This window comes from Myotis myotis, unplaced genomic scaffold (assembly GCF_014108235.1).
Source record: "Myotis myotis isolate mMyoMyo1 unplaced genomic scaffold, mMyoMyo1.p scaffold_m19_p_19, whole genome shotgun sequence".
Lineage (NCBI taxonomy): Eukaryota > Metazoa > Chordata > Mammalia > Chiroptera > Vespertilionidae > Myotis > Myotis myotis.
This window is the reverse complement of record NW_023416323.1, coordinates 14,388,252-14,527,830: the sequence shown is the minus strand read 5'-3', so window position 1 is coordinate 14,527,830 and position 139,579 is coordinate 14,388,252. Positions and strand designations below refer to the sequence as shown.

General features: G+C 57.8%; 2 protein-coding genes and 2 long non-coding RNA genes across 10 annotated transcripts; all 4 read left to right on the top strand.

Annotated features, from left to right (window-relative positions):
• Positions 1–38,157: 38,157 nt before the first annotated feature.
• ZNF469 (zinc finger protein 469) lies at positions 38,158–51,149 on the top strand. Its single transcript, XM_036346953.1, has one exon. It carries the CDS (start codon positions 38,158–38,160, stop codon positions 49,801–49,803), a length of 11,646 nt encoding a protein of 3,881 aa, XP_036202846.1. The 3' UTR covers positions 49,804–51,149.
• Positions 51,150–61,358: 10,209 nt separating this feature from the next.
• ZFPM1 (zinc finger protein, FOG family member 1) lies at positions 61,359–133,820 on the top strand. 7 transcript variants are annotated; one of them, XM_036346806.1, is made up of 11 exons: positions 61,360–61,759; positions 89,625–89,813; positions 90,994–91,122; positions 93,489–93,614; positions 116,145–116,278; positions 125,545–125,647; positions 127,422–127,631; positions 130,838–131,071; positions 131,322–131,417; positions 131,510–131,656; positions 131,794–133,820. In XM_036346806.1, exons 3-11 carry the CDS (start codon positions 91,008–91,010, stop codon positions 133,587–133,589), a joined length of 2,961 nt encoding a protein of 986 aa, XP_036202699.1. In that variant the 5' UTR covers positions 61,360–61,759; positions 89,625–89,813; positions 90,994–91,007; the 3' UTR covers positions 133,590–133,820. The 7 variants fall into 7 exon arrangements, with proteins under 7 accessions (XP_036202698.1, XP_036202702.1, XP_036202703.1 ...); XM_036346805.1 differs by lacking the exon at positions 89,625–89,813 and having other exon boundaries at positions 61,359–61,759; positions 130,841–131,071; XM_036346804.1 differs by lacking the exon at positions 89,625–89,813.
• LOC118674753 lies at positions 116,300–120,834 on the top strand. The gene is made up of 2 exons (XR_004973697.1): positions 116,300–117,727; positions 117,934–120,834. It is a non-coding gene; the product is annotated as an uncharacterized LOC118674753 (long non-coding RNA).
• A 1,574-nt stretch (positions 133,821–135,394) lies between the features above and the next one.
• On the top strand, positions 135,395–139,162 carry LOC118674752. The gene is made up of 2 exons (XR_004973695.1): positions 135,395–135,711; positions 137,376–139,162. It is a non-coding gene; the product is annotated as an uncharacterized LOC118674752 (long non-coding RNA).
• Positions 139,163–139,579: the final 417 nt, after the last annotated feature.

The window sequence follows — 139,579 nt, the reverse complement described above, 5'->3', positions numbered from 1 at the left end:
AGCTCACCCAAGGCAGCTAGCCAGCTTTGCTTTGGTTCATTCTAGAAGCACATAGTTGGGAAGAGACTTAGGAAAGAGTGTGCCCAGCCCACTCTCCTGCCCACTGCACACAGAGCTAGAGCTGGAGCCTGTATCCAAGGCCGGCCTCTGTCCAACCCCATTCTCCTTCCCAATTCAGTCCTCATCATCCATTCTCAGGACACTGGCTCCCCCTTCCCACCTCTTGTCCTGGACACTCTGGCTTCCACCTCTACCAGCCTCCTCCTGGCCATGCCCCATGGTCCCACCCTTCCCATCAGAACGCCCCTCCCTCTGCTCTGCCCTCCACCCTCCAGATCCCACCTTAAGCGTCTGTGTGCTCCTGTTAGACAGTCCCTCTTGAAGACACCCTGTTCAGAGCGCCCTCCTGCTCAGCCAGGTACAGAGAGCAGTCAGCACATACTGACTGGGGGGCGTTCAGGATCTGGATCTCTGGTGGAATTAGCCCATGACGTAGTGAGCATGGCGGAGGGGGCCGGGGGAGGAGAGCTCCTTGAGATGGCCGTGCGGGTGCCCAGGGCCTGTTTCTTTAGTCTCTCCTTGCTAGTTCATTCTTACCATTCACCCGGTGGCCATGGCTGGGATGGCAGATGCTGTCCTCGGGGACAGACCGCAGTTTTGTAATTCAGCCCCTTCATGAGCTCAGCTAAGTGGAGGGAAAAATGGGCCTGAAGTGGCAGGTTGTTCACTGCACAGGGAACCAGCCCACACTCCACTCACCAGGCCTTGGCTTCTGGGGCCGTGAACACCTTGTGCTTACACCCAAAGGCCCCAAAGCACGAGAGGCGGTGCCCCTTTAGATATGTGTGCCGTTCGTGGGCCTCTGCCCTTGCTCCTGGGGCATCACACACAACCTGTCATGTATGAGTGCTGGAAGCTGTGCCTCCAGAGGCTCTGAGAGCCAAGGCATCTGTCGTTGCTGACTTGGGATTCCCTCCTCCCTCATCAGGTGCTGTCAAGCATCCAGGCCCCCTCTGCATTTTTCTGGGTCAACGTCATCCTGATAGATTTCCCCTTGGCCCGGGAGTGCCAAGACAACTCTGGGGAGGGGTGGGAAGCAGGGCAGCCGGCGGGCAGGGACCCACCCCAGGAGTGCTGGGGACTTGGAGCCCAGCTGCGGTCAGCACAGTGAGTTCCTGCCTCCAGATGTTCTTCAAAGCCTTCGGACCCCGCCCCCTCACGCAGCCGCCTGCGGTTGCTGGTCCTGACTCCCAGCCACCAGAACGTGAGATCACCGACTGCTTTGGCAGGGGTTTGGGGGCTGTGACCCCGGCATCAAACTATAGGTTCTCGGCTCATTACTCATCCCACTCTTGTCGGGATTGAAGTGGTCTCTGCGAATTACATCCTTGTTTAAATAGAGCTGGCTTTGGGGAGGACAGTTCCAAATATAAGCTTCGTTTATGACCAGGGTTGGGGGGGCGGGGGCGGGTGGAGAGGAAGCCTGAAGATGAAGGTTAGAAGGCAGGGCTTGTCTGGAGGATTTGGGGGGCTTCCTGGTAGACCCAGGCCCCCTTCTCACCCTGTCTTCCCTGTCACCCAGCGCTTAAAGCGAGAGGGGGCCACACCATCGCTGAGGAGCTGGCAGAACCGCTTTCCTCTCCTCTCCCAGGGAAGCTCACACCCACGGCTCCTACCCTCCCAGGCTAGGTCGGGTGAGTCCCTTGAGTGAAAAGGACATGGCTTAGAGGGGTCTTAGCGTAGGGGCCATGAGGCCAGAACCAGGCACTGACCCCGTGGGGGCCCTGGTTTCATTACAGAGAGGGCCAGGTAGGCCTTCCTTTAAGATGCAGTACGCAGCTACCTGTCCGGGGCCACCCCCTGGACCCGGGGAAGGAAGGAGGGAGTGCCCATGGACAAGTGAGTGAATGGACCGGTGGGAGCAGGAGATTCGTGCGCTGATGCACATGAATGAAATGGGGGCCCATGCATGGGACGGTGCCCACAGCAGCCTCTCCTTCCATCCTCAGCCCCTCCTATGAGTGGGCAGGTGGGAGACAGTGGCAGGGCAAGGGACAGAATGTCCTGCTAACAGCCTCTGTCCTGACTCTGAGCTGCTCACAGGGCCAATGTCCCACCCAGTGGCCAAACAGAATCCACATTCATGAGTGGCCATTGAGTCTTTCCAACGGCCTGGGCACAGCCCCTGGCTGCAGAATGTGCCCGTTGCATTTTCCGAATTCCTCCAGGCGCTGGGCCAGGCGGTGTGTGTAAACAGGGCCTGCTCCTCCGAGCCCTCATTTGGCCAGCAGGGCACTGCCCTCTAGGGATGCTGCGGAGGGGGCTTCTCTGGGTTCCTTGCAAGGGGTGTGAGTGGTGACTGATGCAACACACCAGGGAGTGGTCAGTGTGGATTTACCAAGGCCATGGCCAGACGGAGGAGAGGAGCCAGGACCAGGTCCCGGTACCGGAGGTGGAGGCTGCGGTGCCGGGTGCTAGTAGGCGTCTGTGTCCTACATCAGCCCTACACGGCAGGAGCATAGCATACAATTCACCCCTTTGAAGTGTACAGTACCGTGGTTTTTAGTATATTCACAAGGTTGTGCAACCATCACAACCATCTAATTCTAGAGCAGTCTCATCACCCCCAAAAGAAACCCCATGCGATTGGCAGCCGCTCCCAACCCCCCCGCCCCCAGTCCCTGGCAACTACTAAGCTGCTCTCTGTCTCTGTGGGTTTGTCTCCTCAGGACATTTCATATAAATGAAATCACACAGTATTTTCCTTTCTGTGACTGCTTTTCTTAACTTGTCATAACGATTTCAAGGCTCGTCCATGTGGAAGCCTGCACTAGGGCTTCCTTCCTTTTTAAGGCTGAATAATATTCCAGTGTGTGGACGGACCACGTTTTGCTTATCTATTGAGCGCCAATGGGCGTTTGAGCTGTTTTCACCTTTTGGCTATTGTGAGTAAGCTGCTGTGGACATGGGTGTGCAGTTTTATGTGGACGTGTAATTTCGTTTCTCTTGGGTAGACACCTAGGAGTGAAACTGTGGGGTCCTGTGTTCATGATAACCCTTTCAGAAGGGCCAGACTGTGCCCCACAGCAGCTGCAGCACTTCTCATTCCCACCAGTAGGTGAAGGGTAGGGAGCCTCTTCACCCGCTTCTTATGGGCAGGAAACCAGCACAGAGAGGCAGAGGCACTGGCTCAGAGCTACACAGCAGAAGGGGGGCCCAAGATTTAACCTCTGCCCGGGGAGCCCGAGCTCTGAGCACACAGATGGGGAAATTGAGACAAAGAGAGTGGCAGTCATGACTCCGAGGCAATCTTTACAGGACAGTCCCATCCTGCAGGGGGCTTCTGAGGACTGGTGCCCGCTCTGGGCCCTCTCCATGCCTGTTACTTGCTGTCTTTCCTTGAATGAAGGGGGGAGGGGCTCACTCCTTGAGGCAGGACCCTGATACACTGCCAAAAACGTATACTGCTCATCTTTTCCAAGACTTCCCCAAAGGGACCCTCAGCCTTTTCCCAGGATAACTGTGCACTGAGAAGAGGGAATAAGCACTAATCCCAAGAGGCCTGAAGGTACTTACCAAGGTCAGGTGATCTATGAAGTTTTCGCTCAGCCCGCAACCTGTCCTGTGGTTACTTCCTCAGTTCCTGAATGTACAGTTGGAGTACACATACCCAACAACCAGCAGAATCCACAGTTCTTGCCCCAGAGAGGTTAAGACACCTGCCCAACGTCCACCAGCTAGGAGAAGTCAGAGGGCCCACGAGCACCATGCACCTTCTCCAACTCCGACAGGCGGGCGCACTCTGCCCCAGCGCGCCCAGACTGGCTCCTGCTGAGAAGCGTCTCGCTTGGACGCGCCGCGTGGGGGAGAGGTGTTGGAGGCTCCCCTGGACAGGCTGACTTCCTTAACCTCAGGCTCAGGGTCAGAAAAGACACTGTCCTCCGCAGGAAGGCCACAGCACAACACTGCCAGGTGGTGGGCACCTCTGCCCTTTGTGCATGCATCTCACAATCACTGTGGAGGGCCACCCAGGGCCAAGCTGTGCGCCAGGCATCAGGGCCATTCAAACTGGCCAAGCCCTCTTCCATTGCAGGGGCTCACAGCCTGGTTGGAGGGCAGCCAGGGAGCGAGGGGGCCAGTGGCTTCCTACGTAGCAACTGTAGGAAAGGCTCATGCGAGTGCCCAAAGGAGGACATCTGGGCAGGATCAGCTAAGGCCAGCCAAGTGAGGTTGGGGGAGACACAGGGTTCCAGGTGGGGATGGCGGGAGACACCAGGAGATAGCCTGGGCCCAGCCCCTTCCTTTGGGAGAAAGGGCGCGGTGGAGCAGCCCGCCTCAGGCATACAGCTCTGAGAGTCAGAGTCTTGATTCAAGCCCACCTGGTTCTTACTGCAGCCCCCTTCGCCCCGGGGACCCAAAGGAGAGCAGCTGAGGGGAAGATGATGCCCTAGTGGGGTTCCTGGCCAGGTCTGCGGGGAGAAGTAGGGTCCCCACCCCTTGAGATAGTTGCCACTCCCCATGCAACCATTCAGGGCTGGTCTGTACCAAGGTGGGAGGATGAGCGCTTGGCAGGTGGAGCTACTGGGAGTGCTGCATCTCCCCTCACCCAGGGAGTGGGGCTGGGGCTGTCATTTTACAGGGGAGGAAACTGAGACACAGAGAGAAGAAGGAACTGTCGTCAAGAGCCCAAGGTCTAGGCATGACCAAGGGGCAGGTCAGGCAGTGAGTGGGTGCTCACCAGGCCCCCCTCCCAGCCTGCAAGAGTCCCTTTAAAGAGCCGGAGCTGTTGCTGGCGGCCTGTGCTATGAGGGGGTGTCTTCAGGATCTAGAAACCCAGAAACCAAAGCCTTCTCTTGTCCCAGCATGTGGCAGTGTGCAATCACCAGAGCAGGGAAGTGTGTGAGTATGTGAGCGTGCTGCAAGCATGTATGTGTGTGGACATGTATGTGCACGTCTGTGAGCACATGCACATATAGTGTGCTTGTGTGTACATAATGGTGTGCACCCACATGTGTATGAATGCCTGCATGTGAGTGTGTGTTCCTGTGTGCATGCACATGCAAATGTTTGCACATGTGTGCCATGCATGTGTGTGCACATGTGCACATGTGAGTGTATATGTGTGTGAGTATGTCATTGTGTCTATGAGTATGTACAGGAATATAATCTATAATAATAAAAGCGTAATATGCTAATTAGACCAGACATCCTTCTGGACAACCTTCCAAACGAAGCCAGGGCTGCAGCCGCAGGATTGAGGCAGCCACTGCGGCTGCGAGGGATCAAGGCAGCTGCCCCAGCTGCAAAGGATCGAGGCAGCCTCCGCAGCTGCAAAGGCCTACTCTTGCACGAATTTCATGCATCGGGCCTCTAGTATATAAAATAAAATGCAAGCCACAATTGCAAGGTACAAAGGTAATTTTAAGTGTTCTTGTAACTACATTTAAAAACATAAAAAGAAACAGATGAAATTAATTTTAACACACCATATCCAAAATATCATTCCAATATGTAATCAATATAAAATCAATGAGATGGTTTAGGTCAGTGGTTGGCAAACTGCGGCTCACGAGCCACATGCGGCTCTTTGGCCCCTTGAGTGTGGCTCTTCCTAAGCCTTAGGAGTACCCTAATTAAGTTAATAACAGTGTACCTACCTATATAGTTTAAGTTTTAAAAATTTGGCTCTCAAAAGAAATTTCATTCGTTGTACTGTTGATATTTGGCTCTGTTGACTAATGAGTTTGCCGACCACAGGTTTAGGTTCTTGAGGTCCCGTGTACGCTTTACACCTAGTGCGCGTCTCCGTTCTGACCAGCCACCTGCAAGCACTCGGTGGCCATGCTTGCACATGGCTGACGTGCACCATTGGGCTGTAAGTGCTCTTCAGCTGCGGAATCCCTGACATGACCCGTAGCATAGCCCCTTCCTGTCCAAGCCCCCCTCGGCCTCCAGGACACCTGTTCAGACTTCTCTTCCTTCTCTAAGCCTTGGTTTCTCAAACTGGGGTCCGGGAGACAGAAGTCTCTCCTCCTCCCCTAGGTCTGCTGAATCAGAACCACTGGGAAGGGCCTGAGATCTGCATCTTAACTAGCTCCCTGGTGACCTTGCCCACAGTGAAATTTCAGACTCTCTTAAGCCCTTACCTTTTTATCCCTAGATGCCATGTTCTGGGAACACTGGACAGCAGCTGTCCAGAAATGCACCATTTCCTTGATCACCACCATACCATTGCACATGCTATTTTTCTTTTCTTGGGATATTTGGAAAACTCCTATCCATCCTTCAAAACCCACCTCCAACATTGCCCTGCCACATTGCCCTGCCTTTCCTCTAAGTAAGGCAATGTGAGTTCCCTCCCCTGCATTGCTCCTTCTGGAATCTACCCTGTGCACAGTGGTCCCTGGAGTGCTGGAACTTGGTGAGGGTCGAGACTGCCATCTCCCTTCTGAAATCCCAGGTCCTAGTCAGGCCCCAGCTCGGAGCAGTCTCCAAGCGTGTTGTGGAATAAATCTGGGCCTGCGTGGGTGGGTTGGTCTCTGCAATCTCAGTAAACATCTGGCCACAGGGCCTGGCAGGAAGCTGACCTCGAGGGTACCACTCGCCTGGCAGCCGTGCCCTGTCTATAAATATATTCTAAACGCTGAGCAGCCCACAAGCATTCCTGCTCCCACCCGCGTGAGGGCCCTCCCAGCGGAAGAAAGGCAGCCGGAGGCCCTTGAGCCTGGCGGTGGCAGTCCCTCCCGGTGAGTGGGAGCGTGCCCACTCCAAGGTCAGCTCAGGGCCTGCCGAATCCGATTGTTATCTGAGCGTGCTTGCCGACATGCCTAGCGCCCAGGCTGCATTTAGCTCTGGGAAAGGCTTCCCATACCGGCAGCATGCTTTTCTTGGATGTCTAGGCTGTATTTATGCCGGGCTGGTGCCTGAGGAATAATTAAAGTCTCAGAGGCCACCGGAGGGGCCTGCCTGCTGCTGGGCTGTAGGTGCCTGGGTCTGTGCACCCAGGCCTGAGGCCCTCTGGTGCCATATTGCCCAGAGCCTATTGAGTTAAAGATCAAAGCTGGACTTTGACCAAGGCGTGTGTGAGCTGAGCCCTGCCTGGACAGGAGACTTCATCATGTCTGGCATGAGGAAGGCTCAGGTGGGAGTCACCCAGGCAGCTGTGGGGCTTCATTCTAGAGCCTCACTCTTTGAGCCTCAGTCTCCCCACCTGGCCCTAAGCATCACGAGTCCTGCCTCCCCGGCTGGGAATGAGGACCTGTGTGATCGGCCATCAGTCTGAAAGTGCTTTGTCTGCCACAGGCCAGGCCTGATGTCTTTGGCTGGTATCATTCCAACAGCAGCGGACACTACTTCACCAGCCTTCTGCAACCGGTGTCTCAAGCATGTGCCTTCAGGAAAGATTGTCAGGCCCCAAAGCGTAGATCAGCAGTGGCGCTCACAAAGAAATGGCTCCCTGTCTACACCAGCATCGTCAGGAGACGGATGCCAGCCACAGGGGTCATGTCAGATTCTCCAGCGGCTGCATGGGGAAAAGAAACAGGCGATACAAACGTTCATGATATATTTAATTAACCAGCATAACCAAAACACTTTCATCTTAACACATTGTCTAAAAATTATCAATGAAACATTTCACGTTCTTCAGGCACTCAGGGCAGCCTCGTGGTGCGGGGATGGGGCTGCACGCAGGTCCCAGCTTCTGGGCATCACTATGTCAGTTCACTGGCATCGCCTCCACTGGCCCGTGAGCTCCTGACACCCACGGTGCCTGGTCATTTCTTGTCCCCGGAGGCCAGGCCATGTGCAGGTGCTCAGCGAGACAGATGCGGTACCTGCGGGAACGGGGGCTCAGGGACTCCCAGCACTGTGGTTTCCACGTGGTCTCTGTCCTGGTGGTCCCCACAGGCAGCCATGCCCACTCCAGGGCACCTGTACCTTTCGACCTGCCCTGTACCCCGTCTCATCCATTTCCTCCCTGCTCCCCTGGATAATACCTTAGCCCTAGCAGCCTCAGACTGGCTCGGGTCCTAGGAGTGAATCAGCCCTGGGACCACCCCCTACCCAGGGGCAAACTCTGTAGGCAGGGCCTCCGGAAGTTGTGGCAAGGAGAGGGTTTCTCTTATGACCATGGACAGCCAGTTAGGAAGCACTGGAGGGAGGTGACTATACATGGGTGAAATGCATGTACACATGTTATTGTCGACATATATATTGGTCTATACATTGTTCTATATCATTGTACACACTTTATATATCATATACAAATTGTGTATTTAGCTTACTGGGATTGGGTGCCATTCCGGGGTACCACGGACCAGGCACCATGCTAGGACTTAGTCCAGTTGGTCCCCATCCCACAGCACCCCTCGGGGTGGATAATGCATTCATAGCATACTTCCTGCTGAGGCTCTGAGGTTGCACACCCATCAAGGAGAAGGGACCGGGCCCACATGTGCAAATATGAAGTCTATTTCCTTCACTCTTGTAGGTCACCCCCAGGCCAGTGACAGCTGTAGTCCACACACAGTGCCACAGTGCCAGGAGGTGGTCATGTGTCAGCCCTGCTGTGTGGCCCCAAGAGCACTCACTGCATTCAGACTGCCTCCCCTCTAGACACATGTCCTGGAAGGTCACGACCCTGGGCATCCCAGGAGAACTCCAGAGGCTCCACTCAAGCCGGTCATCTCACTGCAGCCAAGACCCCTCCCCCCATGCGCTCACTCCTACTAGAGGCTTCACGTTGGGTTGGGGCTGAACAGGGCAGTTATCCACAGGGTTGCCCACCGTCCATTCACTCATTTCCAGTTCTTACATCTGAGTTTTGTGTCCTTTTTCCTGGTCACCCACTTTTAGCTTGGCCGTCGGACTGTCTTTTCTGTATTCTTGTGCTTTGGGCCGCCTGAGTGCAAGTGATGATAACAGACCTCCTACAACACAGAAGGGTATTTATTGGCCTGTGGGACTGCAAAGTCCATGCACTAGCAGGTTTCGGGTAGAGGTGGATCCAGGTTCCCAGGCAACACCTCAGGAGTTGGCCGCTCTCTCAGGAGACCCTCCTGAAGGGTGGCAAAGAGGGACCCATGGCATAGACCTCTGTCCCACCCACAAGCCCAGCAGAAGTTCCCAGGGAAGCCTCTCATTGGTAGATCCATGCCCACTGTCCACCCAGACTCCATGGCCCGGGCACATGGTGCTTTCAGGAAGGTCTGGGTCATGTGCCCAACCCTGGGACCTAGGGTGAGATCAGCCCCACCCAGGTCTCATGGCCTGGACATACCCTTCCTTCCCTCTCTTCCATTCTCTGGGGCCTCTCCCAGCTGTTTGGGGAGACAGGGGGAAGAAGGACAAGTGGGCTGGCAAATTTCAGGATTCCCAGAGGGTTGGGGGGGGGGGGGCAAGGTGGTATATTGTACTATATTAGTAATCTTTGCTCCAACATATAAATATGAATCCAAATATTTATATAGGCATTGTGTGTGTGTGTGTGTGTGTGTGTGTGTGTGTGTGTGTGTGTGTGTGTGTAAGAGAGAGGGGGCATAGAAGAGATGGTAGATAAGTAGGTAGGTAGGATGATACATAGATAGAGAGAATCTCCTATGTAAGGTTTCTTTTGGACATTTGAGTCAAGTTTCAGTGGCTATACAAGTTGGAAACCCCCAGCCTACGATGACCTCAGACCCTTTGCATCCCTGACATGCTGGCATCTGGAAGTCTGGGAGTCAAGCCAGGAGCTTGATCCTACCTCGCCAGCCTCCCTCGGGCACAGGCCCCTGGTGTTAGGGCACCCAGACCCTCGGGTGCAGAGCAGAGGCACTTCTCTCCCTGCCCAGAGTCTCGAGTAAGAGATGGCATCGCTCCCAGCAGCCTGGCAGGGAAAGGCTCAGTCAGCCCACTGGGCAAAGCCAGGTCAGCGAAAACAAAACAGAAGCCTCAGAAAGCACGTCCTATCAGCAAATGAGGAAAATGCTGGAGGGAGTGACACCTCTCCTTCCTGGGACGAGGCCTTTGATCCCTGCCTCCCAGCTGTGTAGTCTGAAGGGCCCTCTGCGATGTCCGGCTCCTCACAGGGACCAGCGTGGGGAGCTGGGTCCTCCCCAGCCCACTTCTCATCTCTGGTCCCTCTGCTCAGGACACAAATGCAAAGACACAGTGGCTCCTGGGAGAAGTCGGGTGACCAGCACAGAGGGAGATGTCAGCTTTGGGGATGAACTTGAATTTGGGTCATTTGCAGCAGCTGAAGCATCTGTGATGGGACTCGTGACCAGACAGATAGGGTCCAGGTTGCTTCCCCACAGAGAACAGCCATTCTCATAGGTCCAGGGGCAGAGGAGGACGAAGTTACAACAGCCATTTGTCAGCTCCACTGTGCTAAGCTTGGCCTGCACGGTCTTGTTTAACCCCCCAAGACCCTGGGGGCTCTATTTTATCCCCGTTTAACAGATACGAAAACTAAAGTTAAGAGACATTGACACTATAGCTATCTATTGCCATGTGCCAAACAGCCCCAGACCTGGAGGATTCAGACAACAGCGTTCCATCGTTTTTCATGATTCTATAGGTGGGCAGCATGGCTTTCTCCGCTCCAGCCTGGGCCACTCGGGGGCGGCCGGCTGGTCCCAGCTGGCTTTGCTCATGCGGTTTGGGCAGAGGCAGCTGGGTCATTTTGAGAGCACCCCAGCCAGGCAGTCCTTTCTCCTAGGTGTCTCCTCCCCAGCTCTGCTGGGCCTGGGGCCCTTTAAGAAGGAGGGCCAGGCTGTGCCCACAGGGCAGCAGGAGCACTGGGCACCCAGGAGGTGGGGGCCATACTCCAGGCCCCTGTTGGCCTCAGGGTGACACAAGCACACTGGGCCCTTGGCTGTGTGACCCTCGGCAAGTCTCCACGCCTTTCTGGACCTCAGCTCCTCAGTGGGGAGCTGGGAATTCACTACTGTGCCAGCCTCACGAATTAGCATGGGGACCAGCCCTGGTGGTGGAGGTGGTGTGTAGGGGTGAAGGGAAACAGAGCTGCTTGTCATCACACCTGCCCTCATGGCCGCCACTGGGGAGCACGCAGCCACTGGCCCCAGTGATGGAATGGGACCTGATGCCAGTGGAAGAGCCTGACCTCTGGGGTCAGCACACCCAAGTCCCATTTCTGCCCAGCCCACAGCATGACCTTTGAACTTCAGCATGTGACCCTACCCAGCAAGGTAGCTGAGCACACCTGCTTCAGAAACTCAGCCTGGCACCCACCTTCCTCCAGGCCTGGCCAGCCCAAAGCTCTGCGACACAATCACCAGCAGGGTGGCAGCTCCGTATCCCAGCTGGGGCACCAGGCCCGCCTGCTGGCAGCGGGGCCCTCGCTCAGCCTTCCAGGGCGGCTACTGCTGCTCCCAGGAGCAGTTCCTCCGGCCGCTGAGGCGGAAGGAGCCCTTTTGCGCTGCGGCTGGGGCTCCTGGAAGCACTTTGCTTCTGCCTGCTTTCCAGAACCTCCCAGCCTGGGGGCCTCCTGGGGCCCAGGACCAGCCTCTCCAGATCAGTCCCTCTCTCAGCTGTGAAAACAGCAGCAGCCCTGGGAGAACTCGGGGCTGCTCGGCTGTGGGTCAGCTGGTGGCTGCAGTGCAGGGGCCCTAGTCAGAGACTGAGTGAGCTGGGACCACACCCAGCTTCATCTGTGCTTCTTGGCATCTCCATGGACAGGCAGAGCTGGCCCTGCTCTCAGGGCAGGTATCTTCAAGGACCCAAGCATGACGGTTACTGAGCCCAGGACTGAGCCGACCCAGAGAAGGGGCTCAAGACAGTAGGCCAGTGTCTTCCTCTGGGGATGGAGGCTCATCCATCCAGGGGGAAGAACAGTCATGGCCGGAGTCACAGCTGGCTCTCTCACCCCAACCCCTTGCCAGCTCTTTGGCCCATGAGGCTCTAGGACCCTTCATAGACTCAGGCAAAAGGGAAGACCCAAACCCCAGATAACTCATAAGGCCCCCCCACACACAGGACCCCAGAACTGACCAGCACTGAGCCCAGAGGAAGTAGGGGGCTCATCCGCTCGCTCAGCCTTGGAATAGAGCTGTCAGTGGTAGAGCTGTGGCACCGGAGCCATTCAGCTCGTCCTGTAGGGCGTGGTCATATGGTGGGGCAGTGGCTTAGTCTAAGGCAGTGGTTCTCAACCTTCTGGCCCTTTAAATACAGGTCCTCATGTTGTGACCCAACCATAAAATTATTTTCGTTGCTACTTCATAACTGTAATGTTGCTACTGTTATGAATCGTAATGTAAATATCTGATATGCAGGATGGTCTTAGGCGACCCCTGTGAAAGGGTCGTTCAACCGCCAAAGGGGTCACGACCCACAGGTTGAGAATTGCTGGTCTAGGGTGTTGCAGAGGCAGTAAGCCAGGGGCTAGAGTATAGCACTCAGGGCCCGAGGGCCTGAATTCTAGTCCTGGAGATGGATGGATGGATGGATGGATGGATGGATGGATGGATGATGGATGGGGTGTGGATGGAGGGATGGATGGATGGATAATGAATAGTGGATGGATGGATGGATGGATGGATGGATGGATGAATGCAAGATTGGATGATGGATGAATAGATGGGAGGATGGATGAATGGATGGTGAATGGATGGATAGGTGGATGGTAGATGATGAGCGGATGAATTACTAAGTTTGCCAAGCGTTATGCCAAGCAGTAGGCACAAAGGTGAACCTGTCGAATGAGGCCCTGCCCTCCAGGAGCTTCTCATCCAGCACAGGAGGCGATTCACCCAGGTGAGCAGGTGGAAGAGGACTCCTAGTACCATAAAGGACACTGCATTGCAGCAGGATGATGGTCGCACAGGAGCACGTTTTGGGGAGTGGGGGTGGGCGGTGTCAAGAAGACAGTCTGGGATGCTATGTGGGCACGTCACATCCCAGACAGACATTTCGCATCCCAAAGGCACCCTGGTTTCCCCTCTCTGAATAGGAACTTGCCCTGGCCCCTAGTCACAGCTCTGATTCCTCACACCTGTGCCCCAGACCACCACCATTATTTGCTTTCTCTGAGCCCAGCGGTTCTCAACCTGTGGGTCACCAACCTGTGGGTCGTGACCCCTTTGGGGGTCGAACGACCCTTTCACAGGGGTCGCCTAAGACCATCGGAAAACACGTATATAATTACATATTGTTTTTGTGATTAATCACTATGCTTTAATTATGTTCAATTTGTAACAATGAAAATACATCCTGCATATCAGATATTTACATTACGATTCATAACAGTAGCAAAATTACAGTTATGAAGTAGCAACGAAAATAATTTTATGGTTGGGGGTCACCACAACATGGGGAACTGTATTAAAGGGTTGCGGCATTAGAAAGGTTGAGAACCACTGCTGTAAGCCCTCGGGGTGCTGGCTGGCTCTGCCAGGAACGGGGGATAACAGAGATGGGGCAGGTTCCCCCCTGCCAACCCCAGGCACCATTCTCCTGTCCTTGGGCTTCTCTGTCCAAGCTCACTTCCCATTCATCTCCCCCTGTGTTTTCCTGGTGGGAACCAATCCTGGCAGCTTTGTGAGGAGAAACCTGGACAGGGTGGCAGGGGGCTAGCCCAGGGCACATGGCCAGTTAAACTTTCGCAGGTCTGCTGATTCCCTCACCTCACCCACCCGGAGGGAACAGAAAGACCCCATTAAAAGGCCAGCTTTCCCTAGGAAGATAAAAACAGAAACTCAGCACCCAGCCTCACGTGTCAGAGTTCAAGTATGTTCGAACACATAGATCAGGCCGCTTTCAACTTTTACGAGGTCCAGACCCTTAGGAGGGAGGAGGAAGGGGGATGGAATGAGGAGCCTGTGAGCTGCTGTCTAAGGCATAGTCCCAGGGAGGGTGGGTTGGGTCAGGTGTGAGTGGTGGGCACCCCCAGCCCACTCCCAGAGCAAGGGGCAGGCCCCTGTGGATTCATCCCACTTTCTTATGGTGGGAATCTCTTCTTGCTTTTATCTCCTTGGTCAGGGCTCCTTTCTATTTTGCAATTTTTATAAATGTGTAACTTGAATTATTTTACTCTCAGAAGTGTTCATTTTGGACAACACATTCTGTGATCTGCCTAGGGGCCAAGAAGGGGCCTCCCACTGGCCACACCTCTTGGGGCCACACTGAGGGGCCCTCCAGACATGTTTCCTTCCAGAACTGATCGTGCGGATGGAGTTCACGTGCCGTCTGACATCCCAAAGCTCCCTTGCGATTCTGGGATCCCGAGGAAAGCAGCTGGCATTTTGGTGGTGGTAGTTGTTTTATAGGATAACGGTTCTTATGTTTTTATGGAAAGCTTTTATAAACATACACAAAAGTAGGGAGAAAGGCACCCAAACTCATGCCCATCTCTCGGGGTTACTAACACCTGGTAATCCGCCTCCATCCGCTCCTGCCCCCTGCTTACTCTTGCTGTGTTCTTTAAAGCAAATCCCAGACGCCACATTATTTAGCCTGTAAAGACTTCTGGAAAGGCAGTCAGCCCTTCAGATAAACTGGCGATCAGCAGAGTGTTGTCCTAATGAGTTACCAGTGTGAATGGGTTGTTTGTCTTTTTAATTGAAACAAGAATGAATTTGAGGTCGTCCACCGCCATGTGCTTTTGCAGCCGCATTCCATTAGGCTCTCTTAGCGGGGTGAGGAAGGGACGCGCCCCAGAAGCTGTGGGTCTCCTGAAGTGTGGACGCTGTCAGTGCCAGGTCTCACGGAGAGACCGGAGGCCTGAGGACAGTCTGGAAATCTCTGGTGGAGGATAGTGGCTTCGAGGCCCAGGACAGGCACACAGCACACGCTAGTGCGTGAACGAATACGCTCTCAGGGGGCTCATCCTTCTGAGCTGGCAGGGCAGGGAGAGGGGAGCTTCAGGAAGGACGCACACTGGGAAAGAGGCAATTCGGGGGGCTATGTGAGGAGAAAGGTAACGAGCAGGTCATAGGGCCTACCGGGCCCCTCAGGGCAGCCAGAGGCCAACCCAAGAAGAAGTCAGTGCCCAACGGGGTTATCTGTGAGCCCATGTAAGGTTGTATTTGGTCAAGAAGCTTTTCTGCCACCGGGGAACAGAACTCATCTCAAAACAGGGTAAGCAAAAGTGAGACTCTATGGGCTCCCATAACTGGGATATGCAGGGCAGGCGTCAGGTGCAGCTGGATCCAGGTACTCAAACAGTGGCTTCGGAATCTCGTCTAATAGAACAGGGAGGGTCAGCCGAGCCAGACCACCTGGACAGAGGGCAGAGGAGGGTGGTTCCCCAGAGGAAACTCCAGGTGCTAGTGCCAGAGACAGGAGGATGGGTGCTGGGCAGGCAAGAAACAGATTTTCACACAGAGGGAACATTTGCAGCTGCAAGGATGGTCCAGGGGTGGGAAGGGAGCAGAGTAAGGTTTTTCAAGCCCTGAGCCCCGGGGTGCAGCCACATGCAGGATGGGAATTGCAAACTGTTAGCCCCTGGGGTCATATCCACCCAACACATGGGTTTGGTTGGCCACAGCTGTTTCTAAAACCATAGAACCCACAAGAATATCCAAGCTTCTGTTAGAAACCCAAGAGGAGCGTCCGCAGTGGGCCGTCACGCTCCCGGGAAACAGCTGCTGCCCCCTTGGATGCGGCATGAACCTCCTGTTGGGCTCCGCCCCCAGCACCCCCCATTGCCCATCCCCTGCTCTCCTGCCTCAGTGTGTTGTCCCCCAGCCCCTTTGGACATTTGCATCTGCGCCTCGGGGCCTTGAGGGGACTGTGGCTGGGAGAGGCTGAGAGAGGTGGGTGCTGGTCCCCAGTAAGGTGACACGAACGAGGCTTTGCTAAACATAGGCCCCCAGGAAATGCAGAAAGGTTTGGAGTCTCCAGGCAGTCAAGACCAGCCCTTCCCAGCTGCCACAGTGAGGCCACGTGTCCCTCGTGGTCATCACCCACCCGGCCGAGTCCTGCCCCGCCCGCCTGGCACCCCAGGCCAAAAATGCTCTCGGCCCTGCAGCTCTGGACTCAGAAGCAGAAAAACGTGCAGTTTAGTAACTCAAGATGGTTTCTGCCTTTTCCCACCTGCCCACCCCCCAAAAAACCACATACGTCAAAGTATCGGGCAGCAGGTGAGCACAGGGCGCTGAGCTGTTTGGGGATACTTTGAAGGAAATGAATCAAGACCAGCTGAGATGTTAAAAGCTGGATGGTGGCAGGGCCAGGGACACCTTGCCTGAGGACACAGGAGCAACCGGAGCCCACGAGACGGGACCAGTCAGGAAACTGCCACTCCACTGGGTCCCAGAGCTGAGTCTAAGAATAGGGCAGGAGGGCAGAAGTGTGGGTGTGATGCAAAGGGTGGTGGGTGGGGGCCAATCACCTGGGGGCTTGGCAGGTCGCTGGCTCTGGACCCCAGAGAGGTCCTTTCTCTTCCTGGTCTCAGTTTACCTACCGATATGTGCCTGCGGAGCTTTCCAGCGTGCGGTCCCTGCCCCTGCCCGCCCTCCCGCAGAGCGGGCTCCCTGCAGGCCGGCACCAGCTCTGGTGCTCACCAGGGGAGAGCAAGGTCGGGTCTTTCACTCTTTTCATCACAAAAGCAATTCCTGCTCTATGGCAGAAACGGGCAGGGACATTTAAAAGGTACAAAGGCCAGGGTCCCCCCTTCCAGTCCTCCTTGGAGAACCTCAGGGCACTCTTCGTGTGTGCATAGATGGCTCTGTCTGCTTTTCTGCAGAGCCCCTCCCACTGGCCGTCTCGAATGCTCTGTTACGGTGACACAGGTGCCCCTCACTCTCCCTAACAGCTCTGCAGTAGCTGGGGGCCGTCCCACGGTGACCAAACAAGTCCTGTCGGTGTGTTTCAGGTTGCCAAGTTGCTTTTCTTTTATTTCCTACAGTCTTTTCCTTAATTAAAAATTAGCATAAACACGTTATATTCGAAACAAGATGTGCCTGTAGCATGAGAAGGTGGCATCTGTTAGTCCGCCCCTCCCCAGCGCCCCAGATCAGCCCCCTGGGGCAGCACCTCACATTTGCTCTCCAGCCTCTGAGACTCCAGCGGGACCACAGCTGAGCCAGGGAGCCGAGCTCCAGTGGCCTTCGCTGAGCAGGTGGATCGGCTTGGGTGGGCCGGGCGCGAGTGGCTGGCGCAGAGCTACCTTGGGCCCCGTCTCAGCTCTGTCTCCACTCCCACCTGATCCATGCAGTGACCACACCTTGAGGAGATGCAGGCTGTGGCATCCCATAGACTCAGCTCTGGAGTAGGGTCACCCCAGGTCATCATTCCCCAGGTCAGGGTCATCCCCAGGTCAAGGTCATCCCATGTCATAGGGTCAACCTAGGTCAGAGTCACCCCCACAGTCACCTGTCTGCAGAAGAATGTGCCCCACCACATTCCTCCCCATCTGACTCCACAATCACCAGCTGCTAGTGCTTCCCCCCAGCAGGATGAGCAGCCACCAGCAGTCTGGGATGGCAGGACACATGTGGCAGGTCTCCATGCCCACGGCCTCCAGGGCTGCCCCACTTGGTTTGGGGAAGGACCTGGGCTGAGTGATGTGGGGCTACATCGCCTCTCTCACGTTCATGGCAACTCAGGGTCCTTTCCTGGGCACGAGGTCAACAGGCAGCACCGGGCCAGGCCTCCCTCCCTGACGGGGAAAGTGGAGGATGAGCCTGGCCCCTTTCCAGCACCCACTCGCCTACACTCACTCGCTGTGTGACGACCTCTGCAGCCGTGTACCTTCCTGGGTCTCTGTTACCTCACCTATAGCACAAGGGGTGGGAAGTCACAGCCACTGAGCGCTTACCATGCACCAGGCATGTGACACCTGGCATGTCTTTTCATCCTGCCACAATGCTGTGAGGTAGGGATTGGTTGGGAGAATTCCAGAAAACTGTTTGGCCTATTGTGCTCCACTTTGGTCAGCTAATGGGAGAGACGAGTCTGCTGTGCATCCTTCCTGAAAGGTTCGGAGTGGGCCGGGTCGCGCACCTATGACATGAGGCCATAATGTATCAAAAGAACTTTTATTTCAGGCACCTGGTGCAGGTGGGCCGAGTCCGACAAAGGAAGCAGTAGAGATTGAAGGGAGAGGCAAGTTTTTATGAACTTCTGCTGGCTGCAAGCTGTTCTGCTAATGTAAGGGTGCAGTCCTTCATTCCTCCCGTCACCCGATGTCTAGTGGTTATCTAAGCTATGCTGATCTCAAGACTGCAAGCTTTCTGCAAGATAGCTGCTAAGCACTATAAGTTTTCTCTGCCCAGTTTATTCTCTTTAACCCTTTCACTTCCCTTTTTGCCTTGATGGCCAGGAAGCTCAGAGCTCAATTTGGACCTCATGTGAGGTTTTTGGCTTTCAGTTTCTGTCTTAACCGCCTTGTGGTGTAGACATCATTTCCCCTAATAAGCCACGTTGAGCCATTTTTTGGAGCAGACGGAGTATACATTTTAAAGAAACAAAGCTGGGAGGAGGGGAATTAAAGGTTTAAGAATGAAAGGGAGGGCCCTCACCATTGGGCCAGTGTGAGGGGGTGGCTGTCATAAGAAGTTGGGGTCAACAGACTCCACAGGGCTCAGAATGACTTTTCCAACCAGCAAACACTTACTGAGCACTGACTGCATGCACAGCACTAAGTGGTGATCTCTTCATTTGCCCTCTGGAGTCTTCTCTCTCCTCTGTCTCTTTCAGGCCCACTTCTGGTTCCCAGTGATTGGCTCACATGGGCTTTGAGCCCCACCCCCTTGCACCCCTGTTCCCTGCAGACCTGTGCTGACTCAAGGCTGGCTCATCTCTCTTCACTCTACCCTAAAGGCCAGAGCAGGAGACTCCCTGTGCCCAGCACCCCACACACCATCAAGATAAACATGACCACAATGCCTTTCTCAGTCCCTGGCAAAATATCCCGCTTTCTTCCTTTCTTCCTACTTTTTCTCCAACTGATGAAAGAAAAACACCCAGAGGGCCAGGGAGGGAGGGGCTCTCTATGGGGTCTCAGCCAACACCGCCCTCTGAAGCCAACAGAGCCAGGGCTTGTCTGGGATGAATATCGGCGTTATGCAGCCTGCACACCGGCGGGGCCAGGCAGCCCCTGCTCCCAGCCAGCCCCTCTGCAGTGGGCCCCTCCGCAGGCAGACAGGGGGCTGAGCTGGGCCTTTGAGAATCAGAGTGGATCATGCAGCCAGAGACCACCCCCAACCCCCGGAGTATGGCTGGAGTTGAAGGCTCCTGCCCAGGAAAATTCCCCCCAGGGTAACCTAGGCTCAGGTCATCAAGCTGGGAAAGGAAATCCCTGGCCTTGCCATGACTCAGTTTCCCCTCATGCAAAGCAGAGATAATGTCAGGGCCTCAGGGGACACCCCGCAGCCAGCCATGAACTGGTAGGATGCATTCCTTCATGATGGTGGCGAACAGGGTGGTGACGAAAATGCAGGAAGGAAGTGACGACAGTTGTCCAGAAGGTGCAGGTGCTGGAGGAAGTTGATTCTGGGTTCGGTTGAAGGTGGAGCCAACCGGAATGCTAATGGATTGGATTGGATGTGGGGGCAGAGAGGGCAGAGGCAGGGGTGACTCCAAGCATTTGGGTCTGAGCAAGTTGCCAGAGAGTGGACCATTCATGGAGAAGGAGACAATAGATCAAGGCCATGCTCTCTCCGGGAGCTCTAGAGTAGGGGCCTCTTCGGCTCCTGGGGGCTCCAGACATCCCTGGACTTGTGGCCGCATCTGCCTCTGTTATTGTGTGGCCTCTCCCTGGTCTGTATCTTGTAAGGACACTCGAATTGGATTAAGGCCAGGTTAACCTAGGATGACCTCATCTTGACTTGATTACATCTGCAATGACCCTCTTTCCAAACAAGGTCACATCCACAGGTTCTGGGGGTTAGGATTTGAACATATCTTTTTGGGGGACACAATTCAACTCACAATTCCCCCGTCTCCTGTCCTCTGTGCTGCCTCGGCAAAGACAAATTCAGAGGGCAGAGGAGCCACAAACAATGAAACAGATTTGAGAGTGAATCACTCCTGTTAAAGCTCCAAAGAGGCAACATCTGAGCTAAGGCATCTACCCAGACATAGCCTGACATGGGAAGGTCTAGGAAAAACATTTCAGGCAGAGGGAATAGTGAGTGCAAAGGCCCTGAGGCATGAGTGAGCTTGGTGCTTCCTAACCCTTTTTTAAAATGTTTTTATTGATTTCAGAGAGGAAATGAGAGACAGAGAGATAGAAACATCAGCGAGAGAGAATCATCCATCGGCTGCCTCCTGCACGCCCCCTACTGGGGATCGAGCCCACAACCCAGGCATGAGCCCTGACAGGGGATCAAACTGTGACCTTCTGGTTCATGGGTCAACATTCAACCACTGAGCCATGCCAGCCAGGCAACTTGGTGCTTTCTAGAAGGCTCAGGAAGCAGGGCCCCGGTGGTGCAAGGGCTTATAGGCCAGGGTGGGACTTGATTCCAGTACCACAGAGGCCTTTACACTGGACATAGAGCCTCGCTTGTGTTTGGAAGGATCCCTCTGCTGCTGTGGGGAGAACAAGGAAAGCAGAGACAGGGAGTTGCATTCATCTGGTCAGAAGATGTTGGTGGCCTGGCCCAGCCAGAGAGGGCACCAGAGTTGTAGCAGGACAGAGGCCAGCCCAGATTTCTCAGAGCCTGTGGCCTATTGGCTGTGTGTTCCTGGGCAAGTGTTTCAACCTCTCAGAGCTCCTTTCTTTTATCAGTAGAGTGTGCATGAGCACCCCCACGCCCGAAGGTCCCCTTTTTGTCACACAGCTGGGTGGGCCCATAGTGTCATCCAGGGTCTCAGACCCCCTCCACCTTCCAGTGTCCGGGGGACTTACCAAGGCCCTGCCACCAGGCATCCCTCCCCCAGGAGGGGCTAATTTCTTAGCAGGGGGAGCACCTGGCAGTGGGTCAGGAAAGGGGCAAGGTCTGAATGCTTGTTGTGGGAAGTCAGGGTGACAGGGCACCTGCCGGCCTTGGCCACCTGGGAGGAGAGTCCCAATGCTTGGGAGGCCTGGGGAGACAGCAGCCCTGTGCCAGGCACACCTTGGACTCCTACCTCTCTTCCAGCTCTGCTCCTTCTCTGGCTGGAGCCCAGTTCAGCCTTAGACCAGGGAGATGCCCAACTGGGGGACCTGGCACACCCCACCCTCCACTAGAGCCCTTGAGGGGGGTCAGCACACCCCACTTCCACAGAGGCCAGCCAGGCTCCCCATATCACACCCACACGGCTCACCTCAGCCCCTGTCTGCACAGTCTCCACAAGGCGCCAGCCTCCCCGAGCTTGCCCTCTGAGGCCCCCCTGCAGCTCTCTATGTGACCTAAGGACATGGCCCACCCTCTCTGCGCCCTGCTAGCCCAGGAGGTCCTTTGCCAGTGAGGGATTTCCCCCCTCCAGTTGAGGTTCTGAAAATCCTGAGAACTTTCCAGAGCACAGGGTCAGCAGACGTGTTCACGTCCTGATCACCCTAAACTAGGCCTTCTAGGCCGTCAGTCCATGCGGTGGGTCTGTGTTTGTGCCGCCTATAGTCATGTCCCAGCACCTGGCAGGGAGCTTGGCACACCCTCCGCTTTGTCGAAATTCAATGACTGTATGAGTGAATGAGTAAGTGACCGGAGAGCCTCAGTGAGTGGGAAAGGTCACACAAGACCAACCGTAGGCTCAATCTGGCCTCACGCAGTAGTTATTTTGTTGTATGTAAATTTGTTGCCAAAGCTTAAAAATAAGGAGATTTCACTTTAAAACCTGGATTTCTGGCTTTTCCTGAAAAATCAGAGAGCCTGCCACTGTGCTGGATTTCCTGGCGGCCACAGTTGGCGGAGCTTAGAGCAGCTGACCGTCAGGCGAGTGGGCATGGGCCGCGGTGCAGCTCGTGCAGCCGTGCACCCTGTCAGAGGCACAGATGGGTGGCCAGGTGGACACCACAGTCTCGCTCCCCCATGCCCCGCTCGGCCCCTGGCACTGGGGACATGGAGGCACATAAGACTGATCGGAAGCTTGGTCCTGGGGATAAATAGTCAAATACGGTGGGTGTGAGAGGATGCGGCCCAGGGGCTGAGTCCAGCCAGGAGAGGGATGGGGTGCTGGAGGCCTGGAAGGACAGGTGACAGGTGACGCTCATGCAGACAGTGGAGGGTGAGACAAGAGACAGGGTCCCATCTCTGAACAGCAGAGACCCACCCAGTTCTCCTTCCTTTCCTGCACTCCCACCCCAAAAAGCCATCTTTAGCTTTGACAATGTCCTCCCCCCCAACATCCCTCCCCCCATGCGCCCCGAAGCCCAGCAGGAGGGCTGTCCCTCCCGTGATGCACTGGCAGCTGGCAGAGCTGAGCAAGTAAATGGCAGGTACAGTGAAGGCCCAGACAGGAGCGGCTTTCAGGAAGGGCTGTCGCGGCTGTGAGTCCTGGCAGCCCCTTTGTTTTCCAGCACCGTGTGTTTGCTGACTTTTCATGAAAGGAGAGGCACCGGGTGGTGTGGGGCCACCCCTGCTCTGTCCTGAGAGAAGAGGTGCCCGGCAATGCCCGAGACCCTGCGCCACAGCATGTGACTGTGTCCGCCCCACCAGGCCTCAGCTTCCCCTTCTGCACAGAACTGGTGGGTGCTGTGATGGCAGGGGCTGGGGGAGAGGGGCTCACTGCCCAGGCTCAGAGGCCAGTCGAGGAGGGTGTCCTGCAGAGGCAGGGACAGCTTTATGCAGGTGGCAGCTTGGTCCTGGGCTGCCTGCGGTTTTGTGGCCTTGGCCTCAGCGTTCCCATCTGTAAAATGGGGTGATGGTGGCCTGAAGTTCGTGAAACCCATCTGGAGACTATGGGTGGAGGTGTCCCAGGACCCCTCAGTGTCAGGGATGGGGGCTCCTGCGGGAAGAGCAAAGCTGCAGTCCCCTCAGACCAGCTCCCTACAGTTTGTCACACCCCTGCCCGTAGGGCCTGGATCCGGCCAGTCCCCTGGAATATTGAAGGGTCTTATCCCCAGAGCCAGAAACCCCCACCTGTGTCTGGGCTGCCCCACCTAACCTTCTCACCCCCACCCACGGGGCCTCTCAGATCTAACTGTCCACAGGCTTCACCCAAGCAATGGGGACTGTCACCGCCACACAGGAGCGCCTACTTACTGTGTGTGCATGAGGAATAGGGACAAATGTGGGCAAGGTGGACACAGCCTGGCCCAGAGGCCACCCTGGCAGGATTCAGCACTCATTTCCTCCATACAAGAGCCCTGAGTGTCGAGGACCCCTCTCCCCTGCCCAGCTGCCTGCCAACCAGCATGTTCCTAATCCTCTCATCCTTAGGAAGTGAAATTAAAATCACTTTTAATTGGAAAATGAGGCTGATAGGCTTCTGAACCTGACGAGAGAATAATTAACTGGGCCTCTGAGGAAGCTCATTAATCTTGTCACTCGGGAGAGACAGCTCATTAAAACCCGCCTTCCCCGCCAAGCACAGGAAGGAAGCCTTGAGTGACCTCGACTCTGATCCCGTTTCTCATTCAGAGGCCTTGCAAGGGGCAAGATGGGCTCTGTTTCCAGAAGCCAGAGCAGACAGCCTTCTTCTCTGAGGTCTCAGGGGTGCAGACGTTGTCCTGCAGCCACCACCCAATTCATCTACCCTCCCACAACCTCAGTTTTCTCACCTGTAAAATGGGTCTGATGCCACCGCATCCCCATGGCTAGATGATAAGAAGACTGACCTAAGGTGACTCATCCCAAGGCCTGGAGTAGCCAGAACCACACCTGGCCCAGCCACCCGGCCCCAGGGAGGCCCGCAGAGCATGCAGGGAGGCCCCATATGTCCCAGGTCCTGCAGCTCCACCCTGCAGTCTCCCTGCCTCCCCCTTCTCTCACCTGGATCCAACCTCCGTGCAGACCAGTGCTTCTCACTCTGTCATGCATCAGGGTCACGGGTGGCGGTGACAGCATGGAGGATTCCAAGGCATGCTCTGGGCCCCAGCCCAAGATTTCAGACCTAGAGGGCCTGGGTAAACCCCAGACTCTGCCTCCAGATGCTGGTCCATGGCCTGCCCTGGGCTGCAAGAGTCTGGAAACCACTGACTCATCCGAGGGTGGTGGGAGCAAGAGGCACGCTGTAAGAGCCGCTTCAGATGAGCCCTGGAGATCGTGACAAAGCACTTGGGGCTTCATGTTGAACAGTTACAGTAATGGAAAATAACTGATTTTTATAATGAGCCATCGCGTGTTAATGGTTGTTTGGGGGAAGGGATAGTGACGATCTTTCCCACAAAATCAGAATCACATGAACCCTGGAACATCCTCCGCCCTCCAGGGCTTTGCCCAGAGAGACCCAGAGCCCAGAGACAAGGCCCAGCTGAGGCTGGGGTGCTGAGCTTTCTGCACCCTCTCCTGGGGCCCTCTGGGTGGGGGTGGGGTTCATTATGGAGGACTGAGGGCCAAGGCTTCCAGATGGACCAGCTGCTCTGGGCAGAGCCCAAAGCAGCCTTATTGGGGGCAGGGTCCACTCTGGGGCCCCAGGGCACCAGATCAAGGCTGGCCACCCCCAACCCTCTGGCTTTCTCCTCCTGGTCCCTCTGAGCATCTTCCTCTCACCCACTGTGTCCTTGGTGACAAGGATGGCAGCTCCTGAGCAAGGGCAGTCCTGGGTGCTGCAGTCCTCCAGAACCGCTACTCGCATTAAGTGTGGTGTCTCCGCTCCCTTCTCTGGGAGGCCAAGAGCTGGGCTCTCACCCAGCCCTCCAGCTGTTGCTAGTGGCTGCTTCGAGCATCACTAGGTGCTGCCTCTGCCAGGAGCTCAGAGCTGGAGGCACCAGGAGCCCAAGCTGGCTTCTGGGCGGGCTAGCACCTTCTTGGAGCCACTGTTCCCGTCTGTGAAGTGAGCACACCTGAGCTAGGAGTCCCCAGAGATCTTTGCTCTAGAACCCAAGGCAGAGTTGTTTGCCAGGCAAATCTGAAGAAAATGCCCTGCCTACTTTGGTTTTCAAAGTGGGTTCCGTGGAGCCCCTGAGTCCTGCTGGAGTGGGCACTGCTGTGTGTCCCAGCACCCCCTCTGCCCCCCATACCCTGACCAGCCTGCCCTGGACAGTCAGCACTTGCTGTTCACCCGGGCTTGGTTGGGAGCTTCCTGGGGCTATTGAGTCCCAGTAGGATCCCTGCAGCCAGATCCCAGCAGGAGGGCCCCAAATAGTCCCTTGTCCCTCTCTGCAGAGGAGAAGAACTCTCCAAGGAATAGGTCAGGGGGGGCAGCCAGAGTGTGCTGGGCTGAGCTTGGCACAGTGTTAACATTCAGGGTATGAGACATGTTCTCAAAACTGAGTGTTGGCCTTGCCATTAGACATTTCTGGACTCGGGTGCAACAGCAGAGAGACAGAGAAGCTGAGGGCACTGACTCCAAATCCCAATGTCCACCTCCTCCAGACAGCCCCTCCTGCCTGCTGGCTTGTGTACATGGAGCATCAAGGGGGCTTTATTTAGAAACTAGTGGCCTGGTGCATGAAATTAATGCGGGGGGGGGGGGGGGGAGTTGTCCCTCAGCCTGGCTTGCACCTTCTCCAATCTGGGACCCCTCGGGGGATGTCCGACTGCCAGTTTAGGCCCAGTCCCACACAGGGATCGGGCCTAAACGGGTAGTCGGACATCTCTCTCGCAATCCGGGACCACTGGCTCCTAACCACTCACCTGCTTGCCTGCTTGATCACTCCTAACCACTCTGCTTGCCGGCCTTCTCACCCCCAACTGCCCCCCCCTTGCTGGCCTGATTGCCCCCAACTACCCCCCCTGCCAGCCTGCTTGCCCTCAACTGCCCACCCCCTGCTGGCCTGCTCACCCGCAACTGGCACCCATGCTGGCCTGCTCACCCCCACCTGCCCCCTCCTGCTGGCCTGATCACCCCCAACTGGCACCCATGCTGGCCTGCTCACCCCCACCTGCCCCCTCCTGCTGGCCTGATCACCCCCAACTGCCCTCCCCTCCTGCCCTAATCGCCCCTAACCGCCTCTGCCTCGGCCCTGCCACCATGGCTTTGTCGGGAAAGACATCCGGAAGGTCTCCTGGAAGGTCTCCCAGTCTAATTAGCATATTATCCTTTTATTAGTATGAGATCCAGAGGCAGAATGTGTGTCCCCTCCACAGCCTTGGTGAGGGTGCGTGCATGTGTGTCCGTGCTGTGTGCATGTGTGTGTACATGTGTGTGCTGAGAGGAGGATCTGGCCCTTGTCCTGCACACCACCCCTGTTTGCCCCCTCAGAACTGGAGCCCCAGGTCTGAGGAGAAGACCTCTGGGAGCCCCAGGAATGGCAGCTCCAGGCAGCCTCCCGCCATGAGGGCTGGGCCCCAGATTCCCCCATATGTGTCTCACCCTGTTCTGTGATGCTGTGTTGAGGTGGGTGGGGGCACTACCACTTCAAAGATGGGGAAACTGAGGACTGCAGAGCTTTCCTGAGGCACCCAGGGAGGTTAGCAGCAGGACCAGGCAGACCTGGGTCCCCCCAGCCTGTGCCAGACCCCGGGCAGGAGGGAGTGGGGAGTGGGGCCTGAGCCAGCATGGCCCAGGTGCTGCCTGTGGTGAGAGGGAGGGTAGTGCAGCAGGAACAGGACATTCCATGAGAGACTGACAAACAGGCCTCGGAGGGGCAGAGCGTGGCCTTGGGCAGGGGATATGCTAGCTCATTGTTGAGGAGGGTTTCCTGGAGGAGATGGCGTTGGTGCCAGACCAGAGGAGAAGGGAAAGGGGCACCTCCTGAGAAAGGAATGATGAATGCAAGGACCTAAGGCAGGAGCATGCCTGGCGTGCAGTGACATGAGGGTGACAGAGGTCAAGTAGGTGCCAGGGAGGGTGGTAGGAAGAGAGGGCAGAGGGCAGGAGGATCCAGGCAGTGCAGAATGTAGGCCTCTCAGGTGTGTAGGTGCCTGAACCAGGAGCTGGGGACAAAGGCACAGAGTCCACACACACCCCCCGCCCCCCCCCACACACACACACACAGCACTGAGGGCTGTTGTTGGGTCCCCAACATCTTGACCTCACACAGGACTCCACCCCTCTTTCAAGTCTCCAATCTCCCTCCTTGGCCCTGCCCTGCTCAGCCCATATGGGACAGTATGGTCATCTCTGTCTTGCAGGTGACAGCACCAAGTGCCCCTGGAGAGCCAGGTCTCTCCTACCCTAGACAGCTAGTGTCCAGGGTTCTAGACAGTGCCAGTCAGTGCAGGTGTCAACACGGACCCTGGTTGGACTGGTGACCAGGCTGGGAACCCTGCCTTGGATTTCTGGCAGCTTCCTGATGCCGGGTGGCCAGCTGGGCCAGCAAGCACTTTCCAGATGCACCCGGGCCATCGAGATGCACCAGACGAGGCCGCTGCTGTCCAGGAACTGAGGCTCAGGGAGAGGCTTCTTGGGCAGAGCAGGATGTGGGCAGCCAGCTCTGTCTCCTCCTGTAGGCCCTGGCCCCCAAACCATTCTGCAACCCCCTCCAGCATGATCCTGTAAAACATCAGTCGGACCTGCCAGGCCCTACTTGAAAGTCCAGAGCTCCCACCACCACACTCAGAATGAGGTCCTGCTCTTCAGTCGTATCCAGAATGAAGGTGTGAATTGTCCCGGCGGGTTTTCGGCTTATTCTAGAATTCAGGGGTGGGCAAACTTTTTGACTCGAGGGCCACAATGGGTTCTTAAACTGGACCGGAGGGCCGGAACAAAAGCATGGATGGAGTGTTTGTGTGAACTAATATAAATTCAAAGTAAACATCATTACATAAAAGGGTACGGTCTTTTTTTTTTTTTTTTTTAGTTTTATTCATTTCAAACAGGCCGGATCCGGCCCGAGGGCCGTAGTTTGCCCACGGCTGTTCTAGATCCTAGCATCTAGGAGGCACTTGGACAGGGCTCCGGCTGGCCATCAGGCCCTGGAGGCAGCACCAGCCGCCTCCTGGAGTGAAGAGCTGCTGTCAGCAGTGTTGTCATGCACCCCCAGAAACTGGCCCTTGAGGAACAAAAGAACGGAGAGCGTGGTGGTACCGCACCAGTCCTCGGTGGGCACCAGGTCCTGTCTTTAAACACATCCCTGCCGCCGCCACCAACCCCAGCGCCTCCCTGTCATTTTCGAAGACATCATTTTCTCCCGACGTGCCCCTCTTATCTCCCTCTGTTAAAGGATCTCAAATATGCACCCGATAAGGTGGGACAAACACCCGCTTCCCCAAAGCCAGCCTCCACTTTCCCCCAAGGTAATTAAGATAAATGCAGCTGATAATTTGCACCGTATTCTTAAACGTACCCTCAAGCCATATCTCAGATATAATTTTACCTGCAGAGGTTTATCTGTGTGCTTGGGTAACAGATAGTTTTTAAGCAAAGTGGCAGTGTTTGAAGGAAAAGGAAAGGAGGATATTTGTGAAGTAAATGTCAGAATGAGCTGCACCGCAGCCCCTTAGAACAAGGACAGCTAACTGGGAACCCCCGGGGCTGTTCTGGGTCCCTCCACTGTGCTTGGCTGCCCCGGGGCTTGGAGCACATCTGGCTGCTTAGCCAGCTGGGGAAGGGGCTGGGGTGGGTGCCGGCACCAAGAGAGTGGCAAGATGTTGTCATAGGGCAGTGGGTGCAACTGTGCTCTTCTCACTTCTCCCAGCCATATTCATCTCAGATAACCTGAACACAGAGGCCCCTACCCAGCAGAGCTGGCATGCAGGGCACCTGGGTTTGCCCACAACACCCCTTGGGATCAGGCTGGTGGCCAGAGGGGCCAGGCCAAGGCTCAGGCCAGTTATGCGCAGGCTCGGGGAGGCCAGGTAGCCAGATTAGTGCCCAGGAAGGCAGCTCAGGCAGCTCACGAGGGTGGGCAGCTGGAAACACAGCAGGGATCAATAATAAGAGGGGCCAAGCTAGACAGGGGCCTCCTAGAGGCCTAGGACAGGGTCCGCTCGCCATGTGTTGGGGGTGGCAGGGTCCACTGGCCATGTGCCCTGGACAGGCCCGTGTCTGCTCTGAGCCTCGGTTTCCCCAGCTGCACCTACGTCAAGCTGGAGCCCTGCTGCCCTTCCCAGCCCATTCTGCCCAGTGGTGCTTGTCTTGCCTCCTGTTTGGTATCTAAGAAGGGGAGCAGGGCCTTGGGATTGGGTGTGGACATGAACCTCATGCACATCCTCAGCATCCGTCACCACACCACATGCTCCCACCTCAGCTTCCCAGGCAGGAGTCCCACCCCTGACCTGAGCTTGAGAGCCCCTTACCCAAGGCCCAGCCATGAATGGCCGAGGGTCACCTCCTCACAGAAACCTGTGCCCATTGCCCTCTCGCACACCCCCACTCGCTATCTTTGCCCCATTTACAATCCACAGCTGCATTTTCTGCTCTAACTCGAGGTCCACCTGCGCTGGGCACAACTGCACCTCTCTGGGGCTGTACAACCTGGTGAGAGATTCCCCCCTTCTCCGTGCCTCAGTTTCCCGTCTATAAATTTGGAGAGCAGCACCAACCTTGTGAGGCAGCCATAGAGACCAAGTGAGAAATGAGCACAGAGCATGACGGGTGTGTGGACGCTGTTGCCGTCATTGTCCTTACCCCGCACTGTCCCCTGGTGCTGCTCTGTGGGGAAGGGTGGAAATGAAGAAAAGCGAACAGCATCTAAACCTATAGTCTGTCGCCACCTCCCTGTGCCCCCCTGACCCGCTGGCTTCCCTCTCTGTGCTTGTCCTGTGCCCAGCACTTAGCACACTGCTGGACCAGTGAAAGCCAGTGTGGGCACTGAGGCCTGGAGGCCGGGATGAGCCGGGATGGGCACTGAAGGGCTTGTGTGGTCCTTGCCCAGGCACCTCCTCTAAGAGGGGAGCAGGCCCGGAAGGGGCTGCCCAGGACACTAGCCCACCCTCACAACCTCATGTGACCCTAAGCTCCTCCAAAAGCCCCACCTCCAAATACCACTGCCCTGGGAGTTAGGGCTTCAATGCAAGATTTGGGGACACAGACATTCAGCCATGACAGCCAGGATGCAGGGACAACGAGCAGACGTGGCTTCCCCCACTATGCTGGGGGAGGGGCCACCATCTAGCTCTCAGGTAGGGCAGGAATTGGGAGGCTCTGCCCTTTAAGAAGGTACAGGCCAGCCCTGATGAGAGACGTAGGAAAATAACACCCACGTCACGTATGGACAGGTGGACAGCAGGGAGACCGAGGAGGCCACAGGGCAAGGAATGAAGCTTGGGTGCAGGGCCCTGCCCAGGTAGCTCAGATGGTTAGTGAGTCATCTCAATACGCCAAGGTTGCATGTTCAGTCCTCAGTCAAGATACATACAAGAATCAACCAGTGGGTGCATACATAAGTAGAACAACAAATTAATGTTTTTCTTTCTCTCAAATCAAATTAAAGCCCAGCCAGTGTTCTCAATGGTTAGAGCATCAGCCCACACACCATAGGGTCACAGGTTTGATTGCTGGTCAAGGAGTCAAGGGCACATACCTGGGTTGCAGGTTCAATCCCCGGCGCATGCAGGAAGCAGCCAAGTGATGTGTTTCTCCTCTCTTCCTTTCTCTCTCTCTCTCTCTCTCCCCCTCTCTCCCCCCCTCTCTCTCCTTCCCTCGCTCCCTTCCACTCTCTCTGAAAAGCAATGGAAAAAAATACCCTCAGGTGAGGATTTAAAATAATAATATTAATAATAATTTAAAATCAAATTTTTAAAAAAATATTTAATAAAAAAAATAAAAAGCTTGGGTGCTGGCTGGGGGCCATGAGAAGCCATGTCACCAGTCATGAAAGTCAGAGCCAGGATGGGCCTGAGGAGTCCTCGGGTTCAACCTCTCATTTATAGATGGGGAACCTGAGGCCAGGACGCTCAGGGTTGCACATGGAGCTCTGACTGGACAGTAGCATCCTGGGTGCAGAGCTGCCCCAGGCCTCTAGGATGCGGGAGGACAGTCCTTGCCTGAGAGCTTATGAGAGCACTGATAACTGCTGGCTATAGCAGTGCCTCCCGAACAAATACCTCTCAGGTGGACTTAACACACAGCAGGGAAGGCTTCTCGGAAGAGGTGGACTGGAGAGGAGCCCGAAGAGCAGTGACCGTATTCAGAGCAAACATCTGCTGAGTGAACAGTTTAGGTGTGTTGTCCCTTTTCATCTTCCTTGACAATCCTTTGAGGTCAGGACTGTGGTCATCCCCGTTTTACTGGTGAGGAAACTGCTCAGAGAGACTCGGACCAGCCCTGGCCCCACAGCCTGGAAGAGCCGGAGCTGGGATTTGAACCCAGCACAGCTAAACCTGCAGGGCTCCCTGGAAGTGGGTGAGAATCGAAGACCGGAAAGAAGGCTGGCGTCCTAGGCAGGGGAACTGCTTATGCTTAGGCAGAGGCCCGAAGTGGACTCAAGAGGAAGGGCTGGGACGTGCCCTATAGAGATGGGGAAGAAGGGAGAGAGGAGCCCTCTTCTAGGACAGAGACGCTACAGCCCAAACAAGGCAGGTTGAAGAGGAGGTGAGGGGAGAGGGTCAGGAGCAGAGGCCTCTGTGCAAGGGGCTGGGGGGTCGGGGGGCGGGGACACAGTACGGCAGGGACCAGGCCTGCAGCAGGACTACCTCAGCAGGAGCTGCCGCCAACAACCGCACTGGAGCCAGCCAACACCACTGTGGTCTTGAGTTACCTGGAGCTCTGGGACCAGGCCTGTTAGGATAGGAGCCAGGTAGTGTTTCTGAGGGAAAGGAGATGCCTGCACTGCTGGGGTTCCCTGGGGCAGCCCGGATCTGGGGGATTGGATCTCCTGACTTCAAAGGGGCCCAGGCTACTGAAACCCACACCAACGCACACTAAGGGGCTTTGCCAAGAGCCTGGGCAGGGGTGGGAACCCGAGACCTAGGGCACACGCTGCCCTGTAGCTGCCCCCCGGTCTGAGCACCAAAGTCTGGTCCTCAGACCCCTGAAGGGGCAGCTGGCTTTAAGAGGCCTGGGTGTTATAGGCAGAACGTCAGGCCCACTGTCTGGGGGCTGAGGAGAGAGAATGATGGGGTGGCTGAGCTCTGCCCACAGGCTCGGCATGTGGAGGCAGGGTACCCCAGGGGTGGGAAGGAGTCACTAAGGCAGGACCGAGGTATAGAGCCACTCTGTCTGGCATGGGCAGGCATCGTCCCGGGCAGCCCTGCTTCACCTCCCTGTGTGCTTCGCTATGCGCTGTGTGACTTGGACAAGTACACCACGTCTCTGAGCCTCGGTTTCCTCATCTGTAGTTATCTGTTGACTTTTCCTGTAAGCTCCATGACACAGAGGCCATGAGTGAGTCACTCACCACTATACACCCATGCCTAGTGCAGCGTCTTACACAAACATGCAGATCTGTGAGTGTGAATGAATGACTGAAAGCTCTTCCACTGAGTCGCCAGTGGCATCCCGTGGTCCTCCTCCCTTTCCAGGCCTCGGCCTGACCCCCTCTGCTGGGAAAAGGTACACTGTGGTGCCAGGACTCACATTAAAGCCCAAGGGTTCTCTGCTTTATCAGGAGGAATGCAAGTCAGTGCCACCCACAGGGTTGCACTAATGTATTTGTTGTCTGTTGCTGTGTAACAAGTAGCAGCTTGAAACAATACCATTATTACCTACAGTTTCTGTGGATCAGGAATTTGGGCACATCTCAGCTGGGCGGTCTGGCTCCAGGCCTCCCAAGAAGTTGGAGGTGGAATGTCAGCAGGGGCTGTTGTCTCATTGGAAGGCTCAACTGAGGCTGGAAGAGCCGCTTCTGAGGTGGCCACATACAGCTGTAGGCAGGAGGCCTCAGTTCCTCCCCATGGGGACTCTCCATAGGGCTGCTTGTGTGTCCTCGCAACATGGCTCCCTGAGTGAGTGGCGAGACAGAGAGCAAGGCAGAAGCCACAGTGCCCTTTTTGACCTAATTTCTCAAGTCCAACGCCCTCACTTCCACCTTATTTTGTTGATTACCAGCAAGTCACCAGGTCAGCCCACATTTGAGAAGAGGGAATTGGACCCCACCTTTTCAAGGAAGGAAGATCAAAAAATTGTGGCCAAATTTTAAAATTACTCCAGGGATTAATTTGACAAATTACAAATGCACTTGCCCTTTGACCCCACCATCTCTTCTTAGCATTTACCCTGTGGGTCTCACTGGCATGCCGATTCATTGCTCTGCTGTTTGTAAGGCCCAATATAGGACAACCCAGTGCCCATCTGGAGGGGTCTGGATACGTAAATAGCTGTCCATCATTCTGCAGAATATTCTGTAGGTGGAGAGACAGACAGACAGGAATCTGTGGCGTGCTGTGGAATTATCTCCAAGATGTGTTGTTAAATGCAAATAAAGTGGAATAGTGAGTGCAGTCGGCTATCTTTTGTTGAAGAAAGAGGGGGAATGGGACTTGCTGATATTTACATCAAGAAACTGGAAGGAAACCCAAGAAGTTCCCGGGTGCTTACACAGCAGGCCGGGGGAGAGGGCCGACAGGCCAGGGCACAGAGTGAGACTTCTCACTGCAGACCTTTGAACACTGTCTCAAGTTTGGGAGCCATGAGAACTTAACGAAAAGAAGCGTAAAATAGTCAACAAACCTGGGGCAAAGGCAGCCAGCTGACCCCTAGCCCTGCAGGGCCAGGCTGAGCTGCCTACTGGCCTCCCGAGCTCACCATCTCTCCTCGACAGTTTCCTGGCACCCTAAGGCCCCTGGCTCTGCCTGGCGTGGGGGCGGGGGCCTCACCTGGGAGCCGCTCCCGACTTCTCCCGGGTCTCTTGGCCCCCAGCCAAGCACCACACGGATTCTGACACAGTTTCCATTTTCCTTGCAGCCAAGAAGTCCTCATTCCTCAGGAAGCTGTGTGGCGACCCAGCTGAGGGCCCCACTCCCCAGGTATGTGGCAGAGGACAGCTGGCCTGGAGGCTGGCAGTCTCCGCCCGGCCGGAGATGCCCTCGGCCCAGGCTCCCCACCCGCCCCACCGGCCCGTCTCCTTCCGTCTCCCGGCTCAGGCGGTAATTGGGGCTGCCAGCTGCCTCCCTCAGAGACCTTCTCCCCGAGCCAGCTGTCAGGAGCCGCCTCGTGGCTTCTAACCGCAGCGCTGAGCTGGGGTGAGACTGTTCAGGGCGGCAGCAGCTCCTGTCAGCTAAGCTCTCCAGGGGCCAGCAAGTCAGGCCTCCTCTCAGACCAGACCCCTCCTTCCCCGAGGGCGGGCTGGAGCACAGCTGTTTCAAACCAACATATTAGCAACTTCTTCCTGTTTTCAGACCCCACTCAGCCCTCCCCACAGCCTCCTTCCTGCAGTCTCCTCACCGCGTGGCCTTTGTGCTGGTGAGCGAACCAGGGGCCCAGAGGAGTGACAAGACTCAACAGTTACAGGACTAACAGGGACAGTGCGTTGGTCCGCACCACACTCTCTGCTAAATGCTTTAGGAAGAGGTTATTCGCTGATTTCTCCCTTGGCACTGCCTTTGAGATCGGCTCCAGTGTTGTTCCCAGGTCACAGACAGAGAAGCCGAGGCTGACAGAGGCTGGGAGAGTGCCTGGCGTGTGCAGCCGGCACTGTCGGGGAATCAGAAGCAGGAACCCCCCCCCCCCCCGACACACACACACACACACACACACACACCTACCCTCTCAGAGGCTGCCTGGATCCTGGACCTGCGGGGCTCAGTGTCTAACGATACTCTGGCCTCACCTGCCACCCCCTAAAAAGCTCTGGAAGCTGTGGGGAGTCCCAGGCTCTCCCCGTCCCCTGTACCCGTGTCCCAGCAGCAGCCTGTTCAGGGGCAGGTGAAGGAGGCCCTGCAAGGTCAGAGGCCCTCGGAGGCCAGAGGCCCCGGCACCTCTGCACGCCTGACCCCATGGACTTCACTGCCTATGCAACTGGAGGCCTGGAAGTCGGCCTGGGTCCTGCCCCCTTCGGCTGAGAAGTTCAAGAGGGGAGGTCCCACAGGCCAGAGCCCCCCCTGCTGGTCCAGAGCCAGCTCTTGGCCCAACTTTTGCTGGATCACCGCCTGCATGAGGTTAAAGAGCTTTCCCTGTGGCGTGTACCTGCAGCCAGTGGCCAAGGGGGCCCCCAGGAGACTCCCTGGCCTGGGTCAGAGCACATGGGAAGGCAGGCCACCTTGCCCAAGCCACTGGCTGCAGCCTGATACCCGCTCACTTGGGTCCCACTTGCCCACCCTGTAAAGGCCTCAGTGTCCTTCAGGAACTGGCCCAGCTGCACACAGTTCCTTCCTCGGCACAGAGCACCTTCTCCCAGCGTTCCCAAGCAGCCCTGCACCTGCCCGCGCTCACAGTTCCCACCCCCGAATGCCCTCTCCATCCACGTGGCCAAAACTGATGCCACCTCCTCTAGGAAGTCTCCTCTGATTCCAGCCAGGCAGGAGCCCCCTCCTCTGATGTCCCTAGAACAGTGCCAGGGACATCATCTTGATGGTTAAGTTCCACCTAGCATGCAGTAGGTACTCAATAAATGCCACTCCCTGCCCCCCACGCCCAGCCTCTGTGGGCCCCAGAGAAGCTCTGAGCCCCAAAGCTGCAGTTTATCTCCCCCTGAGCGCTGGGCCTGGGGCAGATGTCCAGAAGCGCTCTTGTGAGTGTGAATGCATGAACGAGGGGTCAGCCCCAGTGACTGGCCTTCCCACCAAGAAAAGCCGGTTCTGGTTGCTGGAAACAAAAGGACCCTTGGGGATAGCCTGGTCTGACCCTCCCCCCTTGGCTGATGGGAACAGGAGCCCAGAGATGGAGAGTGCCCCACCAGTGACCAGGCGGCCAGCCTACCGCCTGGCCACAGCTTGTGACCTCAGTCCTCGAAAAGGCAGCAAGGCAGGTTTCCAGATCTCTGCTCTAAAAGTCTCTGCTCAGAAGTAGCATGAGTCACTGTGGCTCACAGCTAGATTAAACGGAGCCATGTGGCCAAGCCTGCCGGTAGCTGGGCGGATTGAAACAACCCTTCCACGGGGACAGCCGGATCTTTGTCATGTGATCTACTGCCTCCAGCCCCCATGGGGAGCTTTCTGACCAGAGCTCGGAGCTACCTGGAGGCTGCAGGTGTCCCTGAGAGCAGGTGGGGCCATGGAGTCAGAGACTTCTGCTCCTCTTTAAAAGCCCACTCAGGATGGCCCAGGTGTCGCTGCAGCTTGGAGGGCCAACAGACCAGGCTCCCATCTGGCTGCCAGCAGTGCCCCAGGAGAAGCAATGCCACCACCCGTGCACAGATGGGGACACTGAGGCTGGGGAGGCACAGGAAGCGAGTGTCCCTGCATGCCAGGCCATGGCAGGTCACAAGAATGTTGAACCTTAGACGATCCAATGAGAGTATCACCGTTACCATTCCTATTCAAGGGTGTGGAAACCGACCTTTCCTCAATCGTGAGTGCCTACTGTGCGCCAGACTCCAAGCAGTGGGGATGAGGCAGAGAATAAACTGCAGGCTCCCTAGTCTGGGGGCCCCAGGATCAGGCAGAAGCAGGAATAGTCAGAAAACCACACACACAGCAGATGGTCCACAAGGGACCTGATATACAGCTTGGACACAGTGGCCCGTGTTATTTCACAACAGCCCCACCAGGGGGCTCTCCTGGGATCCCCATTTTCCAGGCTCAGGGATGCTGAGGGACTAGTCCCAGGTCCCACAGCAGGTCAGTGGCTGAGCCAGGACTTGCACTGGGCAGTTCAAAGTCCAGCAGGGAGGATGACATCTCATAGGCCAGCCGTGGGCAAACTACGGCCCGCGGGCCAGATCTGGCCCGTTTGAAATGAATAAAACTAAAAAAAAAAAAGACCGTACCCTTTTATGTAATGATGTTTACTTTGAATTTATATTAGTTCACACAAACACTCCATCCATACTTTTGTTCCGGCCCTCCGGTCCAGTTTAAGAACCCATTGTGGCCCTCGAGTCAAAAAGTTTGCCCACCCCTGTCATAGGCTCTGCCCTCTCTCGTGCAGGGGCTTATGAGGGGCCAAGCTGCTGCTGTCTCCACACAGGGCACAGCCTGGCCCCAATCTGGTGTCCAGATCATGTGTGGCATGGCTGGAGGAGGCCCTTCCTGGGGACCCCCAGTGCCTTCCACTAGCTGTGAGGCCATGTGTGAGGTACTCACCTCCCCGTAGCTCTAAGGGTTCTGACCTCCAGAGCCACTATGAAGACAGGAGAAGTGACTGATGGAAAGCGCTCAGCTCCCTGGCCCCCAGCCAAATGCTCAGAAGGAGCTCATGCTGAGGTTACTGCTATCGTTCATTCATTCAACAAACTTCACCCACAAGCGCTTGCTCCAAGGTCTCCAGTCTTGGGATGGAAAGGGGATGGAAGGGCTGGCCCCAGGCAGTGGGGCCCAGAAGAGGGGGTAAGACCTCTGCTTAGGAGGGCAGGGGCATGCACGCTGCTGGGATGGGGGAGGGTCCGCGGGGCTGGCCACGGGGGGGAGAGGGACAGTACTGGAACCATCCCCACCCAGGAGAGACAGGGATGCTTCTGCCCCAAGTCAGACTATGATCCCTGGGGAGGTCTCCAGAAGTGGAAGCACCAGAAGTGCTTGGCGCTGCCTAGAAATACAGATGCAGACCCCACCCAAGGGGCTGACCAGTGGGTCCCCAGGGCGAGTGGCTTGAGGCTATCCTGTGTGCAACAGCTGTAAGACCATCACAGGCCCAGGTGAGAGCCTCAGGCCAGACTCAGGTGTTCATAGTCTCGCCCCTTATTTCCCAACTCCGCTTCTGATGTGAGGCCCCTCCTCTCAGCAGGCGGAGGTGTCCCCTCTGTCCCGCCTGGGTTGTCCCCTGACCCCACCTGGGCTGTAGCTCAGGTCACACAGATGGCCCACCAGGTGCTCTTTATCCCTGCCATGGGGCCTCCGTAGGTCTGGGGCCTTTCACTCACAGGCTGGCCAGAGCCACACAGGACTGCTCTGAGGTGGCCAGGGGTCTTCTGAGCACCCCCCTTTTTTCCCCTCTCCTTCTCCCCGCCCCTCAACCCCTTGCTCAGTCTGGCAGGAAAGCTTTTCTCCTCTTGTCTCTCAAAGTGGCATTGGAGCTGAGCCCCTTCCTCTAAAGGTGGGGGCTTTGGTGCCAGCTGCTTCTGCTCCCAGCCTGGCACAGCTTCCGTGGGATCCAGGGAGCCTCCACAGCTCCCTCCTCACTTCTGTCTTTTCCTTTCAGGCTCCACGCAGGACCATGAGATCAGGTTTCTCCAGGGACCCCCAAGGGGCAAGGATGGCCACCCAGCCCTCTCCCCACGGACCCCCGCAGACCACCACATCCTCCTAGCAACCAGACGGAGGGGCCATGCCTGGAGAGCAGCCCCGCGGAGCACCGCCCCCAACCATGACCAGAGGCCTGCAATCCTGCCAGACAACCAGTGGCATGGCCAGTGGCACAGCCTCCCAGCCCCCCGGCGAGGACAGTGCCCTGGCCAGCAGGACCACCAAGGCAATGAGGGAGCCGGGCAGCGGGACCCAGGCCATGGAGCCCCCTGATGCCCAGCCTGGGCAGGCTAGGGAGGTGGAGCCCAAGGCCACCCTCCAGAGAACCCAGCCCCTAAGCAGTCCCCCCAGGAAGGGTGGTAGCCCCCGGGCCCCACTAGGGAGGACCCACACACAGGCTCCCACAGGGCACACAGGCAGGGCAGACAACAGCCCCCAGCAGCTCTGCACTCTGAGCATTTCGGGCTCAAGGGCCAGGCCCGCCCTGGATGAGACCCCTGAGGGCCCACAGCGCGAGGGCCCCCGGCCCCCAGAAGCAGAGGCTCCTCCTGCCCCAGAAGAGCTCAGCTTCCAAAGGTGCTTCCAGGAGACACCCTCCAGCTTTACCTCCACCAATTATACCTCACCGAGTGCCACCCCAGGGCCCCCGCCCCTTAGGGCCCCCCAGAGCAGTGACGCCAGTCCCTGCAGGCCAGCCTCCTACTCAGAATTCCAGGCCAGTGGGGCCGATGCCTGGCTTCCCGCTGCTGAAAACAACTTCCCAGGTGCTAGTTTCAGGGTCCTTCCCACAGAACCGGAGCCCTATCCCAAAGCTGGCAGCCCCAGGGTGGCCTCCTTCCAGATCCCCTTCCCAGCACTGCCTGGGGCTGGCCCAAAGCCCTTCCCCGAGGACACGGCAGGGCCTGAGTACTCTGAGAGGGCCCTGGTGTTTGCCTTCCACCAGCCTCGGGGAGAATGGCAGGAGGCAGTGGGCACAGGCGTGGCCTACCCCCTGCCCACGCAGCCTGCTCCCCCACCCCCGTCCTGCTTCTCCAGCCAGCCGGGGCACCTTGACCCCACCAGTGACCTCGGCCGTGCTCTCCCCACAACTGGTGCTGCTCGCCCGGTCCCCAGCCCCTTCTCAGAGAGCACGGTCTCCTTCCCAAACAGTTTGCACAAGGGCCTGACCACAGCCCTCCCTGAGAGACCGCCTTCAGCCCACAATGGACTGGGGAGCCCCAGGGGACCCCCAAACTCTTTGCCCCAGAGGCACTTTCCAGGGCAGGCTTATGGAAGCCCGGGAGCCAGTGGGGTGGGCACCAGTCCTAGTTCTCTGGACTCAGAGCTGGCCAACCCTGGGCCGCCGCCCACCAGGCTGCCCCAGCTGTGGGATCCCACCAGAGCCCCTTACCCCACGCCTCCCCTGGGCCCCCCAGCCACCACCAGGAGTGTGTTCTTTGAAGGCCAGCCCAGCTCTGGCCAGCGACTTGGCCTCCCTCAGAGCCCCCCGCTGCCCTGGCCCCGGGTGCTCCCGGCCACCAGGCCCAGCCCCCATCCAGTGGAGATGCTGAACCAGCTGCCTTTTCCCCCAGGGACCCCTGAGTGGCAGGGGGGCCGCCAGGTAGCCCTGGGTGCTGCCAGCAAGACACCTGGACCTGGGGAGAATCTGGTGCTGAGAAACAGCCCCGGCCAGCACAGCAGCAGCTCCCCGGGGCTGTTCACCTACAATGGGCTGCAGGACCCTGGAGCCCAGCCCCTGTTCTTTGGGGTGGCCCAGCCCCAGGTCTCACCCCAAGGGACCCCCAGCCTGCCCCCACCCAGACTCGTGGGAGCCTCTCCCAGTGAGTCCCCACTGCCCTCACCCGCCACCAACACAGCCGGCAGCAGCACCTGCTCATCACTGTCACCGCTGTCCAGCAGCCCAGCCAACCCCAGCTCAGAGGAGAGCCAGCTCCCCGGCCCACTAGGGCCCTCTTCCTTCTTCCACCCCTCCAGTCACCCCCAGGAGAACAGCAGCCCCTTCCCATCCCCTGACCCCTCACATGCCCTCCCCATCCACTACCAGCCAGAGCCAGTCAAGACCTTCCCTTTCCCCACAGAGGTGCTGGGGGCTGAGGGTACCTTCAAATGCCTGGAGGAGGTCCCATTCCCCAGTGCGGTCTCCGAGGTGGGCAGTGGGGGGCTGGAGGGCTTCCCCCCGGAGCCGCCCCCCTACTCTGCCCATCACTTCCCCCTCAGCAGCGCCAGCCTGGACCAGCTGGACGTGCTGCTCACTTGCAAGCAGTGCGACCGAAATTACAGCAGCCTGGCCACCTTCCTGGAGCACCGGCAGTTTTGCAGCCTGCTCCTGGCCAGGACCAAGGACAGCCACCAGCAGCCCTCAGAGATCCCCAGGCCTTCCGCCGCCCCCTCTGTGCTGGCTGCCCCCAAAGCACCGGACCCCGGGAACACAAGCCTTCTCAGCCACACTAAGACGGTCCCCTTCTTGCTAGGGGGAGACCTCCGGGTGGATGGCAAAGATGACCCCCTGAGGACAACTTTCTTGCCCAACCTGACCACTGCCCCTTTCCCACTCTCTGCTGCGGACCTGGACCTGGAGGATGATGCCAAGCTGGACAGCCTCATCACCGAGGCACTCAACGGCCTGGAATATCAGTCAGACAACCCTGAGATCGACAGCAGTTTCATCGACGTCTTCGCTGATGAAGAACCTTCTGGCCCCAGAGGTACCAGTGCCGGGCTGCCCACCAAGACCAGGGTGGGTGGGGCCATGCCAGAGAACAAATCCCATCCCCCGCTCCCAACCATGGAGCCCCAGGCCCCCCGCCCTGGGGACGGGGGCTACACAGCCTGCAGCCGGCCCAAAACTCGATCCCGGGGCCCAGTGCCTGCGGAGGCAAATAGGACCAGCCTGGCCAGCCAGCAGAGGAGAGGGAAGCAGTTTAAGTTTTCCCAAGGAGAACTGGACACAGCCAACACTGCCAAGAGGTCGGGCAGGGGCACCAGAGCCTCCTGTCTGAGGCCCAGGAGGAAGGGCAAAAGGGCTGAGCCAGCCCCACGCCGCCCCCGGGACCTCAGGACCCAAGCCCTCAAGAGCCACACAGATCCCTGTGGAAGGCTCCTCCCGGTGGAGACTAGGAGCTCTAAGCGCCTCCGACTGTCCCTGCGGAAGGATTCCAGGAGGAGGAAGGCCTGGGGTGGCACCTGGAGCAAGGAGCTCATCCACAAGATCGTGCAGCAGAAGAATCAGCTGCACAAGCAGCAGGCGCAGCAAGGCCAGGGCAGTGGCTTCTCCCTGGCGACCGAGAGGCCCGCACCCAGCACCCTGGAGGGCAGGCTCCAGGAATATGACTATGCTTCAGAGTCCGAGGAGGAGGACAACTTGCAGGCTCGAGGCTCCCGCCTCAGAGGCCGGCCTCGGCACGGCAGCCGGCGGTGGCGCCGAGGTGAGAAGAGGAAGGAAGTGGACTTAGCCCTGGGTCCTAGAGAAGAGCGAAAGCAGCAGAAATCCAGGAAGGTCGTGAGGCCGGAAACCACAAAGCCAGGCAGGCCTTGCCCAGGCCCCAGTGAGAGCCCTGAGGGCCAGGGCCCACTGCAAAGCCCTGAGACTGTAGACAGCCCTAAGGAGAGAGACCCCAAGTGTCTCCTGCAGATTCCCACCAGCACCAAGACCCCAGAAGAAAACCATCCATCGCTGGACTTCCCTCAAGATGTTCCTCCTGACACCGCAGAGCTTCTCAGAGATGTCTCGGGCTCTCCTCTGTCCACCTGTGTGGAAGGAAGTCTCTGTCCCCCAGCCCCTGAGCAACCACAGCCAGGCAGGGAGGACGCCACGGTGCCCCACGGGAGCTCAGCACTGCCAGGCGCAGGCAGCCTGCTGGGTGTCCCCCTGTGCACAGAACCCCCCATCTCTCATGACAAAGAGGACCCCCCTGCCTGCCTGCCAGGAGAATTGCTGGTCCCCATCACTGACACCGCTGCTGCCTACCCCGAGTCCAGCACCCTGTTTTTAAAGACCCCTGATCTTGGGTGTGACTCTGCTCTTTTTAACAGAGACTCCCTGGTTCCAGCTGCCAAAATGGAGCCCCAGCCCTACAGCAGCCCTCCCAGAAAGTTGCTCCTTGGACCCAAAGACCTGGCTGGCTGTTTCCCCAAAGACTTGTACTCCCAGCCCTTGGCTCCAGACACTCCTGCAGCCAGCAGCAGGCACCTGTGCCAGGAGGGTGTGGACCCCAGCTCCCTCGAGCCAAAACCTCCCAGGAATCCACCCTACACAGTGGACACGGACCCAGGCAAAGACGAATCACCGCTGACCTTGGAGTCTACGCCCCTCCTCTCGGGGCTGCCCATGGACGAGTTCAACTCACCGATCTACAGCAGCCTGTCCAGAAACGGGGACCCACCGTCACCGCCTACACGCATTGATCCACCCCCAAGGAAACCCCAGCTGGACCCACCCTACCCCTCATTTCTGCCTGAGAAGGGCTGGTCTCTGCTGGAGGAAGTTTCCCCAGTGCTCTCCAGCCATCTGGACCATTCTCCTGACCTCTCAGGGGCAAAGGTGTTCAGTAAGAGGTGTCCTCGTGAAAGGACAACAGCCGCCACCCCTCTGCCTTCGCCGTGCAAGGTTAGCGAATGTAGCATCACTTTTATGAGCAGCCTGCCTGAGGATGAGCTAGAGATCAAACGATTGGTGACCGAATTAGAAAGTCAGCTGCAAAGCAAAGGTGTGCAGGAGGCCCCGGGAGAGCTGCGTGGAGCTCCGCACACGGGCAGAATGCGCTCGGGCACAGGCACCCCGCTGCCCATCCATCAGGCGGCTTCACCCCAAAAGGACTCATTCTCCACAGCTGACCTCACTGATCTTGGGGAACTGAGTCCACACCAGGAAGGGGCAGAAACAGCCGTGGCCACCACAGAGGGGACCCTAGGGAGCCCCCAGGAGGAGTGGCCCTCATTTCACCTTGGAGAAGCAACCCCTCCCCCTGCAACCCACAAAGACCAGGTTGCTGGGGCTTCTTTCAGCCCCGCTGGGGCTAGCCTCAGTTTCCAGCCCGTGCAGAACACCAGAGTCTCCAGGAGAGGGCTCCCTGAGGCAGAAGAGGGCTGCAGGGGCTGCCCAGAAGCCTGTCTCCCAGACCCCGGAGGGCCACTCAAACCCCCCTCGGACAGAGGGAAGTTAGTGAAGTGCAGCCCAAACCCTGAGCCTTTGTTTCTTAAAAACAACAAGGCCACCGGAATCCATCACAACGAAGACGTCCTGCTGCTCCTTCCCTGCACTCAAAGAGGGGGATCCTGCAAGGCGCAGGGGCCCGGCCAAGATGCCCCTGAGCTGGAGGGGCTCAGCAGTCCTGTTGCCCATCTGGCACCTGACTTGGCATTTCAGGGTGCTGCAGTTCTGCATCTGGGTGCCAGTCCACCTTCTGGTACCAGTCACCGTGAGGCCCTCAAGGGACATTCTCTAAGCAGTGCAGACGGGGCAGAAGAAACAGGTCCCCTCCACCCTGCAGCAGAGAGCCCTGGCTCTGAGGGTAACAAGAAGGTTGTACCAGCAGGGGCCTCCCCAAGTCCTGGCTGCATGCCCAGCATCAGTCCTGGCAGGAGGCCCCAGGACCCAGCCGAAAGCCCCCTATGTCAACTCCAGCTCCTGGTGGCCGGAGCAGCTGAGAATGAAGATGATGACCAGAGCTTACAGGGGCCTCAGCTTGCCAACACCCAGAGCTCTCAACAGAGCAACCCCTCAGATGTGGAAGAGGACATCATAGAATGTGGGGATGTGGCCCATGGCCCTGATAAGGGTTCAGATGGCGGTGTGCACGTGACAGCTATCTCTGAAATGGCCAGATGTCAGCTGAGGCCAGAGGCAGGTGGCCATCTGGGCTCACCCGGCCAGGCTGAGAAGCTCAAAGGCCCAGGCGAAGCCATCCAGCTGCAACCAGATAACTGGAGGAGCCTGGGGAGCCCAGACAACCTCACCACAGTTGATGCTGATCCTGAAACTACACTGGCCAGCCCTGCTGGGGCTGCACACCAGCCAGGCGGGCAGGTCCAGGGAAGCAGACCGAACGTGGGCCTTCAAAATGAGGCACCGTCCCCTCCCAGCCCCTCCTCCTCTGATGTGGAACCTTTAGTCCCGGTCTTGACAGCAACCCATGCCCAAAATGGGCCTGAGGATTGGACTCCAGAGGCGGCCAGTCCAGGCCTTAAGAAACACCTGCTACTCACTGGGGAGTGCACAGAGCTCCCCATGAGAGACCTGGCCAGCTGTGCCCCCTTGCCCATTTCTGCAGCCACCCCTGTTCCCTGCAGCCTTGAGCACCTGCTCCAGGAAGACCCTCCCACAGTGCCTTCAGGTGAGCTGAGGGGGCTGCTCCCAGTGTCACCATCCCTCGGGGACCCTACCAGCATGAAGCACCTGCCAGCCTATTCCTCTGCCTGTACAGCTCTAAAAAGGGCTGACTGCACCCCATCTCCCACAGATGCTAGAGCTGGAGGGTCCCTGGCGACCTCCTCATCTTTGAGGACAAGCTCTTGTGGCCTCAAAGAAAGCCCGGTTTGCCACTCTCTCCTAGGGGAACGGAGCCCACTGCAAGACACTTCCACGGGCCAGCCCGGTCTCATCAATGCCTTCATTTCCACCCATGTGGGGGATCACCCTGAAGGCTACATTCCAAGATCCCTAGAGGGTTCTAGAAAAGAGAGGCTGAGGGGATCTCCTGCCTATGATGTCCCTTCTCCCCCATCGAGGGCGATGTCCCCAAGAGTGACCGTCCAGACTGCAGCCCTACCCGGCATTCCTGCCACAGATGGCATGGGAGCAGTTAGAGGCCCCAGGGATGAGTGGCCAGACCCCCACCGCAGGGGAGCACTGCCCCACAGCAGCCCAGACAGGATGCCCGAGGGCCCCTCCTCAGAACACCCAGGACACAGGGAAGGCCAGAGCATCACCACTGCGCCCACTGACGCTTCCTCCCAGACGACAGCAGGGCCAGAGCCTCGTGCCTGCCGGGAAGGTGAGGCCGGGGCCAGCACCCAGGGCGAGGAGGACCTTAAGATACCTGGGGCTGGGCACCCTGGCATTTCAAAGGCCTCAGCAGCTGGCACCAGAGGCCCGACAGTCACCTGCCCTTGTGAAGAGCTCCAGCAGGACAGAGCCACGTCTCTGAGCAGCACAGCCAGCAACTCCAGGCCCAACTCCCCACAGAGCCTCAGAAATGTCCCCCAGCAGGTGCCCCAGGGGGACCCTCTATGTCCCCAGGACCCCAAACAGAAGCCTTGTGGCTTTAAAAACAGCCCCATGTCTACTGAGAGCAGCTGCTGGAAGAACCGAGACCCCAGAGGGCGGCCTGTGACCTGCGAGGTCTGCTCGGCCACCTTCCGATCCGGACCAGGCCTAAGCCGCCACAGAGCCAGGAAGCACAGGATACAGGGGGTCACCTCCCAGCCAAGCCCCCCAGCCCTGGCTGCTCCCCAATCTGGGGAGCCTGCAGCTCAGATGAGCCGCCCCCCTGGGAAGAAAAGCCGCAGGGCACCCGGGAAGGAGAAACCAAGGCACAGGCTGAACAGCCCCAGCCACACTGCTAGGTCACCTCCGGTCCAGGGCTCCAGGGCTCCTGAGGATGCCCCAAGTCCCAAGATGTCCAAGGGGCTCAGGCAGGGGGTCAGCATTGTGAGAACACCAGTCAGTCCCCTAAGCCGGGAACCACACACCCCAGGCCTAGTCAAGCAAGAAGTGGGCTCGAAGCCTGCAGAGCCCAGGAAATGGGACTTGCTGCAGAGGGACGACCCCTGTCCCAAACGGGCAGAGAGAAGAGGAGGCAAGAGGCGGGGTAGAGCGCCCATGGGCATCCCCCGCGAGTCAGAGGGGAAATCAAATAAGAAATCGAGAAAGCCAAGAGCGAGAAGGTTCCGGGAGGAGAGTGGTCCTCCAGTCTCTCCTGATGTGATTTCAGATAGAAGCCACTGGAATCCATCAACTGTGACTGTCAATTACCCACCCCCTCTGAGCCACTGCCTCTCACCGGAGGCAGAGCAGGAGACAGAGGTCATACAGCTGCCTCTCCTCCTGGCCACAGAACTGGAGGAGACGTCCACACAGAAGTCACCTGGGAAGTGGGTGGCACCTCCAGGGAGAATGGAGGGGTTGCCTCCTGCAGAAGAGACAAGGGAGCCGAAGGCAGCCTTGGCAAGGGAGTCCTGGGGACCCAGAGAGACCAGGACATCGGGTGTCTGCAGAGAACTGTCAAGGGCAGCTGGGGGTACACCTGCAGGGCACTGCAGTGCAGCCGAGAGTGGGTCAGGGCAAGGTGTCTGGGAAGGGCACAAGCCGCCCTGGGGACCCTCAAGCCCCCCAGAGACTTGTGGTTCTGAAGCAGGTGACACCATCAGCAGTTGCCTCCAGGGCCCCCTGTACAATCCAGAAGACAGGGTCCAGGAGCATGAAAGTGTCAGGGACCCTCTGAGCTTGTTTGATGACGAAGCCTCCTTTTCCCAGCTCTTCCCTCTGGGCAACCACTTAACTCGGAAGAAGAACCCCCGAGTCTATGGGAAGCGCTGTAAACAGCCAAAGCCTCCGCCATTGCCAGAGCCCTGGGAATTCCGGGGCAGTGAAACTCTGCCCTCTGCCCACATGCCCACAGATCTCAGTGACTCAGGCTCCCTCTGCCTGTCCCTCGAGGACCCATGGAGTGACGAGGCCATGGGCCTGCCTGAGTCCTTCCTCCTGGAGGGCTTCCTCAGCAGCAAGATGCCTGGCATTGACCCCTGGGCCCCAGGACCCAGACTATGGGCCCTGGAGCCTGACCCAGAGGCGGACTGTGCCGAGCAGGAACCCTCCTGCAGTGCCAAGGACCACCCGTCAGAGGACATCCCTGAGCTGCACATGGTCCCAGCGGCTTGGCGAGGCCTGGAGCTGCGCGCCTCCGCTGATGAGACTGCCTCTTCTCTTGGGGACGTGAGCCCTGAGCCCCCCAACCTGGAGCAAGAACACTACAACTGCGGGCTCCCGGGGAATGCCGTGGCTCCTGAGAGGCTCAGCACCAGATTTGAGATGCAAGATATATGCTTTCTGGGACCCTGCGAAGACCCTGTGGCTCTCTCCAACGTGAGCTTCTTAGACTTCAAGGCCACAGTGAACTCCCAGGGGTCACGGAGCCAAAGGCCAGAGGAGGTGGCCAAGGCCAAAAGGGCCCCAGTCAGAGACCGGAATGCCAGGGCCAAGAGGACACCCTACAAGTGCAGGGTGTGCTTCCAGCGCTTTCATGGCCTGGGAGAGCTGGACCTCCATAAGCTGGCCCACAGCCCCTCACCGCCCCCCACCTGCTACATGTGTGTGGAGCGCAGGTTTGGCTCTCGAGAGCTGCTGAGGGAGCACCTGCAGGAGAAGCATGTGCAGGGCCGGGCGGGGCTGTGGGCCTGCGGCATGTGCCTGCGGGAGGTGGCCGATGTCTGGATGTACAACGAGCACCTGCGCGAGCATGCCCTTCGATTTGCCCGAAAGGGGCCGGCACGGAGGTCCCTGGGAGACCCATCTGGAAGCTGGGAGGGGGACAGCACTGTCACACACTTCCTGAGCAGCATGATGGGGCAGGCTTCCAAACCCCACAGGGGCAAGTGCTCAGTTGGCCAGGCAAATGGGGGCCCTGCAGAGAGGGAGAAGCCAAAACCCAAGGCTCGTACCAAAAACTCAAACCAGGATGGCACTTTGATGCCAGACAGCACCTTAGCCAAAAGCAGTCCATCAACCTGTGCAAACCCAGCTCTGCCCAGCAGTTCTGCCACGCTCCCTGGCTCCACCAAGACATGCCCCAGCCTGTCCCCTGCCCCCTGCCCCAACCGAGAGCCCCTACCCCACACTGTCCCAGTGCATCAGGACTGCAAGGACCCCTCCCGAGACTGCCACCACTGCGGCAAGCGGTTCCCCAAGCCTTTCAAGCTGCAGCGCCACCTTGCGGTGCACAGCCCGCAGCGTGTCTTCCTGTGCCCCCAGTGCCCTAGGGTCTACCCTGAGCCCTGCGAGCTGCGTGCGCACCTCGCCAGGGAGCACGGGGTGAGGGAGGAGCTGGAGCTGCAACACACCCCACTGTATGACTGTGAGCTCTGTGCCAACGTCACCCACATCAGCAAGAGGTCCTTCATCTGCAGCACTTGCAACTACACGTTTGCCAAGAAGGAGCAGTTTGACCGACACATGGACAAACACCTGAGGAGGGGGCAGCAGCCCTTCACATTCCGCGGGGTGCGGAGGCCAGGCGCCTCTGAGCAGAAGACACAGGCCCGGGAGGGCTCACTACCTAGTAAACGGCGCAGAGTGGCCACGCCCAGCAGCGCCCCTGGGCCCGTCGTGGACAGGTCTCTGTCTCTGGGCAGCAGCCCCACTCTGAGTGAGGCATCCATGCCAGCCCTGCTCCGGCCCTGCCTAGAGGCGGCTCCTGGTGGCACCCAGGGTCAGCCCAGGACCCCAGAGAGGCCCATGGATCTTGAGGGCCACCTGGCCAGGGATACCAATCTGCCCTCTGACTCCCAAGAGTTCATTCTCCCATCTCTGTCTCCTTTCCCAGCAGCCTCAGCTGATGGCAAAGATGACCGCAAGCCAGACCAAGCCCCGGAGAGCCCCCAAGATGGGGCTTCCCCAGGCAGCCCTGGGCCTCTTCTCCAGCAGACTCTCCCTCTAGAGGGATTTCTGCCCCAGCCAGGGGCCAGAGGCCAAGCCTCAGAGAGCCTATTCTCAGGGAAAGGCAGGACGCCAAGTGCCCCTGGCAAATGTGCCCCTGACCATCACCCAGAAGCCCCCTCCATGCTCCGGAAGGAGAAGCAGGCGTCCACATGCCACATGGTGTCTGAGGGGGACAAGGAAGTCCCCTCCCATAAGGGGAGTGCCACCAAGCACGGGGGCTGTCAGAGTTCATCAAAGGACAGGCCAACTCTGTCTATCCCCGGCAAAGCACCCAAGTTCCCGGTGCAATCGAAGAAGGCCGCGGCCAGCCCAAAGCCTGGAGAGCCGGCCCGTGGCACTGAGGACAGGCAGAAGCCCACTGCCCTCAAAGCCAAGCCAGGCCCCAGTTCCCAGAGCAATGGAGGCCCACAGCACAGCACCAAGACAGCAGGTGGCAGCCAGCCTCAGCCAGCCAGTGGGCAGCTCCAGAGCGAAACAGCCACTACCCCCTCCAAGCCCAACTGCCCAGCCCAGAGCCCTGCCCCAGACAAGCCCCCCACTCGAGCCCCAGCCAAGGGCTACTCCAAGGCCCCCAGGGAAGCTGGTGACCAGGGGCCCCAAGGGATCCTGGTCCCCAGGGAGGATAGGGAGGGCAAAGAGAAGAAGAGAAAGGGCCGGACCCTAGGGCCAAGCAAGAGTGAAAGTGTGGGGAGCTTGGGAAGGGCCCCTTCAGTCCCTGACAAACCTCGCCGGGCTCCCCGGAAGCAGGCTGCCCCCAGCCGTGTGCTCCCTGCCAAGCCCAGGCCCGGTAGCCAGAGCAGCATTACACTGCCTCAGCCCTCAGAGCAGCAGCGGGGGGAGCCCAGCCACACACACCAGGACTTCAGACGCAGCAGAGATGGACTAGGCAAAGCCTTTCCGCAGGCGAGACCCCTGCACAGGACCCCCAAGAGGGGCAGAGCTGTCCGCGGTGCTGACCGTGCCAATCCCCGAGCCTGCTGGACTGCTGAATCCCAGAATGACCTCCTCAGCCAGCTCTTCGGACAGAGGCTAACCAGCTTCAAGATCCCTCTGAAAAAGGACTCCTCTGAGTAACTTACAGGAGTGAGAGAGTGCATGGGAGAAGGGCTGGGGGATGAACCCAGTGAATAAGGGACTCCTGTCTACACTGGCAAGCTTCAATACTCAGAGATAGTTTGATTGGTGGCCACATCTTAATCCACCTGACTTACCAGGCAAATGCCTTGAGACTCCAGTGTTAGAACTGAGACTCTAATGCTTGGAGTAGGGCCTGGGGTTGATGGACAGCAATACCCTTCCACCTAGAAGGTGAGGGTGAGGGGCTGGCCAGCAGCAGGCTCTTTGAGACCACGCAGCTGTTTTTTCAGTACCAAGAACTTGAAGAGCAGCTCACACCTTGCATCCCTTGCACCTCCTCCTTTGGAGGTTTGGACAGGCTCCTCCCCTCCGTGTCACCTAGTAGGGAAGTAAGTTGAGGCAACCACGGTCGGATCACAGCAGGACCCCTCTTGGTCTTGCTGCTGTTGCTGCAATTCCAAAGTGGCCTTACAAATCAAATGGGGGGCTCTCCACCTAGCGACCTGTGAGCTGCCTGGCCCCCCGAGCACATGGTCTTGATGGCCACTATCCACACCACAGACAGAAGCGCTGGTTTCCAGTGCACCTTGACCCCTGAGGACCAGGTTCCCATGGGGACTGGGAGGAAGCTGCTCAACAGCCAGCTCTCACCAGTTCTTCCTGCCCATCCCCCACACACACCCCAGCCTCTGTGGTTGCCTTTCTAGAGCTTTCCTCCTACACAGAGCTCTCAGCTGGCAAGTATCAGCAATTTAGCTCTGAAGTTTCTGGTGCTATTTTCATGTTGTAATGTGAATATAGGCTTCCTTGATTTGTTTTACCTGGGTGGGTTGGGAGGGGAGACAGGCTGGAGAGGTGAGAAGGGGGCTGCATGGAAGGCCCACAGGCACCAGCCGCCCCAAGAAGTCTTTCACTGGCTCCCCGGTCAGCAGGCTCCAGCCCCAGGGTTGCAGTCAGAGAAGCTGGCTGGGACACTCAGGGCCGGGTGTGGCGCTGCTGGCATCTCATGCACTGATGTGACCCAGGGCTCGGTATGCACGTCCTTTTTACAGAATCGTGTCTTCAAAGGGAGTAGGAGTGTGGGGGAGACTTCCTTCTGTTCTTGGTGTCTGAGGTCCAGTTTGTTTCCTTCTGTGTTTTTTTTTCATTTTTACCTTGGGTACAATGTGCATGTCAAAAGTTTTTATTTTGGTATTTTGAAAGAGACCAAACCAGGCCCAAATCTCCTTTCTAGAAGGTGTTGTGTGCCCCTCAGAATGCCTCTTTAGTGCTGATAAATAAAACACGGGGAACTCTGAGGCTGTGCTGTGCGAATCACAGCAAACTCATCCTGTCAAATATATTCCCACTATTTTCACAGAAAGCCTCTGCTGTGTGGCGCCGGTCCTCCAACCAGCCCCCCCCCCCCCCCCCCCCGCCTGCCCACCTGGGCCCAGAACCTGACTCATGGAGTGTCAGCTTTGGCTGCCACTTTTGTCCTGAAACCAGGGCTACCTGGCCCTGTAGAGCCTCCCCCAAGCAGCAGAGCGGTCCCACCAGCCCCTCCAGGATTGGTAACACATGCAGATAATGCCATAGGGCAGCCTCACTTTGTTTCTGAAGCTTTCAGAGCAAGAAAGTCAGGAAATCATTAACTCAGCTCAGTTTAGGGGACACGGGAAGGCAGCAGAGGCAGCATGAGGGGTAAAACCAGGAGACCCTCCCCCATCGCAGGCTCAGACCCATGGGGCTCACCCAGACCTGAAGACCCCCCCCTCAAAGACTCCAGTGTCTGGGACATGTGCCTGGAGGGCAAGCGAGGCTGTCTAGAGTCAGGCACCCATCTAATCTTGCCCTTGACAAACACCTGGGCCCAGCATGAGGGGTATCGCTCAGAGCAGGTCCCCAATAACACGTGCTGGGTCGAGGAGAAGAGCCTCGCCAAGCCCTCGCCACAGGAAGAGGGATCCCACCTGTGAAATGGTAACTGGGGCCTCATCACTTCTGTCCAGGCCCACAGACCCCTGCCCCAGCGACACTCCCCTGCCTGCCTGGCTCACCTTCATCCCACCAGGCCCTTGACTGTGCAGTTCCCTCCACCAGGAATGCCCTTCCCAGGTCCTCTCCCTAAGTCTTAGCCCCTCCCATTGATGTGCCCCCAGCCCCAGGTGGGCAGCCATGAGGGAGTCAGTGAGGGGCCTGGCCATCCGCCTCCGTTTATGCACCTGTTCTGCACCGGGAAATGGGCCAGAGGCAGCTCCCACTCTCAGAGGTTTCCACAGATTCTGTCAGGAGTAGGGGCTTTGGTCTCTTTGAGGGGTCTCTGTGGCAGGGCCGCTCACAGGAGGGGCGATTGGGGATGGGAAGAGCCCTGACTGCTGCACAACGGAGACAGGTGGTGTTGGGGTGTGTGAGTTTGAGCCACGTTTGAGAAAGGCTGTCTGGGGACTCGGCATGGAGACCCATGAGGTCCAGTGGGTTTTCAAGACTGGGTACTCGCATTCCTGGGTGCCCCCATTTACCATACGTCTGGCAAGGCCTGGGGCCAGCAGCATCTGTATCACTGGGAACATGGTGGACAGTCCAGGCTCTGCCCAATTTTCAGTCAGATGCTCTGGGGTGGGTGAGCACTCTGTGATGTCACATGCCCTTGGGGTGCTGGTTCCCACAATATTTGGGAACCCATCATGGCTCCAGTCTGCTCAGGGACTGGGGTGAATAAGACACCCAACTCCTGTGGCGGTAACCCCCTCCTGCAGCCAGAGCCCCCAGCGTGCACATGCCCAGCTGGCCAGCAGGTGGCAGCATTTGTCCAGCTAGGCTGGGCACCTAGGCCACTGGCAGCGGACTCTAGGCCTAGAGTCACCCACCGCTTTTCACATGCAAACACGACAGACACACACCATAGCCCCACCCCCCTTCCACCTGACCAACAGGTTCAGAAACCCAAGCTTACTGCACATATGTGTGCACCTCTCCACAGCCTTACACAAGCCGGCATGGCATGCAGCCCCACACCAGCAAACATGGGACTTGCCCAGACACACTGAGACATGAGTGATGGTGGGTACGTCTAGGACAGCCGTGGGCAAACTACGGCCCGCGGGCCGGATCCGGCCCATTTGAAATGAATAAAACCAAAAAAAAAAAAAAAAAAAAAAAAAAAAAAGACCGTACCCTTTTATGCAATGATGTTTACTTTGAATTTATATTAGTTCACACAAACACTCCATCCATGCTTTTGTTCTGGCCCTCCGGTCCAGTTTAAGAACCCATTGTGGCCCTCGAGTCAAAAAGTTTGCCCACCCCTGGTCTAGGAGGACCTGGCCCTTTAGAGGCCCCCAGGAAGGCATCCCAGAGTGGCTGTTTGAGCCATGGAGTGGGCTGGATGAGGATGGGCGAGGGTTTGGGCAGGAGCAGGGCCACTGCTCCCTGAGGACCTGAGGAAGTGCCTGGCCATCCTGCAGCTGAGAAAATGGCATAGTGCCCCCCGCCCACCACCCCTCACCCCTGAATGTCCTCAGGCAGTACTGCTGCTTCTGCCCTAGTTCACCATCTAGGAAGTCTACAGGGTTCCTCCAGAGTCTTGCCCTGAGGCAGGCAGGGGGTGTGCTAGTAGAAAGTAACATAAATGTCTGCATTGTTCACTCCAATCAGTCTCAAAACCTGACCCCAATAAGCTCTGTGCCCCACCAGCTCAGAGACAAGCAGGAAAAAAGATGGTGCTGGTGAGCAAGTGAGGAGGCACAGGTGGAGGGGAGAGGCTGGGAGAGAGAAAGAGCAGGGGTTGCCTGGACGTGGGTGGTCAAGGCAGCCAGAGGGAGAGCAGCTAGTGGTGGAGTGGCAGACCAGCCTCCATCCCCTCCAGACACCATAAAGGGGGAGCTTTGCAAGGCACTTCCGCCCGGGGAACTGACTACAGAGTGCTACTTACAGTGGGCTTACCTCAGCTTCTGAGCCACAAAGGCCAGTGTCCTGAGAAGGTGTGTAGATGGCCGTGTGCACACAGTGGGAAGAATCCAGTGGAAAGGATCCCACAGGGCTGGCCTCAGAGAAGCAGACATCCACCAGGGAAGGGGCGAATCCTTGGCACTCCGGAGTGGCCATTGTCAGGACTCCTTGAAGAGCCCCCGATGAGGGGATAGAACTTGGAGACTCATTTGTCCTTCTTATGTCACCCATGAATGTGCTGCACGTGGGGTCTGAAAATCCAGCCCTGAGACCACATGACTCCCGTTTCTATGCCGGTCCAGTGATTGGGCCGCACAATTCTTGCAGAAGCCTGACCGCAAGGCCGGAGGTCCTGCTGCTGTGGGAATGGTGGCCCCAAGCTGCCACACTGAGCCCCTCGGGGCCATCTCTCTTTTCCGCCCACTCTGGGCCTGGGCGCCCAAGGCCATGGCCTCTTTCCCACAGGACACTGTCTACCTCACTGACTGGCTGGTATGGCCTTGTAGGCTGCAGCTCAAGGCCACAGGCCTCCTCCCCAGAGCCCCCAGGCAGAGAGGAGACAGGACTGGGCCTCCCAAGGGCCAAGGTTTAGCTGGACCTAAACAAACTGCACCTTTGCCTGCCCTGCCGAGAGACCCCCAGAACCGTGCCTGGGGTCTAGGAAGGAGACAGGTGTGTTCAGCCACAGGCCAGGCTCTGGGCTGGGAGACAGCAGACCTTAGGCTCATCACCTTCTGCACCTCAGTTTACCCACTCATTAAATTGGCACAATTACCAAAAACCCTTGGAGACTCTCTCTTAGGCTTAAGTGTTGTGGCTAGACTAGTGGGTCTCACTCCTCGGCCCTCCGCTCCCCCCAGCATGCACCTGGCTCTTCCGTCAGGTCTGTACTCAAATGACACCTCCTATCTGTAGCCTCTCCTGTTTAAGGTGGCAACTGCACCCACAGTGCCCCTGCAGACCTCCACCCTGCTATATAGCATGTTCGACCTTTTGGTGTGCCCCAGGGCCCAATCCTCAATTGTGGCTCTTGGCCTCCTGCTGCTAGGCTCTTGTGTGTGTTCATGGTTTTACCTTTAGTGACTAGAGTAGGAGCTCAGTACATGTTTGTAGGTGGAAAGAAGTGAGGAAGGGACAAGGGAGAAAGGAAGGAAGCAGAGCCAAGGGGTGGGAGCAGAGGAGAGGAGGGAACAGGACAGGAGAGGGGAGAGGGGGGGAGGGGAGAAGGGAGGGGGCGGCGAGGGGAGAAGGGGGAAAGAAGGAGAAAGAAAGAAAGGAAGTTTTCCTGTGGGTAAGTGTGCATTTCCTATCTGGTGATATAACCATGTAACCCCAGCTCTCAGAGCTGGGAAATGTCCAGATAATACTTCCTTCCAGATAACACTTGCTCCCGGTACTGCCTTGCCTCATGGGGTCAATGGGCCACACTTGGGCAGCTGCATGAAACCATGGCTCTAGCTAACACCTAAGGACCTAAGACGGTCTCCAGGCAACGGCCTTTGTGTCCAAGGATATCAGAGGGGGTGGCTTGTGAGAGATGCTAGCTTTATAGAGGACCACCATGCCCAGGCGAAGGGGCTTATCTGGCGTGGTCCCAGGATGACTCTCTCTACTGTCCCTCAGATGGAATCCACAACTGCAGGCAGAACTGCCTGAGCCCAGTCTCCAAGCCAGAGCCACCCACCCACAATGGGGGCAGCCAAGGCAGCAACCCCCCATCTGCTCCCACCAGCCTGGGGGCGCACAGACAGCATCTAGTTGTCTTTAGGCCAACTCCTTCTCTGCCCCTTTTGCAGGCAGTCTCCTGATTCCTAACTTAATTTATTTTGACATCCTTGCTGCCTTTTGACCTCCTTACAGAGTCACATGGTTCTTAAAACTCATTATCCCCCCATTGAAACCGGAAGTTAATTAAACCCTTCACAGAGCCAGTGTTGATGAATGTCAGGATGGGCCCCTGATGCAGCTACCCAGCGGCCTTGCGCTGACCTACAGCTCCGAGGGGGGGAGAAGCGGGGAGCAAGGCCTGGGACAGACGGTCCCCTTTCCCTCTAACGCAGCAACCAGTGTTCATTCTGGAACAGAGGGTGTGGGTTTCCTAGGGAGAATCCACTTACCTGCTGTGTGGCCCTGGGCAAGCGACTTCACTTCTCTGAGCCTCAGTTTACTCGTCTGGCAAATGGAAATTCTAACAGTCTTTCAAAGAGCCATTATAAGCAGACAGTGCATTGATCTGTATTAGTGCTCAGCACAGGGCCCGGCACCGAGGAACCCTCCATGACATTACTCTCATGGCTGCTAGTGTAGATGACAGAGCACTGAGTGCTGCAGAAGAGGCCTCTGGTCCCCACAAGCTGGAGCAGAGAGGAAAGGCCGAGTCTTGTCTGGGAGCAGTCAGGGGCTTCCCCGAGGAAGGAAAGTGGGAGGGAAGTGCCAGGCAGTGGGAGAGAAGGGTGCATGTGGCAGCAGGACCAGCTTTCGCAAAGGCCCAGCCAGCAGGACACCTGGACGTTAGTTAGTGCTAGGAGGTTCAGAAAAGAGGGTAAGAGCAGGGCAAACCAGGGCAGAGGTTACCACCAGCAGCGGGGTCAGGAGTGGCTGTGGGGGACCAGTGGGGTGGGGACAGTGGTTAGGGTGGTGACTGAGGGAGGCTTTGAGCACAATGGGGTGGTGGTGATGTGCCAGGGGGCATTTTGGAGCTATAAAGAGGTGAAGTCACACACATTGGAGGGACAGTGAAGCAGAACGAGGGAGGGCTCTTTGTGGGCCTGGTGTCCTGAGACCCTTCATCTAGCCTGGCCTTGGGACATGCTCTGTGCCATAGTCTGCTGCAGCCTGATTCATTTGAGACCCCACCCTCAGCCCTCCCTGCTTTTGCACCTAGTCTTCTCTCAGCTGAGAATACTCTTCTCCCATCACTCTTTTTTGAGCATCCTCTTTATTCTTCAACTAGAGGCCCAGTGCACAAAAATTTGTGCATGCGGGGGGGTCCTTCAGCCCGGCCTGTGCCCTCCCACAGTCTGGGACCCCTCGGGGGATGACCACCTGCTGGCTTAGGCCCGCTCCCTGGGGAATTGGGCCTAAGCTGGCAGTCAGACATCCCTCTGGCAACCTGGGAGCCCTCGGGGGATGTCCACTTGCCAACGGGGAGCAGTCCTAAGCTGCAGTCAGACATCCTTAGCGCTGCTGAGGAGGCGGGAGAGGCTCCCACCACCACCGCTGTATTGGCAGCCATCCGCCTGGCTTGTGGCTGAGCAGAGCTCCCCCTGTGGAAGCACAATGACCACCAGGGGGCAACTCCTGCATTGAGCATCTGCCCCCTGGTGGTGAGTGTGTGTCATAGTGACCAGTCATTCCCAGCCATTCTGCTGTTAGGGTCAATTTGCATATTACCCTTTTATTATATAGGAGTGCCTGGCCAGCCTGGGTGAGGGGCTGATGGCTGTTTGCAGGCTGGCCACAGCTCCTTCAGGGTGGGGGTCCCCACTGGGGTGCCTGGCCAGCCTGGTGAGGGGCTGATGGCTGTTTGCAGGCTGGCCACAGATTCTTCATGGTGGGGGTCCCCGCTGGGGTGCCTGGCCAGCCTGGGTGAGGGGCTGATAGCTGTTTGCAGGCTGGCCACAGCCCCTTCAGGGTAGGGGTCCCCCCCTGGGGTGCCTGGCCAGCCTGGGTGAGTGGCTGATGGCTGTTTGCAGGCTGGCCACAGCCCCTTCAGTGTGGGGGTCCTGCTGTGGTGCCTGGCCAGTTGGGTGAGGGGCTGAGGGCCATTTTCAGGCTGGCCACAGCCACTTCAAGGTGGGGCTCCCCACTGGGGTGCCTGGCCAGTCTGGATGAGGGGCTGGCTGTTTGCTGGCTGGCCAAGCCTCCCAGCGGGAACCCTCACCCCATGAGGGTGTGGCCAGCCTGGGTGAGGGGCTGATGGCTGTTTGCAGGCTGGCCACAACCCCCAGCCACCCAAGCTCCCAGTGGAGGCTGGCTGGAAGCAGGTATCTGGGATTTATTTGTCTTCTATAATTGAAACTTTGTTGCCATGAGCAGAGGCCACAGCTGGCTCAGGGCAGGCGGGAAGCTTGGGTTCCTCCATCCCCCGGGCAACCAAGCCTCCTGCTTGCTCCAGCTCAGTGGCTGCCAGCTGCCATCTTGGTTGGGTTAATTTGCATATAGTTGCTCTGATTGGCTGGTGGGCATGGCTTAAGGCATAGCAAAGGTACAGTCAATTAGCATCTTTGTCTTTTATTAGTGTAGATGTCCATCTTAAGTTTATAAAACATTCTGTGGCTTCCTTGGTCATAGCCCAACAATCAGTGCAAGGCCTGGCCTGCAGGAGATGCCACAATTAGCTCCTTCCCCCACCCATAGCAACTGCCCAGCCATGGGCCACCCTCCTCGGGCAGGGCAGCACAGAGCATGCCCACAGTTCAGAGGGCAGAGCTAGACCAGACATGAGCCCAGAACCACAATGGCATCAAGAGGAGCCCTGAGAGGTCAGGGGCCACCCTGGGTGAGGAAACCAAGGATTGGATTGGTGAAGGACTTGCTCAGGTCATGCCCTCTAAAAAGGCAAAGACAGTTTTCCACGCTCCCAAGCCAGGGTTAAGAGTAGGGACTCTGGAGTTAACCTGCCTGGGGTTACAGGAAACTGCCACTTCTGAGCTGGAGGACCACTCTGAGCCTTAGTGCGTTCATCACTACCACAAGAGCCTTGAGCACTGTGTCCCAGGCCCAGCTTTACCACTTTCTGCCTGGGGACTCTAATGGCTGTAACCAGCAGAGGGTTGCACAAAGACTTCGTGAAAGAATATGACCCAGCCCAGCTTAGAAAATGCTGGTGATGGACCATGACATCACCCCCTAGAGTGGGCGTCTAGGACAGAGCTATGCTCAGGAGCCTTTCCTGGGACCAGACACCCTTGGAACCTCCTGGGAAGCCTCCAGGGAGCCTGCTATTAGCCTTGGAATCCAGTGAGCAGGGGAACAGCCAGGCCTTGGTCAAGGCAGCCCAACTCCATGCAAAGCCCCTCCCAACTCCACAGCAAGTGTTGACAGCCCCCCATTGAGACTGAATGCAATTCTGTTTACTCCACTAATGACTTTTGGATGTGAATCCTGACACTCTTCACAGTCACACAGGGACAGGTGGAAATTAGGGTTCACAATGGGCAGCCCATGGGGGTGGAGGTGGCCAGGTGAGACACCTTCAGCAGCCCTGCACCCTGCTCCTCCTCCAGACAGCCTTCCCTGACTTCCCCAGGCAGAGGCAATTGCTCCCACTCTGGACTCACCAAGGCTTTCCTTTCAGCAGCACTTGCTGCTCTTCTTTCCTCAATTTAGCTCCATTATCAACAGACTTCCTCTGAGGGCATAGTAGTGTGTTCAAGGTCCTATGGCATCCCCACTGATCACCAGCGAGGCAGTTTCCTCCCCTGTATAATGGGGTAAAGACAGCCCCCGCAGGGCAGGTGGAGAGAACAAGCATAGAAGGAAAGTGCTCCAGAAACAGCTCTCACCTGGGTCTGGGCTGTTACGGTACTTCATGGACCTGTGACCTGTGCAGGTACATGGGGCCTGCAGGCCTTGGGAAGGTCCTGCACTTGGTTTCACACCCTGCTGTTGCTGCCCTGAAATTGTTAATTTTTGAACAAGGGGCCCCACATTTTCATTTTGCACAGGGCCTCAAAAATGATGTAGCTAGTCCTGGTCAGCAGGTTCTGTTTCTCGCCTGCCTCTGTTCCTAAGTCTCTGGGTGATTTGGATGTGTTTCTCCTCTTGGGGCCACAGTTTATGGGCAAAGAAGTGGCCAAAGTGATGCCTATCTTCTCATCCTGCACCCAAGACAGATATCACTAATGGATCATGGCTCTTTCTCCTGCTGACCCTCAAGATCTCCAGCCATTTCAGCAGCACCAACCTGGGTGTGCATGGAGCCCCAGACACAACCCATGGCCACCTCCTCCAGGAATCCCTCTGACTCCCAAATCCCCATCTTTGAGAAGGCAGTAAAGCCCAAAGGGAAGCACAGATAGGTGGGGTGCCTCATTCAGTTGACAAACACTATGGGAGCCTTGGGCTGAGCAAACCAGTCTGCCATGGACCCTGAGCTCCCCAGTGAGGGGGTACAGCACCAGTCAGCTGTAGGAAGGCAATTAAGCTCTGGGTAGGAAGCTGTGTGACCCTGGGCAAGTCTCTTGGCCTCCTAGCCTTAGTGTTTCTGTCTGTCCAGTGGCAGTGGGTGGTCCCAGGGTGGACCTCAGCCTCCTGTCCCGCCTGCCACTCTATACTGCCCAGAGACCCCCTGAGAATAGTGACAGGGCAGGGGAGAGTACCCAGGCTACAGGGATAACCCTTCTCCTTATCCATGGAGTGGGGGCAAAGGTAACAGGAGTCAGAATGGTGTGGGGGTCCCACGGGCAGGGGGCTCAGCATTCAGCCAGCCTCTGCATGTGACAGTGGTGACGATTATCTGCCACTAGATGGGTGGAGCTCTTTAGAAAAGGTCTTCCTGGTAGCTCTGGGGCCCTACTAACTCCCTATTTCTTGTGACTATGGGGGACAGGGAGCAGGCACCTAATTCAGGGCAAGAACATTAAAAAAAAAAAGAATACAATTGTGCTCCTGTTGGGCAACCCTAATGCTGTGTGACCTTGAGCAAGGCTCACTGGAAATGAGGGCCTCTGGGATCCCATAAACATATCCTAAAGGACAAGAGGGTCATCTCTATTTCCAGGATTGGAACAGACAGTACTGACCCTGGGACCCTCGCTCCTTTCCGACTGCCCAGGCGGGAGGGGCGTGGGGATTCGCTCAACCGGCTGAGGGGCCGGCTTCCTGGGCCTCCAGCAGGACGCCCCTCAGAGGAGAGGTTCCGGAGGGGTGACACCCGCGACCGCTAGGAGAGGGGCAGGGACAGGCCCCTAGCTTCCGCAACCTCCAAGATTTCCTGCCAGATCTCAGTCCGAGGGAGGAAGACCCGAGGTCCCAGCTTTCCATTTGGGGGTCCCGGCCACTGGGGTGGCGGACCCTGGGGATATCACTTCCACCGGAGACTCGGAGGAAAGCCCCCACCAGCCAGAGCCGGCTCCACACGTCAAATCGGACCCAAGACAAATGTGAGGTGTCAGGGCATTGAGCTTCCCGCAGGCTTGGGAGCGCGCAGAACGGAGGGCCTGAGGGCGGAGTTATAGAGTAGGGGGCGGGGCTATGGGAGGTCGGGGCGGAGCCAGACCGCTGGGGCAGGGGCGGGGCGGGGGCGGGGCGGGGCCTTAGCGTCTAGGGGTCAAACCTGGTGCAGTCAGACTTTGGGGTAGGGCTAGCGCTGAGCGGCGGGTCCAGAGAGGCCCGGAGCACGCCGGTTGCAGTGCCGCGGCGCGGCGAGACGGAATAAGTCGCCGAGTCCCAGAGAGGCCTGAGGACAAAGCTTCAGGCCGAAGGAGGAGTCGAGGCCAGAGGTCTACACAGCGCTGTGGGCGGGGCCTGTGGGCGGGGCCGGAGCCTCTGGGCGGGGCCGCGGCGCTGAGGGAGGGGCGGGGCCGACTCTGTGCAGGCCTGGGCGGGCCCTCGGCGCTGGGGGCGGGGCCGGAGGCGCGGCGCCAGTGACCAGCAGGTCCCGCCCCTCCCGGCCCGCCCTCCCAGAGCGCCCGGGTCCTGGCCTCCCGGTTCGCTGTGTGCTGCCCGCAGGTTCCATTGAGAAAAGCTGAGCGGCGGCGGCGGCGGCGGCGTCTGCGCGGGAGCCGAGGACCGGCAGCAGCCCGCCGCCCGCCGCCCGCCGCCCCGGCGGTCCGCGCGCTTGCAGCGCCGGGGCCGAGCCTCCGGTTTCCGCAGCGGCTCCGAGCCAGCCGCGGCGGGCTGGGGGCGCGGGCCGGGGCGGCTGTGGAGCGCGGGGGCCGAGGGCATGAGCCGTCCCGTGGCTCCGCTGCGCCCCCGCCGCCCGCCGCCGCCCGCCAGGGGCTAGAGGCGGCCGCCGGGAGGGCACGCGGCGCCGGAGACATGTCCAGAAGGAAACAGAGCAATCCCCGGCAGATTAAGCGTGAGTCAAACTTTGCCCGCCCGCCCGCCATCCCCGACCCCCGCCATCCCCCGCCCGCCCCCCGCCCGCCCTGCTCTGCCCGCTCCGCCGGCGACCTTCACCCCGCGCCGCGCCCCCCGCGCTCTGTGCCAAGCGCGCCGTAATCTAATCTCCGCGGCGGGCTGGGCCCCCGCGTCTCGCCTCGGCACCGGGGGTCCGGCCGGGAGGGATGTCCGCCAAAACAGCCGGGATCCAAGTGGCTGGGGGCGCGCCCACCTCGTGGCGGACCCCTCCCCCACATCCTCGAGATGGTGCAGCGATAAGGCGGCCCCGATCTGGGCTCAGATAAAGTTTAAAATATTCCATTCTGCAAGTCCCATCCTGATAAGATCGCTCTGTCGGGACGGGCTGAAATTGTGATCTTATCTTGCGTGGTTGACTCTCCCAGGCTTTGTATCTAGAGGGAGAAAGAGAGACCTGGGAGGAAGAGGGGACACCCGAGGCCGCGTGGAAATGCATGGTCAAGTGGCGGAGACCCGCTGGCGCCCACTACCACTCCCTCTGGCCAAAGAGCCACGTGGCTTGCGGGGGTGGGGCGGGGGCGTGCAGCTACTCAGACCCCTGTGTCCTGTAGCCCTGGTATCAAACTCCAGCCTTACATGCCTGGAGACAGCCTCTTGGAGGTCCGGCCCGGTCAAGGCCGCACCGGCAGCAGAAGGTGCGCTCGGATGCCTGCGGGAACACCCACCACCCCTCCAAGTCAAAGAAGAGGCTCCCCCTGGGCCAGGGTCGCCCCTGTGCGCGTCCAAGTTTCTCTCCCATCCGGCCTGCGGGCCACTCCCCGGGGGTCTAGGTGGCCACTGAGTTCACGCTGCCGATGCCCAGCGGTCAGAGCGCCCCGCACTCTCGGGGGCCACGCGGCTGCGGGAGGAGCAACAGAGCTAGTGCACAGGAAGCGCGGCTCCCCGCCCCACGCCAATAATAACTTGGAGCTGCGGCGTCCAGGGCGGAGGCGCGGCACTTCCTCCGGGGGTCGCATCTCCCAGGCGGGACAGACGGTCAGGTAGTCGGGGCCAGCCCGCTGCCCAGCCCCAGGCGGTGGGCACTGCCACTTCTTTTCGCCTGACCACTGCTACCGGAGCCGACTATGCGAACTCCTGGGGGAGTGTCTACTCCCAAGGTTCGGGGGAGGGGGGGCCGCAAGGAGGAATCCGGATTCCCGTAATCCGACTCCCTGAATGTGCAAGTGGGACCTATTTTCAGAAAGTCGCCTTCTATCAAGTCAACTCAAGTATTAAAACCACCCACAGGTCCCGATCTGCGTGCGTTCTCTGGTTTCTTTTTCCCCTCCTCCCCTGTGCGCTACTGATCAGTCTGTTCTCGTGTGTGCGTATGTGTATGTGTTTCAGCGTGATGAGAAATGCAGATAGCGCGGGCAGGGAGATCGCAGGTTGGGAACCGATCGCCCGTACCGATAAGGCCTAGAGCGGGGCGAGCGCCCTGGCCAGCTGGGTCGGCCGGGCAGTGCGCTTTAAGGACGGGGACTGCAGCTCGCACAAGGGTGAGCCCCCGCTGCCCACCCTCGATGCTCCCTAGACCCAGGCAGAAGTGGGGTCCGGGCCTGGGAGGCGGGGCCGGGCACTCTCCCTGCAGCCCGCGGCCCCGGGAGCCTCCTCCCTGTGGCAGATCGTGGCGCGTTAAGATGCGAGCGCTGATTGTCACCAAGCGGCGGCGCCCGCCCGCCTGCCCTCTGCCCGCGGCTGTGCGTGCGGCCCTCGCAGCTGTGCGCCCGCCACACTGGCCTCACCTGCAACCAGGCCGCGGGTAGGCTGAGCTCGTGGGGCTGCCGTCCCCCGCTCCCTCACCAAAGCCGGGGCGCAGCTGCCCGCGCCTCTGTGTGCCTTTTGTTCCGCGCAGAGATAGATGTGCCGCGCTGATAAGGCGAGTAACCGATGGCGGCGGCGATAGGCGCTTCCATTTATTAACTTCAAACGTGGGAGCGGGGGAGGGCGAGGCGGGAGCGCGGCCTTGGCCGGCCAGATGGCTGACACGATAGGCCCGGCTGCGCTGGCGGGGAGCGCCGGGCAGAGCGAGGCCCGGGACCCCTGGTTCCCCCACCCCGCTGAGCTTTCCTCCCGCCCTGGTCGATGTGAGCTCAGATAAACGCCGGGGCCGGTCGGCCGGATGGTGATCGCCAAGAACGATAAGAGTCCTTATCTATGGCCACCAGGCCCCGCTGGTTCAAGGCAACAACAGAGAGGGGGTGTCTCGCCTGGGCGAGTGGGGGCCTTGGACGTGGGCAGGGGCAGGGGCAGTGGGCCTCCGTCCTCGCCAGGGTTGGTCTGTCTGGGCGAGTTTTCATCCCAAACACACTTAATTGCCAAGAAGTTGATTCTCCCCCCTGCGGGTGGTACAGTCCGTCAAAATGAAAGGAAAGTGACTGTGCTGGCCAGGAGGGGGAAGGCAGGGGAGGATACCCCGCCCCTGATTTCTATTAGATGGTGTGAGACAGCCAGAGGTGGGGTTGGCACCTCCAGCAGGAGATAGGGTGTTTTTCCTCTTGAATCATGTTGGGGTTGGTGTCGTTTCTGGCAAGTGTGAGGCGTAACCTGCTTGGAGTTTACTTGAAAACACACACACACACACACACACACACAACCAAGGTGGTTTCTATTGCCCAGGCTGAGTTTTGGGGGACCCAGTGTGCTGGTTTCTTTTTTAGCATGTCCCCCAAATTAGGAGAGAAGGTCTGTGTACATTTGTCTTGATTCACTCAGAATGTCTTTATTGAGCACTTGCTGTATGCAAGCACTGGGTCATACCACATTGGAGAGATGGAAGGGGGTGAGACGAAGCAGTGTGGAAAGTCAAGACAAGGTAAGGGGTAGAGAACAGATGGGTAGTCAGGGACACTTTCTGGAATGGGGGTTAGGAAGAGGCTAGCCGTGGGTTGCCCCAGGGACAAGGGACAGTCCTCACTTTCCAACTCTGAAAAATGGGGTGATGATTCCTGGCTGTTGAGGGGAATAAAGGGCCGAGAGTCACGAGATTCTAGGGAAGGGATGGCCTGTGTGAGGAGGCAAGAATGAATGAGGCCAGGAGGGTGGGGCTGGGCCTCAGTTTCCCTTTCTGAAAAAAATGGGGATAGGCATGAACCCCCACATCAGATGGGCTGTCCAGGGGCCACTGAGTCCCTTTATAGTGGGAAAGCCCTTGGGGGCCATGGATCCAGATACCAGGTGGAAACCAAAGTCAGCCAAGGAAGAGACTTCCACAAGAAGCTGGGCTTTGCCTGGCCGGACAGCCCCCACCAATCCCAGCCCCAACAGCTACTCCAGCTCCATCTCAGATGACGGTGTTTTTCACACATTCTCAAACTTTGAGTAAACAAATTATTAGTGGCCACAGGATGACTAATTTACTCCGAGCTTCGAAGTCACCCGCCTGCTCTCCGAAGCAGCCTGACGCCCACCCGTGGCTATGCCTTCTGGCGAGGGCCAGTTCCAGGAGAGCCTGGGTTAGGCCCCAAAAAGAAATGAGGTGGTCTCTGTGTGAGTTTTTATGAATGTGAGCACAATTATCTGCACAGAGCCCTGCACACTTTCTTTGCATGTGTGGGAGGCACCTGGAGTCTGCCTGGCTCCCAGGGGCCACCTTGAAATGTCCACCATCCCACTATGATGGCAGAGAAGCTGGAAAAGAAGGATCTGGGGCAACCTCGCTGCCCCTGACGTGAGCCACCGTTGGCAGGTTACCTTACCTTCCACAGCTTCTGAAAAACAGGTGTGACTGTGCCTGCTGCCCAGAGGTTGACAGGCACCTAAGTTCAGCTCTCAGCTGACTTTGGCCCCCTCCCCAGCACCCTGGGGGCATGGGGATTGAGCTATCGTGAGCAAAGGGGACAGAGGATTTAGAGACCCAGAAGGATTTGCTCACAGTGCCTGCCCCTGAACCTGGACTTGAACAGGGCTCTTGTGCACTTGAGAACTCAGCCTTTCACTCCTGATGGTGGAACTTCACCCGGCTCTGGACCGTTCCTGGTTTTCCTTTATTCTTTGGCCTCAGGGAACATAGCTCTTTTGATAATAATAATAACATGAATAATAGCTAATCCAGACTTTACTCTGTGCCACACTACATATTAACTTAAAACAGGTCCTATTCGTATTGCCATTTATATCTAAAGAAACTGAAGCACAAAGAGGTCGAGTTTCTCACCCAAGAAAGTGACAGAGCGAGAATTGAAATGCAGGCAGCTTGGCCCCTCACTCTGAACCAGCATGTCTGAACATCACGATGCTTTCTTGAAGTTCTCTCTTCTCTACCTGTCTCTGGGCTTCTCGGGGCCTCAGTCTCCACACCTGTAGAATGGGCCCCTGGGAGCAGTGACACTCTGGGGTCTTTCCCAGCCCTGCCCTTGCTGCATCTCCCATGGCCTCCTTCCTGAGACATTCCTGTGCAGGAAGGGTCCCCGGGGAGACTTCACCCAGCCCTACCCGGGGGCCTGAGCCTGGCCGAGTCCTGGCCGCCCAGCCAGCCCCTCCCCGGAGGTCACCGGGAGCCCAGCATGGCACCAGCACCGCCAGCAATTTAAATGGGTCAGTTGGGGAAGAAAGGAGGAGGGAATGCGATGCCATTAATTGTACCCCTTATCTCCTGTTTCTATGCCAACCAGACGTTCCTGGGGCTTGACGGGCTCGTGAATAATACTCCCGGCCAGCCTATCTGCCATCGACAGGCCTCCTCCTGGAGGCAGCTGTTGCCTCGCCGATTGGTATCACCTACCCCATAGACCCAGGCCTGGGCCCTCACATAGGATGGCCAAGCCACACTCGGGCACCTGGCTGGGCTCCTGTCCACTCAGCCACTATACTGCTGGATCTTCCTGGAGCTGTCCTTGGCTACTGTCCCCATTTCACAGAGGGGGAAACTGAGGCCACCACCACATGTGCGTTCTCTGGATCTAGTCTGCTACTCCCTATTCAGGCAGTAGTGGCCTGGGGAAAGGGGATTCTAGCTGCAGAGGGAGTCATCCTCCATATCTCCTGGCCCTCTGTGGGCCGCAGTGTCCTTGGCTGTGGCAGAGGGGGCAGGTGGCCCCACTGGTAAGAGATCAGCTTCCTTCAAGCTGCTCTGCATGTGGCCCTATGAGAAGAGGAGAGCCTGCACTTGCGGCAGCTCCCATCAGGGCTGAGCTCCGCACCAGGGCTATTCACAACCAGAAACTCTGAGGATATTTCTCTCTCTCTCTCTCTCTCTCTCTCTCTCTCTCTCTCTCTCTCTCTCTCTCTTCCTTTGTTCCCTTCTAGCCTCAGTGCCTTTGCACAGCTGCTCAGGTCTCCACTCAGAGCCCCTCACAGGCAGATCATTCCTCACCTCCACACCCCACCCTTCCCGCAGAGACCTCATTAGTCTGTTTGATCACTCACTCCCTGGGAGCAGGGACTGGGTCCGTCCTGTCCCCACAAAGAGGGCCTTCCAGAACTCTGTCAGATAAATGATCTCATGGATACATGACATGAAATGGAAATGGCTGGGATCCCAGCTGTGCCACTTAGTGGCCATGGGGCTAGGGGCAACGCCCACCCCATGCGAGCCCCGTTTTCCTCATCTACAAAATGGGGTCATGGCATTGCTGGCCCCTGAGCACCACTGTGAGGTTCAAAGAAAAATACACATTATCAGAAACAACTGCTATGAACTATCCTCCTCCTCCTCCTCCATAGTATCTCTGTGGTCATTCAGGTCAAATCTGTAGTTTCCAGCTTATGTGAGATGGAGAAATCCCTTTCCCAAACTCCCAGAGAGTAAAACACCTACAGGGCCCTCCCTGGGGAGATCTCCGGCGCACTCTCTGGCCCTATGGCCCACAGAGCTCACTGTGCCAGCCCCTGGTGACCAGCCACCCCTCTTCCTGGCTGGCTCATTCCCCCACGACTTGCCAAGTGAGTGCCCAAGCTGTGCAATCTTGGCACATTGCTTGCCCTCTCTGGGCTGGGGTCTTTTCTTTGTTAGAGGAGAAGGGAAGCGGAAGGGCTGTACTGGTGAGTGGTCAGTGACATTCCTCTGCCTCCCCCTACCACCTCCTCGCCTCCCTACCTGGACTGTGGATGGGCCTAGGCCAAGCCATCCCAGAGTTGAGAGGCCGCAGGGCCAGGCAGCCAAGTGAGAGTCTCCTGTGTCCCTGTGCGCATTTCACAGATGCAGTGGGAACTAGAGGCCTAAAGAGGAAGGTGGGCTTACCAAGCGTTCCCAGCCAGCCATTGCCTGGGCCAGGAGAAGAGCAGTGGGCCTGGGAGATCGGGGCCAGGAGGAGGGGGGATCTCTGCAGGGAGGCAGACTTAGTGGTTGCTGTCAGGGAACCAGGCAGCATCGGTGTGGTGCTCCCTCTCTGCTTCAGTGTGCCCATTGGTTCAATGGGCAAATCCCAGTTCAATGCCCTAGTTTTCAGGTGCGGACATGAGGCCACAAGAGTTCAGGACTTGAATTCTGACTTGGGGCAAGAAGGAAAAAGGGAGATGGTCAAGTTCTGAAGGAAGCCTGGGTCCCAGCCTTTCATCTCAACACACAGCTTCCTGGCTGAGCATGTTGGCGAGTGTCTCCTTCATCCTCAGCCCTTGTTCTTTCATGTGTAGAATGTGTGTAACACCGTGCCTGCTCCAGGGGCTATGCTGAGAGCTCAAAATGGCTGAGACACAGTAGCAACAGTTGGAACACACCTGAGGTCCCTGATTGGGTAGTGACCTAAGCTGTGCTGCTGAATAGCATGTTGCTCCTTGGGACCATCAGGTGGGCTAAGGACAGAGACTCTTTTCTTGGGGGCCCTGGATTCCATCCTCACCTCCATCTTCCACATCAGGGAGCCAGGGCTCTGAGTTCCAGGCCCGGGCCACCCTCTAAGGGCTGTGGGCTGCAGGCCAGCCCTCACCTCCAGAGTGGGAGACCACTGTAGTGGGGGCCACTGCTCAGCCCTGAGTCCTGGCCTCATTGTGACCCTGGGGCAAGTGGCTTCTCTCATGCCTCAGTTTCTACTTTTGGAGGAGGAGCTTAATAAGAGCAGATTCTTCCTGGGGCCTTCATGAGGGGTCCTTGAAATCCCAGGTGCAAACTGTAAGGTGCCTACCTGGGGTTGTGTCCTGGGTGGACACTGGGGCGCTGAGAGCTGCTGGCTATATTACTGATATTTTGCCAGATACCCCAAGGGCCCTAACTTCTGCCTTTCTGTCCTTTGGGTGTTTATTTTTGAAAATGGAAGGACTTGTGGGCAATGGTGCCCTGACTATGCCACACCCTGGGCTGGGTCGGCCCCATACTCAAGCCCTCTCAGTCCTTTCCTGCACAGGGATCGTACCTGCTGTTATGTTCATCATCATTGGTTGACTCATTTTACAGGTGAGAAAACTGAGGCCCTGGGAGACTGTAACATGTGTGGGTCTGTGATATAGAGGTGGGCAGAGGTTTATCTGGGCAGTGCCTGCTCAGCCCTCCAGGCCATCTGCCCCCGTGTTCTGTATCCCCCTGAGGCCTCTCCAGCTCCCCCACCACTCCTTCCCCTTCCTCACGGCCCCATGTTTGGGAGAAGGCAGTGGCCCCGCTGGGACAGGAATGTGGTAGCTGACCTTGGGCCAGAGCCTGGTAAGGCAGATAAGCAGGCCCTCCCCTTGGCCTCCTGTCCCTCCATTCTGCCCTCCCTGAGCCGAAAGGCTGTGGACTCTCGGAATTTTGTTTTCCCCACGTGTAAAAAGGTGGTGGGCTGCTGGTGTGCAGTTTCCATGAGCCCAGGCCTGGTCAGAGCCCACCGCAGCTGTTCCTGGTTCCTTCAGTCCAGTAGCTAGAATGGGGACAAAGACCCAGTCAGCCAGCCAGTGTCTGAAATCACCTACCTGCTAAGCACTTTGCAGGCATCCTCTGTTGTGGTTCTCCCGAAACACACTCAGATTAGGGTTCCCAACCTATTTTGCATACAAAGAAATGAAGGATCAGAGAGTATGGGCAGCTGCACCTGAGTGACACAGCACATAAGTGATATGGAGATGGGATGGATGGAGTAGTCTGTGTGAGCCCTGTCCCAGCTCCCAGGCCGGGTGCCTACGTTCCAGTCCCCCAAGAACTGGCAGGTGTGTTGCTTCCTGGCCAGGAGGGTAGACCACAAGGGGGTCTCTGAACATGGGTATTACTGCCACAGACAGATAGAATCCTGGGATCGAGGCTCTTGGACTCTGGGTATGAAGCAATTACTTTGCCTTCCTGAGCCTGTCTCCACTTCTGCAAGATGGGGACAGCGGGCTGAGCTCTGAAAGTACCTGGGCCTTCTGCAAGTCATTGAGCCTCTATGAGCCTTAGTTTCCCCCTACAAAATAAAACAGACCTCTTTGGGCATCTCAGTGAAACAGATGAGACTTGACGTAGAAGGTATAGCCTGTGCCAGAACTGGTGTGTCATTTTTATTGTTTTACAAAATTAAAATGAAGAGGACAGAGGGGTACCTCTCCCCTCTCCAGGCTCCCTTGGGCTGCTTCCTTTTGGTTCCTCGTGATGTCTTCAAGCCCTCTAGCTTTCCCAATCTGCCCATCACAATCTTCTGCCTCAATTTCCCTTTTCCCCATCAAGCCCCCACCCTGCGAGTCAGACCCAGGGAGTAGGAGGGGTAGGGGCCCCAGGGCCAGGTGGTCTTGGCTGCTTCCTGCAGTGGGGTTTGAGGGAAGAGCTTCCAGAGGGCCCCCCAGTAGAAATAGGACCTTGCAGGCAATGGTGAGTCCATCCTGGACATTGCTGGATTCTCAGCTCCCAGGGAGGAATTGAGGGGCTGCCTCTCAGCTGGTCTTTGGGCTGCTCTGGCAATAGGCACTTAGCCCCTCAAGAAAGGAGAGAAATCCAAGGCAGAGCTATGCGCAGCCATAGGGCCTCTCCTGGCCTCCCCCATCCACCCTCAGCTTTTCTAGAACCCCAAGTTCATTCTCGATCACCCCAGGCTTGTTAGTCATTTGTCATTGCAGCAAACATTAACCAAGCATTTTTTAAGCCTTTACTCTGTGCCGAGGACTTTAGCTGTGAGCTCACAGCCTTCCACCAGTAACCTTCAAGGGAGGCTCATTGATTAGCCCAGTGCACAAAAGGGAAACTGAGGTTTAGAGAGTTTGAAGGTCAGACCTAACACTGCAACAAGTTCCTGGGGGAGGGAGGGAGAAGATGGCCATAGTGATGCTTTCCAGGGTAAAGCTCTGTGCTCCTTGCTGGGCCTGGCCATGTCCAAGTTCAAGTTCAGAAACTAAGGCCTTCCTGTGGTTCCAGGCAGCATCCAGTTCTGGTCACCATGACCTTCCTCACTGGCTGCATGACCTTTAGTGAGTCCCTTCCTCTTTCTGGGCAGAGCCCACCGGAGTGTCCCCATCCTACTGATAGTTTCTGCTGCCAGGGCTTGGGGCTAGAAAAAGGTCCCCGGCCAGGGACAGGGGATCCTGCAGGTCTCAAGGGCAGGAGGACAGAATGTTCACAGCACAACCCCACCTGTTGTGCCCCCACACCACCGTCCAGCTTTCCACTTCATGGGCCTGGCACAGCTCAGGAAGGCCTGGGACAACCCAGCCCACTGGGAACTTGAGGCCTCCTGTCTCAGTTTCCCCTCCTATTCGATATACCCATACCTGGCTCCACCAAAACCAAACATTTTCCCAGAGAGCAGAGGGAGAAGCCCTATACTCATCTGATGGCCTTGAGGGTCGGCTGGCACCCAGGTCCTCGGGGGCCACAGCAAGGCCAGTGGTCCCCCTCTTCCTCCCGGCTTTGCCAGCCAGAGCCCAGTCTGCCCCGAACTGTCTCCTGGTCCGGGCCTCTGGCAGGCGCAGGTTTCAGCTCCTGTGATAACTCGGAAAGTTGAACTGGCCCCATTACTGCGCTGAGATGGTTGGCGAGATACCACCTTGATAATGGGGGAGATACCGCCTCTCCGTGGCCAATAGCCCAGCCTCTCCACCCATTAACATTCCCCACCAGCGATCCGCTCCTGAGCCTATCTCCTCCATTTCCACTCCTCCCGCAGATAAGAATGGAAATTCTGACTTCATAGCTCACTGATTAAAGTGTCTGGATTTCTTGATAATACACAGATAAATTATGTTTTTGAAAAAGAAGGTAGGGAGGCGGGTGGGGAGGGTGGGGGCCCTGGAGGGGAGCCCTTGGCTGTCTCTCCAGCCTTTCCTGGCCCCTGGGCAGGCCGTGCACCTCGGAGCGCCCAGCATGCACCTCCCAGGTTTTGGTACAAAGTCAGCATCCAGGAGCCAGCTGGGAAGGCAGAGCAGGCCTCCCTCAGAAGGAGGAATCACGTTGGAGGGAATTGTGCCCAGGCCTGAGGGGCAACCCTTCTGGGGGGAACTATTGGGCACCCACTGTATAACCAGACACTGTTTTAGGTGTCCAGGAGACACAGGGACCTGAACAAGCAAAATTCCCAGTGGGGCTGGGAGGTCCCAGGTCCTCCTGAATGATGCCAGGCCTGAGCCAGGAGTTGATCTGCCTGCCTGGACTCTAACTCTTAGGGAACAGCTCTGTGCCTCAGTTTCCTCATCTGTCAAATGCACACAGGCTGTGGAGAGGATGCAGTGTCCTCAAAGGCAAGAATTTTGTTTGTTCAGGTCTCTGTGTCAACTGGACACCTAGAGCAGGGCATGGTTATACAGTAGGCGCCCAATAAATGTTGAGGGACCAAGCAACGCCCCATTTGCCAGTTGGGGAAGGGAAGGGCTCCCTCCCACTTGTCTCCCTGCCTCGTCCCCAGCCATCCTGCCTTTCGAGGCCTGCCCGGCTGCCACGAGTGACAGCAGCACCCAAATGGGACTGAGGTGCCATCTCCGAGTCTGTCTGGATAAAGCCGCATCCTTCAGCTGATCCGAGATCCTGCGCTGATGGCGCGATTAGCAACGATTAGGGCTGGCGTGTGGCTAATCCTCCTGCTGAGGGACAGGTGAGGCAGCTGTGGTGAGGGCGGCGCCTGCAGAGGGACACCCAGCTGTCCGGGAGGGGAAACCGGGGCCCTGGCAGCCTTGATGTGCCAGCTGGGCCAGTGGTCAGGCAGAGCCCACCTCCCTCGCTGCAGAGAGCCCTCCAGAGGGACTGCAGGGGCTCCCGGCAGGCACAGGGCAACTGGCCATTTCCCCCCTTTCTGCAACTCTTTCAAAAATGAGATTCTCTGTGAGCCCAAAAGCAGGAAGCCTGAGTGGACAGTCAGCGGCATTTGTGGATGGCTCTGGGACTCCCCAATTATAATAATCCTAATGGTGACCATTGTTAGATAATACCTTCCTTTACTAAGCTGTATGCCAGGCCTCGACTTGACCTGGGTTATCCTGAAGAGTACTCCCAGCAGCCCTGAGAAGGGCATCTCTGACCTCATTTCTCCTTGGAGGATTCAGACTCAGAGAGGTTGAACAATTCACCCAAGGTCACACAGCGTGGGAGGGAGCAATAAAGACCCTGGCTTAGAGGCCTGGTCAAGGTGAGCTACTGCTCTGAACCACACAGCTGTGTCCAAGAACAGTAGGTGATAGGTGCCTCTACATCTGCCCCCAGAAAATTGGCTCCTTTTATGATAAAGTTGGTTTCTTTCTGTCTTTGGGAGTTTGACTTATTTCAGTGTTCTAAGGGAGGTCAGCTGTTTTTTAGTAAAATTAGTGCAGGTACAGGTGAGGGGGACAGGTGTAGAGTGGGGTACCTGGGGTTTGATTCCTGCCCCCTGAGCAGGTGGTCTAGGCAGTTTCCATGAGCCCAGGTGGTGACTTAATGTTTCTGGACCCTGGTTTCCTCAGTAGAACAAGGGCATGATCTCAGTTCTGGCCTCCTTGCCTTTGAGGAATGAGAAGGAGAGAAATGGGTTAGGCATCAGGAACTCAGGGGTTCTCTGAGGGGCATGGACCATAGGGTGGGCAAAAGTAGGTTTACAGTTGTGAATATGGCAACCAGAGTTTATTTTTGTATTATTTATTAATCACTATTATTTTCCATATAAACAACTATAAATCTACCATTGCCCCACCCAGTGTGGGTCTGCCTGCTACACATGCTCCACCAGTGCTACCAGCACTCTTCCTGGACTCTTTTTGGCAAATAGCTCTGGTTTGCAGAAGCCCAGGGCCCTGTCAGTGATGCAGGTGGTTCTAGAACATTTGTGTATGGGCCTGGGAGTCCATTCCTTGGAGAACCTTCCATTTTTACCAGAGCCAGAGGGAACACAGAGAGAGTGGGGGGTCCAGCCTGCCTCCTCTCTGTGGCTCACAGGCACTGCCCTGTTCTGAGCCTCAGTTTCTACATCTGTAAAATGTGGCTGAAGATACTTACAGGCCTTGGCCTGAGAGTCAGGCACCTGCTGTGGCCAGCTCCCCTGAGGGCTCCCCATTCCTATGCAGCTGTGCCCATCCTGGCCTCGCAGGATGTCTCAAGGGAGGAGCTCAGCACCCAGTCTCAAGGCCCAGATTCAAATCCCAGCCCCACCCACTTTTGTCCTGTATCCTCTCTGAGCCTCCCTGCCCTCCTCCATGAAGTGGGGAGTCATCCCCCCTCAGAAGAGCCCTGTAGTGAGCTAATGAGAGGGACCCATGGTCTTCACTCTGCAAGGACCGATGTACCCACTGCTATTGACAACCACCCCAGGACACCTGCCCCTTCCAGCTGAGAACTCTGGGCCAAGATACTGTGTGTGTTGGACACAGCTGGAGGGAGCCTGAGAAGGAGGCCCCACCCCTTGGTTGCTACACTTGGGGGCTGGGTGTGGGGGTATGTCCCACCCTCCCCCTCCCCAACAAGACAGAAAAAACGAAAAGGGAACTGTGATAAAAAGGGCGATAGGCCTGTGCGGTGGAGGAGTCCTATCGCTGTTATCTATCTGCCTGCTGCTCTGAGCAGTTCTGTTGTTTCCCTTATCTCACCCACCAAAATGCCAAGAACAAAAGCACGAGCACACTCATATACACACACACCCGGGAGCCCACCGCCCCACAACTCGTGGAGTCCCAAGACGTGGTGCCACTAGATCTAAGGTGAAAGCTAGGGGGCTCAGGTTCTCTTAAAGCTATGATCATCATCATTTTGCAAAGGAAGCCCAAATATAGCCCTCCCTGAGACAAGGCAGCTAAAATTAAGAAGTTACCCTGGAAGGAAGGACCTAGCCTTTGGGAGGGGGCAGGGGGGGGGGGGGGGCGGGAAGGCGAGACAAAGCTCTAGCTGTGCTGCTACACCCTGGCTGTGTGACCTGGGGTCAGTATCTTTCCCCCTCTGAGTTCCTAATTGGGGGTAGGGGAATAGGTAGAGTATGAGGATTTAAGGGAACCTTAGAGGAAAAGGAAGAGCCTGCACTATAACCAAAGTCTTCCCCAGGCTGCAAGCGACCCATTGTGTTCCAGACTTGGGGCTGGGGCAGGCTAGTCACCCAGAGCCTGGCACTCTCAGAACTTGCTCCCTAACATAGTCTCCCCCAGAACCCAGCCTAGCCCCTCAGGGCCCAGGCCCCCAGCCTGGCATCCCAGAGCCCAGTACCCCCTCTAGCTTGACATCCCCTAGAGTCTATCATCTCCATTGTACAGCTCCCCTTTCCTGGTCTGGCACTTCCAGAGCCCAGCACCCCCAAATCCTAGCCCAATCCCCCTCAACTTCTCCCCAGAGCCCAGCCCCTCAGAACCCAGGTCCCTCAACCTGGCACCCCAGAATCTGGCATTCCTAGAGCTCAGGGCCCCCAGAACCCAGCCCTCCCCCCACTCAGAACCCCTTGCCTGATCTCCCAGCCAAGGCCCCTCCAGAGTTCAGTCCCCTGAGCCCAGCAACCCTGCTTGGCCCCCCAACCCTGCCTACCCAACAGCTTCCCTGCAGGCACCCCCTCAGCCAGGGAACCAAGGTCCTAACTTGTATGTTGGCAGCCAATGGAAGCAGGGAATGCAAATAAGCATGAGTGTGGCACAGGGATTGGCTGTTCACTGAGGGGTGGGGCCGCCTCCAGTGTCCCAGCCCAGACCTTGGCCGCCTGGCGGAAATCCCCTCTTCCCCAGCTTTGGAAGGGCCGGCCTCTCCAGACCTTGCTGCTGAGGCTATCCATTTGCATGAGCAGAGGAATGGGCAGTTTGGCCTTAGATGACCTCCTGCTGACCCTCAGAGCGCAGATCCCCACTGCCTGAAATTGGGGGCCAGGATTTGTGTGTTCCTGAGATCAGCACTGACAACTCTTGACTCCCAGATGGGAACACCAAGTTCAAAAGCAGGGTGAGGACAGCTCAAGGCTGGCCAGCCTCCCCTTCTACTCCCTGTGTCTGGCACCTCCAGACCATGTGCATGCTGTCCCCCGACTCTCTGCCCTCCTCCAGCTATGATTTTTATCAAGAACTTGGCTCTGCCAGGCTCTCTGTAGCACCAACTTCATGAATGACAGTTCCAACCCGTTTGCCAGACCTGCTCCCCACTCTGTAAATCTGAGGGTCTGGTCTCTGCCTCCCGGGGTGGTTTCTGTGTCCTCCAGCAAGCCCTGTGCTCCTGAGCCTCAGTTTCCCCATCCACACAAGGAGAAGGAAGTTCTCTGGGGGCTCCCTACTCTTTCTGTGGCTGTGGCATAGAAACTTGGGGTCTTCCAGATTTCCCATTTTCAGAAATTTACATGACAGGAAACCATGTCTGTAGGAAGTATTCAAGCAAGTTTGGGGCATTCTTGTGTTCAAAGTCACTTTGCACCCCACGGGATACGTTGTCAGCAAGATTGGGCCCAGGTAGGCCCAGCCAGAGGCACCCCCCCCCCCCCAGCTCCCATGGCATCAGCAGGGCTCGGTGACCCAAAAACCAGCCACAGGCGTGGGTGTTTTCAAAAATGCGTAAGTGGAAAATAGCAGAGAGGTGAGAAGGGAACGAGTTTGGGCTGAGATCTAAGGGGAGGAAACAAGGAGGGGGCCGTCGGGCCAGTACCAGACTGCCACTATATGACCTCAGCCGAGCCCCTCGCCTCTCTGGGCCTCCGTCCCCTACCCTATAAGATGGGGTGATGGTGCCTCCCAGGGGGGTGGGGCACAGGGACTCGGTGCATGAGAGTGGAAGGGCAGTCTGGGCAGCTTCACTTGGGAGGGGTCTCCTAACACCTGCCTGGAAATCTCTCCGAGAGGAGTCCCCATTCTGCCAGCATCTCTGTCTTCCCCAGGACAGTGCCAGGCATACAGTAGGTGCTCAATAAGTTATCCCTCAACTGATTTCTAAATCTATTTCCATCCTGGCCCCTCCCAGGAGAATAAAGCAAAACCAAGGGGAAAAGGAAACTGGAAGAAAAAGTTAATGCCTGCAAGAGAACCTGTCATAGACAGAGCCCTAAAGTGCAGTAGCTGGGGTCCTTACACAGTGGGCAGCAAGGCCCCTGTCCCCGAGGCAAGATTGGGACTCACTCCTTCAGGGGCTGGCTGCCTGGTAACTGGGACATACAGGCTGACCTCTAACTTATAATGAGTATCTATTGGGGGATGGCCCTGGACCAGGGACCCTGGTGACCTTCACAGGTGGGGCCTCCCTCAGTCCCTGCCCTCATGGAGACCAAGGTTGGTGGGGCGGTAGAGAAGAAAAAAATCCCTAACAATGGAGGGATCCCCTGTAGCTGGAGGGCTGGTGGTCAAGGAAGGCGAGGTGGCCACAGTGAAGCAGACTTTAAGCAGAGACATTGGGATGGGGTGTGTGGGGAAGAATGTTCCTGGCAGAGGGAACAACACAGGCGAAGCTCTGAGCAGGGTATGAGATATCATGGTGAGAGATGTGCCAGGCCCCTGCCGTGCATTGACCAGCACAGTCAAGGCCCAGTTCAAATGCCAGCACCACCTCAGTATGCTGCCTAGCCCTGGCTCCAGGACAGCCACATGGCCTGGGGGCCCAGGATGTGAGCTGGGATAGAGGAACTATGCATGGGACTCCCCCTTTCCTCCTCCTCTCCTTCTTCCTCCTCCTCCCTCTCAAGTACCAGACTTTTCCTCTCCACTTACTCTGTCCTGGCCCAATGGGCTCTAAGAATCCAGATGCAAGCCAATGTTTGACAACTTAGAGGGTTTGGCTCGAAGTTGTAATGTCCAGGCCCCAAGGTGACTGTCATCACCGTGGCCTCATTCACCCTAGAGGGGTCAAGGTTGCCGGTTTTGGAGCCACAGGGCCTGGCTGCAAATCCCAGCCCTCCATTCACTGGGTCCCCTTGGGCCAGTCATCAAAACCCCTGAGCCTCAGATGGGGCCCTCCAAGGTGGTGAGGAGCCCATTAGGGGCTGTATGGACTGCTTTGCGCAGGCCTGGGGCTCGATCCAGTCTCACTGGGTATTCCTGGGCTGCAGGGCTTGGAGATGGATGCCAAGAACTCTTAGGCCCTTCATCAGGAGCCTAGCAGGGCCAAACTGTGACCAGCAGCAGAACTTTGACCAGGGCCATTCATGGGATGGGTCAACTGGTCTGGTCTGCCTTCTGGACTCCCCATGACCCCTCAGCATCCCCATCCCATCCATGGATGCAGGACCAGACCCCAGCAAGCCCTGGCCTCAGTCTCTACATCCGGCAAATGGCCTGAGGCAGCATGGTGATGGGGGAGCCCATGTCACTGCAGGGAGCTATGCGCCTGGGTAGGGATCTGTGTCTCTGAATCCCTGAGGAAAGGAACAGACATTTAATGGAGCACCTGCTGTGTGTTCCTTGGCACTAGGTGACAGATTTTTTTTTTTTATTGTAGCAAAATATACATAAAATTTATCATTATAATTCTTTTAAGTATACAATTCAGTGGCATTAAATGCATTCACAAGGTTGTGCAACCATCAGTGCTCTCTATTTCCAAAAAATTATCTATTTCCAAAAAACGATAATTTTTGAACAGTAAGTCCCCACCCCCACCCCCCACGAACCCCCACAGCCTCCATTCTACTCTCGGTGTACGAATTTTTTAAAATATATATTTTTATTGATTTAAGAGAAGAAAGAAGAGGGAGAGGAGATAGAAACACCATTGATGAGAATCACTGATTGGCTGCCTCCCGCACGCCCCACACTGGGGATTGAGCCCGCAACCCCGGGCGTGTGCCCTGACTGAGAATTGAACCATGACCTCCTGGTTCATAGATCGACGCTCAGCCACTGAGCTGTGCCAGCTGGGCTCTGTGTATGAATTTGAGGCTGATGTTTTAGCCCCTAGTTTTCAGTTGTAACAGGCTCAGTGTGGACAAGGGCCCTGTCCTGCAGGATTTGAGGGCAGGTGTCTTTCACCCCAGATTCCTGGATGCTGTGGCTCTGGACCCCATGGGGATGCGGGCCGTCCTGAGCCAAGAGGTACAGTTTCAGGCCCTGCAGAGTCTCCAGCTCCTCGCGGGACTGGGAAGGTGCCTGGGTTTCCCCATCTGTGCCGTGCGAGCAGAGTAGATTTGCTGCTTGAGACCTGGCCAAACCCATGGGGGGAAAGGATCAGCTTCTTCTTTCCTCCCTGACACTAGAGTCTTCCAGGTTTGGGTGTGTGTCCAGAGCATCAGGACAGCCTGGGGGTATGGGTGCAGGCCCCCACCTCCTAGAAGAGGAGGTGAATGGGCTTAGAGTTCCCACTTCTCCTGGGGCCATAGATCTTCGGTAAACTGGTGATGACAGGCCCCTCTCACATAGTGCAGGACCTAGTGCAGTAGTGCCTGGGGGCCGGGTGCCCCAGAGGTGAGAGGAGAAATCTGGAGCTGAGGAGGGCTCAGCACCTGCCAGTTCCCCTCGGGGTGTCCTGCCCCGCCTATCAGATGGCAGGGCCCTGTCACTCTGGAGCCCTGTCCCCTTCCAGGAAGCAGTCTGCCTCCATCCATCTGACGTGGGGGCCACCGGGCGACGGCTCCATTAGCCGCAGCCCCGCTCCCATCTATCAGCCTTATCAGCCCATCGGGAGAGAATCTCTTTGGAGCCCGTGGTGCTTCATTCTCTCGGCACTATTTCCCCGTCTCCTCCCCAGGCTGCCTCCTGCTTGCCACTCTATGCTGTGGCCTTGGCTGCTTCTGCCATGCCCCATGGCCTTGACCACCACTCTCACCCCATGCCGTGTCCTCTCCCCTTTACCTCCCCACCAGTCACATGCCAGGGGTCTGTGCCACACGGCCCCAAGTGTGTTCTCCAGGGCCCACGAGTGTCCTGGCCCCTCCCCACCCAGCCCAGGCCACGTGGTCTGCACCCCCTCCCCTGGGAGTATTAGTAATCTGTCCTCGGAGTGAAACAATCTCATGTAATCTATCAGTGGCTATCAGGCCCATCAGAGGGCGGGGAGTGGCCAGGCCCAGAGATGGCGCCAACCTCCAGCGTTGATAAAGTTTCTGAGCTGAGCGGAGATGAATGTTGAGTAAGTGCAGGCCGCGCGATAGGATGTGGACTTGGCAGGGCCGCAGCTCTGGCTGAAACCAATCTCTCCCCTATCAGCCAGGCTGGGCTTTCTCAGGCCCCGCTCTTTCTTCCCGCCTCCTCCGCCTCCCCTTTCTCTGCCTTGCCCCGCCCGGCCCCTGCCCCTGAGGACAGGGGTGGGAGGCGAGGGGGGGTGGTGAACCTGCCTGATGGCCCTGGCCCTAGAGAGGGGGCAGGCTGGGGGCAAGATAGGGTCCTGATCGAGGCCAAGGGGGTGGCACCCAGCTACCTGGGTGGCTGGCTGAAGGTGGTGGCCATCCACAGCAGCTGGCCTCCCTTCAGTCCAGAGCCTGAAATCTTTGCTTAGCTTCTCAGGTGCTGAGAATAAACCCCCAGCCAGCTGCCTAGTGCTCTGGGCCCACTGCTTCTCCACCTCCACCGTCCTCAGCGGCAGAGCCAGAACCCACCAACTCTTTCCGCTTCCGGAGCTTTGCATTGACAGTGCCCTGTCTGGAGTGGTCTTCCCTACTCACGGTCGCAACTTTAATATCGCCTCCTCCTATGAGAATCTCTTACTCCACACCCACCTGCTATTTTCCATCCTATACTGTCTTAGCTGTTCATGGTATCTGAGATGCCACAGTGTGTCCACCCCCACCCTAGTGCGCGCGCGCACACACACACACACACACACACACGCACGCACGCACACACGCGCACACCGTCTGAACCTGTTTGCTCAGGTTGACCTAGCAAGTGGCAGGCTCTCAGGACCCTGGTAGAAGGAGTTATATACTCTTAGGAATAACCCACATCTGGGAAATCACCTCCTGCAAAGCCCCTTCCCATCCACTCCTTATAACAGCACTACAAGGTCCATGTCAGTACCCGTTTGCCAGGTGTGTACATAAAGGCCTGGCCGGCTCCCTAAGCTCAGAACCATATGCCCCGAACCTGGCCCAGCGCGGTTCTTGCCTTGCCCTGAATATCTGTGTGGGCAGATAGCCCAAGACCCGCGATGAGGCCAGGTGGGGGCTGGTGTAGGGCTCTCTGACTCAGATTCCCCATCTGTAGGGAGGAACCAGTTTCCCCACAGGCCAGTATTGAAGAGGGTTCTTGCAGAGCTTCATAAACTGTCAAAGGCTGTGCACTTGTGTCCCAGCGCCTGGAGGGCGGGGCCCTGGGTGCCAGTCATTGTACAGCCCTGCTCTCCCTGCACCACAGCCGGGGAGGTGGGTGAGCATCCCCGTCGAGCGGAGAGAGGCATGCTGGCCCTGGCCACACAGCGGGTAGCTGGTAGAGCCTGAGCCCTGGCCTCCGGGAACAGAGAGTTGGAGGGGGAGGTGGCATACCCCAAGATCCGGGCACAGCCCCTCATCACCCATCCACACATGGGCTTAGACCCCAAGGCTCCCCTCTGGGGCCAAACAACATTCCCCAAGTCCCCTCACTCCTCTACCCCAGACTTCTCCTGTGGGAGCCCGGCAGGCTCCCAGCCACACCCGGCTCTGAGCCAGGCCATCTGTGAGCAGTCTGTTTCCCTCCCCCACACCCATCACAGTCACCAGTATTCATTAAGGGCCTACTATGTGCCCGGTGCTGTTGCAGAGGTGGGATACTGGCATGGGCTGAGGTTCGGCTCTGGCACTGAAAGAGATGGGAAGCCATGGGGGCTGCTGAGCAGAGGAGGGCAGGTCAAGGTGTGGAGGGTTCCAGGTGAGTACACTGGGGGACACGGGTATAGACAACCACCCACAAGAGCGTGACCTTAGCATCTGTGCTGATAGCCCTGGGAAGAAGGAGCTGGGAAGCTGACCACAGTTGGCCAGGAGGTTGAGGCCTGAGGAGGAGAGGGTGGCCACAGGGCAAGGGGGCCCTGAGGCCTGGGAGGAGGTCCTCCTGTCCCAGAAGCTACACAGGTCGACAGTAGGTCTCATTTGGGGGGCTGGGGCCGTCCTTGGTTACAGCAGCCCCCAGGCATAATGGGGACACAGAGACAAGACATCCACATGAGTATGGTTGCTGGCCTTTACCTGTCATCCACCCACCTTCTGCTGAGAGGAAGGTTTATTTTGTCCTTGGCATCTAGGCCTCCTCCACACCCTTCCAGTGAGGTAGGTAGCCAGTCTGGCTGCCAGGACTGTGATCGAGAGGGTGTGGGGAGAAGGGACCTGGGAGAAGGGAGAGAGAAGCTGGGACAAAGAACATTCAAGTGCGGGAAGGGAGGGCAAAGGCATGGACCTGGCTGGGTTTAGGGCCAAGTGAGAGGCTCTGGTGGCTGGGAGTGGGAGAGGTGACAAGGAAAGGTGCTAGTGTCTCTGCATGAAACTGAGCCACAGGGGGCCCTGGGTTTTATTTGGGCACATATGCCTGTCCTTCCCAACTTTAATAAACACACTGTGAAACGCTGAGTAACACTTTATTGTCTGTGAATTATATCTCCATAAGATCTTCCTAATTTGTTAGCAGCTGGAGTAGGTCCCAGTGGCTCTTGTCCATGAGAGCATGGTTCTGTGTTCCGAGAGAACGTGGGGCCCCTGCTTGGCACGCCCCAGGCACTGCAAGTTTGTCATTGATGCTGAGGGCATCTCATTGCCCTCAGATGGCCCAGGGTGTGCTGGTTGTGACAGCCACCCTCCTCCAGCGTGGCTTACTGGGACAGCCGCAGTCACCAGCACCTCCAGGCTTGGCCTGGGTGCCTGCTGAGCTATGAGGCATACAGCCTGGCAGGCATACACAGCGTCTGTGATGGGCACACCAAGACATGGGAGGCGCAGGGTCAGGGACCCCGATCTGTGCCTCTGGAAGAAGAGTCTGAGTGCTCTGTCACAGGGTGCCAATCAGCACCTGGCTGACCCTTGGTGGAGAAGTAGAGAATCAAGCTGCTCAGTCCCCGTGTCTCCTCTGCCCCAGGCCCACTCGTGCAGTCCAGGTAGGGGTGGGGGGGCAGGACCAGTGGGGGAGAGCGTCTGGCCCAGGTCCCCAGAATAGGCAGAGGTTCAGATGCTTGATCTTCTCAGAGGAACAGGCTGCCTGCTCAAATAAGCCAAGATTATCTTGCCAACATCCTCTTTGTGGTCACCCTAGCTGTCATTGGGACTGATCCTGGGTTGATGAGAGCCACTGGCAGGCCACAGCAGGGGCCTGTGGGCCCCTCCTAGTTTGTACCTATTGAGGCTCCAGAGACCCCTCTGCACTCCACTGGGACCCTCTGTGTCGCCAACAGCATCCTTATCCTCATGGCCATTGGTGCAGTCCTTGTCAACCCCATTAGGGCAACCGGGGCAGTGCCTTCCTTGAAGGTGGTTGCAGGTGGGTCACCCTTCATCCTCCCTCTGGGCACTTCAGGGCCAGCAGGGATCATCAGCTGACCAGCTCTCCCACCCCACCACCCCCTCATGAAAATTACACAAATGACTTGCAAATAAATGTGCGGCTCCAGGGACACGCAGACTGTGGGAGGAAGAGTTAATTGAGTGGTAAGAAGGCCTTAACCTGGCAGAGACGGGGCGAGAGAGTGTCCTGGCAGAGGGACAGCATGGGCCGGGGCGCTGTAGCTGGAGAGCCAGGGCAGCGGAAGGGGTTTGGTTGCCATTCTGGGGGTGAGGGTGGAGCAGGGAAGAGCTAGGGCCCAGAAGGGGCACCTGCTCTGCTGATGGACTAGATCCCACACTGGCAGTGGCGAGGAGAGAAGCAGGCAGTTCAGGCCATATTTAGGAAAATGGGGTGGGCAGGAGGAGATGGACCCACTGAGATTACCAGGCTCTATGTGATATTGGTGCCAGCCTTCAGCCTCCTTCCCAGCTGGGAAGTGGGCATGAGAGAACCCACCGAGAGGGCTGGTCAGTGCCAGGGCCTGACTGGGTGTCCAGGAGGCCCTCTCAGAGCTCCAGCCTCCTCCTGTGGGTGCCTGTACCCCTCTGCTGCTGCGCTCTCCAATGAGGCAATGGTCCAGAAACCTGCCTCTGTTCATGTTAAAGAAACTGTTGAAGAACTTCTGATTAAGTGAGCCTTTTTTATCAGAGGCCCTACTGGGCATGCCCCTGTCCCCCTGGATAGCACAGCTGACCTCATCAGCCCCTGGACTGTCTGGGGCCTCTACACTAGGGGCTCTGGGGATACCATGTCTTGCCCAAAGCCCCATATACTGGGCTCCCTCCTTCTCCAGGCTTGGTCCTGACCCTGCCTTGTCCCTACCCAGCACTCCCGTCTTCTAACCTGCTTCTCTCCATCCACCTGGGCTGGAAAGCAACTCAGCTGCTTGTCAGAACTGGGCATAAGTACGCGGCACTTGGTCATACGGGCTGTGGACAGTGAGTGGAGTCTGCAGGCGGTAGGGTGCAGCTGACAGGCGGGTGCGTGGCCAGGGCAACCAGCTGCCCCACACTCTGTGCCTTGGTTTCCTGTCTGTCGAACACTGGCTGGATTAAAGCCCTCCTGTCGGGGAAGAAGAGTCTGTGTGGGCAGATAGCCCAAGACCCGCGATGAGGCCAGGTAGGGGCTGGTGTAGGGCTCTCTGACTCAGATTCCCCATCTGTAGGGAGGAACCAGTTTCCCCACAGGCCAATATTGAAGAGGGTTCTTGCAGAGCTTCATAAACTGTCAAAGGCTGTGCTCTTGTGTCCCAGCGCCTGGAGGGCGGGGCCCTGGGTGCCAGTCATTGTACAGCCCTGCTCTCCCTGCACCACAGCCGGGGAGGTGGGTGAGCGTCCCCGTCGAGCGGAGAGAGGCATGCTGGCCCTGGGAAGGGGTTTAATAGCATCCAGTCGTGCTGGCCAGGACCCAGGGGAGGGGAGCGTCACCAGAGGCCACGCTGCCTCCTGATGAGAGGTCAGGGTGCAGACCCAGCTCTGTCTGCTGGGCCCCCAGAATGACCGGGTCCCTGTCACCCTGAGCTCCCTAGAGTATGGCTCCCTCAGGGAGAGCAGGGCTGTCCCCACCGCCTCTCTGTCCCGCCATGGCCTGAGCTGCCCGCGGCCCAGTGGTGGGAAAGTCTGAATCTGTTGCTATTTTCTCTCTGTTATCAGGGCCTTATCTGGCCACTGTGCCACCCAGAGGCCAGGGTCTCCCTCCTGGCAGCACTGAGCTCCCACCTGCCCACTGGCTGCCCAGAGCCAGCAAGACAGGAGGCCAGGCCTTCTGCCAGTCTTTTGCCTGCACAGCCCTCCCCAGCCCCCAGCCCCTCAGCACCCCAGCCCTGTCACCTCCATCCCCACCTCTAGAGGGCCCAGTGGCACTTCCGTGGAGAGCTGAAATAATAACAGTTGTAATAATAACCACAAATCTGTGCTCAGCACCTACTGGCACCATCTTGCCTGAACCCTGACCCCAGCCCATGACAGGAGGTTACTGTCATTCCAGGCTTTCAGCGAGGAAACCAGACTCAGGGAGGCATGGCACAAGGTCACCAGCCTCAACGTCCTGCTGTTCCTTCTACCTGGAATGCTTTTCCTTGGCCCCATTTGCAGGCAACCTTGTCCCCTTCTAGGTCACTACTCATTTGTTGCCTCCTCCAAGAAGCCTTCCCTGACTGGCACCTCCACCTCTTCTTTGTGGCAAAGGCCACACTTGCATTTTTCATGTTTCTTTCTTGGGGGTACATCTTAGTTGCTGCAGGGTCTCCAATGCCTGTGGGGTCTGGCACTTGGCAGACTCAGGAAAGGATTGATGGGTGGATGAAAAAGCGAGAGAAGAACTGAGCTAGTGAATTGATGAGTGAGTGAATGAAAGAACAAGGATTAAAAATGAGCCATCAGATCCCAGGGTCTGCCTGGTGACCCTCTCCCAGCTCTGAATTTCTCCAGCAGGCCAGGATATTGGTGAGAGAGGAGCAGGGCCCATAACCCTTCAGTGTCCACCTGTCCCCCAAGCCAGTGAGCCTGCATTTAAAATCCCACTCTGACACAGGAAGGCAGATGACAGTACCTGTTTCCTCCCCTGTAAGTTGGGACTATAGAGGACGTTCCCAGGGAGGCATAAATGACCCGTGCAGTGGGCAGGCATCAGGGAAGATCCAATGCAGGTGGGGGCTCACTGGGCCTTTGCCCTGGTACTTTCACGTTTCCAATGGCCTGGTCGGGGGATGGTCAGAGTTGCCCCCATTCAACAAGGTGCAGTCTGCAGGTGGGGGGGGGGGGTGTCCAGCCAGTGCTTCAAGCCACCTCCATCAGCAGCCACCTGGAAGGTCGACCTGGGGGCTGAAGTCCGGAGGGATTTTATTCCCTCCTCGGCTACCAGCTCTTGCTTTCTTCAAGGCAGTTATTCAGAAGGACCCCCCAGTTGCCTTGCTATCAAAGCCAGGAGTTCGTTAATCATTGCTGCTCCGGGAATTGGAAGGAGTTGGGATCATCCCACTGCACAGAGCCTGTCTCTGTAATTCAGTTTTAAAGCATGAAAAAAGGGAGTTGATGAAATTCCACTATCAGTGCTGAGCCAATATGCAAAATATCTCACCCCCAATCAAATAGCTATTATGTTTTCATTCCATTTCGGCATCAGCTTAATGAGCAGGAGACTGATCGCAGTGGCTGGCGTCTGCTCACCGTGATAACCGAGGGTCTCCGGGCAGCGGGGGCCATGCCCAGGGCTGCCCTGGCTGGCGGTGACCACTGTCATCACCCACGTGCACCCCCCAGACAGGTGCTCGGCCTTGGGCATCGGCCTCTGGACCCCGCCAGGCAATGGGGTCAGCCTCGTCCTCGCTCTAAGTCATTTGCAGGAGGAGAGGCGTGAGGCCACACCTGCACTCAGAAGGGCCTTAGCCTGAGCTGGTATCTGGAAGGGTGGCTTATTGGAAAAGACTCCTGCCCACCTGCCCCCTACCACTGATTCCTTGCCCAGGCCCATGAGCAGGTCAGTTCACCTTGCTGGACCTCAATTTACTCATCTGCAAAGTGGGAGTGGCTCAGGTTTCCATCTTGGGAGGTGTTGGGAAGTGCATTCACCCATGATGACTGTCATAATGGCCCTGCCTCCCCCTCCACCTGGTCCTGTCACCCTCCCGCTCTCCTCTCCCACCACTGCTCCCTGTATGGTAGAAGTGTCCCTTCTTCCCCCATACACAGTCCCCATCATCGCTATACCCCTGGCTAAAGGGGGTTGGAGGGGTACAAAGGACATTTACAAAATGCTGAGCACAGGGTAGTGCTTAATCATAGCACATTCCTCCCCCCCCCACCACCACCATTTCCTAGGCCCTGCTGGGAGGTAGGTGGTAGTAGCTAATGATGATGACAGTTGATGTCTGGTGCATATGTACTGTGTGCCAGCCCTGAGCTAAGTTCAAATACAGGTGTCACCACATTTCATCCTGTAAGGTGGGAGCTGCGTGATTACTGAGCACAGAAAGCTAGAGTTCCTTGTTTGAGGTCACACCTTGCTGCCTGGCTCAGCTGTTAGGGTCTCTGGGCAGAGGGTCCCACAGGGGCCAGGCAGGCTCTGTCCTAGCCCAGGACACCCAGGGAAGCATAGCATCTCAACAATCACCCTTGCCAGCTGAGAAACCTTCCTCCCGCGCCCCAGGTGGAAACAGGTGTCATGGGCTTAAGCAGGGACAATGTGGCACGCTCTCTGTGCGCACAGGCGAGTGTGGGGCGGGATTCGCCTGCTGCATCCTGGTTGTGGGCTTGTAGCGATTTGCTGGTTGGCAGTTGTCTCCTGCATTATCAGAGCTGTGTTAATTGTGCTGGAACTGAATTAGCAGCATTAGAATAAATTGCCTCTTTCTTCACGCTCATTGTCACGCCTTTGTGCAGAGCGGATGCAGAGCGGATGCCTTTGTTCTCCTGTAAATGGACCCAACAGGAGCTCAGGGCCTCCCTGGGTGGCTGAGGCCCACCTGGGTGAGGCACCAAGAGTAGGGGACATCCTGGGGCCTGACAGGAACGAGGAAGGGAGTGTCAGCCCCACCCCAATGCTCTGGTCCCTGCATTCTCTGAAAGCAGGTAGCTTCTTACCCATTCTCCAGAACAGGCAACTGAGACCTTGAAATCCCATGGACCATTCAACAGGAGGAGCCACAGCTCTGAGGCAACCCCTCCAGCTCTGAATGAGCTACAGAAGGCACTAGGGCTTCTAGAAAAGGGCCAGCAAATGGGCTGACCTCAGGACTGTGTGCTGACCACGGTGATGGACAGTGCCCACTCAGGGCCGACTCCATGGGAGAGGGATAGAGGCTGGCCTCCACTGCATCCAGTGCTTCCCTACCAAGGTGCGTGCGAGGGAGGTTACTGCGGGTCAGGCCTCCCACCTGTCCCAGGGGCACAAGTCCGACCGGTCTGGGGTGTGCCCAGCCCAACACAGCCTGCTTGTGTGGGCGCATTGACGAGAGCACAGAGGCTTAGCCTGAGGCTGGTTCTGTGTGGTCTGAGTAATTATAGCTCTGAGGTGTCCTGGGGAGGCTAGAGCTAAGGCCAGAAGGCTACAGCAGGGAAATGGCCTTGCCAGTGCTGCCTGTGTGGACCCTCTGTGTGCCTCAGGGTTAGGATCTACCTCCCCTCAGCCCCCCACCCCCCACCCCGTCTCTAGGCTGAGAGGAGGTCGGCCCTACTCTCCTCTTAGCCTCGACTCCCCATTCCTCCTTCCCATATCATATCGAGGCCTGTCCGGATTCCGGGCCTTTGCACAAGCCGCTTCCTTTGCCCTCAGCTGTCAGCCTCGCACCAACATCAACCCCTGAGATCTGCTGGTAGCATCTGTCTTTCTCATTTGACTCCCTCTCTCACAGCACATTTATAATTTTCTGTTGTTGCGGTTTGGGGCCTGTCTATTGTTTGACTATCTCCCCTGCCGGCCTGGAAGTCCCCGCAGAATCCAGAGGTCCCGGCACTTCTGCTTTCTAGAAGTGTCTGCCCTCAGATGTCCATGGACATGAGGAAAGGCACCTGCCCCCCAGGAACAAAGTTTCCACGACTGTAGCGGGCCATCGCCCACCTGTGGTCAGACAGGGGCCCTGAAATGCAAAGAGAAAACCAGCTTTGCACCTCCCTGTCCGTGTAAATTGCTAGGATTTGAAAGTAAGCCTGGGAACTCGGCCACCACATTCTATCTCATAGCCTCATGGGTCTCCCTGTCCTGCTGCCTTGAGCCAGTTCCTGTGGCCGTGTGGGGCGCTGGCTGGTTGCACAGTGTGACTGGATGGGCAGGCATCTGAAGCATCAGCAGGCCCCGCCTCCCTCCATCAGCTAACCACCCACCTTCTTTCACCCCCTGGAAAACCCTGGCAAAGCTGGAGAGAAAGGGCACCAAGGAGGACACCAGTGATTCGGTGAGAAGCCCCTAAAGCTGGACAAATTTTAGTCCCTCTCTGTTTTTCTGGGGAGAAAGCACTGGATTTCATTGGATTCCCAGACGGGTCATGACATACAAAAGGTCAGGAACCCCCAGCCACTGAGGTGTGAATCCCAAGCAAGTCTCCCTCTACTGCCGCTTGCCTGTCTCTGGGGACGGGAGCTCGGTGGCCCCTGAGAAGTGGCCGCTCCATTCTTCCCCGCTCAGGTCCCCTTCTAGTGCTTTCCATTCCTGTCAAAACAAGCCCCATTCTTCTCCATCAGGAACCTCCGACATGTGAACTTGCAGATGCTGCCACAGCTTCTTGCTCTTTTCTTCTTGCTCATTTGCCTCGGCAGCAAGAGGGTCTGGATGCTTCAGGCTCAATGGCTGGGCCCAAAAGCCCGGTTCCCTGCCCCCCATTCCACGGCTGGGGCTGGAGTCGGGCTCCTCCCCCACACCACACCTGGATGGTGAGTGTCATCTCCCTGGTGACTGGTGCGGGGGGCAGGACAGGTGGCTGCAGAGGAAGAGCTTGGGGAGGTACAGTAAGTCCTCACTTAATGTCATTTAGAGGTTCTGTGACTCTAAGCTACTGGAGGTGTAATGAACCAAATTTGCCCAAGGCTAGGTGATATAGCCGCAGTTAGGTTCCTACAGTATCTCATCCATGTTACTTAAGGACCTGCTGTACTTGGGGCAGACGCAGCCCCACAGCGATACCTGTCCTGGGGCCCAGGCTGAGACAGGGATAGAAGGGGCTTAGGCAATCTGATGAGCAGGAGGAGGAGGGGCGCCTGTTCACCACTGTTCTCTCTGCCCACTGTACGGCACCATCTGTCTGGCCCCAGAGCAGAGGTTGCCAACCTGGCCTGCACTCAGGGGCACTAGCGGGTCCGGCTTTGACACCCTCCCAGGGCTGGGCTGGGGTCAGGTCACCTGGACTCCCATCTGCCTTCTCACCTGTAATATGGGCTCTGTGGGGCTCCCTTGTAAGAGCCTCTTGTAAGGGTGGGGATTGGAATTAGGGGGCCCTAGGCCTGTGGCACTCTAGCCTCCAGAAGGTGACTGTAGACACCCGTGTGTTTACCTGTGCCCATCAGCTATTTATTCCTGGAATCGGCTTCTCGGAGACCTGTGTGCTGGGTGCTGGGGCCCACCCTCAAGAAGCTCCCAGACCTGGAACCTGGGTGTGGGCTGCTTCCCAGAGGAGGGGTCTGGGTCAGAGGGAACAGCTGTGCCAGGCCCAGGAGATGTTTACCCACAGGAGCTGTGGGCACACAGTGGGGCTCTGCAAATCCCTTAAGAGGGTACCTGTGGGATGAGGAAGGGCCACGGCAATCAGGCAGCCTCCAAGAGCTCCCCAAACCACAAGACACCCCATAGTTGCTACCATGGTTTGGAGCAGATGGGGGAGTCCGGGACAATCGTCCTGTCAAGAGCAGTTCACGGGGCCAGTAGAGGCTGTAGGGCAGGTGAGGTGTAACAGGAAGGCCAGTGACCCCTAGGCGCAGGGGTTGGGCTGATGTGGGTAAGGCTCACACATCAAGTCACACTGATGGCTGCCCCCTCATGGCCTCTGACTCCATGGAGTGGCCAGGGCAAACCATGAGGGAGCAGAGCCTCACGATTTCCCTTGGGCTGTGTCTGCAGGTTCCCTCGGAGACATGGAGGCTGGAGAGGAGGCTCAGGCCGCAGACATCGGCCTCCCAGAGCCGGAGGCTGCAGCACCTGAGCCCGAGGCTAAGGAGGAGCCCAAGCCCCTGAGCCCTTCCAGTCCAGGTGAGTCGGGCAATGGGTATGGCAGGCTGGGGTCTGGCACTCTGAGCCACCCCACACCTTTTCACATTCTGGCCTGTGACTTCATGAGAGCCAGTCCCTCTGTGAAGTATCATTGAACTTGGTGTATCTGTGGGCTAACCGTGCCTGATGGGGTGAGGAGAAGCCAGGGTGGCTCCCAGCCAAGGGCTTGATCCCACGAATGGAGGGAACTGGGGGTAACCTATTTCATAGATGAGGGAATGAGGCCCAGAGAGGTTACTGAGTTGCCCAGGGTTGCATAGCCTACACACCTGATCAGGGATCTGACCCCCAAGTCTGGATTCACATTGATTCCCCCGGTCTCCCCACCTGCTCTCCACCCCACCCCAGGCACCGGAATCTCTTCTTGGGACCTCCTGGTGGCAGTTTCCCAGTGGAGGGTGGGACGCATTTCTCAAGCTGAGAACAAGTTTTGGAAGAAGAGGCAGCCCTCCACCCAGGGGTGAATTAACCTGACACCAGGAGGCCGGCTCAGGATAGCTGTACCCCCAGACAACCCCGAGACCCCTAGGAGGAGGAGCCTCACTGAGCAGAGGTGCTGGGGGAGGTCAACACCCGTCCTGTTTTCTAGAAGAAACAGACTGGAAGGCTAGTAGTGGGAGGACGAGGGGGCGGGGCTCTGCCTGGGCCATCTGCTCCGAGCCCCAGCTCCCTCTCCTCTGCCTCCCTGGGCCCTCCACCATGGCCGTGGGCGTGATTTTACTCCCATTGCCATTTCATACCACGAATGCACACCCAGGCTGAGGTACCCCCAGGCCATCTTCTGATGGAGGAAACAGCCACAGACTGGCCCATTTGGGAGGGTGGTAAGTGGGTGGGCATGACTGGAGTGAAGGAGAGATGGGGGGTGGGGGGAAGGCAACATTGAAATGAGATGTGGAGTAGACAGCAGGAGAGCTCTGCAGGGGAGGAGGGGGTGGCAAGAAGCTGAGGAGGGGCAGGAGGCGGGCAGATATCCCAGACAGACCTTTGTCTCTGGCTGGGAGGTTCCTTCTCACTGTGGACCCTCCCACCCCCAGCATTTCCCGTCTCAGAGCATCGGGGTCACCACAAACTCAGGAGCCCAGCAAGCCTGGTCCTCTGAGACCTGCTGGTCCCTGTATCCCTTTCCCCAGTAGCAGGCCCATTGGAGTCACCAGGGCTATGCAGTGAGAGGAGGCGGGGCCAGCGGGACTTGAACCCAGGGCTGGGGCTCCCATCATTCTCAGCTCACTGGGAACTGCGCGGCCATGTGGAGGGATCAGGAGCCTGGCCTCTGGTGCCAGTTCTGGTTCATTATTGTTATCTCTGCCACCATCATCATCATCTCACATTGCCTGATGGAACACCAGCCTTCCCTCCCACTGGTCCCCAGCCTGTCCTTCCTGAACCTCAGTTTCTGAATCTGTAACTGGGCATGAACCCTTTGGGGTGGCCGATGGGGCTGAGGGAGTGTGTGAGGGGCCCCCTGTCGCCATCAGATTACTATTAGCTGCTGTGCACTAATGGGGAGGCCTCTGCCAAAGGGCAAGTGGCTGGTTACTTATGGACTTTGACCCGGTGGCTTTCCTAGGGTGCTGGGCCCCTTATCTGATCTGGGAGCTGGGGCTGCACGGGGCGGGGTGGGGAAGGAGCTGGAAAAAACAGCCGGGGTTGCACCTGGCACAGGCCGTGGTGATAACTCAGTGATGGGCGAGATAAGGCGGCAGGAGCAATATCTGCCTCTCGGGCGGGCCCAGCCCGGCTCCCTCTCAGTGGCTGGAGCTCAAATGCCAGCCACGTTGATTTATAGCCAAAAATAATAGGACTTTTATACTGTGTGATTGATTTATTTGATGTTAATCATGGCCCTTATCTCGGGTATTAATAACCTGCTGGGCACGTGACGTCACCAAGGGGGGGCTTTTATGGGAGCTCATCGATTGGGGGCTGAGGTGGTTATCAGGCCAGCAGGGAAGGCAAATATGCCCTTTGGGCTGGAATTGGGTGCAGGGCCTGCTGGAGAGGCCCCCAGCTGCCCGTGGAGGAGACCGGGAAGGCGGAGCCCACATGTGTGCCCCTGGCCTGGGCGTGCCCAGTAGGGCATCCTGCACTCTAATTATTAACAGCAGCTGGAATAGCAATTATTATTGCTACAATTAATGAAGGGAATGAGGGGTTTTAAAGGCTAAGGGGGAAAATTGAGATGCCTGATCCTCCCCAATTAGAACAAGTCTAGGGGTGGGTGACCTTAGGCACATGCTTACCTGGGCCTTGGTGTCCTTCCTGGCCACCAAGGGTGGGTCAAGAGGTCAGGCAACTTGGTGCCCAGAGCTTGGTGGGGCCTGACGGTGTTTTCCTCTCTGCAGAAGCTAATCCCCCGCCCCCACCGCCAACACCGCACCCCACATCCCCTGAAGGCTCCAAGGAGATGGAGGGGCAGGAGCCAGAGACGAGTCTGGAGGAGGAGGCCAGCAGCTCTTGGATCGGGCCAGGTAACCACGCCTGTGGTCGTGTCCAGCAGCTTTGGATGGCCCCAGGCCCAGCCGTCTGGGAGTCCTGGAGCTGAGCGCTCTGGCGGCTCACGTGGGACAGGCCTGGCCTGCTGGCTGGAGAGGTTGGTGGCAACCCACTGGGCCCAGGCCTGTTCAAAGTCCAGCCTGCCTGTGGGGCCAGTGGTATCGCTGGAGGTCAGCACGGAGCTGTGCCAATGCTCAGAGCTGAGTCCCAGGCCTGGTGTGGCAGACCAAAGTGGGTTCCTAGGAGGGGAAGGAGGAGCAGGCGATGAAGTCAGGGAAAGACATCCCAGGAGGCAGAAATAGCCGGGCGGCAGGGGGTGCCTTCCACCTGGGCTGGGATTTAGAGCTGTACAGGTGCTCAGGCCTGTGCAGGGTAGCCCGCCCCCCCCTGCCCCAAGGTGGCTGCGGATACCCGGGAGATGGGAGGTAGCTGCAAACTGCCTGGTCCGGGACCCCAGGAATGTCTTTGAGGGTGTTCTGGGCCACCAATCACACGCCCTCCAATTTGCAGCTGAAATTCTAACCTTGGAGGTCCCACCAAATATGTTCTTTCTGCCCCCGCGCGCCCCCCCCCCCCCCCAACCACCACCACCACCACCAGTTCCACTAATTTGTGAAGAGAAGGAAGAATGTCGGTTGTCTCCATGGTTCTTTGGTTCAGGGACACGGGGTGATGTGTGGGAGGACTTGGTAGGGCTGCATCTCCAGGCGCAGGTACCACTTGCCATGGAGGGCTGTTAGTGGGAGCTGGGGAGGAGGAGGCAGGGCGTGGTTCCCTGGTGACTGGAAGGATGGGAGACTGTACTCATGCCAGGCACATGCGAGATGCAGCAAGCATTTATTGAACACCTGTTACGTGCCAGAATCTGTGAGTGTGCACACACACACACAGGCGTAATAATACAAGTGAGGTTCATGACCGACCAGTGGGAAGAAGGTACATGGTGAGGGCCTCACCTTGATGGGAGGGTCAGGGAAGTCTTCGCCGGAGCAGAGGGGATTGTCCAAGGTCACCAGCTGCGAAGTGGCAGCGCTGGGTTGGGACCCACCACCTGGCTCCAGAGTCAGCTATGGGTTTGTGAGCTCCAGCTTGAGTGATCACCCAGGCGGTGCTGTCCACCCTGCAGGGTAATGTCATCATCCATTTCACATAGAAGCATAAGCCCCTAGAGATCAGAACCTGAGCCCCGGCCAGGGCCGGGGTACACCCAGGACCTTCCTACACTATCTGCATCCTTGGGGGCCCTATCAGCTCCCACAGATATGAAATGGGCAGCGATGGGCTGATAAGTGGCCGCTGGCCAACCGCCGCGGTGGCTGCCCCCTATCAGACCCCAAGCAGGCCACACTTATCGCCCGCCCAGGGAAGCCAGAGAGGCCCAGTGGGCTCTTATCTCACAGGGGCCACCCGTGCCAGCAATGGGGCGGCAGGGCTTCTTCGGGGCCCAGCTGGGTTGGTGTCCCCGAGGGCACTGCCCAGCACTGACCGCTTGCAGGGTATGGTGCAGCCAGTGCCTGGCCACCTTCATCTGCAAGTCCTGGCACTCTTTGCAAGGTTAAGGCCCTCTCTCTTGTTCTCTGTCCCTCTGAGCCCCTCTGCCTGTCATGTGTGAGCATCTCTCTCTCCCTCTCTTTCTCTCTCCCTGTTTTTTTTAATCCCTGGCCTGCAGGTAATCTCCAAACCCCATGTGTGAGGGAAAATACAGCCCCCATCCTCACCAGCAGTTCATGAGGCAGGCTTGGGGGCACCATCCATCTATCCTCTCTGGGATGGGGGTGGCAGCTTGGACCACAGTGCACCATACACTGCCTGGGCCCGAGCCTCAGTTTCCCATCTGGCCTGCATGAGGGTGGGAGCTGGTCACCTCACAGGACCCAGAGTTCAGCATACATGCCGCAGCCCATTCTGGCTGCCCTCTCTCACCTTTCTGGCTGCCATCTGCTGGTCAGGACCCAGGTGGCAGCGGCCCAAGGGAGAGGCCGGGCCTCAGTGTCCCTCTCTGCAGCTGCACAGTGGGTGCAGCGCAGTTGCCCTGCCTCCAGTGGTCAGGGCCCAAGCAGACGGCCAAAAGAACCTCCAGGAGGCACCCACATGGCGCTGGGAGAAGGGAGGCCTCTCCTCCCAGGAGGCCCTCCACACACGCTGCATATACAGTGAGGTCCTGGATGAGTAAGGGCTCTGTAAGCACTGGCGTGCGGGTCCCGGGGCCTGCTGGTGACCATCCTACTCTCCCACCCCGTCGTCTCCAGGCCCCATTACCCTCGCTTCCTTCTCCACGGGCTGAGACCCGGTGAGTCCAGAGCGCCAAAGCCAGCCTGGGGAGCCGTTCAGGGTGTTTGTTTTCATTTTCTGAAGGTCCGAACTGTCGGGTGCTGGTGGCTTGGTTCCCAGGTGTTACTGCTTCAAGTGGGCCGCTCAAGCGGTCCTGCGAGCAGGAGCACAGGCCCCAGTCAGCCTGCCTGGCCTGGGTCCACACTGCTGTGAGCATGCACACACATGCAGGCCGCTTGTCCTCTGGGCCTCCGTTTCCTCATGTGTCCGACAGAGCTGAGGAGCGCGCCGGCCCCTGCGGGAGCTGTGAGGAGAGCGCCCTGCCTGGTGCGGTGAGCCCCTCGCCTCGGCTTCAGGCTGAGGGCTGCCATGTCGCCCCGGCCGCCTGGGGCTGGGAGAACAGGCAGTTCTACAGGGAGGAGCCACGGTCTGGCCCAACCCGAACCCCACTCCTGGGGCCGGCCCAGCTGTGCACCCGTGGAGCCGGGAGAAGCCCCTTTCCCTCCCCTGTGGGTGGGGTTCGTCTTGGCCCCACAGATGCCATTGCCCACCCCTCACCCAAGACTGATCTGCTGTCGGTCAGAGCCCGGGCCCAGGCTGGGTTTGAGGCCCAGCTCTGCAGTGACGTCGCAGCGCGGTCTCTAGGATGTCACCTCCTCCTCCGAGCCCCCAGGGGTGCGTGAGGGCCAGGGCCGAGGTGCGCCGAGTGAATGCTGGAGGAATGCTAGCTGTGCCAGAGAGGTTCACCTCACGGGCTCAAGCAGCACCAGCTTGAACTGTGTGGGGGGAATGAGCAGCCTGGGGAGTGTGTGACCCTGAAGGGCCCGACAGGGGAGGGGGGCTGAGAGCGTGGGAGGGGAGGGTGCCAGGCGAGGACACAGCCCATGCAGAGGCTCAGAGGTAGCATCAAAGCCCAGCAAGGAGGCCCCGGGGCCTGAGGAGGGCAGGAGGAATGGGGAGTGACCAGGTGGGAAGGGTCAGGTCCCAAAGGAGAGGAGGTTGGGGTGGGAGCTGAGCCTTCATCCCAGCTCAAAGGGAAGGGGCCAGGCAACAGGAAGCGGGAGAGCTCAGGAGTTTTATCTTTGAAATGACCTTGTTTGCTAGAGGGGCTGACTGTTTAAAATTCTGATATGCAAATGGCTACGAGCTATAATCTATAATCCCCAAATCCTGTCCGGAAGGGCAGCTACCACTGCCTTTGCTCTGCTGGCCCAGTGCTCTCTGCTCCTCAGGGGATGGCTCCACCCACCCCATGTCCCACTCCCTCTCTGTGTCCTGTGCCCACACCTCCCACTACCCTCTTTCCCCTCCACCTCTCCACTTAACATCGGGAAAAAGCAGGTCAGACAGACAAGCACCCTCATTAGGACTGAGAGTCCTGAGGGTCCCATCTGTGTGGGGGTCCTGGGCCTGACACCCACCTCATGGTTCTGTCCAGGCTTCTGACTAATGGCAGTCAGCATGGCCTTGGCCTGCCTGGCAGATCACGAGGAGACTGATGAAGGGAGCAGCTGCAGTGTTCGGTCCCCTCCCCTTGATAGTCCTCTAGGGACCCTTCCCACTGAGTAGCCCCTCGGCCAGCAGAGGGAGGGTGACTTGCCCCCCTGGGGTGGCCAGAGAAAGCTTCACTCCTCTGACCTCCCACCCTGCCTCCCCTCCCACCCTCTGCCCAGCACAGAGGGGACTCCAAAGAGCACAGTCTCTGTCTAGCTCTCCGGCCGCCTGTTTGGAGGCAGTGTGACCAGATGCCCTGGATGCTGAGCGCAGCGCTGATCACCATGGGTGCTGTACTCACTGGGGAGCAGGAGGGGAACCCAGGAGGCCTCTAGGGCTCCCCACCAGCCCGGGAACATCAAGTGGCCATGAGGACAGCCTGGGCTTCACAGGTGCAGGAAGGAAGGCGGTGGCCAGGGGCACATTTGGTGGTCAGGGCACCCAGCCTGTGGACTGCCTGTGTGATCAGGGCCCTAGGAGCAGGGTCCCTTTCCCCCATAAGGTCTCAGGGCCTGGAGTTCTTTCCTGGTGACCACTGTTTACCAATAAAGCCAATTGGGCAAAGCCTTGGAAGGGTGGGGACCAGGATACAAGGCGAGAGGCCTGTGGGCAGTGGGCAGCCTCCTGTGCGAGACTGATTGCTGGACCACAGCCTGGCTTTATCACGAGGGCACAGGCTGGCACTGGGTAGGACGAGGTTGAGCTGGAGCAGGAAGGGGCGGGGGCGCAGAGCTGGGGACCACCTGCCACCACCTTTCACTCATTGACGCTGAGCAGCAACCTGCCCTGGGCCCCAGACTGGGCAGCAGCTGAGACACGCGTGGAGCAAACAGTCCCCACAAGGGCCATAGTCTGTCACCTCTGACTCCAGGGGTGAGTTGGTTCTGCTCCCCCAAAAGCCAGGGCGTGTGGTGGGGGAGTGGGCTGGGGTTCCCTAGAGCTGAGACTGAGATGGACTTTCCTGGGCCTCAAAACCCCTGTCTGGGGCAGCCCAGTTTCAAGAGAGAGGGGCTTGGAGGGGGGACGAGGACCCACACCGGCCACGAAAAGGAATGTGGAGTACGGCGTGGCTGCGTGTGAGCTCAGGACCTGGTGAGAACCACATTACAGTTAGGGAAACTGAGGCTTGGCAAGACGCAGTGGCATGCCAAGGTCATCCAGCTCACAGTGGGCAGGGAGCTGGCATCTGAGAGGCTGTGCCTGTTTTCTAGAAGGTATCTCTAGGCTTCATTTCAGTGCCCTGCCTCCACCCCTCCATCCCTGGCTGTGTGATCAGGGCCCCAGGAGTGAGGTCACCTTTACCCATCAATTCTCAGGACCTGGAGGTCTTTCCTGGTGACCACTGTTTAAAAAATAAATCCAATGGCCCAAACACCAGTGTTACCTTCTTTGTCCCCAGCTCCATCCCCAGCCCTCGAGGGAGTGATGCTTAGGCTGGCCATGTTCCCACAACACTGCAGGTCGGCAGAGGGAACAGCCAGGTGGTCAGAGCCCTAACCCCAGGCCAAGGCCGAAAGGACAAATTGGAGTGGGGCTAATGAACCCCCTGGGCTGGGCTGGAGTGTTCAAGTGAGGAGCTAGCATGCACGGGTCCTGAGGTTTGAAGTGTGGGTGTGGCTCAGGCATTAGAGGCTGGAGTGGGGGTGGGGAGAGGTAGGATGGGGCATGTATGGGCTCAATGCCATGGACTGTGGGGAGACGCCTCCATTTTCTTGGCTATAAAATGGGGAGCTGCAGGGTTTTAAGTGGGGCGTTTGTTCAGCTGCCGTATGGAGAATAGGTTGGGAAGCGGCTGCTGTGAGGGGCTGGAGGAGGCATCTGTCAGCCATTTCCTGCTGGGGGGAAGGGGGGTTTGGAGCCTGGTTCCCCCACCCGCAGGGACCCAGGGGGCCTGCTGGGAGCTGGGAAACCTCACCCTGGAGGGTGAGCGAGGGCGTAGGGCCGACTATCTGGGCCGCGCTCGGCTGACTAATCTTGTTGCCTGGAGTTTCTATGCAAACCTCAAGGTTTGTTATCGGGCAGTGGGCGGGCAGGCGGCTGAGGCAGGACGGCCTGTCCTGATGGACAGCCCAGGAGATGGGCCGATACTGCCCGGCCACAAGTCCCCTCCCGCCAGCTCGGCATGTGTGGGTGGGAAAAATCATTTCAGCTATTTTGCTTTATCACCGGGCCTGGCATTGCAGCCTGATAGGCCTATTTGTCTTAGATTAACAGATAGGGGAGGGCCGTGGAGGGGGATGATGGCTGATGTCAGGGGTCAAGCTGGAGTCAGCTCCAGAGACCAGATCCAGCGGCTGGGTCTTTCTGGATATCCCAGGGAAGGGGGTGCACACCAGGTGCCCCAGCGGCACATGTTCCCTAGGATCACCTAGTGGGCTCTATATCGCCCCGACCTCCCACTTCATAGCTGAGCAAATTGAGACTCAGGGAAATGGAGAGAAATCCTGGGGAGCAGTCTGTGTGTCCCCGCAATCGGCCATCCTTTCTTCCCAGGTGTTGCCTGAGCACCTACGGGGGCCAGACACGCTGCAGGTGCCAGCAGAGTCCATCGAACAGGAGCAGCATGGGATCTCAGCCTAGGAGTGGGCAAGGGAAGGGAAGGCAGTAGTTTATTCACTCAACAAACACTTGTGCGCTCGGTGCCGACAGAGTCCAGGTGCCCAGGGAGCTGACAGGGAGACAGAGGCTAAATAATAAGGAAGTAAAAATGTCATGTGTTCAAGGGGGAGCAATTAATAAAAGAAAGAAGGGGAGCCATTCTGAATTGGGTAGCCAGAGCAGGTGTTGCTGAGCCCATGTTTGAGCAAAGACCAGAGGAGTGAGGGGAACCAGCTGCTGTCGGGGGACAGTGTACCAGGAGGAGAGCACAGTGCAGGCAGGAGCCCTGAGGCAGGAGTGCTCTCGGCTGGGTCTGGAGTGAGTGCAGGGGTGAGGGTGCAAGCTCAGAGCATGGGGGCCCTATCTGTAATGGTTGTCTTGGAAACGGAGTTCAGAGGTCACAGGCTTTGGCCAACACAAGCTGAGGGTGACTGGCTGACTGATGGATACCTAGGCTTCCCACCACCCCAGACCCCAAGCTCTTTCCATGACCCCTCCCCAGAGCATCGGTCCCCAAGCCAGGGTAGGGCCTGAACCCTTAGCCTGCGTCCACCACCAAAGCTCAGAACTGCGCACCTCTCTGAGCAAGGCCCTGTGGGCGGAACCCCCAGGACAGGGCTGAGGTGGGACTATGAGCCCATGGCCCCTAACTGGGGTGCTGAGGCACAGAGATGGCCATGGCTCCCCATGCCCAGGCTTTTGACCCCCCTCAGCCCTGGGTCATCCCCTCGCTGTGTTCAGCAGTTCCTCATGCAGAGGAGCTGACCACCTGGCACCCACATCAGCCCTGCCAGGCAGCTGCTCCTTGGCCCGTCCTGACTCCAACCTCTGCCTGCAACAAAGGCACCTGGGCCTTGGGGTCACAGATTTGGGGGGTGGTCAGAACATCTGGGAGGGGCAGGCTACCAGTGGGCAGCTCTTTGGTAAGACTCCCATCCAGCTCTTCCATAGGAGCTTATCCCCATTCGCTCACTCGCTGGTACTTTTATTTATTGAGTGCCTACTGTGTGTCAGCCCCTGTTGTAAATGCTGGGGGTGTAGCAAGAACAAAACAGACCAGCCACTGCCCTCTAAGAGCCGCAGCCAGTAGCACGGAGAGCAGTCATCAAGGGGCGCAGGCTAAGCAGGGAATGAGGACAGGAATAGAGGGTGGTTAGGGGCTGGGGTGAGCTCAGAAGTTTGCACAGAGAGCTCAGTGGATCCCAGGGAAACTGCCCCACAGAGCACAGCGTGCAGAGATCCTGCATGCAGGGGGACCTGCAGGGGAGACAAGGATAGAGCAGGAGGGGGCAAGGGCTGATGGCTGGGCTGGTTGCCATGTGGGGAAAGGACTATGGGGGTTCAGGGTGAACATGGAAGACCCATGAAAAAGCTGAGACTAAAATTTGGTGTCAGATGCCGGACTTCCTCAGAGGTGGAAACTGAAGCCCAGAGAAGTTAGGTGGCTGCCCCAGTGCCAGAACTGGACGATTGAGAGAGCTGAGCCTGAAGTCCACCTCCCAGAGAGAGGCTCCAGCCCACCCTCTTCTGACCCAGCTCCAGCTGGTTCTCAGGGGCTCCCAGGGCCCCTCCTCAGAGGTTGCGGACACTGTGTGGGTGGAGGGTGAGTGAGCAGCAAGGGACTCAGTGAAGAGGGTAGCTATGGCCCAGGTCCTGGGCTGTCCCGGCGTCTGGGGGGGCCCAAGCCTGGCTGCCTGCCCATGCTGCCCGCTGACCTCACCGGCCTTCCGGGAGCGCCTATCTGTGGCCAGGGCAGCCTATCTCGGCCGCGGGTGCTAATCAAGCCCGGCTTCCTCCTCCGCCCTCCCTCCGGCTTCCTGCCTCAGCCAGCCCACCCAGCCAGTTAGCTGTGTGTCTAAGCATCAGCCTTTGCCTGGCCTGCCCCTCCCAAGCATCGCTATAGTGCAGGTCCGCCTGCCCCCCCCCTCACCGCCCCCACCCCCAGGGAGCCTCTGGAGCCTTGGCTACCTCTTCCAGAAGTTTCCCTCCCTGCCCTCCTCCAGAGCCCAAAATCAGACCAGCACAGCCTGGCCATGGTGCTCACTTCTCTGAGCCTCCTGGTCAAATGGCCCCAGATGCACGCAGAGGGACAGCAGGGATGGCCATTACTGGCACGACTGTTGCTGTTCCTTTGTCAGTGCCAATGCTAGTGCTGGCACGGTCCCTCCTCCTGGCACCCGTGCTCACACTGCCACTCTTCCTAGCGCTGTCACTGTTGTTGGGACTAGTACTGTCACGGTGACTGCTGCTGTTGCTAGCACTATTGCTGTCACTAACACTGATACTCATGTAGGTACTCTCACTGTCACTAGCACTGTCCCTGTCACCAGTAATGTTACTGTCCCATTACCCCTTGGGGCATGACTCCCACAAGGCACCAGGGCAGACCTGGCTTCCAACTGTCACCTGTCTCGCTGGGGGCCTTTGGGTCCCTACTCCAGCTGCTCCTCTGCGGGGAGGACAGGATGTTCAGGCTGTCTGGAGATGCCAGGGGGGTTGGGATAGGCCCAGGCAGGGCCGGGCAGCAGGAAGGCAGCACGTGCAGCGTGGTGGCTCTCTCCAAGCATGCCCAGGGCTGTGCAGTCCCGGGGCTGTGGTCCCCAGGGCATGGTGTCGGGCTCTCCCTGGAGTCATGTAGCCTCAGCGGGGCGAGTCAGGGTCACCGGCAGGCAGTTCCCTCCCCTGTACCAGCTGGCTCTCATTGCCCAGGAGAGAGACAGAGGCAACCTGCTGTCAGGCATAGGCATCACTGCCCTTGTGCCAGGCACCATTTGTCATGGGATCTTCCTCAGTCCCAGGAGTGGGCTCTTTGACCACACCCACTTGACAGACGGAAACTGAGGCTGGACAAGCTGCAGTGTCTCTCTCAGACCCAGGATGGGAACCAGGTCCCCACTGGCCCTACAGGCCTGCCAGCCCGCCCACTTGCCCTCCCCCATGTGATTTAACACTTTGTTCTCAGAGAGCCCCTCCCCCTGCCAGATGAGCGGGGCTCCTTATTTATTTATTTATTACTCCTCTATCTCTGCGCGTAACTTTTGATTTCCTCGCTGTGTTTTTCCATTACGGCAGCGGTGGACGTAGCCGATAAGATCAATCCCGGGAGATGGGACAAAGGGGCCGCCATCGGCTCGAGGGCTGGTCATATCCTGCCCGAAAGGGCCGAGCAGGGCCTGAAATGAGGCGCGATGCTATCTGCGGGGCTTATTATGTGTCGAGGTGGGGAGGGGGCTCTGCCTGCCTCAGCCTCTCCCCCCTCCCCATCAGAACCCGCCTTTGCCCCCCCAGACAGACTCCTGCGTCCCACCATCCTCAGCCCCATCCCTCACAGGACCCCTGAGCTCCCTCGGCAGTGGGCCCTGGGAAAGGCTTTGCCCAGACACCCATCTGGGCTGTCCCAGTGCCCCTTGGCCTCCTGGCTGTTCCTTCAGCTTCCCTGAGCCTCAGTGTTCCTGTCTGTCACCAAGACTCCCTGTGCCGCTGAAGCTGCTGGGTGCAGCAGACTCTGGAGCCCTGCCCCCTTCCCAAAAAAGCACTCACACAGCCGGGTGCCCAGGCTGGATCCTGCACGGTGCTGTGATCGTCTTGCCTTGACTCAGCAGTTCAGCTTCTAGGAATTTATCCCAGAAAAATAATCTCAGCGTGGACAGGCATAGGGTGGCGAGGATAGCCATCACACCATGTTGAAGACAGCGAGCCGCCTATTTTATTTATTTATTTATTTGTTTGTTTGTTGCTGGCCTGCAGAATTTCTACAAGAAGGGGGAGAAATTATTCTAAAAGAAGCAAATCCTGCACAGACATCCCCACTGCTTGGCCAGTGTGTGCACTTCCCTACATGCACACAGTGGGTCAGACGTGCCCAGTGCTGAAGGCCAAGGGTAGGACAACAAGCAGATCTGGGACTGACATGGGGCAGTCCCAACAGCACCCATCCCCTTCCCCGGTCCCTGACCTTTCCTGGTCCTGCCGAAATTCCACCTGTCCCACCTCACGACCTTGCTGGGTCTCAGAGGGCACACGCAATCATCTTGGCAGGAGCAAGGAGTGGAGGTGAGAGCAAGCACTGTGCCCCCCAGACAGGGAACCCTGGTGGAGCCTGGCTATGGGCTCAGCTGGATGGGCCCAGTGGGGATCCCCAAGAGTTCCTGAGCAGAGGCTCAGTTATGTCTGGGGTGCCTGCTGTGTACAGGGCAAGGCTCTCTGTACTCCAAACCTCCTTGCCTCTCTTCCCCAGCCCTGCCTTGTGCTAGTCATTGTTCTCCCTCCCCACCCCCCACTCCACCCCAAGGGCATGAAGAAGGACATAGCATTGGACAGGGTCTGGGGCCTGGGTGTGAACTCAGTCACCTGCCTCACTCTGTGGCCAGGTCCTCTCTGATCCCCAGTCTCCTGGTCTATACAGGGGATAATACCAGCCCCTATGGCACTCGGGGGGAGAGGGGGAAGTTTGAGGACTGAGTTGATCAGTACCAGGAAAGCAGGTGTCTGCTGGTTTTACATAGCGCAGTAAACACCACAGCTTTCACAAGATGGGGCTTTAACAATTCCCGGGACTCAGCCTCGTGCTGGGGTGTTCCTAGGGGACCCTGGGCCATGGGGCCAGTGCCCCAGTTAGAGCCGTGGGGTGTGGGCAAGCCAGAGCCCTCCCTGTAGACCTCAGCCTCCCTCCCCATGTGTAAGCACCTCCTTTGTGGGCAGAGCAGGTGGGAGGTGCTTGGTGCTCAGGGACTGCTGCCTTTTCTGGAAGGGTCTTTGTAGTCCCTGCAGGGCTCACCCTACATAGGCAGTGGTAGTGTCATGATATTCTCCAGTGTGTTGCCTCCATGCCCACTGCTGCCCCCACCCCCACCCCCAGCAAGACAAGGCGAGGGGCTCAGCAGTGGCAGCCGGCCTTCCCTTCACCCTTGTGACCGCCAGCCTCTGCCCAGACCCTCACTCACCCTCACACCCACCCCCACCCCCTACACATTTACAGAAGAGACAGGGGGTCCTGTGAGGACCATGTCCCAGCCTAGCTCAGGGAGCAGAATGGACTGGCCAGGCTGGGGGCTGAGAGGCGGTGAGCCGGAGGCTGGAAAGAAGGAAGGGCCCTCTCTGTGGTGTCGGCCTCTGGAAAAACAGGGGCCAGGGGCCAGGACGCCCAGGCTGATAGGGGCCAGATAAGCTATTTGCACAGGAGGTATTTTCTTTACCTTATCACACATCCTGCTTCCAGCCTGCCTACAGGACGAGGCAGGGCCCGGAAAGCCAGGGACCCCGACCCCAGTGCTCAGGCCTCAGCGTCTCCAAAGACCAAGTACCAGGGCCAGGGGCTGAAGGGGCTTCCGCTGCCCACTTCGCAGGTGAGAAGATTGAGGCCCAGGGACCAGGACGGTTAGCTTTTTAAGGAGGCGGGAGAGGCCATGAGTCCTGGAGCTTGGAGGCACCCAGGAAGCTGTGGTTCTTAGGCTCCATGGGGCTGAGGGGAGGCTCCATCCAAAGTGGGGAGCAGAAAGGAAAACAGCGAGGGCAGGGCAGCATCCTGGGTCCAGCACACGGCCTCTAAGGAGTCTCGGGCCTACTGCCTACCCCGTGGCTGCTCCTGCCAGTCAAGCTGGTCCTCTTGGCTGTGCCTGGAGGGGGCAGAGTATCTGAGACACATCCCACCCCAAGGAGCCAGATCTCTGGGCAGTCACCCACCACACCCTCCCCCAAGACTCTGGGCTGCCGACAGGGCCTCGGAAAGGGCACTTCTGGGACTGAGTGTGGCCCCCCTGCAGCCCTTCCTACCCACCTGGGGCCCAGTCAAGATGACAGCCAAGGCCTTGCCAAATCCCGGCCCCACAGACACCCCTTTCCCTAGGGCCACCCCCTCACCAGGATAGGTCTCTGGGCCTGATAGTGGTGAAGGGCCCCTACAGGTCCCAGGTGAGCGACGGGGCCCCACCCTGCTCTCTGGCTGTTCCCAGGCGGTCCCAGCTCCACCATTAGCCGGGGCCAGGGTTCAGCCCGATAAAGATGGGCTGTTGTTCTGTATCAAAAAATCAATACTCCCCAGTGATGTTCCAGTGATAGGGAGAGACGTTCACAGGCACCAGCTGGCGGCAGGGCGGGGGCAGGGCCAGGGGCTCCAGCACCTGAGGCTGCCCTCCCTGCGTGTCCCTCACCTGGCTGGCCAGCAGGCTGCTCCATGGTGGACTCCGTCTCAGCAGTCCCCCTCCTTGCCCCACCACCTCTCTGTGGGTGGGCAGCCTGAGAGCCACCCCTGGAGGAAGCCCAGAGCAGCTAGGCCCTCCCCAGGGTCAGGCGGTGAAATGCTGGGAGGTGAGAACAGAAGTAGAGGACAGGCCAGCACGGGGCCCCCCTCATGCTCAGCAGGACCAGCTGCCCCATCTCCCAGGCCTATGCTTGCTGATTAGACTGGAAGGTCCAGCTCCGGTTCCACCTCCTTCCACTGTCCTCTAGACACGGACGCTCCCTAGGACCCCAGCAGTATTGGGGCCATCAGGACATAGCTGTTGGCAACCCCAGCCCAAGGGGCTAGCATTCTAGTGGAGAGACAGAGTTAATAAAATATAAGGGTCAACTCTGCAGTGCTGAGGTTGGTGGCCTAGGGCCGTGGTCGGCAAACTGAGGCTCGCGAGCCACATACGGCTCTTTGGCCCCTTGAGTGTGGCTCTTCCTAAGCCTTAGGAGTACCCTAAGTTAATAACAATGTACCTACCTATATAGTTTTAGTTTAAAAAATTTGGCTCTCAAAAGAAGTTTCAATCGTTGTACTGTTGATATTTGGCTCTGTTGACTAATGAGTTTGCCGACCACTGACTTAGGGCATTGCCCCTGCTCATGCACAAGGTAATTGGGCACCGAGGCCCTGGAGTACCCCTCTCCCCCAGTCACTGTTCCTGCACCCACTGGCCCACATTGGAGCCGGCCAGTGTCGTCCTGCCAGCCCCCTCTGCCGTGAGTTCCCAGTAACGTCACCTGCCGGCTCTGCCTAGTCTCAACCTACCTCACCTTGTCCAGCCGCTGTGCAGAGCTTGACAGGAGAGGGCGGTTCAAGAGAGGACTATTCTAGAGATGGCGCTTTGCCCAGTGGGCGGGCATTCAGCCCAGGTCCAGTGGAAAGAGAGTCTCGGGCAGGTGCAGTGGCCTGGGCAGAATGCCGTGGTCCTCCTGGCAGGTGTGTCCCCCCAGGAGAAGGTCAAGTTGAGGCCTCAGGGTCCATCTTGCCCCTGCAACCAGCTACTGTGAGCATAGGATCTGTGGGAAACTGCTTAAGAAGGAAGGTTCTGGGCTTGAAGCCCTTTGAAAAGCTCTGACCTGGGATGAGAGGGAAACCCCCTCCAGGGAGGACTCAGGCTCTGCACACTGTACTAGCCTGAGCACTAGGGTGGCTGGGTGCTAGCAGAGGCTGGGCACCCATAACCATGCCCAAAGGCCAGCAGGGACCACAGTGGGCAGAGAAGCCGGAGACTTCCCCAGGCCCTGGTGGGACCAGGTGGGGGACACCCAGGAGGCCTGTGTGGGGGAGTTGGGCGGTTCCCAGGATGTTCTCTGTCAGTGAAGTGGGCATTGGTCTTGGGCACAGTCCCATCCACATCTCCAGTGCTGGGCACTTAGTAGTGTTCAATAGCACAGAAATGATCTGACGGAAGTGTGGCCCTGTGGTCTGTGGCCAGAATAGGGGTAAGGGCAGGGGTTGAGGCATCATCTCAGGGGAGCCGGTCACTGTCTGAGGGGCAGCAGCCGGCCTTGAGCTCAAATGGCTCCTGGCTCTGCCAGGGCATCCTATCTCCCCCACGAGTCCAGAGGTCCCAGATTGTATGTGCTCTTATTTTTAAATGATGGCAGCAGGCCCTGTTTTTGTTGTTGTTGTTTTGTGGGGATGGGGCCTCTGTTTATATTCACGTCCTCAGCTCACAGTCCCCGGCTCCTCTGGCACCATCTCCCAGACCCTGGCCTTCCTGTGGTGGTCCAGGCCCTCTGAGGGGCTCTGTGGGGATGCCCAGGCCAGAGGCAGGGTGGAAACCCTCATCTGGGCCATGAGCCACTGATCTACTGAGGCTCCAGGTGGCTTTGCTTCCAAAGCTTCCTCACTCCCGTCACCATTGCCTCCCTTTGCAGCAACACATGTCAGATTATTCCCTCCATCTTGGCCGTGCCAGCTGCCATGGGGCTGGGGTCCTGGGGTAGCCTGGGACAGAGCCTCAGTACTGGGGGTGTGGCCTGGGCACACAGCCTGCGCATCAGTATCGTTTACTCCCCTCTCAGCTCAGGTGCTGCCACCTGTGAAATGGGGATGGGAGTGTGCTGAAGGCCTACATGGTGCCAGCCATGTGATGTGCCAGATTCACTGGCATGAGGGCACACTGCCTGGGTTAGGGTCATGTATTTGGGGTCAGAAAGATCTGGGCTTGATTGACTGTCTGTGCTACTTGCTGGCCATATGAGCTTGGACAATCCCTCAATCTCCCCAAGCCTCACTTCCTTGGGCTGGCAGAGAGCAGGAGAAAGAGACCCCACTGCTTTTCCCCAAAAGCTCTTTTAGCTATGTCCTCTCAACCCTGTGTCCCCATAATTCATAGATGGGAACTGGAGGTCTTCAGATGGGGCAGGATCTATCCATAGGTGCTGTGGCCACTGGTGACAGAGCCAGGGCTGAAATCAAGCTCTGCTCCTTTTTGTTTCCTGATGTGGCATTCAGGCGGGCTGGCTGTCGACCTATATAGCTCTGGGTCTGCAGGTCTTGAGGCCCCAGGCTGGGTGGGCATGACAGCCTTTTTTGTGCCCTGGAAGGTATGAAAAGGTCAGCAGTCCCAGCTGGGAGTCTTGCTACTGCCACAAGCCTGGAGAAACCAGCCCAAATGGGAAATGCTGCATAGCTCCTGCAGATGTGCAGGCCTGGGGGAGAACTGGCAGCAAGGGTGGGCCTTCTGGGAACAGCTGGCTGTCCATAGTGCACCGTGACCTCACCCCACAGCCCTCCTGCAGATGTGCAGGCCTAGGGGAGAACTGGCAGCAAGGGTGGGCCTCCTGGGAACAGCTGGCTGTCCATAGTGCACCGTGACCTCACCCCACAGCCCTCCTCATGCCCAGGGCAAGGATCTGTCTCAGCCTGTTCCCAGTTCCACATGGGAACCCTGAGCCAGGCTCCGCCTCCTCGGGCCTTGTTGCCCCATCTTTAAATGGGAAGCAAGAACAGGGGCCAACAGGATAAGGCCCAGCTGGTGGGATATTCCAAGAAGCTGATGGGGATTAGCCTTCCTCTGCCATTTCTGCCCAGGCCCAGATTTGCCCCCTTCCAGCCAGGTCATACAGGAGGGTCACAGGTGAGCAGGGCCACAGCATCCATGCAGAACAAACCTTCCCCTCCTAGTGGGCACATAGCAGAAGGGAAGAGAGCCTGGCCAAGCACGTGCAGGGACTGCAGGTGGGCCCAGCTGGACCCCACTGCCTGCTTGCAGGCCGTGCTTCTGTGAATGCTCATCGAGCACTGACTGTGCAGGCCCCGTCGTTCATGTACCATATTCATTATGTCATTTCACCCTGCAATTAAGGTGCTCTTCTACCCATTTCACACAAGAGGAAACGGTGCCGGGAGGGGAGTGACCTGTCCGCTGGGAGATGGCAGTAGCAGGATACAAGCACAGGTTCTAGAATAGGGGTTCTCAACCTTCCTAATGCCGCGACCCTTTAATACAATTCCTCATGTTGTGATGACCCCCAACCATAAAATTATTTTCGTTTCTACTTCATAACTGTAATTTTGCTACTGTAAACAATATGTAATTATATATGTGTTTTCCGATGGTCTTATGCAAGCAACCCCTGTGAAAGGGTCATTCAACCCCCAAAGGGGTCGCGACCCACAGGTTGAGAACCACTATTGTAGAAGCACAATTGCTAACACTGCAGAGAAGACAAACACTAGATGGTGATGGCCACCTGGGGCTAGAGGAGGAGCCACTCAGCCTCCACTCTTTGTCCTTCTAGGGCTTCAGCTACCATCCAGCTCATGGCTTTCCCGGCCAGGAGGGTTGAATTGAGGACAGAAAAGGGGCTGGATTTTAGAGCTGGTGACCTTGGACAAGTCACATCACCCTCAGTAAAATGGACACAGTCCCCAGTGTTCCAGATCACGGGGGGCAGGGGCATTGAGGTGTGTCTGTAGTGGGAGGTGCAGAGCAGGTGTGTGAGCGAACAGGTCTGCAGGACATGTCATTGCCAGAGAGCTTGTGCCAGCCAATAGAGGAGACAGCCATAATCTGCTGTGTGACCTTAAAGAGTCTCTTGCCCTCTCTGGGTCTGGTTTCCATGTTGGTACAGGATGTGTTGGAAACACACACTCTCCAACAATCTAATCCCACACAATCTCCAAGCCAGCCCCACTCTGGGCCCACACCCAGGAAACTTTTAGAGCCCCATCAGGAAGGCAGGGGGCCTGCTTACCCTGGAATTTCCCCCCTCTTGCCCTCTCCCTCCCTCTCTCCCTCTTGCTCCTTTTTCTCTCTCTTTTCTATGACTTTTATCAAAGGCAAACAGCATGATCCCTGAGATAGGGCCGCTCCCCAGCAAAGCCAGGGCCAGCTGGCCCACAGGAGCCACAGGGCGAGGCCGGGTGGGAGTGATGGGGCTGATTAGATAAGTGGGTGCTGGCAGTGACCCCAAAGTGAGCACTCACATGCTGATCCCACAGCCCACCATTCAGGGTGGAGAATGTCCAATGGTTGGACTCTGTGCTCTGGAGTCCACCAGCCATTAGCATAAAGGAGGAGCCAGCCAGCAGGTACAGGAGGCAGCAGCCCCCAAGCTCATGGACACTCCAGCAAGCCTACAGAGCCACCCCAAGTCAGAGTTGCACACCAGCCTGCCAAGGCCTTTGCTCAGAGAAACTGAGGCCTGGGAGGCTGAGCACAGGGGGCTCTGGAGCCAGAAGTTCCAAGTTGGAGCCCTGGATCTTCTGTCAGAAAGGAGCTCAGGCTGGTCTGGGTGGGTACCTGCTGTGCAACTCTGAGGGAGTTGCTCAGGTTCTCGGCCTCCTTGGCAGGATGAGGTGGGAAGAGTGGAACCTTCTCACTGGCTTCTTATTCATGGTATTGAGGGAGGTCACCACCGGCTCCAGGGTGGGCAGAGCTGGGGGCAAGGCTGAGAGCAGCAGCTCAGCGGCTGTCCTGGGCTGGGCCTCAGGGCGCCTGGGATCCCAGGGGAGGAAAGCAGTGCTGTCCACATCTATTAACATGTTGACCTCTACTTACACAGCCACCAACCCAGCAGGTATACTGAGGCTCAGCAAGGGATGAGCAGAGGCAGGCCCTGGCCCCAGCCTGTTGATTCCAGCCCCAAGTCTCTCACTCAGCCGCTCCCTCCACCAGGCTCCCAGAAGTGGGTCCTGACCTGGCCTGGGTGGCAACACTCAGCCCTGCTCCCTTCACTATCCCCTTGGGATGCCATTGGAGGGTTTGGAGACCTAAATAAACGTGTAAATCATATAAATACGCAAAAACTGAATTTTCTCTTCTGGTTCCTCACAGATGCTTGGGGGTGAAATTGAATCCTGTGCTTCATGTTTGTTCTGGAAATAACATGTGTGGGGTTGTTTGCCAGAATAAATTAGTCTTTGTCCTGATGCTGTGCCTATAGTGATGGCCTGACCCCATGGGGGTGGGGAGCCACCCAGGCAGCAGGGCCTGCCCCACCGCCCTGAGGAGGCCATCTGCAAATGGAAAAACTGAGGACAGAGCAGGAAGTCAGCCACTGGACAGGAGAGCTCAGAGCTGGCCCACTGTACCCCCCACCTCCTCTCCTACAGCCTCCCTATCCTGTTTGCTCCATCCCCTGCTTCGGCCCAGAAAAGGGTATTGAGGCCTCGCCATGACCATGGCTGGGCTCTCACTCAAATCCCACCTATTTACTGTGTACCTTCTTTGTTCTTGCCCCAGGTGCCCACCTGGGGTTTTGTGACTGAGTAAGCACTAAGCCATGCGTCCAGAGACCTGGGTTCGTCCCCCACTTTAGCCTGAGCTCGCAGTGTGGCTTGGGTGCTCCTGGGCCTCCCTGGGCCCTGGGTTTCCTATCAGTGTGGTTGAGAACTGGCCATCTGCACAGCTACCACTGTCTGGGTCCTCCAGCTCTTACCGAGGCTGTTTAAAAATAACTGCATCTTCCTGCCTGTCACTCTCCCTGTCAGCTGTCACCCCTAGCTCCGCATCCCCACCCCTGAGCCCCTCGCCCTCGCTAATTTCTGCTTCCACTCATTCTCAGCCTTGAACTGAGCCCTCATGAGATACCCAGTCTGCCAGGAGTAAGTGGTCCCACCCACCCCCACTTTTCTGATGCAATTTTAGTTCTGATTGGGAAGGGGTCTCTGCTAGGTGCTAACTGGGCTTTGACACTTGCTTGACCCTGTTTGCCATGGGAGGGTTTGGGCAGGAACTGGAAGCTGGAAATAAGTTATCTGAGCAGACAGGTGTTGAACATCACTAGGGTCACCATGGACAGCTGCACAGGCTGTACGCTGCACAAGAGTCCTGGGTAAGCTGGGGCTTAAATCCAGCCATGTGCCCCTCACCAAGCCGGGCACCTACCATGGCCCTGCATCCACCCAAAGGGGGCACCTGAAATGGCTTCCCCTGGACCAGGGAGGTGGGTTGTCATATGACCATTGCCAATCCCCAGCCCAAGTCCCTCAGTCCTCCGGCCTCTCCACCTTTCCCAGGCCTTGACCAGCCCCCAGCAAGCCCTGGCTCGTGGGTTCTGTCCCCAGGCCTGCAGAACAGCCGCCTTTATCAGGAGCCAGCCCTCTCTGGCAATGCATGATACCCAGGAGATGGAGCCGCTGCCGTGGGGAGCCGCTGTTATCTGGGAGGCTCGGCCCGCCAGCCGTGGGGCTCCGATTAGGGAGCATGGCCGTTTGCCTGTGGGTGCCTGTGTGGGCAGGTGGGGGGCAAGCCAGAGCCAAGGCTCCGGAAAGGGACCTGTGGGTCCCCACAGGTATGACAAACAGGGGCAGACTGGGAGGTCTGGGGCTGCCCCACTCTTTCTGTTGCTCAGGGAGTGACCTGAGCCAGCTGCCTTCCTCCCACTCCGTGTCCCCATGTCTTGGCCCACACATGGGAAGACTGAGTTGAATTCTGATTCCTCCTCCCACGGGAAGGTGGGCACCAGCGCCAGATGGAAGGTGTGGTCTCCTCATGGGGTCCCAACAAGGCCAGGAATGACTCCTACCAACATTCTGCACACAGAAAAGAAAATATGTGAAAACAGGGAGTCATGGCCACTGTGCCCGTCCTGTCTATGGCCCCAGCAGCAGAACTAGTGCCCAGAGGAGCAAGTGGGCAACCCTGTTAAGAGGTCCAAGTGCGGGCCAACCCCTGTGTGGCTTATTGTGTATCTGGTTGTCAGGATAGGGGTAAGCCATTGCATTAGGATTCTGGATGCTTCCCTCCGGATCCCACTGCCCTAAGTGGGCAGTGCACAGACTCAGCCCATGGTTGGCTCCCTACGGACAAATGCATGGATGGACAAATGAGTGCCCAGTGAGCTCATCTCTAGTCCGCCTCCTCATTCCCCCATCTCTCCCTCACTCACCCACCCAGGCATCCTAGGTGGGTTGGCAGAAGGCTCAGACCCTTGTGGGAAGGCCACAAAGTGACAGAGCCACCCACTGCCCCCCCTCGTTGCGGGGCAGATAAAGGGGCGCCGGCCTCCGCGGCCTCGCCCTGGTCTCCTGCCATCTTATCTGCCCTGGGGAAGACAAGGACCCAGTTAGAACGTTTTAGCCAGGCCTCCTGGCATATTTACACGTTATCTCTGCCATTAGGCCGGCAGTTATCTGATAATCGGGCCCATTAAGGCCACAGCCTGCCCAATCGGGGCTCCAGGAAGTGGGGCCGCCACAGCAGCGCTTGCTCGGGGACCAGGCCAGGCCACGTGAGGCCTTCGTGGGCCCGGGCAGCCTGTATGGCACCTGAGGCCTAAGGTGGCCTGGCCTTCTGAGCAGAGGTTGTGCAGCCTAGGGAGGCGAGGCTGCCATCTGAGGGCATGGCCACCACCATCCCCTTGTCTGATGAGGACACTGAGGCAGGGACGGGGGTAAATGCAGGTGTGATTCTCCCAGGGCAGAATTTGTACAGCTGATAAATTTGTACAACCTTGGTGGCTTAAAACATCAGAAAGTTATTCTCTCACAGTTCTGGAGCCAGAAATCCCAAATCCAGGTGTTAACAGGGCCTCGCTCCCTCTAGAACAGCGGTTCTCAACCTGTGGGTCGCGACCCCTTTGGCGGTCAAACGACCCTTTCACAGGGGTCGCCTAAGACCATCCTGCATATCAGATATTTACATTACGATTCGTAACAGTAGCAACATTACAGTGACGAAGTAGCAACGAAAATAATTTTATGGTTGGGTCACAACATGAGGAACTGTATTTAAAGCGCCAGAAGGTTGAGAACCACTGCTCTGGAGGCTCCAGGGGAGGGTCCTTCTTGCTTCTCCCAGCTCCTGGAGCCCAGGCGCAGCTTCCTCCTGGCCACATCACTCCATCTCTGCCTGTCTTCACACCATCTTTTTCCTCGAGTCTCTCTTCTGTGTCTTTTTCCTGTGTCTCTTATAAGAACAGTAGAGGCCTGGTGCACAAAATTCGTGCAACAGTAGGCCTTCCTTCCCCTAGCTGCCGGCACCGGCTTCCCTCTGCCACCGGGGACCCAGCCTTCCCTCCAGCCACTGGAAGGCACCCGGGTCCCACCCTCGCAGCCCCAGCTTTGTCTGGAAGGACGTCTGGTCTAATTAGCATATTATGCTTTGATTATTATAGATTCTTCATTGATTTAGGGCCCATTGGATGATCCATAATGGTCTCATCTTGAGATCCTAACTTAATTATATCTACAAAGACCCTTTTTCTAAGCAGGTTCCAGTGGAAATATCTCTTGGGGGCCACCATTCATTCTACCACACAGGTCATTTGGAACGTGTGGCAAGCCTGGGCTGAACCTGGGAGCCTGAGTGTAGACCCTGTCCAAATCCAAGTTCCCACCCACCCCGTGTTAATGACCACTGTAGGGCCTCACAGCTGAGGTCCACCTGTCTGTGGAAACGTAATGGAATCCTGGCTCTACAGTGGATGCCACTCCTCTAGCCATGCTATGGAGTCATGGCCAATGCCACACAGGCTGTCAGAGCCTAGAGAGGGTGGCCCTTCTCATGGCACAGGGAACCTCAGGCCCCTGGGAGCCTTACAGCCTCAGCTAGGAGACAGGCCATGAGAGAGGCCATGGCTAGCCAAGGACCTCAGAAAGAGCCAGGGTCCGGATTTTCCAGAGAGTGCACGATGGTGTGGGAGCAGCACCTTCTGGGGTCACCTCTCATCATCAGGGAGTAAATGGAACTGACCTCAGCACCACCCAGGTGCAGATTCTGGCTTTGCTGAGGCCCTGGCTGTGTGCTTCCGATGCCCCACAGCCACTGTGCTAAGCATGCTAGGTGGATTAACTCATTCAATCCGCGTACCACCCAAGGAGGTAGGAAGTACTGGGGATCCCATCTTATAGATGAGGAAACCGAGACCCAGCATTTCCACAGCTGCCCTCACAAGCCAGCTGTGCAGATTCGGGATTCAGCCCGTGGGAAGGGGCTGGGAGGACAGTGCGATGGGATGGCAGTGGGTCTCATCATCATCATCCTCTGCTCTGTGCCCATCCCAGTGTAGACAGCAGGGGTGGCTTGGCTCCATGCATGCATCCTGGGTGCATTGCCAATGCCACCCTGGGCTGCATGAGGGTCACAGATGTTCCTGATACAGTGGCTCTAGTTCCAAGGCCACACATGTCCCTGACAGAGCAGCCGTACACCCCAAGCAATGCACCTGCCTGCTCAAATCCAGCTGAAGGCACCCCCTCATTGTCCTCTCTCTGCAGCCCATTGTCTTCAGGGAAAGGTCTTGCCACAGGGTCTGGCCGGGCCCCTGAAGCAGGCACCAGCCAACATCCCTGTAACTCAGGCCTAGCCCACAGGGCAGTACTCCCTCCTCTGCCCTGCAGCCCCCTGACTGCTTCTGGAGGGCTGAGGCCGCAGAGGTAGGCTGGACCTGGGCAGGCAGCAGGGCTGGGCGGTCACCATGGCTGGCGCTCCTCACACCTCTGATGTCTCTCCCCACAGACGAGCTGGAGCAGGTCCTGCAAGATGGGCAGAGGTGTGTGCGGGCTCGACGCAGCCTTGCTGAGGGCCTATCCTGGGGCCCATTCCACGGGAGCATCCAGAGCAGAGCCTCATCCCCCAGGCAGGCAGAACCGGTAAGGAGCCCTAACCACGGCTAGCCCACCCTCTGGCCATAGGGCAGCAGCCAGGGAAGCATCCCACCCAGAGCACAGGCCCCTTAGACCCCCTGAGCCAGTCCGGAAGCTCCCACCACTTCATGTGAAATACATCAGAAGATGTGGGTGTTGGGGCCAGGAGGGCTTCCTGGAGAGTTCAGAGACCAGAGCCCCCAAGGGACCTTGGGTGATGCAGGGAGGGCTTCCTGAAGGAAGGGTTTTTAAGGGCCCCTTCATGGATGAGTAGAAGGTGGTGAGGCAGAGAAGGAGAAGGGCTTTCAAGAGGAGGAAGCAACAAGGAGCCAAGTGGTAGGGCTGGACCCTGTGTGTGGCCGTGTGGCTGGGAAGAAGTCAGGGACCTCACCTAGGGCTTTATGGGCAGGGGCCCTCCTGGTGGTAAGCCAAGTGGTTTTCTGGGCATTTGGGGAGCGCTGCAGCAGAAAGCAAGAGATTCATTCTGGTTTTGTCCCTGTGGGTCCTTCTGAGGACAAGGAGAGGGCATCTGTGGTACCTGAGTGTCACAGCACCTCTTCAGCACTTGCTAATCTCCCTCTTTAACTAAGAATCCCCACCTGGGCAGCACCCTCCCCTGGATGAGAAAAGCACCAGGGTAGCTGGGCAGGGCAAAGGAGGAGTGATCCACAAGTGCCTATCACAGGGCAGGGCTCAGTGGGCACTAGAGCCAGCAGCCCTGCAGCCGGGATGATCCTCTTGTCCTCTGGCCCCAAGCAAGGAGGAAACGGTGGAAACTCCAGGATGGATTTCGGCTTTGTGGAAGGGGCCTGATTGGGCTCCACAGTGGGATGGAGCCTATGGTGTTTAGAGCAGTCTCTGGAGGCAGTGAGCTTCCTGTCACTGGAGGCATTCAAGCAGCAGTTGACTCTTCAGAGGTTAGACTGCTGGGAGGCAGTTAATAATTGGAAGGAGGAGGGGGTGGGCTGGGAGCTCTGTGGCTCTGGTCTCTGAACTCTCAGAGTGTAAAGAAAACCTGTGAGCAGCGACAGGACAACGGCAGGGTGGCTGAGGGCTTGGGGTCTCAGCATGTTCTGAGTGGAGTCTGCACCCATCTCCTGTGCTCCCTCCTGGGGATAATCAGCCCCTTTCCAAGGTGGACAGGTGTGTGTTCCAAACTCTCTGCCCACACGGTGCTGTGTGCCCATGCTTACACACAACACCTCCTTTCCTCCCCCTCCCACCCTGTGAGGCAGGACTGCTGCCCCTGTTCTACAGATGAGGAAACGGGTGAAGTGACTTGCCAAAGCCATCCAAATCAAACAGCAGAGGGAGAACTGGAACCAATGTCTGCCCAACCCCAGGGACCCCTGCAGGCTCCATAAGGACAGGGCTGAGGAGTCCGGAGACACCGGCCTCCCCTCCCACCTGCAGCTCCTCTCTGGAAGTTTTGTCCTCCTGGGGCCTGGGGCACAGGTCAGCCTGCGGAGACTTGGCACGAGGCTGGAAACGCTCTCCAGGCAGAGATAATGTCCGAGGGGAGTGAGGGTGCGAGCACCAGAGAAGCCAGCAACCTTTGAGGCTCTTGCGGAGGAGCCCAGGGAGGAAGGGGCCTCGCCTGCTCTTCCCTGCAGCTTTATCTCCCGCAGAATTAAATCCCTGATTAACCCTTATCTCCCCAGGAGGCGCTATCTCTGCCTTGGCGCCGAGTGTCCAGACGCAACGTACAAGATGATTGATTTCTTAAAGATACGCGAGCCTTTCTGATACTTCATTTATTGTCTAAATATTTTTGCTAACGTTTCAGTGGGCCCCTTATCGAGCTCAGCTGATGGGTCCCAGTTCTCTCCCCCAAGCACCTCCTGCCCCAATCATCCTATCAGCCGCCTGGCGGTATTCACTCTTTCAAGAGGGGGGAGGGGGAGGGCCGCCGAAGGGGTGTATTGGCCCTTTCCTGCTGGGGGCGCAGGCTGGAGAGGGGATAAGGTGGCCGGACTCTGGGAGCGGGAGCTTTAGGAAGGACACAGAGGGCACAGAGCCTGGCGGGGGATTAAAAGTTGGTTCTGGCACCAACCTGCTGTGTTAACTCAGGCAGGTCCTTCCCTGATCCAGCAGCAGTTTCCACTGTTGAAAACGAGGGCTTGGAGGCCCAGCCAGCTCTAAAATTTGCAGTCAGTACAAGAGAAATGTTCAGGATGGATGGTGGATGGATGGGTGGATGAGTGGATGGTGGATGGATGGGTAGATAAATGCATGACAGATAGATGGATGGGTGGATAAATGAATGAATGAATGGGCAAATGAATGAACAAACTTTCACCCCCAGCTTGGTCCACACTTGCTTGGCCCATCTGTGTCCAGGGCTCACCCACTTTAGCCATAAGACCATCACAACATCAGTGAGGGACCCCATGGTGGCCAAGCAGGGCAACAGGTTCACTGGGGAAAGACCCTGCCTGAGAGGTTGAAGTGGGACCCCCTGGGCCCTGACCTACCATGTGGCCCCAGGTGTCTTTGCCCCGGATCAGTGTAGAGGGTGGGCCTCCTTGGTCCTTCACCTAGAGATGGAGGTGGAGGTGGGGCTGGGGCCCTTGGCTCTGAGCAGCTTTCCATGCAGGAAGCCTCGAAGGCTGGCATCAGGGGTCACTGCCATGGCAGAGCCAAACCTCACGACAGAGCAAGCTCTGGCCAGAAGCCTGGGGGGGGGGGGGGGGCGGCGCTGAGGCAGGGTGCCTGGGTACACGCCTGGTGATGCCCCTCGCTCCCTCTTTGATTCTCATTTACATTTGTTTGTAATAGGGAAGAATGCCCCCTGCCCATCTCTGCACTGCTTTCCCCTGACGTCTGGGACACCCAACCTGGGTGTGGGGGGCTGTGAGCTCTTTACCCTGGTCGGGAGGCACTGCAAGCTGCCCTGCATCCTGCTTAGTGCACCTGCTGAAACATTTCCCAGCATTCCACGTCAGGGCGGCTTCTTCCCCTCGCGCCAGGTGCTGCTGGCTGCAGCTGTCCAGCCTCCATGTTCCCACCTGGACATGTTGTGACACACCCTGACAGCAGGCGGTTCCGACCCACTAAGATCTGGGCACAGCAAGGCAGCACCGGAGCTGGCCTGCCAGCTATGCCTGCCCACGTCCCTGCCCCACCACTGCCTCCTTACTTGCCAGCCCGTGGGCCTGTCCATGCCCCTGCTGCTCCCGGGGACCTCTTCCAGCCATCGCAACCCATTGTCCTCTGCTCAGTATACCCAGCAGCCCATGGGACCTCACAGGAAATGCCCTGTGGCTCTGCTGCTCCCTTCCCCTTCCCACATTACTGAGGGGTAGCCTGGCCCAGACCTGGGGTGCCAACAGGTCACTAGGACCATGATGGTCAGGCCCTGGACGAGAGCTTTACCCTGGCACTGTTAACTCACCTTGGCCATGAGGCGGTTCAGAGAGGACCCCAGAATGTAAGAGTTTCCCATGGCTGCTGTAACAAAGTGCCACAACCTGGTGTCTTAAGCGAATTATAGTCTCTCCTAGTTCTGAGGCCAGGGGGTGGCAGGGCTGGTTTCTTCTGGGTCTCGGAGGAAGGATGCATTCCAGGCCTCTCCTCAGCTTCTGGTGGCTGCTGGTGGTCCTTGGGGTTCCTTGGCTCGGAGATGTATCAGTCCCACCTCTGCCTCTTCTCTCCCTGTCATTGGATTTGAGACCCACATGGATAATTCAGGATGATTTCACCTGGCTTTCCTTAATTTAGTCACATCTGCCAAGACCCTTTTTCCTAACAAGGTCACATTTGGGCTCTGGGTGGACATATCTTTGGGGGCCACATCCAGCCGGCTCCACAGAGCCAGCTGTCAGCAGAGCGAGGGCCCAGCCAGGTTGGCCCCTGGTTCTGCATAGGACAGCCCCGAGGGGATGCTCAGGTCTGGGCTTGGCTGGAACACCGGGGTAGGGAAGAGGGCATTGTGGGGTGTCCTGGAGACAAGCTCCAGACAGGAGACCTGCTGTTGGCTTTCCTAGGTCCCTGGCACCCTTCCTCTCCATGCCTCAGCTTCCCTACCTGCAGCTGTGGGAGCTGGGAAAGTGCCACAGGGTATGGGAGGTGCTGTTGGCAAGAAGGGGCTCCAGCTACAGAGTCAACCCAGACTGGCCTCCAGGGGATCCAGGAGGAGGACTCAGCCGGTGACAAAGACCCGGGACCCCTCCCACCACACCAGAACGACTATTGTCCCCTCCCCTATTGTCTGCCTCCTCCAAGTCCCATTCCCACAGATGCCCACACAGTGCCCCTCCTCACCCCTCCAGGCCTCACCCCACCGTCCTGGCTACAGCTGCCCGTACCCAGCCCCTGCCCACCAGGCCGCAGCCCTTCTCAGCCTTGTCCTGTTTCTCCAGCACTTTCTCTTCCAGCCTCCACAGCTTCTTTCTTGGTGGGCTTCCCACTCCAGCATCCTGCCGAGACATCAGGGACTGCATGTTCTGTTCATGGTGTCCCTGCACCTGGCACAAAGCATGCCCTCATTCATTCGGGACTATTTGCCGAAGAATGAATGAATGAATGAATGAATGAATGAATGAATGAATGAATGAAAGAAAAAGCTGCAGTGATTCAATGGAGGTCATGCATACTTGGGTTATAATCCTATGTGCAAAAGCCACCATCACCACCACCCCTCCCAGGCCTTGGGCGCCATTAACCTCTGTGGGCCTCAGTCTCCTCTCCTGTGAAATGGGTTCTTCACAGGGTCTGGGGAGACAAAGGGGCCTGAGGACTGAAAGGCCATTGCCTCTGGCAAGGTGAGCTGGGGACGTGGGCGGGGCTTCTCGGGATGGGCTGACGGACTGAGGACTGGAGTTGGGGGGGCCCCAGTCAGAGCCCACCCTGGCCTGCCCCAGTTCTGCCCTCTCAGGAACCTGCCTGTGGTAACCTGGGGGAGGGCCAGTGGCCCCGCTGACCTTCTGCAGGGCTGTCTGCTCCCTGTGCCAGGCCACCCTCCCCCAGAACAGGGCCCCCACCTCACCCTCCATGCGGCTTCATGAGAAGCACTGCGAGGTTTGGGAACAGCCTCAGATAAAGTTGTCACAGCGGATGCGGCGGAGATAGGGTTTCTGATGGTTATCGGTGGGCACAGAATCCAGACACTGACCTCTTTGTTGGGGAAACAAGGAGTGTTCTCAGATGCACCCAGAGAATTTAAAGTGGCCGCCCGTTATCCTGGGGCTGGGTGGGGCCGCCCTGGAGCCAGGAGGGAGGAACGGGGGCAACCCCGCCGGGCTGTAGGCAGGGCAGGCAGGGCTTCTCCTGGCTCCTGGCGGGGCTGAGAGCGAGCTAGACCCAGACTGGGCACCCAGCCTGGGGGCACCCATGGAGGAAAAACAGCTGGTGGTACACACGACTCTGTTAGTTTTGGCTGGAGGGCCAGGGGAAGTTGTGACTAGTCCCCTCCAAGCTTGTTCCCCCTGCCCACAAGGCAAGGCAGGCTAGGAAGGAGGCCTGTCTCTGCCCAGCGCCTTCATCACCAGAGAAAAGGGCTTCTGTTCCGAGGCTGCTCGAATTGGGGAGAATATAATAGGGAAAAAGGAAAGAAAATAAAGGGGCAGCCCCATGTTATGTCAGCCCCTCCACAGAGGGAGTGGACTGAAATTTGCCCCTCACCTGGGGCTCAGTGTGCTCCTGGGGGCAGGGAGCTGGCCTTCAGGCTGCAGCCAGCAGACATTGGGGTCCAGCTGCCTGGCACAGGGCTAGGGACTGGCTCAGGGCTGGCTGGGGGTGGGATAAGGGCAGGCTGGGCAAGGCCATGCTACACTCTCCAAGAGCCAGGGGTCCCTGCACCCCTAGGAGCCAAGTGCCACTCAGGTGTTTGTGCCCCACCCTTTTCCAGCCTTCCCCATTTAAGTGGGGGACCAGCCCACCTTGGTGTTAAGGGCTGAGGGAATGTGGGGGGTGAAAGTCAGTCATAAAGCTCTGGATCTCCTGACCCATCTCCTCCTGGGAATCAGGTGTAGGGTCTGGGACAGAGCCCCCTTTAGGCCCCTGCATTCCCTCCCTCCTCACTTGCCCTCACAGATAGGGGCTGTCACCTAGCCCAGCCAGGGCAGCCACCAAGCGCAGGTGCTCAGTACCCACTGGGACACAGAGATGGGCTGCTCTGGGCAGAAGGCACAATGCTGGCCGGGGACATGGCGCCACTGCCGTCCGTCCATCAGCTTAGAATGTACATGGAAAATTAGGGGTTCTGCAGCGTCAGCAAAGCTGAGCGCGGGGTTTTTATCATGCTGCGAACACGCGCTCCTGAGAGTGATAAGCATTAAACCGACCGGGAGGCTGTCAGTCTCAGTGTGAGGGTTTAGAAATATTGGGACGAATAATTAGATTTCATATCGTTACCGCAGCACCCATCGGAGGATCAGGCAGATTAATTTTTTTTCACCCTCCTCTACTCATTAATATTCATTAGAGACTCAAGGAGACCCAGCCTCTGCCTTGCTGCTGGTTCACCCACCGCTGTGCCAGCACCCCCCATCCATTCTACTTTGCCCTAGGCCTGACCCCCTGCTGTAGCCCCAGTGGATGTCCCAGCCAACAGGGACCCCTAGCTGGCACCCAGCTCCCACCCCTGCTCTGCAGTGTCAGAATCACCAGGTGTCAAAAGGAGGGAGCTGCTTGCCACCAGCCTTCCTGAAAGCAGGCTCGTTGTTGGAGATGCCCACCCCAAGATGACATTTAGCAATTGCTGGGCCGGTGCCCCAGTGGACACCAGGCTCCTGGCTCCAGAGACACAGCTCCTACTTCGTGTGTCCTATTGGCCAAAAGGAATGCAAAAGCAAGGGTGTTGGTGGTAGGGGCGTGTTTGCCATGTGCGGGTCACATACCAGACAGGTGCTGTTCCAAAGGAGGGCTTCCCACAGATTGCTTCTTCCCAATGCCCTAGGGCCGTAGTCGGCAAACTCATTTGTCAACAGAGCGAAATATCAACAGTACGACGATTGAAATTTCTTTTGAGAGCCAAATTTTTTAAACTTAAACTATATAGGTAGGTACATTGTTATTAACTTAATTAGGGTACTCCTAAGGCTTAGGAAGAGCCACACTCTAGGGGCCAAAGAGCGGCATGTGGCTCGCAGTTTGCCGACCGCGGCCCTAGGGGAAACTGAGTCACAGAGTCATGAATGAGACATGCCCTGCAGGCAGGTGGCAGGGCAAGGATGGGTCCAGAGAGAGCAAGAAGACTCAGGCCACAGTTCTGATCAGGAGGGGCATCACCCATTTGCAGAGAGATGCCAAGACCCAGGGAGGGCTTCGTGGTACTGGGACAGGTGGAGCTCTCCCTGACCCACTGGCCAGCTGTTCTCTGCCCACCTTTTTCCATGACCAGGGTGCTCTGACCTGGCTGGGAGTTCTTACCGGGCGTGCCCGGCACACCAGCCTGATCTCGCAGGGTCTCTGAGTCTGCCACAGGGTGAGGACAAGATGCAGAGGTAGTCAAAGGGGTGATGCCCTGCCCAAGGTCACAGTGGGAAAGTCAAGCCTGGACTGGATCCCAATGCCCAGCTCTGGAGCCCCTGTGGTCCCCACAGCCAAAGCCCAGGAGAGTGGCGTGGGCTCAGACCTGGCGTGGAGGTGTCTGGAATCCATCAGAGGACATCCCACACACCATGTCCTGCCCTGGGCATCCCACCGTGGCAGCATCCCCACCAACTGCCATGTGCACAAACCACTGCCGTTTAGGTGGTAGCATTTTCCGGTGACAGCAAGTGACACTGATTCTTTAGCTAAGGTCCTGATGCTCAGACCTTTCCAAGTAAAAGGCATTTATTTGCATAAAACAAAAAGTACCCAAACGCTGACGTGTGACATGACTTTCCACATGGGACTCAGCTGCTAAGCTTGGGGACCTCCAGGAAGAGGATCCCGGAACCGGGGTCCAGTGCTGGGGCTGAGGCCCAAGAGGCAGCAGCGGTCACACCCACTTCTTTTTTTTTCTTTTAAATATATATTCTATTGATTTTGTACAGAGAGGAAGGAAGAGGGAGAGTTAGAAACATCGATGAGAGAGAAACATCGATCAGCTGCCTCCTGCACACTCCCTACTGGGGATGTGCCGCAACCAAGGTACATGCCCTTGACCGGAATCGAACCTGGGACCTTTCAGTCCGCCTGCTGACGCTCTATCCACTGAGCCAAACCGGTTAGGGCTCACCCCCACGTCTTCAGGCAAAAAGGGCCATGGTTCTGCCCTGCCCACCAGCCTGCCATGGGTCTGCACCCCAACCCCACGTGTAACCAAGAGCTGGGCCACACAGTGGGGCTGCAGGCGGCTGATCCCCGGCCGGCCGTTTCCAGGCACAGGCTGCACTGGGACAGGGGACATGTGTTTCCTCTTCTTAGCTGGGCTCCGGAAATCAGGCCACCCCCTCCGAAGCCCCGTGGACAGCAGCCTTGAGAGCCTAATCCAGAACTCTTTCCTTCCGGATACTGCAAAAGCCAGCTTGCAGACCCAGCCGGGAGGGAGAACACTGCTGGGCAAGAGGCTGGCGTGACCTGCCCCCCCCTCCCCCTTCCTTAAGCCTCACTCTCCTCCCTGTGAGACGGGAGAAGGACGCAGCCTGCTCTCCAGGCTGGCCCAAGGCTGGGTGGGCAAGGGGCTGTTCTCGGGAGCCATGTGGAGGGGGCCAGGGACTGAGCCAGGCTCAGCATGGGGACATTGTACTACTTGGGGACCTCGGTTAGTGGCTGGGCCCAGGAAGGTGTTCTTTGAGTGTCTGCCATGCTCTGGCCCCAGGATGATCTGAACAAAAGTGGGCCTACCCTGCCCTGCAATGGGTAGGGAGCCCCACTGTCTGGGAGGACACAGAAGCCCCTTTCCTGGGGGCCTGCCATCTCCTCAGGACCAATCTCTGCCTCCCCCCATCGAGGCCCTGGGGGCCCGTGTGGGAGGAGCCTATGCCTGGTGCAATCCCATGCACCCCGTGGATTTCTCGAAAACCCAGCAGCCTGCTAAGATGGGGATGGGGGTGGTAAGGAGAGAACACAGGTCTGTGTGTGAATTCCCTCTGTCACTGGCTGGCTGTGTGACCTTGGATATGTTGCTTCATCTCTCTGGACCTCAGTTTCCAAGAGAACCCAGCTCCTGAGCTCTGAAAGGTGTCACTAGCACAGCATTTGACAGGGAATAGGCCCACAGCCTGGTCCAGCCATCCTACCAGGTGGTCTCTTGGGCTTCCCCGCGTGTGCCCCGTGGAGAACCCCTAGCTGGGCTCTTCCCATTCTCTGTCCATGCTGACCCCCTCCTTTCTGCCCCCCAGAGCCCAGCCCTGACCCTGCTGCTGGAGGACGAAGCCTGCTGGCTGAGGACACTGCCCCGGGCCCTGACGGAGGCTGAGGCCAATGTGGAGATCCACAGGAAGGGTTGGTATCTGGCGCTTCCCTCTCTGCCTTCCGGAAGGTGGAGGTCCTCTCCCAGGGCCGGCTCTTAAAGGGAAACCAGCCTGCTCTGGGCCGGGCCAAGGGACTGGCCAACACACCCCTAGCACCCGATTAATGCCCATCTGGGGTCGCACAGATGTCTGCCCTGGAATGGGGGAGCAGGGTCACAGGAAGCCAGGACCGCTCTCAGGGCCTCTGGGATACCTCCAGGGCAGCGGAGGAGCCAAGGCCAGGGACCCGGAAACAGGTGCCAACTGGACCTGCCTGTGCATTTTGGCCACTCCTGCCTCCCTGCACCTTCTGGAGGGAGGGTCCCTGGAGGCAGAGCCTGGGTGGGGAGGAGGGAGAACAAGATGGGGGTCCTTGCCCCCCTCACCTTCTCAATTCAGAGTCGAGGCCAGGCAGATGCAGGGGCTACCATCTCCATCACCACAGCCCTGCTGCCCTGAGTGGTCTTATTCCTGAGGAAGGTGTGGCATGGCTTCCAGTGTGTGAGGGTCAGGGTGGTGTGGACCCTGCCGCCCCCCCCCCCCCCATTACAGATGAGGCTCAGGCCCCAGGGGAGGATGTGGAGACATCCTCGTGATTTCTACAGACAGGAGGGCTGTTTGCCATGTGACCAGCCAGGAGGGCTGTGCACCTACTGACCTCAGGAAACATACCTCATTCCCCATTTTGCTAAAATGTTCTGGGGGGGTGTCACCCTCACCACCACCTCCTGAGCACACAACACATTTGGCTGAACACCCAGGGGAGGCAGAGCTCCACCCTGAGGGTGGCTTTGATTTCCAGACAGAGCCAAAGGCCATTGGAGATAAGCAACAGTCCTGTGACCAGCTCCTCGGCCCAGCCCCTACCCACCTGGGGGCTGCCAGGGCCTGGCAGGGGTACAGAACGGATGCTGGGCTCAGCATCTGGGGACTTGGGCTTTCCATCCTGCCCTGCAGTCAACCATGCACCTGGTCCCAACACTTCACCCTCTGTACCTCAGTTTCCCCATCCACAGGGGGCAGTGAACACTGGTCCCTCCTCCCCACCAAGGGGTACTCCAAGGACCCAGAAAGCAGCTAGCGGAGAGGGCTGGGTCTTGGCAGTGAGTAGTCAGCCATGAGGTTATACACCCAGCCAGGAGGTGGGTCAGTTAGCACTACTTGGCCCACCCTTCTTCCTAGCCTGGTCAGCAGGGCTCCGGCCACCTGTGTCTGTCCAGGCAGGACAAGGGTCCTTGCAGCTAGTAGCCTTGTGCTGGACACTGGAGGTGGATTATTGGGCAGCTCGCCAGGATCCTGTTGGATAAGGCTGCCCCCTGCAGGCCACCGTGAGAACAGTGCACCAGCAGAGTTGAATGGAGCAGGCTTGCCAGTCCAGGGCCTGGCCCAATGGCTACCAGGCGCTCTGCCACCTGTCCTCCATGCCACCCCTCTCCTGGAAAACAGAGCAGCTCTGCTGGCACCCTCAATTTCCACTCAGTGGGTTCAGCTCAGGGCAAGGAAGCCCAAGGAAGGCTAGAGTAGGCCTGGGGACCTCCCAGCTGCCCCACAGATGCAGGACGACTTGCGGAAACCAACCAGCCACAGCTGTGCACCAGGCCTGGTCACTCCCTAACTGTGGCCTTGGCTCCATCCCCCATCCTGGGCTTCAAAACTCTGGTCTCTAAGATGAGGTGCTCGAGAAGATAAGAGGGGAGTCTTTGCAGAGCTGCTGTGGTGGGCCTGGAGCTGCTGGTCCTCCCATCACCATGCCCTTACCCCTGCAGATGGAGCCCTCTGGTGCAGGCTCACCAAGCCAGTGCCAGCAGGGGGACTGCTGAGCGTGCTCCTCGAAGCCGAGCCCCACAGCACCCCCAACCACCCTGTGAAGAAGGAGCCTGCAGAGCCCGAGGGCCTGGCTCCCTCACACACTGACATCCAGCTCCTGCCCCAGCAAGCAGGCATGGCATCCATCCTGGCCACAGCAGTCATCAACAGTGAGTACTACCCTCGGGCCACCCCAGGGGCATGGGAGGACCAGCACAGTCCCCAGGCGCAGGGCGGCAGGTGGTACTGAGGAGCTCAAGATCTACAAGATCTGTGACCACTGGATCGGAGCAGAGGAGGAAGTGTGCTGCAGGAGACATGCACGGGGAACTTGAAAGAGGGGTTCCAGGAGGGGGAGGGGCTCCAGGCCGCAGCCAGCTCATGAGAGCAACAAGGTTGGCTCATGAATAGTGATGGGGCAGCCCTGAGCCGGCTGCAGGGAGGCAGGGCAGCAGCGTGCACCTAGCTAGGGCACAGAGGCAGCAGGGTCCCCAGGGCCCGGGTCATACACTGGAAAGATCCAGTAACAAGCACAAACCTGAGCCTGTGCCTCCCTCTTTGGAGCAGAGCAGGTTTCTGTTTCTCAGCCTCTGCTGGCATGTGGGCCACCCCTGGCCCTGCCCACTAGACACTGGTACTGCCCCCCTTCTCAGCACACACTAAGCCTCCGAGAGTTGTTGTGAGAGTTCAGTGGGATTCACACATTCCACAAACACTTGTTTAATATCCACACTGAACCAAGCAGTGGAGGCACCAGGATCACCGAGGCAGGGCACTGGCCAACCCTGAAAGGACCAATACACCAGAGAGGTGACCTTACTTGGAGGTGGTGGCAGCAGTGGAGGGTACGTCCCAGGAAGGAAAGCAATGACGTGGTCAGACAGTAGCAGGGCTACTTTATTGGGGTGCCTGGGAAAGTGGCTCGGACATGAGAGCAGTCAGGTTTGGACCTGCATACCGGGAACGAGCAGCTGAGTGGTCACCCACCAAGGCCCAGGAGGTGGTCACTGTGGTTGGAGCCAGGCAGTGCGGCAAGCGCAAACTGGGCAAATCTGAGGGTGGTTCCAGGCAAGAATGGGATTTCTTCTCAGAGCAAGGAGACTGCCCTAGAGGCTTTAAACAGCAAAGGGTGTGATCCAATCTGGTTTTAAAATCACCCTGGCTGCTGGGTGGTAACTGTGAGGTTGCAAAATTGTAAGAGGAAGCTTTTTGAGCAAGTCAAAGGACATTTGATGCAAGTGGATGCAGCTAAGGCATAGCCTGATGGGACATTGGAGCCCACAGGGACCAGCCGGCTAGTTGGGTGGGTGAGGAGGCGGCAGCAATCAGGAGGCCAGGAACTTCGGTGTGGCTGGCTCGGTGGATGTTGGTCTGCACCTTTGCTGGCGGGAGAGTCAGTGAGGAGAGCTCTGCTGAGCATGCTGACCTCTAGGTGGCTGGGAAACGTGTGCTGGGGCTCAGGGCACAGTCAGAGTTCCACAAGCTCCCTGGGGAGCCCTGGGGCAGGATGAGACTCCCAGGGAGAGACAGGGCCTGTGGACACTAGAGTTGCGGGGCGTAGGGGAGGGCGGGGGGGGGGGGGGGGGCGGGGAAGGTGGTATCTGCTGTGTCCAATTGTTTTTGTTGTTTTTTTAATTATTGATTTTGAGAGAGAGGAAGGGGGAGAATCGATTTATTGTTCCACTTATTTATGCATTCATTGGTTGATTTTTGTATGTGCCCTGACCAGGGATTGAACCCACAACACTGGCTTATGGCTCTAACCAACAGAGCTGGCCAGGGCCCCAGTTTAATTCTTGAGACGCCACCACTCTGGGAAGTTTCCTCACCTGTTAAGTGGGGATAATGGCAATACCAGCTCGAGGTGTTTGTGCAAGTTACTTGGGCTGTGCCCACCCAGGACTTGACCATTGGTCAGCCCATCTGTGGTCAGCCCTGGGTCGCTGTGGCTTGAGCTGGCTGCCAATGCTCTGACCCCTCTCTTGACTCTGAGGCCAGCAGCACAATCCCCAGCATTGATCTTGCAAATACACTTTTTAAAAAACACTGGTGGCCTCAGGTTCCCATTTCAGGTCAAGGCCTCAGCTATACAGAACAGAGCTGCCTTGAGCCCCCAAATAAAAGGGAACTTGAAAAGCAGAGTAAACACAGTAGAAAGGGAACAGAACCAGAAAAACTGCAAGTAGGGGGCACGAGGGTGGCCACCTCGCCCAGACAGGTACTAAATTCCTTAAGAGAAGTGGAGAAAATGGGAAACCTGGCAGCCTCCTGGGTGGAGGAGGAGCACCTGTGCAATAGTTATGGACCCAGGACAAACATCGGAGAAGCCAGGCTGAGAAACACATCCTAACCTGCAGAAGTAGAAACCAGATGATAAGGAACCCCCGGGCCCTTCATCCCTCCTCTAAATCAAGGTGCAGAACAAGCCCTCCCCTGACCATCTTCAGCCAAGAGGCAGCTGGCCACAGAGCGGGGGCAGACAAACAGAACATTCCTTTAAATTCTGCTATAAAAACACACTGAGAACCAGAGAACGGGTGAAGCAGCCATCAGAGAAATCTTCACCTGCTGGAAAAATCAGTCCTGCGATCTAAACTCCTATAAACTGAAAAATTAAAGGCAGCTTATTTGTCGTAAATTTGGTAGATTCAACTGTGACCATTCAGTCAGTACCTGATGTGGAACCATCCACCTGTATGGGGGGTAACACAGGGACAGAAAGGGCTCCTCTTCCTTGCAGCTCCTGGCCTCACCTCCTGCCCACCCCTACCCGAGAAGCCACCCAGAGCCATGTTCAACTCTCATCCTGGTGCCTGAGTGCAGGGGATTCGTGCACCTGGTCCCTGTGTGCCTGGCCACTCACACACCTGTTCACATGCAAACACGTTTCATCCTCCACAAGCACCAGGGTCCACACCATCCCTCACAGCCCCCTTACCAGCACAAATGCACCGGCACACGCTTGCCCACCTTCCTCACCTGTACATGGTCACCCCCACTGAATAACTGACATAACCACGTCCTGGACCCGTCTCACTCCTGCAGGTGTCCACTAGCATGCCCATGCTCCTCCCATGAACACCCCATGAGGCCACAGCATCTCCTTATGGGGCTCACTGTTGGAAGGCAGCCTGGAGGGCATCCTGGAAACCCACAGAGAGGGCACCCCGGGTTATATAAGGACAGATAAGAAAGGGCAGCTGTGATGGGAGGAGGAAGACCAGGTCACAAACCTACTGCTTAAAGCAGGAAGACGCCAGAGGCAGCCAGGGCAGAGCCCTCACGTTGCAGAGTCCACTGCCTGGCCCTGGGTTGCAGGCGGCCCCTCTTGCTTCCGGAATGTCCCCTCAGGCTTCACCCACCTCTTGCCCCACAGAAGATGTCTTCCCCTGCAAGGACTGCGGCATCTGGTACCGCAGTGAGCGGAACCTGCAAGCTCACCTCCTGTACTACTGTGCCAGCCGCCAGAGTGCCGGCTCCCCTGCCACAGCCGCCGCTGACGAGAAGCCCAAGGAGCCATACCCCAACGAGCGTGTCTGCCCCTTCCCTCAGTGCCGCAAAAGCTGCCCCAGTGCCAGCTCCCTGGAGATCCACATGCGCAGCCACAGCGGTGAGGCTCCACGCCCCCTCAGGACCCCCGCCTGCTTGCTGATAGCGTGCCCACTGCGCCCAGGCGACAGATGCGCCTGTGTGGTCCTCCCACCATACCACACAGCCTCCCACAGCTCCCAGGGCATAAGGCCCCTCTGTGGCTGTCTGGATGGTCAGCTCGGGCTGGGCCCGGGCCGGGGTCCTGGGAGGCTTGAAGAGCCCTCCACACACAGCCCATGTCAGGCCCCTCACTGGGCCCTGTGTTCCAGGCGAGCGCCCCTTCGTGTGTCTCATCTGCCTGTCGGCCTTCACCACCAAGGCCAACTGCGAGCGGCACCTCAAGGTGCACACAGACACACAGAGCGGTAAGCAGGCTGGGAAGGGGGCAGGAGGCGGGTCAGGGGGTGTCTGTGGAGCCCACTGGCTCCAGGGTCCTGACACCACAGACCATCTGCAGGTGTCTGCCACAGCTGTGGCTTCATCTCCACCACAAGGGACATCCTCTACAGCCACCTGGTAACCAACCACATGGTCTGCCAGCCAGGCTCCAAGGCTGAGATCTACTCGCCAGGGGTCGGGCACCCCTCGGCCAAGCTCCCCCCAGGTGAGCCCCAGGGGCCCCCTCTGAGGGCTGGGAGGGGGCTAGTCCATGAGACACGAGAGGGTCAATTCGGTCTTGGCCCTCGACCACCTCTGCCCAGCCCAGCCCAGCTCTCCCTTCCCACCCTGCCCCTTCCTCAGGTCTGGCCCAGGCAGGTCCTGCTCCAGCCCTGAAGTCTGGCCCCTGGGGTCTCCCTGCAGACAGTCTACCCGGCTTTCAGCAGCTCACTGCCCTGCATGGCCCCCTGGCCTCCTCCGACCTGGGCCTGGGGTCCACCTCATCACCAGGACTGGACAGGAAAGCCCTGGGCGAGGCCACCAATGGAGAGGCCAGAACGGCCCCCCAGAACGGGGGCAGCAGCGAGCCCCCAGCAGCGCCCAGGAGCATCAAGGTGGAGGTGGCCGAGGAGCCCGAGGCGGAGCCAGGGCCCCCAGCCCCTTCGTCGCGGACACCCTCACCACCCAGCTCCGCTCCCGCCCGGGTCAAGGCTGAGCTGCCCAGCCCCACGCCCGGCTCCAGCCCAGGCCCTGGTGCGCTCTTCCTGCCACAATTCCCCGCCGCGCCCCCAGCCTCGGAGATCCTGGCCAAGATGTCCGAGCTGGTGCACAGCAGGCTGCAGGTGGGGGTGGGCGCGGGGGCGCAGGCCGGCCTACTGGCGGGGGCCCCCAAAGGCGCTACGTGCTTTGAGTGCGACATCACCTTCAACAACGTCAGCAACTTCTACGTGCACAAGCGCCTCTACTGCTCCGGCCGCCGCGCGCCAGACGACGTGGCCCCCGCCCGCCGGCCCAAGGCGCCCCCCACCCCGGTGCGCGCGCTCCCTGCCCCGCCGCCCGCTGAACCCGACACGCCAAGTTCGTCGCCAGGCCCGGGGGCGCGCGAGGACCCGGCGGGGGGCGCGACCACGCCCGACGCAGAGACCGGCGGCGGCGGCGGCGGCCGGGGCAGTGAGGGCAGCCCGAGCCCGGGCAGCGGGGCGGACGAGGACGACGACCCCCGACGGACGCTGTGCGAGGCCTGCAACATTCGCTTCAGCCGCCATGAGACCTACATGGTGCACAAGCGCTACTACTGCGCCTCGCGCCACGACCCGCCACCGCGACGGCCCGCGCCCGCCGCGCCCCCGGGAACCCCTGGAATCCCCGCACCCGCGCTGCCGCCCATGCGCACGCGCAGGCGCCGGAAGCTCTACGAGCGGCAGGCGGCCAGCCCCGCCCCCGCAGCCCCAGGCCCCGCCCCGCCCGCGCCAGCCCCGGCTCCCGAGCCTTCCGCTTCGCCCTCGCCGCGGCCCGGAAGCGGAAATGGGCCGGACCCAGCGGAGGGCCCCATCGACCTGAGCAAAAAGCCGCGGCGCCAGGCCGCCGCCGCTCCCGTGCCCGGCCCCACGCCCGTGCTGCCCGCGCTGGCCGATTACCACGAGTGCACGGCCTGCCGCGTGAGCTTCCACAGCCTCGAGGCCTACCTGGCGCACAAGAAGTTCTCGTGCCCCGCCGCGCCTCGGCGCCCGCGCGCCCCCGAGGACCCCGCCGTCGTGTGCCCCTACTGCCCCCCGAACGGCCTGGTTCACGGGGACCTCGTCGAGCACTTGCGCCTGGCGCACGGCCTGCTGCTGGGCAAGCCCCTGACTGGCCCGGGCCCGGGCGCAGAGGCCCGGACGCCCTCCCCCGCTGCCCCCCGCGATGGCCTGAACGGCCAGGAGCCACCCACCGGCCCTCCAGACGGCAGTCCCCGGCCCGGCCCGCCCTCAGCCCCGCCGACGCCTCCTTCCCACTCGGACAAGGGCGTCCAGACCCCCAGCAAGGGGACGCCGGCCTCCCTGCCCAACGGCAACCACAGGTACTGCCGCCTGTGCAACATCAAGTTCAGCAGCCTGTCCACCTTCATCGCCCACAAGAAGTATTACTGTTCCTCGCACGCCGCCGAGCACGTGAAGTGACCGGCGGCCACACTACAAGCTGGAAACCGCTTCACACGCCCGCTGCTCTCCGGGAGCCAGGGCCTGCCGGCCTGCCGCTCAGAGGGACGGGATCACCCGCAGGTCCCAGGTGGTGGAGACTCTGGCTCCTGGGAAACGCACCACGCACAGGCCTCAGCAGAGGGGACTACAGGTGGCAGCACCCGCCTGGATCCTTGGCACTTAATAAAGAAGTTCAGTTTGATGAGTGGAGTGATGAAGCAGCCTAGTTCTCTGCACAGGGGCCCCGCAGGGTGGGGCGCACGCTGGCCAGCACCTTAGGCACCTTAGGCTGGGTGAACCAAGCACCCAGAGGCCCACCACACCAGTCCGGCATTCACACAGGCCCCTGCAGTCTGGCGTGACCAGGCCCCCTGCCAGAGTCACACGTTAGTGGTTCTGAGAGCTGGGCCGAGCTCCAGGTCAGTCTGATGCAACCACACACAGAGAATTGCTGCCCTGCCAGCTCTGTACCCACTTGGGGCGCAGGGAGAACTGGAACTTCTAGGCCCACTGCTGCCCCATCCCCTCCCCCGCAGGATCCAACCAGAAGCTCTGCTTTGGCCACCAGACACCAAAAAGAAAGGGCTTAATTAATCCTACCCAGCTGATAGTCTTCCCACCCTGCTTGGTTCCAGGGACCTGGATGTCACCCATCTGGTCACAGGCCACCAAGGTTCGTGGGATGGGCATCTTGGGGAGAATGAGGCCCTGTTGTTACCAACGCTGGTGGGAGAGAAGGGGCAGTCAATAGGCACCAAAGAAGAAGGTGGACAGGGGAGAGGACCCCATGACCCCTAGGACCAGGGGACCAAATCCTGAACTAGGTGTAGCATGGCTCCTGTGGCGGCTGCAGTGGGGGTGAGGAACAGGGGTACCCCAGCCCCAGTCTGTCTGGTTCTGTGGGGGTTGCTTGTGCCATGGCTGAACTGGACGATATTAGGCCAACTCCAGTAGAGTCTAGTCATGCCCTTGCCGTTTGGCATCAGGGTAACTGGGCCACCCTCCAGCCTGGTGTCCCTGCTAGAAAACACACCATCAGCCCTTTCCAACTTTGCTTGAAGTAGCAAACATGGTTTCACTCAGCAGCCTACAGTGGATAAATGTGAACTCTGACCTTTGACCTTTCTCCATCTTCCTGCCACCCACCCAGACTCACTCTCCAGGCTCAAGGCAAATTTCCCTCCCACCCAGCCCCACAGAAGTGACAGGCTAACATAACAAGCTGTGTTTGGACAAGAACAGTCTCCATGGCATCATCCGCAGGCAAGAGCCAAACACACACCTCCTGCTTGCTCCGAGCTCGGCCTGAGTACCAGGGCTTGACCAGACAGGATCACTTGGCCAGGGCCACCGGACAGTCAGGATTCCCATACCGTTAGGGGCCTGGGCTCCGGGAAAGGGTTGGGGGAGTGTCCCATGGGAGCCAAGCTGGCCTGTCCTCTAAAAAATCAGCCTGGCCTCAGCCCTCCTGGGGTGGGGTGGGAGAGGCGCACAGACCCTTGGCCCTGCTCCTCCTTTGCATTGTTCTGCATTAATTTGCAAGGAAAGTTCAGGAAGCTCTGCCTCTAAGCTAGATCACCGAATGAAGGGAGACCCTTTGATATCCTCACACTGTTCTCGAAAAATTAAACCTAGCAGTGAATTTTACTGTGCATAAATTGTAAAAAGATGCTGGGGAACATCAGGGATATGGCTTTTTAAATATATATATTTATTTTTTACAGAGAGGAAGGGAGAGGGATAGAGAGTTAGAAACATCGATGAGAAACATTGACCAGCTGCCTCCTGCACACCCCCTACTGGGGATGTGCCCCGCAACCAAGATACATGCCCTTGACTGGAATCGAACCTGGGACCTTTCAGCCCGCAAGCCGGCGCTCTATCCACTGAGCCAAACCGGTCAGGGCAGGGATATGGCTTCTTACAAGCAATAGATGCTCAACAGGAGGAAGAAATGCAACACAGACTCATCAGATGGGGGAGACCATTGTCCAGCATATTTACGCCTCCTCAAGAGCCCCATCCCTACACAAAGTGACCACAGGAGGGCAGATGTGAATGGAAGACAGTGCCATACAGAAAATAGCCTGTTTCCATACCTGTAAGTGTGTGTGGGGGTGTGCTCAATGATTGTGCAGCCCCTTCTGAGAGAGTTCAGTAGGCAGAGCCAACCCTGACCCTTGACCCAGACCTGAACTGCTGGCCTTGTCACCAGGGGAGTCCTGGGCTCTGTAGCCTACTGCCCTCACCCAGGCATGGAGAGGTGGCTCAGCTTGGAGGTTCTAGGGCAGCACCACACAACTCACTAAGTGCCCTACAACTGGGTCCCTTGCCCCTTCACTGTTCGCGATCTGTCCCCCCTCCCCCCCCCCCCCCCCCCCCCCCCCCCCCCGCCGCAGGGTAGGGCTAAATACCCTCCTGCCCCCTTCCTTCTCAGACCCTGGGTTTCCCACACCATAGACTCCATCAGGAGACCTGCCTTCTCAAGCCCCCCACCCAGCAACTCCACCACCTACACCAGAACCTGCCACCACCACCTGCTACGGCCACTGTCCCAGAGTCTTGTGATGGTCCTAAATGACCAGTCCACACCCAGATCATTGCCATCCACAGCGTTGCTCGCCCACACACCCCCAGGGACAGCCTAGCTCCAGGAAGCGCTGCAGGTGAACATTCCTGGCACCAGGGGTCAGCAGCAACTCTTATGTGGGCCAGCAAGCCAGGATCAAAGCCTGCTTTCCTAGCACGCTGCAGACTGGCCAAGCCTTCAGGTCCTTTGTCTCCTGAGGACACAGAGGGAGGGGATGGGAGGGGGCAAGGAGGGATGGAAGGTGGCCCATCACACCCAGGAAGGGGCCTCAGGAGGACATGGAGATGGACGACCTTACAGAGCTTGGAAGTGAGTCAATTTCCACAGAAAGGGAAGGAGCAGCAAAAATCACCAGCCAGGACAAGAGGGGCCCAGACTGGGGTCAGCCTTGGATGAAGGGAACATAGAGAAGCCAGGGGGCTCCCAGGCAGAGTCCCAGCAGGTGCCCGGTGGTAATCAAACTGCTTCCACACACCCGAGGTAAGGCCTGTCCTGTCACTGTTCTTATGGAAGGGGCAGCCGGCTCAGGGGGGTGCAACTTGCTGCCACAGCCCCCGCCCCATGAGGACTGCTGGGAGCACTGAAGCAAAGTGCACACCTGGCCCAGACTGCCCTGCACATGGCCACCCCCTGGCTGCAACTGGGGTCCCTTCTGTGCCAGGGCCCCAGCCTGGCTCAGAGACCTGCCCTCACCAGGGCTCTCAATGGTGACAGCTTAGAATAGCAGGGTTTGCCTGCATGTCCTTCCTGCCTTGGCAAAGCAGGCCTCTCTCCCTTTGCCTAACAGCCACCTCGCCAACAGGGGCAACTTAGGAGAGAGGTTCTCTGAATGCAGTTGGCCCCAGGTCCCAAGAGCCCTCTTCTCCCCATGGCTGCATCTGCATCCCCTGAACTAGTGAGGAGTCCACATTCCAGCACCTCCCCCTAGCAGCTGAAACAGGCTGGGCCTGAGAACCTGCGTTTAATCAGCTCCCAGCAGATTCTTCACTAACAAGTTTGAGAAATACCCACACAACAGGAGCACAGACTCTTAGCATCTTTCTAGCGAGTACAGATGGAGGGATAGGAGGTTCCCCTGCTGAGGGATGCTTGTCAGCTGGGGCAGGGACAAGTAGGAAGGAGACTGGATCTTGCAACCTGGCAGGGATGACTAGACCACTGCTTCCCCTTCACAGAGTCTGTGGTTGACCACCCCAGTGTCCTGGACACTCGTCCTGATAGCTTTCTGCCCTTCATCCATGACACAGACAAGCCTTTGAGCCCTGGCCCTGCTAAGCCTGGATGACATCAGTGCCCAGAATAGCCGGGGGCAACCAGCCCCAAACATGGAAGGACACCCTGTATGCATAGAGCGTTGCCGCCCTTCCCATGCCAGAACACAAACTCCAAAGGAAACAACCACAGTCCTCCCAGCCACGGAGCACCTCTCCTGGAAGCTGGTTTGAGGAGCCACAAATATGTTTCCGCCCATTAATGCCCCCCGGGGGAATCCCCCCGCAGTGTTAGGGTGTGTTCCTGACCACGCACTGACCTAATGACGCTGAGTGGAAAATGCAAGTGCACGAAGGTACAGACCTAACTGGTTTCAAACACAGGTAGCAAGGATACAAAAAGCTTCAAGGGATGGTGTGATTGGCGGAATGACGGCCCCAAAGCTGACCATGTCCTAAGCCCCAGAACGTATGAATCTGTTTTCTTACACGGCACAGGGGAGTTGAGGGTGCTAACCAGATGACCTTGAGACGGAGAGACGACTCCAGAGGGACAAGCCATGCAAAGCCCAGCAGCGCCCTGGCAGGCTGGCTGGCCGGCTCCGGGGCATGAGAAGAAGCCAGGTGTACTTCCCACATCCATGGGTGGTGTGAATATCTGAACCTGAAAGCCAGGCCCAATCCGCTCTCCTAAGGGCTCCCTGAGGGAGAGCAACTGGAAGAAAGATGTCTCAAATCCTGGGTGGACAGAGTTCAGTCCTAGAGCCCCCTGAGGAAAGTGGCCTGAGCTCACCTTCCAGACCTTGGAGACCCAAGTCAATGGGGTGTAACCAGAGCTGCATCCAACCCTCATCCAACTCAATTCCTGGTCATTTCAATGGGAACAGCCCCACAGAGGCAGGGCGGATGGACGGGGTGGGGGGTGAGGGGCACTGAGAAGCAGAGAGAAGCTCCCCAGGATGCTCTGTGCTTGAACCCAGAGCCTGGCTGGAGGCTTAGAGCTGCAGCCGCCCCAAAGCAGTGCCACACCCATGGGGCCTCACCAACCAGCTGGGCACTCCAGCTGCCCAAGGAGGACAGGGTGGAAAGGAAAAGGGGACACACACACACAGCCCTATGTGCTTTCATATCAGCAGTTCTCAGAGTGGGCTTCAAGGAACCCTAGGCAGCCCTAAGATCCTTTCAGAGGGTCTGCAAGATCCTGTTTTGAGCCATCTTTGCATGAATGGCGCAGAAGCCACAGTGGGTATGATAAGGGGACCTTAGCACAAATAAGGCAGCTGTACCAGATGTGGCAGTGCCCCTCTCTGCCCACACGTTAAGAATGTCCTTGATGAAATGTTAACATTTTCAATTGTAATAAATTTCCACAGTTGACTACAGTCTTTTTTTTTAATCCTTACCCAAAGATATGTTTATTGATTTTATTTTATTTTTATTTTTTGAGACAGAGGAAGGAAGAAAAAGAGAGAGAAATACTGATGTGAGAGAAACATTGATCGGTGGCCCCTGTATGTGTAGTGACCGGAATCAAACCCACAACCTTGAGTGCGGGACCATGCTCCAACCAACTGAGCACCCGGCCAGGGTGAGCGCAGCCTTTGAATACCTGTGAGGAACAGGGAAGTGTGTGCTGGCTGCCTTTGAGGACAGCCCTGGGGGACTGAGTTGCAATGTGAACTCCCTGATATTTTCAGGGAACATCTTTGTGTGATTTGAAAAATGAATAATAAAAAGGCTGTGCATATTCAGACTTGTGTATGGGGTAGACCCTTTCTAGAAAATAAACAGCCTGTCCCTTTGAGGGACACAGGTGATAGTATTTGTTGCCACGGTGAAAACTGGAGCTTTCAAGTGAAAATTAGAACTTGGGGAATCTTGTATTCACCACTGTCTGCTCAACAGCTGCTCCTTAAACACTCTTCAGGTGAGATCAGTGGCAATAATGAGTGTCAATGTCTACGTTGTGAGATGAATGATGTCACTCTGGAAGTTCTGCATGACTCAATGAGCCAATATCTTTCAAATGACAATGCAGGATGTCACAAAATCATAAATGGGTAAGATTCACTCACCCAGAGAAAAAAGACACTAAAATACAGGAAACAATGAGAATGACAGCTGAGTTATCGTCAGAAAATCATGGAGTCCAGAAGACAACAAAATAA

Coding starts and splice junctions, on each gene's coding strand:
- ZNF469 (XM_036346953.1), top strand. CDS start 38,158: ATGCCTGGAGAGCAGCCCCGCGGAGCACCGCCCCCAACCATGACCAGA.
- ZFPM1 (XM_036346804.1), top strand. CDS start 61,720: ATGTCCAGAAGGAAACAGAGCAATCCCCGGCAGATTAAGC. Junction 131,418..131,509: donor GCACACAGACACACAGAGCG/GTAAGCAGGCTG, acceptor GACCATCTGCAG/GTGTCTGCCACAGCTGTGGC. Junction 131,657..131,793: donor CTCGGCCAAGCTCCCCCCAG/GTGAGCCCCAGG, acceptor CCCCTTCCTCAG/GTCTGGCCCAGGCAGGTCCT.